The sequence below is a fragment of the Syngnathus leptorhynchus genome, chromosome 7, assembly GCF_054491065.1.
Source record: "Syngnathus leptorhynchus isolate UIUO chromosome 7, UIUO_Slep, whole genome shotgun sequence".
NCBI classification, from domain to species: domain Eukaryota; kingdom Metazoa; phylum Chordata; class Actinopteri; order Syngnathiformes; family Syngnathidae; genus Syngnathus; species Syngnathus leptorhynchus.
Window position 1 is genome coordinate 1,401,970 of NC_141201.1, and position 103,140 is coordinate 1,505,109.

A 103,140-nucleotide genomic window follows, 5' to 3' on the forward strand; every position below is an offset into this window, starting at 1 on the left:
AGACCTAAATAGCCCCGGCGTTTTGATGGCAAAAGCTCACTAGTGACACATTTGATCAAACGGGAAACATCATCTTGTCCCCTTCATTTTCAAAGAGGATCTGGGTTTTGATTTGTGGAAAATGTCGGGTTTTTTTTTCACTGAGAGCATTTTTTTTTTTCTTCTTAAGCCTCACAAGGGAAAAATGGAGTCCAGCCAGCGTCAAAATCCATGTCAAGTCCAAATAAATATCTTCTAAATTTGACACTCCCAGAAGAGTACTGACAAGCCTGCCAAATGTGAATGATGCAAAAAGAAATCACAAAGTAACCAAGATCAGGCTTAAAAAGTGGAAAAAGTTCAACCGTACCCGAATGCTACGGGGGTTTCTGCCGAATGCCCCGAGACAATGTCGGACTGTTCAACCGTCAATCAAATAGCAAACATTCCTCATTGTTTGAGCCACATAAATGTATCAGCCTAATTGCCTCAGGTGACTGGAATCCATCCCATCTCATCTTCAGAAGGTTTTCCATGCTGTGGCCAGAAACGCTAACTCGCAAGCTAACCTCTTGTGTCATCATTTGTATTAGCCCACCTCGGTTGGCAGCATTCTCATAGAAGAGTCGCTTTCACTTCCAGACCCGAGCAGTGACACTCACGATTCTTCACTTGCAATTACAATAATAATTACCATATCATACAAATACGTTTAAATTGCTTACACCTTGCTCAATTGTTGCGACATGCAATTTACACCTTGGTGACCTTCTGGTGAAAACAATGGTGAGCTTTTGTCGATGTGCCGCTGGAAGTGACACAAACGTGCTAAACACACATTTACACGCATAACGCACACAGGTCGATGATAAACGTGGTTTGTTGAAGGACACCTTGAGAAGGGCTGCGCCGTCGCCAGGCACGCACGCACGCCGCCTCTTTTGTTGGGACGATAGCACGAGTGCCAAAAGCCTCATACAAACACTACTTAAGCGAGGTCGTACACTCAAAAAGAGCCCTAGAAAACCTTGAAGAGGACAGTAAACCGCCACCGTTAAACAGCGTGTTGGACGGATAGGCAGGCGCCTTTAACTCAGTCCTGTTTACTTCGCATGGAATGGATTGGCACCTTTAATTATTTGACGTAGGATTCTATTCAAACACTATGGATAAGCTAAGAGAATATCAAATGTTTCCATAAATGATCACACGACTACTAGCGGCGTGCAAGCTGATCTGGAGACTGCCGCTTGGCATATTGAATTGCTTTTAGCATGTTTCCAAAACACAAGGTGAAGTGCCCTTACCCCTCCTCCACTTTTGCGGAACAAGTCTGCACCTCCCTGTGTGCAAGTGGGTGTGAAACGGATCAAGTACAACGTGAATAACAGATTTTTATTTTTTTTGCGTTACTTCTCCTCAGTACCCGAGATGGCCTCGATGACGACCGCACAGGAGCGAGGGCTTTCGCAGACTGGCGGCCATTTTGCGTGTGTGAAATGCTGTTAAAAAAAAAAAACTGTAAAAGGCCTCGCCACACTGCTGCCATCGCCAGCAAAAGAGCACCATCATAATAATGATAGGAAGCAAAAGCAAGAACGGCACAATCAAAGCCGGTAAGTCACCGCTAATATAAACACGGCATTAGCGAAAAGGTCACACTCCTCCCCCGGTGTGCTACATTTTGAAGTCATCATTAGTATGCTAAATTTGGAATTGCAATTTCTTCTTTGTGCTGGTACACGTTGTGTCTTTTATGTAGCCAGTTTGGTATTATTATTCAAGGTGATTTGTTTATTTGCATGCTATACTACTGTAAAATAGCAACGTAACATGTAGCTGCTAGCGCTAACACTATGCTATTAGCCCGTGTTTCTGAATTTTCTGGTAAGATCCTGAGGGAAGAAGCCTGTCTTGGACGTAATGTTGTGTGTCTGCACTGTAGCGACAGCAGACTGATTAGTATCTGGCCGCTTGCCGCTCCCAGCGTCCCCCATCAGGTTGCTCTCAATCACACGTCTATTGATATTCCCAAGCATCTCCGACATTGGGAATTTCCACTAAGCGTCCGACTCGGTGATCTACTGTCGAGCTGCGGCTCCGTCAAGCGGCACTCCGCAGAGAGGCCGTGTCCTCCGCCTCGTTTGTCTCGCCGGTCAAAAAACAAATCCGGGTGTCTCTTTGAGGCGAGGCATTTATTGCGGCGGACAGACGGACGGACGGACAGACGGCACTATTTGGGGAATGCTTTATATTACTGTGGTTATTTGTGGCCTTGTTTCGGTGACGGTAAAGGCCGTTGTGGCGTCAAGTTGACGTGAAGTGGCATTTAAGGGTCTGACACACCCGGTTATTTAGAACATTGTCTTTCAGAGTGGTGGCAAAAAAAAGTTGAGGTGAGGCGTCTTGAAGTCTGAGCAGGAATGAGTTTCTTTTTGAAGGTATTTAAGGAGGTGTGATGTTGATCTGAGATTCTTTGGAGGGAGGTTTCTCTTCGAATTGAGGCCATCCTCCTGATGCATAAAAGGAGCCGTTTATTTCAGGCCAGGTGTTATTATTTATATATTATTAATCCAATTGAGTTATTTACTATTTATGTAGTTAGTTTTAGTTATTATTTTATTTCTTTTTAAAGTGATTGTTTTTATTCAGATTAGAAAACATATTCTTGATGATACAAAATACCTGCCAGCCATTCGAGGCGGGCTTTATTTTAGTGATGAGCATTTTCCTGAAGACATTTACAATTATTTAGGGCTTTTTTTCTCTGATCCAATTTCCTGAGGACGTTAAAAGTGGAGGTGAGGCTTTTGTCGAACCGGACACGTTGCAATGATTGTCTTGCATTATTTCTTCCTTTCTTTCCACCTGTGCCGCGGCCCGTTCCCCTCGTTAGCGCGTCTCCTACGACCTTGTCCTATTGAGTTTTTGTTTAGGCTGAATGTGCATTTGGTCCCGTAAGCTGCCCTAAGATCAATAAGGTTGTCTGAGTCTTAATTATTTAGGGTGTGGATTTTATGGCAATGGCCAGGGTTTTTAGGAAAGACAGTACTCGTTACTGGGAGCTCCAGTGAATTAAAAAACAACTAGCGTGTCTACATAGAAGTAGATTTTTTTTCCCATTGCCTATTGAACTGCGGCCAAGTCGACATTGTCGGGTCATTAGGGAGCCCTCGTGTGCGGCTGGCTAAGCATTCCGAAGTGAGACCGGGCTCCCATTGTTTGGCGCCGCGCTTTACTTCATTAATGCCCGGCGAATGCTCGCGGGCGCCCTGGCCAATGCTAATGAGCACATTAGCTGGCTCCCGGCCGGGCCAGCCGCTGTCTTTTGATCAAGTTCAAATCGGTCCAAGATGCAAAAAACAGATGGCCCTGGAAGACGCCGCATCCAAGACCGACTCCAAAAAAAAAAAAGGACGCTTTCCCGGCGTATTGTTTTTTTGAAATTTTCGATTTTGACTTCTCGGGTCAACGGCTGCGACTTTTTGGAAGACGAATCGGCTTCACCTCCGAGCGCCTCGGTCTTTCTCTCGCCGTGGAGGCGAATCATTTGCAAGCGAGGGGAGAAGTAAAAAATAGGCTCTGACCCGATCGGAGACACCCCACCTTTCCAAATAACAAAAGTCATCGGTCCAGGTTTTGCCTTTAAGGCGGGCGTCGGACCAGATTGACACGAGAGAGCCAACCGAGCGCAGCTTCCGTTGGCGTCGCAACCTCGGCGACCTCTCCATCAACGGCTCATCAACTCGCCAGTGCACAGGTGGCGTCCGGGGTCACGTGACTACGCCGGGTCATCTCACAATAAGCGGATGGGTGGAAGCGCGAGTAGAGGCCGGTCAATAAAGTAAACGTCCGTACTCATTTGGGGGATATCATTTTAAGGAAGCGGAAAAAAAAAAAAAGAAAGATCTTTGGAACGGAGCTGTCAACACAAAGCACTCAAGGTTAATTCAGGAGGTTAATTAAAAAAATTCCTTTGAAATAATGAGTTTGTCAATTCCTTTGGAAAAACACAGATGGGATGAGCAGTCAGAAAAGACAAAGAAAAAGACGAAAGAAAGTTAATTGTTGGATGTTTAAATGTAGTAGTTTGGAGTACTTTTCACAAAGTTTGTTGGTTTTCAAAACACTCGTGATTTTTAGCCCCTCTAATTAGAATGCAAAAAAAAACCCACCACACCCGAGGAAAATCAGCCAATTCGAGCTCAAGAGCATGTTTTCAATTATTTTTGATGCAGTATCAAATTTCTCAGGAAAACAAAAAGCAAACAATGAATTTTGTGCCAACTAAGAAACATGCCGTCTGAGTTTTCATCTCGGAAAATGTTTCCGTACATTGTCCTGCTGCCTCGCAGCACGTTAGAATGTAAGGAAAACCGTGGCTGCTTGCTATTTTTACCCGACACTATTGATCGCGGACTCCATCGTGGACTCGCCACGCTGGAGTTCTGAAGGAAGCTTCATCTTCACACAAAGGTCAAGCCTCCCTGGATACTGTAAGGTTAAACTAAAGTCTTTATGAGCATCATTGCTGATTGGCCGCTGGGATTACTACAGCCCCGCACGCACGCACTCGTTGTCGGGCTCTCTCTGAATATTCTTTCTGTCCAATCCGATTGAGATTTCTTTGCGCTGAAGGATGGATAGCGTACCAGCCTGATGAAAGCGCCTTTTTCCATAGACATGTGCTCATATTTCCGATTCCCGTTTTATTGAGCGGCAACGTTACCTTCAATTTTCTTTCGTCTGTCAGCCCAACTGCTACACCTTTAACATCTTTTTACTTATTAAGTTGTTCATTTTGACTGAGTGAGAATTAAAAAAAACAAACATTTTATGACTTGTCAAGCTTAGTCTGTTTTGGATGAGCTTTTCTCTCTCATGTTGAATATTAATGACATTTTGCAAACGAGTTCTTAAAAGAAAAAAAATGCTGTCCTGCATTTGTTTACAAGCAATAAAAATGGAATTTTCCAAATGTAATTCCCTTGAACACAAACGATCTCTCTGCCAATCTGTACATTTGACCCAGCAAGACAAACGGGTGGTGTTAATGGGCATCCTTTGAGTTAGCGTTTGCTGTTACACATTGCAGCTAATTAATTTAGCAGTCGCGCAGATCTCAACATGAATATTAAAGTCCCTTTGACTTGAAAGTCCTTGTAAGGCTCTTATTTGTGTTGAATGGCCGCCTCGGGTGATGATTTGCATGAGCATTAGCATTCGGCGCCGTTGTTTGGACGCTTTATAAAAGATCCACATTCAAAAGATGAGCGGCCACACTCAGTCATTTGGTCGCTTAACGCAACGGCTTTGTCCAAATTGGGTTGATCCTACGCTTAGTCGCGGTAATGAGAATAGCCTCTGTTGCCGTGGTAACCCCATGTGTCACAATATTGGTGAACCTTGGCGTACGCGACGTGAGAGTACTCAGCTTTTGAGGAGCGCATCGTCAAAAAGATTTCCCCATTGCCTCCAAAACCACCGCTAATGCTAGCTTGCTTCTTCAGGCTAGCATGTATCGGGCTTGCTCCTGGAATCAGCGGCTATAAAATGTAATGATAGGCGGGTCGTGACACGCCACACGACTCGGTTATGCGCCGCCTTCCGTTTTTACAAGGCGGCGGCCCGTCATAACTCAGACGCTTTTTATGGGAGGAAGCCTGTGCGGTGGGAGCGCTCGGAGCTTTTAGTCAACTTGTGCCTTCATTGGAAGCTAAGGCTCTACTTTTAGCATCCGAATCATCATGGTTTGGCCCAAAACGGGTTATCATTTCAAGCTTCTTTTAGAAATTCTTCTGTGACCATTATGGTTCATTCAAAACACTCAAATGTTCTTTCCCCATTGATTGATTGAAGTTTATTTTGAACTAAAAACAAACCCAAAGAAAACTCTTCCAAAGAAATATGCCTAAATGAAACATCATGTAATGTTGGTTTGAAACAGAGGAAGAATTGAAACTCTTGAATTGAATGAGAAAGCCATTCATTCATTGCATCTCTTGTGCAAGTTTTGGTTTGCACACCTTGGCCACTTGGTGGCAGTATATTACAATCATACATACACAAAGAAGAGTTTTAACAGTTAAGCAAGCTCCAGTCATAGCAGATGTTTTAACAGAGGATAAAGAATCTATGCAAAATGTGTAACACTTTAAATGTAAGTTTGATGTTGCTTTAGTTTTGCCCTTTTATTCCCCTTTTTTCTTTTATCTACGACTCTCAGTCGGTGTTGCGGAAGTGAAGTGAGTCACCAGTACATGCAGTGCATTAGCACTTAACAGCGACTCGCTCTTTGAGCTTCTCCGGTGACACGCTGTTATTTTGTACTCACGTCCAGGTACGTAATAAAAGCCCGCAGAGACGGCAAAAACTCGACGAGGTCTGACCCGCCGCTCTCGTCAAGACTGCCACTTCCTCTTGATGGACACGCAGTTGTTAGCGCTGCTGGTCGCTGCCCGTCATCTTGCAGTTCAGGGTAGGTGGACTCAAAGGGCGACAGTGTTCAAGGGCGACTGTTGTTTTCTCGTCATATACTGAGAAGTGTGATCAAAGTAAGCATTATGGGATGGAAATAGACTTTTCAATTGTTGGTATGCTAATAGGCTGGTTGGTTCTCTGGAGCAGGAGCTCGAAAATAATTGAGATCCAGGGAGAGCAGATTTTTTGTTTTTTCCAAAGACCCCCTCATAAATATTTGTAAAATTATGTTAACATTATATGATCTTGTTAAAATTAGTTTATCTGACATTCACACATTGAAATTAGGGCGGCTTGAGGAGAAGGATTTTTCCCGTTTGCTTCACCACCTCGAAGTACGGTGCATTCTGGTGAAACCGTGACACTTGAGGGATTTATGCTAAAAACATAAGGCACTAGCTAAACTACTCCATTAGCGTGTGTCCATGGCGCAATTATTGTTTGCAGGTTGTACGCCCCCGCAGCACCATTAGTGCAGAAAGAAATTGGCCACACTGCAAATGATTGCAGGCATGCGCCGGTTGCCATGTCTCCACCATTTTTCTTCCATCCACGTCGCACCACAACCGAGCGCCGTCGTTCCGCCATTGTTGTTTTTTTTTTTTTTTCGTTACAGCCTCGCCGGTCGCGCAGGGACGCCAAATGAGACCTCAGCGGGGTACTAAATGTGCCTTCAATCTCAACAATCCTTTTAATCTTTCATCAGTCCGCATGGACGGCGCTCAGAGGCCTGATCCTTTTACAGCCTCGCGAGAACGTCGGAGATGGCGGCTCTGTAAATTAATGAGAAAATCAAAAATTTTAAAAAAGGGGGCAAGAGGTATTTTGGGCACATCACAGTTGAAAATGCGTTAAAAAAAAAAAAAAAGGCTATTCTCCAGTTGAACGACAATCACCGGGGCGACTCAAATGACAGGTCGCTGTGCTCTTGCGTCTTCTGTTTAGCATTCAGTGGGAATCAGAGGCTCATTCAAGCAGAAAGTTTTCTCGTTAGCAAGAGGCTATGTTTTTGGACTGGCAGTCTCTCTGGGGTCAAGCCTGAAGCAGACATAAAAGCTTCCGAGAAATATGCGTCCATATACCCACTGTATGGACTTGGATGATTGCTAAACTGAAGCTTTGCATCACAGGATTCAAACTTTTCAAATGAATGCTTCAACTCTTGAACACTGCATTTGAAGGGATAGAGAGCCGTCGTTTCCATTTCTGTCAAATCATGTCGGCTGTGCTCACACCCACAACGGCGCACATCAAGCTCCTCCGTACATCTGCAAAAATAGAAAAACACAGTGTATCAAGAATCTCGCCTTTCGACCAAAATACCACACAACCCGAATCAACAGGATGCAAAGCTGCTGATATAAAAAAAAAAAAGACAAAGGTAAAAAAATCAGGCGCCGTTCGCTTCACAAAGCAGAAGCCGTGCTCGTGTTTTAATGATTAAGTCAGATTTCAAAGTAAGAAGCAGCAGCCGCAGAAGAAGGAAGGGCAAAACCATCAAAAAATAAGGCGGGGAGGCGTCGTAGAGCAAAGCCAAGCGAAGCCCAATTAGGGATTTTATGGGGCGAATAATTGGAGTCGCAGCTCTGAGCCTTGTCTCAAAAGCAAACACGTTTTTTTTTTTCTTCCCTGTGACAAGAACAAAAGAACACGTGCCCGCCGCAAAAGTTCGCAGCAAACCTGGTAAATTATTAAAGGAAAGGATCAAAACACAAGAACACTCGGAGCACAAGGCTTACGCGTATCGGCGGCACCTGCAAATAAAATTAACACCAAATGGATAAATTCAAGGGAAAATGTTTTTGCTAAATATGTCACTCGCATGTCGTCTGTCAATATTTGTTATGGTAAAAAAAAATCATGGCCACACCTTGTCACTGCTGACTCCGCCCCAAACCTGCAAAAGGCGCCGAACGTTGCCAGGGCGGCATGCAAAAACCCAACATTCCCACACTGACGCGGGGCCAAATCCCCCCTGTGGGCCCCCCGTCTCCAGTTTTCCATGTGAAAGCATCTTTAACTTTCCACTCGCACAGCCAGATTAGCTTCTTGGCGCACAATGCGGCGAATTAGAGGAGCGCCGACCCCCACCCCTCGCCAGCCGGCCCTGGGACGACCATACACGCTTCCAGGGCCAGGAACTCTTGACCGGTCGCTCGGGCTGGGAACGGGCGTCGAGTGTGAGTGGCGAACGGATTTAGAAGCCGGGACAAAAGACGTGAACGGGACAGATGGCCCTCTTTGCATCACCTTCCAAACCGCACATGTCAAAGGTGGCAATTGATTGCTCCAAATCGGCTTTTCGGGCTCAAAGTCAAATAGTCCACCGACGGAGGGACACCACATTAGGTACGTCCGCAGGCTACTTTAGCGACAATATGGAAATTATTGCCAAAACAATTTTGCACGCCGAAATGCAGTCAATTTTTTTTCTCCTTTGGTTATGGGCACAGTAAGAAAGGGATGTTTGCGCCGTCGTGGGAGAGAACATCCGTCCAAGGATTAACATCGAGAATTATTTTGGAGTTAAGTGCTGCCCGCCGAGAGGATACTGTTGGTGTCTCACTGTTTGTTAAGCGATATAAAAAAATGATTGCTCAATAAATATCAGGAAATACCAATTATCTTTATAACATAATACACTCAATACATGCTTTTCCGTAATCCATTTTTCCCAAATCATATTCTTGTTTGTTTTTGCAATCTTGCATCTTTTCTTGAATTATTTAGCATTTAATTGTTGAGTTAATATGCTTTTATATGTTGCTGTTAGTTTTGGAATCTCATTGACAATAAAGTCGGCAACCATAAACAGCGTGTGTCCCCCCCCCCAAAGATTTACTCTTGACTGGCCATGGCCACTACACGTGTGTTGGAATGTAAATATGAATGCAGCAAGTTGATGAGAGCGGGAGGGCGCGAGAGAGAGAGGGCGAGCGAGCGAGCGAGCGAGCGAGCGAGAGAGAGAGAGCAGCCACTTGCAGGGACTCCAGCCTCCTCGCACCGAAGGGGGCGTCCACGCACGCTCTGCGCCTCCTCGCGTGTGCTCAGTGAGCGGGAGCACGCAGAAGCAGAAGCAGCTTGTCACTCCCCTGCATGCACATCGCTTGGCCGCCTTGGCACGGTGACACCTCGTTTTCCAGCTCCCCCCCCTCCTCCCCTCCCTTCCTCAATTCCAAGGAACAATCACGCGCATTCCCACAACGTGGACGTGTTGACGTGCGTGTGAGCAGCAGCGCTTTTATTTGATGTTCTTTTTTTTGTAGATGATTGGGAGCGCCGTGCACTGAAGGAGAACAGGACCGTTTTGCTCCCTCTTTTTTTTTTTCCCTCCTCCTATTCACGCTGCATCGTGCACTGTGGAAATAACGTGCGTCTGCGAGTGGGGAGCGCATCAAGTCAAGTGTGGACCCCCGGACGGGACCTGCTGCATTGTCTCCACCATGGTAAGCTGCAGAAATGCTGATTGAAATATACATCGTGCGCGCAGATGTGGCTCTCCTCGCCCCCTCCCCTTCCGAACCGCACCTTCGGTCCCGGCCGTGCACAGCTCACTCGCTCCCTCCCTCCCTCCCTCCCTCCCTCCCTCGCTCGCTCGCTCGGTCTCTGGTCTACCTGCGTGCGTGTTCTCGTTCATACACGACGGGATGTGGGGTTGTCAATAAATAGGAAGCAGGGTCTGCGTATAGGATGTCCCGAACATGTGACGATGATGATGTGTTGATTTTTAACGGGACTTGGCGTGAACATCTGAGGTGCTATTTCAAATGGATAGGAGAAATGGTTGCTTTGTTGGAAAATATTTCAATGTTTAGATTCAATGGGATTCGCTGAATTCATTTAACAATTTTCTTTCAAATGATTTATTTAAAAAAATGTAATCAATGAAAAGCACGTTATATTTGTTTTACAAATAATTTTAATAATCATTTCTGTTAAATTTGAATTTAATTGAAAATAATTTCAAAAATAAAAATGACATTGTTTATGAAACAGCAACTATTCGCACAATGCACAAAAAACCTTTATTACAATATTTTTACAATTTAATGTCCCTCATGATTCAAACCATTTTATTTTAAAGAATGTTTTTGCCAAATCCCCAAAACATGATCATCACATTCTGTTTTTTTATGTCCCACATTGTAACTATCAAGCAACTAACAAGCTTTGTTGAGCTGTGTTGTAGTGCAGCGTCATTTTGAGGAGTTCCCAAACAATGTGTGAGAGCAGAGTGGGAGTAAAATGAGCGAGTGAGTGAGCGAGCGAGACGAACCCCCGGGAGCCATTGTCGGTCGGGGTGGTGGTGGTGGTAGTTGTGATGGTGGGGGGGCTCGGACCGTCTCCTGCTCTGATTGGCTGGCTCTAAACGACTTGTGTCCACTCGTCCATTAATGACGGTCTTTCATTCTGTGGCTTAGTGTGTTGTGTGGTAATGGACATACTCAGATGCCACTTTGAATTCATTGTCGGCTTGAAAAAGCTAGCAAGATGTAGCGTTACCAGAAAGAAGTTGCTCAAAACAAGTCCCAATCGAAAGCAGCTATCAAAGACGGATGGCTAATGCTAGCTTGAGAATCCTTCTTGCCTATGTGGGCGGAGCATGGCCTCATGCTGCCGTAATCGGAATAATTGAATGGCCGTGCCAATTTGACCTGAATGACACGAACACTACAAACAAGTGATTAGTCTGATTCGAGAGAGAGAGGGAGAGAGAAAAACTCATTCTACAACATCACCCTTAAAAATAGAGGATAAAGAATTTAAAGAAAAATGCTGTTCCTTTTTTTCCCCGATACATCCTTTAAGCATAAATGCAATCATAACACGGCTCTCTGCGTGTAGTCATTTTTTTCTACTGATGTCAGTAATTCTAAAGTGGAATCAATAGTTCTTGTGTAACTGCTTTTTCAGCAGGCCCAACCCGAGTGTTTTTTAGCTCGGGGGCGGCTTTACGTTTAGCCGAGGCCGCTCTCGCACGCACTCACGCACTCACGCACGCCCGCACTCACGCACGTACTCCATCAAAATGTAACGCGTGTAAAGTAATATTCCGACACACCCACGTGCTTTCCCCCATTTCCCCAACAAGCCATTTCAAGTCATCCACGGCCGCCCGGCGACCTGCCCTACAACCTTTTCTTTCCGCCGTCTCTCAAAGGAGCAGGAAGACATTTAGCTTGTCTGACCTTGCCGAGTCTTCATTCTCACTCGGTAGCGACGGACGGCTTCATCACTCGGGCCGTGACACGTGGAGGCTACTCGGATTCCTCATTACGACCGCTGCCCACTAGCTGCCTGTCATGCGCTTTGTCTGCTAAAACACTGAAAGTCCTCATACATACATTTTGGACGAATACAGGATCAAGGGATCAAATAAGAGATTCCAGAGAAGCCACTTCAATTACAAATATGTTAAATATGTTTTATGTGCCCCCGTGAATCGAAACATGACATTCTGCGTTTGTGGTATATCAGTTAAGCAATCAAATTCAACTGCTTTTTTTATTTTTCGTCTCATCGGGCGGCCATTTTGCCACTTGCTGTTGATTGAAAATGACATCACAGTTGCCAGGTCACAACCAATCAGGGCTCAGCGGTTTTCTGAAGCTGAGCGGTGATTGGTTGTGAAGTGCATATCTGTAAAAAAAATACGAATTAAATCTTAAAATGTCCTTTTGTTGAAACTTCTTTCTGTTTGAGGGCGTTCTAAAGTTTTGGAGCGAGTAGCATCGGGTCGTAATGGCGCCGTTTGAGTGACGCTGGACGGGGCAACAAAATAGCGCCTGGGGGATCTAGTGAATTACTGTCTGATATAAAATGGCGTGCATCATCGAATTGGTTTTGCTGGGCCTCATAAAATACGACACCACATCTCCTGATGCGTTGAGTGAGCAGGTGCAAGAATATGAGGCCCGTATACCTCCGGGCTCAGATTACTTTCTGAAGTCGGAGTTGTTTGTATTGGGGAGCCAGGTGTTAGCCTGCCCCCCTGGACACGCCCCTCCGCACCCACACAAAGACTCTTCGTCCGGTCAATTGTTTGGTGGGCGGGTGGGGGCTCCTCCAGACTTTGTGATCAAACATGTGGATCCTGCGGCGTCTCTACATCCATTGCCGCCAACTCGGGGGGGGTAATCAAAGAAGAGTATGGAAAAGCAACGGGAGCTGCCTTGCTTGATATTTTATCTCTATTGCTCATTATGCAGACATTTGTTAAAAAAAAAAAAAGCCTTTTTGTCCCGGAATAGAAATGAGATTTTCGATTTATGCGATGATCCGTCACCATCGTGTCATACTGCAGCTTTTAAAGCCGTCGCGCTAATTGGGTTCTAATGTTTGTTGCCCATCTTTTTAAAAACTGATATGACAGTTATCCATTGGCAATTATCTGGCTCCGCCCCAGGCGACGGCTGCCGAGCCCAAATTTGAGCACCAAACGTTGCGCTCGTGCTGAGAAACGGCGACTGACTGCTTCTAAGTCGCCTCAAAACGTGTTCCACAAAACACAGCGTGGCAAATGACTTGCTCAATTTGAAGCGCTTTTTATTCTCACGACAGCGTGGCAGCCTCGCGTTGAACCCCGAGGAGGAAACCAAAGTGACAGTAATTACATCTAAAACAAAATGCTTCGGCCCAGTTTGAAGGTCAGCCTCGGGCGGGGCATCCCGCTAACAACGTGTGAGGGAGGTTTTTGTTTGTCCCTCCCACTAGAAGAGCCTCCCCCAGTGGCGTTTCATCACGAGCATCTTATGCAAGATGCTGAAATGTGGCCTAAGCCTCAGGTAATTAAGCCCCAGCGGTTCAGCCGTCGCCGTAGCTCCGCTTTTCGAGCGCCTTTGCTTTAATGAAGCCGTCTCGGCGTTCCTTTCGCGTTTAGCGGCGTTTGGTGCCGCACAACTTTGCATTTTCACCCCGCTGTGATCAATATGCACGCGCAGTGGGAGGCGCTGGAGTAGTTTGGAGACGGACGGGGGAGCTGCAGAAGGAAGGTCAAGAGTGTGGCACTTTGCATCTTTTGGATACAGATATCATCTCTTGAAAAATCAAAAAACATGTGGAGTGGCTAAATTAGTATTCAGGGGACTGGAATGTTGCTAGAAACATGATGAGGCATCTGTTTGGATATCTATTTAAATTTAGATGACTCGGGATTAATTCGGAGCGGTGCTGCCTTAATTTGTTAATTAGTGTATGTCTGTATAATAAGGTCGCCATTTTTTCTCATGATATCTCTTTTCTAATTGATACAGAGCAGTGGTCCCACTGCCGTCATGTTGTTTCACAGGAAATCTGGCCTCGGCCAATCTGATAGCGCCCTCTGAATTCTGCCTAGCAACAAGTGAGCCCGTGTTGCGTAACCATAAAAAAAAAAAAACAGCAGCTAGCTAAAATTGTATTCAAGATGTGACGTGATTCCTTTGTGAAAAATAAATAAAAATCATCTACAATAGCCTCTTTTGAAATTGGAGGATTTGGTGATTGTGGTTTGGGACTTGTTGAAACTCGAAGGTTAAGATTTTTGCACACGTGTGCTTCGCTCGCTTGTTTGATGGCGCACGTCGTAACGGCAGCAACGCTGTTGCCACGCGCCTCGGCCCGGGCCGTACATTTTACGAGCGTCGGGCGGCAAAGTGGTAGAGTGGCGTCTCCCGGCGGAGCTGACCTTCAGCTGTTACGCCATCAATATTTATGAGGGCCCGCTAGCTGGCCCGCTAGCGCTCGACTGCTCCAGTCACAGACACAGTGGGGCATTTTTTTTCCCTCTCAGCCGCGGTGCAAAGATGACATTTTAGCGAGCGGCCTTATTTATCAAATACACGGAGAATGTGCTGACCTGTTCTTTTATGCGGCGGCGTGACCCAGACAACAACACCTGTCTGTTTGCGTTGTGTCGTCGAGTAAAAACGCATTGGCGTTATTGATTTAAAGCCGTGCGGGTGACACGAGCTGCGCTGACAAAAAAGTCATTTATCATGCTGTAATAAGGATTCAGCTGTGGCATAAAGAAATGACAGGGTTTGTGGACACATTATTAGGAAAGGTGTTTTTATAGATTATATAAAGCCGCCATTTGCACTTTTCAAACAAGAAGAGTGTCAAAACAGTTAGATTCCGAAACTTTCGTCTCATAAACGGCAACACAAGATGGCCGCTGTTTGCCATTTGCTATTGTCTTTGCTGCCTTTCACTTTTCAAACAAGAAGAGTGTCAAAACAGTTAGATTCCGAAACTTTCGTCTCATAAACGGCAACACAAGATGGCCGCTGTTTGCAATATTTGCCAAACATGTGAGGATCTCCCAATGATATTAAGCACAGGCCAGTCCAGTTGCGTGTAGCTTTAGCGGAATCCTCTGGAGTGATTTCATGTCTCCGGCAGGATTAACCTTTTGATAGGAAGATTATGTCGCCGCGTCTCGACGATGCGTCTGATCGTCTCGCTCTCTGTACAGTGCGGCACGTTTGGAGCTCTTCCCTAAAGTGATAGCGTTGATAAAAAGATGTTAGCAGCTAGCTACTAAATCTGTCCTCAGAAATACGCTCATGCTAACAAACGGCGAGAGGTGTCTCGGACGGTCGGCCATTTTTGAACGATGTCATCTCGTAGCTCCTAGCTTGCGGCTGCGCGTACGGTCACAAAGTTTTTCCGAGGAGTCAAGGTGGTTCACTTTTTGCACTGGATGCACTGGCGATGGCATCTCTCGTGGCTTCAATTTCAAAGAAACGACAAAGAAAAGGTCTATTCTTTGCTCCCCCGAACAAAGCGCGAACCTTTCATCGGGGCGTCGCATTCGTGGTCGACGAGGCCGCGTGCTATTCACCAGCCGGCGAGCACAATGCGCTCGTAGGCGCGACGATCGTTTGCTTCTTTCTGAGCGATGAGACACAGATAAGCGTGTGCAAAAAAAAAAAAACACGTATTTTCAGAATGCATTGTTTGTAATAGTCTTTGTGATCCATTGTGCAGGCTTGAGGAGAATACTTTGTATGTACTCAGTAAACAAAAGTTTTGGAACTAACCCCTAACCTTAACCCATCTAAACAGTACAGAAACAATGCTGCTTGGTCAAAAGTATCGGGACATCCTCTTTAATATGGCAATAGACGGCCAAAGGTATCGGGACACGTGACCCACAGTAGTGCGGCCCGATGCTTTTGTGTATCTGCACGCACGGCGACCTTCTCGTGAGCGCATGCGGACAAACGGCAGGGAGCACATTGGCGCTTGGCGCCGTTCCCGAGCTGGACGATCAGTGCGTGCGTCAGTGTGGTCAAGCGCTGAGGTTTTGGCTAAACCAAGCGTGTCGTATTGAGCCGCCGCTGGAAGTCAATCCACATCGCAGCTGTTTTTTTTTTTTTTTTTCCAAAACAGCTCATGGATTTCTTTGTTTTGTTTGTTCAAATTAAAAGGACCTCAAGAACCATGTTTTGCTGTAGGGGCTCCCAGATACTTGTGGAGTGTAGTGCTTTTAAGCCACACTGCTGTCTCGTAAATGTGCACTAAAGTGATAACAAAATGGAAAAAAAAGAAAAAAAACATATTGCCTGCCTATTTTTTTGCCAATTGTTTTGGTATTTGGTATTTTCAACTTCATCTATTAGTGATTTTTCAGGGAACAAACAAATCTCAGTTTGGACAAAAGTAGTCCTTTGCTTCTGTTTTGTGGCATCCAAAGGCGGTCGCAGAACAGTTTAGCAAATCACGCCGAAACGAATTTGAAATGTATCGTATTCATTACAGCCCATGTAGGCAGTGCCCAAACATGTTAGTACCACTTTCCAATCAAGCTACCTCTCTGACGGATTTATACATTATTAACTCAAGTCGTTTGTTGACGCCTCTCGATTCCAAAGCTCCTTTCGTCACACTCTGTGATTGTCGTCTGCGAGTAAAACGAATCAATGAGGAGCGACGCAGCGTCGCAGGGCCAAAACAAAAGGCCGCCGTCGAAAGCGCTTGCGACTAATTTGTACCTCGTCTTCTGGAGTTGGCCGTGACGGCGCACGGGCGAGCTCCGAAGCCCTCGGGCTCAGTCTCTCGTGTTGAGTCCAAGTGAATCAAAACACTTGTTACCGACAACTGCTACAGTTCCCCCCTTCCTCCCCCCTCCCTCCCCTTTTTCATTTCACTGAATCCACGGTCACGACGGAGGAGGAGGAAGGCGCCGGCGTGCTGTTTACTTAGAGAACGCCGATTGTGCGCGTTCGCCATTTGTCTTTCTGGGCTCGGGCGTCAACACGCTGTCTGCTTTTCAGTGATTTTCTGGTTAAAAAAAAACAAAAACACACAAATTGGCATGTTTGTGCAAGTGGAAAATGTGGAAATGACACTGCGACGGATGTGCTAACGCGGCCATCTGCTCGCGGGGCCGCTCGGAGGATTGGAGAGACGGCCGAGTGTTACGGTGCGAGCAAGGTGACGGGATTATTTCTGCCGCCAACTGCTCCTTTTTACCGTTCCAGTATGAAACACACCATCGCGCCAGTTTGATTTTTTTTTTTTCTTTACATATGACCGACTATGAATGAAGATGTAGGCAATGGTGGCAAAACCTTCACGGTATATTTCATAATATTCAAGAATGAACTCCTTCACTGCCATTGACGACTATAGACGTCAAATATTCATTTTAACATTTGATGGAAAATATGTTCATGGACACATCAAGCTATCTCTGACCAGTTTAATTTTAGGGGATGTCAATTGATTTTTATATTTTTTTTTTCCCCACAATTTGCGACAGGCTCAACAAATAACCGTGGATTATCAAAGTCCCCTTTGAACTTTAAATTGGCACAGCAGGAAGTACGCAAGCCGCCCGGCGACCCTACGTCATCTCGCCATACTTTTAATGTTGTCCTAAAAATTGCTCCATCCAAATATTTCCTTCCGCACAAAGTCGCCTCCCCCCTTAAAATAGTCCAATAATCCCTTCTTGAAAGCTGCACAGTTGAGGGATAAGAGCACTATCGCTGCACTCTGAAAGGATCAACTCACTCTTTTGTCTGCCTTAAAATAGTTTATTTAACACTGTTATATATTTGTCCAGATCGGTGAGTTGTTTCCTGAATCGTTGTACCGAGTCACGTTTGGCACAATTGTACACGTCCGACTTGTGTCGGGATTTTAAACAAGGGTTGTGTTCCGAATTGACACATTTAAATTGCGGCTAGGACGTTAAAATTGGGTTTCAAGCCCAGAGAAGTGCTTCAAATAAAAGAGTCTGTTTTTCAATTCATGGTTGAAATGGCGTTTCAAGCCAAGTTTGCCGCTTTCAAGGTATTGTTGCAAGTAACACTTTTGGCTAGCGATCGTCAATTTCCACAGTTGCGCTTATTGTGGGGACTTGAAACGGCGCAGATTGCTTTCTCCTAAATGCGAGCGTGACGTAGCAGTGCCGAAAGTGACAACGCGTTCTGCAATCCAGCCGAGCTTGCGCCGGTCCTGATTACTGTGGTGCTGATTACGCCCGTTGAAGCGCCGCTGATTGCTATATGGTGAAGCGTGTGACGTACCGCCGTGGGAAACTGCCAAAGAATCGGGCAGTTCTGCAAGTCTTGCCAGTTCCAATCGCTAATCCTTTTGGCAGACTTGGCTATAGCGTCAATAGTTCCATGTTGCTAATCATTTGACACTTGAGCAATCCACGTAAATTGGCAGCATTTTCTACCAATTCAAGAAATGCAATGTATAAATATTGGCTTTATTCCAATTTGATTTTGCCCTCTCTTTGTAGTGTCCCCCTCCCCCCCTCATTCTTAAATGGTACTTCTCTATTCTCTATCGACCAATCGATAAACATCAGTGTCCTCTCTGCACCAAAACTGCGCTGACTTGTACACGGGCAAAGACCTGCTGGGATGTTGACAAAATGACAATAAATCAGTAAACGAGGAGTCGGGGAGCTTTTTTGAGGGCCATAAAAAGAAGCTGCAGCGGGTCAAAGCTGTGAGCTACAATGCGCCGGCTCGATGTGAACGTCCCTCTGACTCAGCTCAAACGCGCAAAGTGTAAACATCGCATATGATTTCTGCTTTTCGGATCGCGCTCCGTCAGGCGAGATACATGTAAATAAAAAAAAAAGCACGGGAGAGATGTGGCAGCCGCCTCACCATTTATTAGTGGCCACCTATTTTACATTTAAAGTGGAAAGCTGTCGGCGAGCGACGGAATTGTGTCATTGAGCGGGTGCCTAACGTGTCAAAAAAGGATTATGGTGAGGTTTTTTTGTGCAGACGTCACAGCGTTGTCACTGCTGATCTAGTTTACATAACAAACGCATCGCACACAGCCGAGTGGGAGGGCAGAAATATTGGAACACGATTGTTTTGGAAGTGTACTGAAAACGCATCCCTGAGGAACACCGCTCCGCCGACTTGATTGTGATGAATCATGTTTGTGGTTTGAGGAATACACTGAATATGCAGGCAAAAATATTGGGACACAACAGATTCCTGTCTTCTCCAAACCCTGGCTTGAAACCCTAATTTAAACATGGCTTGAAATCCTACCTTGAAACTTGAACCTCGACTTGACACGGACTTGAAGCCCGACTTTGTCCAAAAAATGTTAACTTTAGTCAAATCACGCAACATGTACGCGATCCACGTCAGTCGAGTCTCGCACCACCGCCACTCTGCCTAAATATTTCGATTGATGTAGTCGAGCATGCAAAACAATTTACCACTGTGCGTAAACATGACTCGGGTCGGTTGAGCGCGAGACGACGCGGGCGTCAAACAAACAGCAGGATTCTCCAGCTGCAGTTAGCAAACCTCCGACGATGATTTGGAGCAAAGCCACACTTGTTTCCAAACTCGCTCAACACAGCAACGGTGTTAACATGCTTTGCAACTCCCCCCACCTCTCGTACTCCCCCCCCCCCCCTACCCCTACCTTCATATCCAAACAGCGGCCCGGTTTGAAGTCGCCTTGAACCTGCGGCCCCCGCTTTAGGAGGCGCGGGGCCCAAGGGAGGCTCGGGTTACAAGCGTCCAACCCGCGCCGCATTAGCGAACCCCGACGAAATAACAGCTCGCCATCTGGAAGCTATGCGGCAGCCCGTCCTCGCCTTCAATCACGCTGACCTCAATTAAGTTTCATTTGTTGAGTAGTTTTATTCGCTGCTTGGCTAGCCCGCTCGGCCTTTCTTCTTCTGCCCGGTGTGGTAATTCTCTTAGATAGCGTGTCTTCTACCCCAGTGCTTCTCAAACTTTAGGTCATCCAAATCTCCAGCTGTTGCTTGGTGCTCTGCCAAATCATTTGCAGCGACTTACTATGCAGCAAAAAAACAAAAAAGCGATCAGCAACGCTAACAAAACAAACCAGTTACCGCATTGGACTTTTTTCATGCCTTTGGCACGCCGACTTGTATGTTGAAATGGCGGAAAGATGACGAGATTCTCTCCTGGACCCAAAATGTAGGAGAAAGGCTCCTCTACTCTGAGTCACCAACCCCCCCCACCCCCCCCACCCCCCCACCACCCCCACCCCGCCGCTGCCGCCATTAGTCCACCTTATGAGGGCTTTTCGTGAGAGAGCACCTTGAGTGCGCCAGGACAAAGCCGGCCTTTGTGGCCGAGAGAGCCTACTTGGTATGCCGCGGGTTAAGAGTGGATGTTTTTTTGCAGACGCTTCCCGCTCGGGGACTCGGGAAGGTTGGGAGGGGGGGGGGTCTCTGTCTTGACCCCACTTAAACGGGAGACAATGAGCGCACTTGAGCGAGTCCTCGCCGGCCTCCGATTTTGACGAGGGCTCGCTTTTCATCATTTTACGGCGGCGAGAAAGAAAGGAAAAAAATCTGGCATGAGCTCATGGTCGGGATTCGGGAGCCGATTTGAGAACGTAACCGGCGTGCCGATCAATCCGGCGCAACTTCTTCCATTGCGAAGCAAAGTTCAACACCGGAGAAATAACAACACACTCAAGTTGAATCACAAAGTGCAACAAATTGTTTGTCTTCCATTTAGGGATGCTCAGCAGAAATAAATTGTCCACTTTTTTTTTTGTAAAGCGCAACATTCAAAGTGGCATGTTATTGCAAAAATGCAAAAGAAAAACCAAAACACTTGCAGCATGAGGGCTTCATTCCAAAATAGTGACACCACTACAAACAATGTCACAATAACTCCCCTGAGAGAAACAATGAATGTTTACTTTCTCAGCAGACAGAAGTTTTATACTGGCGAGAGTTTGCAGTTATTGCCGTTTTGGGATTATTTATCGCGCTCGCTAAATCTCGATACACTTCAAATATGCAAGATGTTGCAAACGGAAAGACGAAGCTCGGAATAATGCCAGCGTCCTAATGCTGAGCAGATAAAACAAAGAGGATTATGGGTAATGTAGTCTTTTCCCGTTTTAGCCAGTGGGGACTAAGCAGATGAATTTTTCTTCCATATTTTCAAAAGCTTTACAGCTTATTGCGCTGTTTTGTTTACCAAGGATGCCCGCAAGCATTGATGATCATTTTCATTGCCAAAGAAATTTTCATGATTGTGTTTGGGCAGAGAATGCTTGCTAAATTGATGACTCAGCAGACATGTCTAAGAATTCAAATCATATGTTTCCACCTAGCAGCAAATTTGGTAGCAAAACGTCACCAGTGGCCATTTAAAATGTGACAGCTCCCGATTTTGAATTCTGTATACTTGACCAAATGAAATTTGAGGTTTCATCTTTGTGTGTGGGCACTGCCAGATTTATTTGTGCCACAGACATTTTTATGAACCAAAAAAAAAAACGCTTTAGGATATTTTAATGCCATTGTTTTCTCTGGAAGGTCCTCTTTGTTTGGAGTTTTGGCAATGAATGGCTGTTTGTACGAGGCTTTCCGTGGGGGGGGGGGGTTACATGTCACCATTGTTGTGACCTTCTTCTGTTGATGGCTCCATGAGTGCTTTGTATCCTTATGAAATGATTGCAGTGTTTGTCCACTGCCCATTGAGGTGGCGTGAGGCTTTAACCAAATGTAAACTTTTTCTCACACTATTTTGCCCCCCCCCCCTGCATCAGAGAAATCAAACTTTCCGTGACTACACAAGAAAAACTGAATGCAAATTCAACGATTGTAAGATGCTCGCATCATCCCTTTCACTCTCCATTCTTTCGTCGGCCATCTTGTCTATCCCGCCTCTCGAAAGTTGCCGAAGTGCGCTTTTGTCAATTTTCACCCCAAAAAACTACGAGCGCGTTTTCCTGGAAAACGAAAATGCACGTCTGCTTGTTGTGTGAGAGCACACTGCTTCCATTTGCATCCATCCATCCATCCATCCATTAGATGCATTAAGACGCGGGATGACTCATTCAGACAATATTTTTTTTTATCACTGCGGGATGAGAGAAACTAGAAGCTTCTGACACACCAGAGGCGGTAAAAGTAGTGTGTAGAGAGAGAATGAAGGAGTCGGGCTAATCACATTGACTGGCTATGGTTTTATTTATGGAAGTTTCCTTTTCTGTCCCGGGCCGGCTCCTGATTAAATCTCCAATACCGATTGCGGCCTTGAGCGGCGGCCATCGATCGTCATTTAGTCACGGGATTAAATGAATACGTCACGAGGTCCGACGGGGCCTTTGCGTTTGATGCCATGTTGCCGAGGTGTGTGGGGGGCCTTTTAATGCCCCTTCAGTGCAGCAGAGTGGATGACGCCGGTCGTCATCAGACATTCCGTGTCATCACCGTGCCTCAGGAACACTGAGTAGCCCCGAGGAAAAAAGCGAAGGTATCGGTACTTTATCAAAGGAGGCTTTTTATGATGCCGGGTGTCTCGACTAAAGGTCTCTGACATTGGCGGGTCAAAATCCACAACCGATAGATTTCTAAACACGTTTTGTCACACTCTGGTCCAAAGCGATCGTTTTCTGTCACAATTGGGTGAATCCTTAAAACATTCAATGACTTCAATTGGTATTTACTGAAGACAGATTTCTTTTGCAATTTGCTTTCAGATCCGTTGTAAGATCAATATTTCAATATGCAATCCATTACAAATCAATCACAATGCAATCATTACAAATGGGTTGAAGGCTTTACCCCGTCCGTCTCTTGCCCAAATTTATCTTGGGGTGGGTTCCGGTTCCACTTTGACCCAAATTAAAAATATACGCTTTGAAAACAAATGAACGGTTGGGTTTCCTGGCAGCTTTATAATGTTGCGTCTGTTTTACTAGTGATTGGCATGTTTTTTTGCCGTAAGTTGGATTACTGCCATTTTCTCCTTTTTTTTTCTTGCCTTTTTCAATGGCATCATTACCACGTGCCAAAGAACCCCCACCCACCCCCCTGGATGTTAAGACCAGACAGCCGCTGCTTTTATTGTGTCTAACAACACAGTTCAATAGTTGCTGTGTGTCATAGTCTTCTGCCCGCTGTTTTCGGAATTCATTTTGAGAGAGAGAAACAAAATCTCCAGCGCTGTTAAAATCCATCTTAGCGTCGTTACAAGCGGGGCAAATTGGCTCAATTTTGTGCAAGCGATGGATGCATAATTGCGCACCTTCCCGCTGTTTGCTAGCTTGATCACGCCAGGGATATGATTGTGTTGTTCATAAATAATTTGGCTCATTGTGGTCAGCCAGTGCTGCTTTTACGAAGATAATAAGGCTTTTTGTCGGACATTGTGAGAGAGATATTATCGCGACAATAGCTCTATTATTTGCCGTTTGCGCTGGGCTACAACTTCACTGCGTCACACTCCAAAGCAGTTTCTGACGTAGCGCCGCTAAAGGCGGAAACTATTGAAGTGCTCCTCGTCCTAGTTTTGTAGTCCTAGCAAGTCCTCGTCCTAAATGTTGTGAGCGGAGCTGGAAATGCGAGTGATTAGCGTGGAGGCTCCAGCTGCAGTCAGCCATCGACGTTTTCTGTTTACGTTGAGGCCGTCTTACGTATTCACTTGAATGCACCGCTGCGCTAGAGGGGTTAGCTTTTGATCCTGGAAGGAGTCCCTGGTACCCCCCCCCCCCCCCCCACACTTCAGGCTTGCATGGCTGAGGCTGAATTCGGATTTGTTTGGCGAGGCATTCAGCGGAACTAGCCACCCACACACACACACACACACACACGGGCCTCTTTGGCCAAAGTCTCTATTGAAAACACACCTTTCTGTGGAGCCAGGGGGGCTTTTCAATGGAGGCCCGCCGTGTGAAAGACTTTCAGAGGAGAAGTAAGTAGTGCCTGTGTGCAGCCTTCTCCGCTTTCAATGAACTCACTCGACAATGCCGCAGATATGCGCCCAACGGCGCCCGAGCGGCCATGTTGTTCGAGTCCAACGCTTCTAGCGGCACAAAGCCCGACAAAGTATAAATTCTAATTCCCTTCAGAAGTTTGAGAGCTCGTGTTGCCAAGCTGAAATGACGCTCGACAGGTAGTACACGGCACGTAACGCTAAAGCCCGGTCTAAGTCGGAAAGTAGTACAGTAATTAGTGTCAAGGGAGTGTGTTGAAGTGGTACATCGCAAGCCAGAGACAAAAAAATGCTTCTTAAATTAGTTTCATAGGCTGTTAGTGGGAGGCCCGTTTTGCCGGCCGCCATCTTGTGGCATCGCCGGACAAATAACATTTTGCGGGGGTGTCGATGAAAGCCGAGACGAGAATTTGGGAATCCTCCGTTGGCTGCCAGCCAGTCAATCTTTCTCTCGTTTAACTCTTTATCTTTTCCTGGCTTGTGTTTCACGTAAAGAGCAGCACGCGGTTAATTGCGGCGAGCGAAAGAAGGCTAGGATTTATACGCCGCCGCTGCGCTGAATAGCATCTCTTAGCACACTGGCTAATTGCGTGATGGATAGCATGGAATCACTAGCATTTATATTGCGCCCGCCTTCCCCCGTAGTACTCCTCCCACCCCCTTTTTGATGGCATTTTTTAAGTGACTCCTGACACCGGAGCAACGGCCACAACGACAAGCCGGGGCACAAAAACAAGCAAGCGGTGTTTTCACTGGGCCCGGTGGTCCCTGCGGTGTGCACGGCGGGGGGCAGACATCTGGATTGACTTGACAGATTAGCGTGAGGCTAACACCGCTGGAGTGACACGCCGGCTGGAGGCTGATGTCGGGAAAGTCCTCTTTTTACCATATCAGCTGTTTTAAGGCAAGCTTGTTTGAGGGGAAGAAAAAAAAGCACCGACCTCAGCCGTTGATGGACTTCCTTTTTGAGCAAGGCGGAAAACCATGCAGACACTCAATCTTGCCGAGAGACAGTTCAAAAGACTTTTGCTCTCAAGCTGTTTGAAACACTTGAGTTTGGTTCATTTGTTTAAAAAAAAAAAAAAACACAACCGACTGTCAGTTTGTAAAAAAATATGAAACTGACCATATTCTGGCGAATAGTTACGGTATGATTTTGAGAGGCAGTTAGCGTTATTAAGTGATTGTCAATTGTGGCTCAACAGGTGCCTTAGCCTATAATTTTCGACTAAAAACACACTATTTGATCCTGTTAATTATGTTTCCACCTTTGAAAAATGTGCAGAAATGTGCAAGTCCATCTCGTGCGAAGCTTTTCTGCAATTCCTATTGTTATTCTTAACGTGCATTTTCCCAACATTACATAGCTTATGGGTATATATAATACATCCATTATATATATTGCATGCATAATATATTTTCTTAGTCCCAGTCGGCTAGCATTGCTTACATGTGCTAACAGCGCCTGTGAAGATGTGCTTTGTGGATCATTTAATGAGCCTCTGTGTTTGTGTGTGTGTGTGTGTGTGTGTGTGTGTGTGTGTGTGTGTGTGTGTGTGTGTGTGTGTGTGTCCTCGCGCACACACAATGCGGCAATCTAGCCCGATCTAATGACTTCAATGGGCACAATGTGTTTGTTCATTGGAAATGTTTTAACATTATTTGCCTCAGACCGATACGCGCCACCTTTTGCCAAATGCGGACAATGCTATTGAAAAACGCTGAGTCGGCAGGTTGCGGTTTAAAAAAAACAAAACAAAGTTGGCAAAACAGACCATCCATCATTTCTTTTGTCCCCGGTAATCAATTTGGAATCATTGCATAGATAATGCGCTCCGAGCGGCGGGGCGACTTTTGGAAATGAAAGCGCTCGCTGGCTATCTTCATCTGGAAGCTACCCGGCACGTCGTTTGTCAGAGCCGCTTGTAAATAACTCGTCTTTGTGAGTGTATCCTCATTAACCTTCCTCGTCGCTTGTTTCTCAGCCGCCTCGCCTCCTTGTGATGATGATAACGCTTTAAAATGGAGCCCTTATCTCTTTTGGACGCGCCAGGCCGAGGCGCTGTCGTCAAATCAAAGCTTTAGCTTATTATCGCATGATAGCGGCGGGCGCCGCTAGCCGGTGGTTTGGAGTCACATACTCATAAAGTAAGTTTTAAGACTTAAAGTCCCAAGTCGCTGTGGCAAGTCGAGTCAAGCCGCTGCTTGGGTAAGGCGAGGCATAAGTCAAGTCATACGATCTTGACCGACTCATCGGTTAGCTTAATAGTGAAGCCGACGTAGCTTAAAGCAAATCTTATGGCAACAGTGTGTGGATTGACACCCCCAAAATGTCCCGATAACGCCCGTGTCCGAATGTGTGTCGTGAGGACATTCCACCCAAGCTGATGCAAACATAACCTTCTTGGTGGAGGTCAATGCTTTTTGGGATGCTACGCTAGTGCCCGCTCGGGGAAAACAAAGCAGGAGACAATGAGCCCCGTTGGAGCCTCCTTGCCTCTGCTCGGGGGCGAAACATGTGCTTGAAAACCACCATTGTTGCCTTGTGTTTGTACCTATCGACAGCTGAAAGGATGGCGGTGATTAATGACTCGGGGCCGCCGTGCGAGGACCTGGGCCGCTCGGGGGGGCGCGCGGAAACGCCGCCCACTCGCCAGCTGTAAGGGCTCTTCAACTGCTTCGGGGGTTGGCTTGCTAATTTTATTGTTTTGAAAACCATTCCTTGATGCTATGCTAATGGAAGGGAGGGAAGGAGGGGATTTCTAAAGTTTCAAGAATGTACCTCAACGTGCATTGTTTTTGTTCCCAAAAAGCGTATCGGTTACCTCTTTGGCAGTACGTTGACGTGATGAGGGGAAACTGGGAAATTCCGGAATCCCTTTATGTTGTTGTCGTACTTGATGTGTTTATTATTGAAACTTATTAAAAGCCTTAATTGTCGTCAAAATGGCAAATTTGCCAGAGGAGCGTTGCGAAATGTCATCCGATAATGTGGCTCCGTAGCCTAGCCTTTAGCAACGTAAATGTAAACAACGATGTGTTTGTCATCACCGCACGGCACCGAACTTAAAAAGTCGCCCCCCCTTTTCTTTTAACAGAAGCTCTGAGAGGAAGCCGTCTCGGTTGACTGTTTTTTGTTGACACGAGCCGAGCGGAGCGGAGAGGCGCCGCCGCCATGGAAGTGAAGGAACGCCGACCGTACCGCTCGCTGACCTCGGCTCGGCAGGAGCCCCACGAGCGGCGCTACACCAGCTCGTCGGCCGACAGCGATGACGGCAAAACCCACCCCAGGTCGTACAGCTCCACCGAGACCCTCAAGGCCTTCGACCACGACGCCCGCGTGGCCTACGGCAACCGCGTCAAAGAGCTGGTGCACCACGAGGTGGACGAGTTTGGCCGGCCAGGTGGGATTTTAGCTGCTAGCTTAACATCAACTTTCAGCTCACTTTGCGGTCTAGGGTTGAACTCAATGGGTGGATTATGGAGAACATTTTTTCATTTCTTCTCAATGCGATAGGAGATTTGAGAACGTTATGAAATCCTGCTAACATGCCAGTGTTGATCGAGAACAAATGGCAATGAATTCCACCCGAGCCACGTTTTTATCATTCACAGTCTGCTCAGGAGCTCCCCTGTGAAATCTTGGATGATTTCTTTTTTCTTTTTTTTTTTCCCCCAACCCCGCAGTCAACTTTATACGACATGCAGGTTGTTAAAAAATGGAAAATCCATGTTCTCGAGAGGCTTTGATTAGTCGCCTAGCAACAGGCTAAATGCTACATATGGAGTCATAAGATCACAACCGTACCTGATTAAAAGATACGCACGTCTCAAGGTTACAGCGCCGGCTACATTATGCCAAATGATGCGCTGGCCGTCACATGTCATCAGCCGCACGTTTTGCCGCAGGTGCCGACTTCTCCCTGCGAGAGCTGGGCTTCGGCGACGGCCACCACGCCGCAACCTACCGGGGCGAGCTGGGCATGCCGCACCGCGAATACTCTGTCAGCGTGGGCTCAGACGCCGACACGGAAACGGACGGCGCCGTGTCGCCGGAGCACGCCGTCCGCTTGTGGGGCCGCGCCGGCAACCCCAAGTCGGGCCGGAGCTCGTGCCTCTCCAGCAGGGCCAACTCCAATCTGACTCTAACCGACACGGAACATGAAAACACGGAAAACGGTAAGTACGATGATGAGTCGATGTTTGGGTTTGCTAGCCATGATAAACTCAAAGACCAAGTGAAACAGAGCTGTGAGAAAACGTCCTCCTTTGTGGAGGTTCACGTCAACGAGCCGGTCCCATGATGGAAATATCGGCTATTTCCACAAAGATGCGGAAGCGAGCTCTTTGTTGGTAATTTGCGATCCTCATACCGGCATTCACCTCCATCTCCAGTCTTGCACTCTCATGTCACCAAATTTGTTTCGCTATGAGGTCTCGAGACTCACCATGAATCAGTGTCATGTTTACCTCTTGGTATTAGCTCGCCAAGTGTCTGGCGCTTCCTGTTTTGTGCGTCCCTAACCTCCGAATACGATGTGGCAGATTTGCAACGGAATTCTCAGGACACCTCGGCGGCGGAGAACTAAGCTCACGTAGCGCCCGTCGGCCAGATTCTAATTACCCCGACGCAGCCTCGCGGAGCAGCTCGCAAATGGTTTTACATTTATATCCGCCGATGTATTTTCCAAGTGACAGCAGAAATGTCCGCAGGAGGGAGAATCCATTTGAGTGGCTGACTCGCTGGGGCTAGGCGAGCGTGTGCGGGCTTCCACATTGTGCCTCCCTCCGTTCTACATAATGCAAGAGAAGCTCCCGGCACGACGGCACTCGCTCGGCTTGCGGCGTCACGAACGCGGCGTGCCGGAGACTGGCATCTTGATTCTAAACGGCCTTTTTATTCCTCTGGCTCCAGCAGAAAAAAAAAAAGCATTTCATTCAACCGAGCCCGATGAGATACAATTTGTATATGGCGAGTTGATTAAAATCCATCAAATAAGGGCGCGTGCGCTCCAGTGTCTTTAAACCAACAAAGCATTTACTGGGCTTCTTAATGTATTCCAGCCGGCGGGCATCCACCCCCGCCGAGCGCCCCTCGTCCCCGATCCCCCTTTTCACATGCGACTCGCTTGACCCTTGGCTTAATGCATGCAAATAAGCCAGCGCCGACTGTAGACGAATACACGAGATGTTTGCTGTGTCCTTTTTATCCATTCATCAGCAGTCCAGCTATCTCGCTATAGTAACAACAACAAAAATCAATCTGGGGAAAAAAGAGGGGCAATTCTTTGTGTGTTTTTCATGTGGTATGTGCAAGTGCCCGAATGCTGTGTGTTTCTTCCCATCGTGGCTCTTTTCCCAAGAGAGCCCCGTGAGGACACTTGGAGCAGGCAGCCAGCGCCTGTTGAGTCATAGCGAGGCCCTGCCGAGGCAGAACATCAAGGCAGGGCGTCTTACTGTAACTTAAAAGAGCCGCCGCTGGCTTTGTTAGCCATGACCCACATGCACGGCGCACTCGCAGCCTCGGCCCGTCTTTGCCCCTTTTCCATCCCGCTCGAGGCGGCACCCACCCGCAGCTGATAACGTATGGCTGGGATTTGTCATTGCTATGGCGGAATAAAAGTCTTGGAAAAGCTGCCGTATTTTACGCCACAGTCTTCACTCGGCTGCTGTTTTCCCGAGGTCCTGTCGGCGAAAACGTATCGATGGGAAAATGAACCAGTTGTACGCTTCCACTTTCTGTCACTGGTTCATGAAGCAAATTTGAAGCTTCATTTTCCCATCACTAGTCAGTTGGTCACTTAGTATAGTCGTTTGTTTAGTCGGGTAAATTGTTGGTTAGCCGGCTAGTCAGCTGTTATTTCCTCAGTTAGTTGCTATCGGGGGTAGACATTGTGTGCAAAGTGTGCAGTGACTGAGTGACACTGAGACTGCTCGTTTTAGCTAGTTGCTACATGTTCTCCGCACACAATTCATTGTGCCCTTTTCAAAGGTAATGGTTCCTGAGTCTGGAGTCTTGCGGGTGATCTTCATCACGCCTTTAGGCGTCGTTCCAGGCAAACCCCCCCCCCCCAAAAAAACAACGCTTGGAGGATCTGCGTTTACGTGGCTCCACAGCCTCTCGGCTACGCGGTTATCTCTTTCAACACAAGTTTCTGCACAGAAATTAGCAAACAAGTTCTTGAAGAATGCTACTTTCATCCACATCGGCCCGCCATTGACTTCATACATCCATTATCGTGTAAAGCAAGCTGAGGTCTTATTGAACGCCGATTAGCATTGTCTGCATGTAAACAATTATTTGGCTAGTTAGTTGATTAGTTACTCAGCTGCATAATTAGTAACTTAGATAATAAATGACCAGATAGGGCAGTTGGCCAATTACTGAGTTTGATGCTTAGTCAGTTGTTGGATAGATTGTTGGTTACTTAGCTAGTTTAGATTGTAAGTTGCTTCATTAGTCATTTATTTAGCCAATTTGTCAGTCAGTGTCTTTGGTGATTAGTTGGTAGTTATTTTTTTGCTCCTTCTACTCTTCAGAAGTGTAATCTGCTTTTTAAGCAACAGCAAATGTGTGAACAGATCAAGACATCAAAAAACGTACGTTAACTCGCTAGCAGAACTGGCCTTGAAATAAACATGTCTCATCATTTATTTATTGGAATAACATGCCTAAAAATAAGCCCGTCTGATCACGTCAGCGTTCCGTAGGAGCGCCGCGCCGCGCTCTGAGCCCACACATCACGAGAGGCTTGTATCCCGGCTGGTCGACCGGCCGGCTTTATCGAGCGCTCCGGTAAAGTAGGTAATCCCGGGTCGCCCTTGCAGCAACAGACCTTCTTCTCCTCCTTATTGCGAGCCTGTGTAGCATCAATCTGATTCTCTTGCAGAATCCAATTAGCACATTATGCTGCTTTAATTGATACATGATGAGCTTCATTTGTTACATCAGACAGCATGGTTGGGTTTTTTTTAGCAATAAAAACAAAAGAAATGCTTTAACGTGACAGCTATTGATGTGTTGGGGCAAGAACAACCACATTTTGTCACAGGCTTAACTTCATGGCGACAACACGCCAATCAATGTGTGTTTCCCGAACACCATTTTAGATGGAATGGAAATAAAAGTATAGGAAATCAATGCCACGTTAATTACGTTTGTCATCAGTCACGCAAAACAGGCCAACTCACTTGTGCCTCATGAGTCATCTTATGAAAGAAGTGTCCGGGATAAATCCAAACTCTCGAACCCTCTAACGAGAATGAAAGATGGACTTTATTATTTGTATCCAAATAGTTTGGCTTATTTATATATAAAATGTGGCGCAAGAACCGGCCGGGTGAAACACTACATCAAAGCCACAACGGCGAGTACAGTTTTGTTGGACGCGCAGGTTAGCTTCCGGAAATAGAATCGGCCCTCGTCGTCATGGTTACTCAGCAATTAGGCGGCAGCGTTACTTGGACGACGACACTTTTATTTGTTTAGTCGCTTAGGTTCATTGATTCGTCGGTCGGTCTGGTAGTCAACATTTCAACAGGTCACTTATTTGGTTAGTTGAGTCGTAGTTAGCCGGCTCAATAGTCACTTCTTTGGTTCGTTGGTACACTCTAATTCTCAATTCTGGGTGGGACAGGGGGGGAGGTTGCATAACATGTCTGCTCTTGAAAAGAAAATCAATCTAAATCCTCGCCCTCTTTCACCTCCCCTCGTGTATTTGATTGTATGCCGAAAGACTCGCTAAAGCGTTGATCTGCTGGCCAGGTTGAGATCTTTAAGAGCAGCACGGCGGGGGGGGGGGGGATAAGTCGCAGAATCCCGGCAGGCAAAAAGAAAGCCTCTCACACTGATTGGAATTTGCATCAGTAGCGACGGACGGCCAAGTCCTGGGAACACTTTGATTTCTTTATTTTTATTGGCGCAATATTAAGATAACAAGAAATCATTTTTCATTGAAACACAGAAAATAGCATCAGCGTTGTTTCCAGCTGCCTTGCGTTTATTGTCCCTCAAAACATATTAAATATTAACCAACCAAGCCTTTCTGCATCTTTTCATACTTTTTAATGCACTATCACTTTGTGGTGGCTATAAAAATTGTTTTATGCAAGCTCGGTGTTTTGGTAATTGAAGTCAACGCACACACACACAAATTGAGATCAGCGTGGAAACAATGCGAGCGTACGTATATTGCATATATTGAGTTCTTCTATAAATGTGGGACACCGTGAGGGGATTCTTTTTTTTTTTGCTTGATGCCACCGCCTGCAGCGTCTTGACTATTGATCTCAGCCTCGGCTCGTAATTCTCGACGTGTTATGCGATATCGCTGATGACGAGTCGTATCTGATGTCAGGACTTGAAGCTCCGGCAGCCCGACGGTACGAGAGCGTGTGCTTCTAAATGATCGTTTTGTTTGATAGGGAGGAAAAATCCAAATCATCTAATCTTATGTGGAAAAAAGTAAGATTTAGTGGACAATTCTGTCCTCTGTGCGGAATTGTTTATGCTCCCCCCCGTTGTTTTTTCTTGGGGCCCAGATCACTGCGGCTTACAGTGCAGAGCTTCTCCGGATCATTTGCAGGCTAATTTGCAGGCTTTTCCAGGCCCTGGTGGACAATTTGGGGTTGTTATCAGCGTGGCCGCACACCCGTCGCCTGCCAGTTTGTCGGATGGTCATAACGGGCATCGCCGCATTTGGGGCGCCGGGGGGGGGGGGCGTGCGAGAGGGGATGAGCGTTCTAATCCTGATGCTCTTTTCCTAAAACCCACACAAGATCCAGCTAATTATCCCCATTTGTGATTATATTTATGTGGCTTTGAGAAGATGCAATACACACTTTTCCTGCTCGAGGCGAGATAGCGACGCTAGCCCTAATCATCGGACCACCGCTGAGATTTTTTTTTTTCTTATTTTGGACTTCAAAAGGAATTTGTCCCGTTTTCATACAGTCCAATCTTATGTTTTATGTGTTTGTATCTGTCGCTGCTGATTGTCGTTTGAAGGTTTACGAGGGCCGAGACAGCGATGCTAATTTCGTTAGCCGCTCCGCGCGTTTCGCATCGTGCCCTCCAATTAAACGAGCAGATGTTTGTTTGTCAGGCAAAGTTGTGTCGTCTATTCTCTTTGTTTCGTTTTCAGCAGGGGGAAAGATCTTAAAGCAAAAACTCTTTTTGGAAACAATTGTTTTTAATCTGTTCATGAAGTTTGCTGATTTTTGCCGTCATCGTGGGCCAAGGTGCCATTCACGGTTCCTCGTACCCAAAGGACCCTTTGCTCGCTAACGATCCTTTTCATTATTTGACTCGATTAAGTACAAGCAGAGCCCAATTTGCCATCTCTACATTAGGTCCAATATTCCGATATTACAAACGCCTGTTTCTGTCCAAATTGTTGGCGATTCATTAAATCACAGACAAGTGCTAATTGATGAAGTAGCAGCGCTATGAGACCTTCTCTCTCATTAGTGGTCACATTTAATTCAGTTTTAGGTCAGGTTGGAACCCAAAGAAAAAAAAAAAGCTCTGGGTTGTCACTTTTTATCAGGCGTTGAATAACAAGCAAGAAATAAAAAAAAGAAAGGGTTATACTTAGAGTGTAAATTGTCAAGTTGTGCGGTGCGGTTGCTATGGTGACACAGTTACGTCCTTTTTAAAAGGAACAATTTCTCGGATATGATAATAGGTTTGTGTCGCCCTTCAGTCTGGAAGTATCTGAAATGACCGCGTCAACGTGAGCACGCTGCTTGTTATTCCCAAACGCCTTGGATCTTGGGGGTCACGCTTAATTGCCGTGTGTTTTTAATTGTATTCCGTCGCCCCGCAATAGATTGGCTGGTCTTTGTCCAGTCGATAGCGCTCGATTTCACCTTAAGATGCGAGAACTTCTTAACCTCCCGCCCGCCCCGTACTCCCTCTTGCGATGAGACACTCGATTCTTAGCAAATATGAAGAGTCGCTTCGCCAAGGGTGAAACGCATTGGCGGGCCGCCCGCTCGTTAGTTATTCATGCGCACGCCGCAGCGCCATTAATATCCAGCATCGACTCCAACGACACCGGCGTGCCAAATGACAAAATGATCGGGAAGCCTGACCATTCAGGATGAAACGTGCTTTTACGTAGAAGTAATATGCCTTTCTGTTTTTTTACATCGTTACAGTTACAAATATTAATTAAATATTAATATTAAATAAATATTAATTTCAAAAGACATGAAAAATACACAAATAAGCTAAAATATTTCAAAATGCCTCCTTAAAAAAGCGAAACATTTGAAAATAATACAAAAATATCCGACAAAATAAATAAAGACAAAAAATAGTGCCTCAATTAACTATTTTTATGATCAAAGAAATACAACAGATATAAATACTGACAAAAAATAATGCCCTTTTTCTTTCCTTGTTTGTCTTTTTGGATGGCAAAAACGTACGCAATACCACTTCATGGGGTAGTAACCATAATTATTGCATCATCCCTAATAAGGGCCCCTGATCAATTCATCTAATAATAAAACGGTTTATAAGAATGAAAGAAAATGTTAATGACCACTGGTGAGAGCGAGTCAGTGTCTTCCAACGCGGCTTTATTGCTGCTTTGGCCTTAATAAAGGCTCATTTACTGTACCCCGCAGGCGCCCACATTTCTATTCATTGCCACACAGGGAATTAGTCATTGGAAAATTGGATTACCTCTTTTTTCTTTCTTTTAATTTGTGCTCTGGCATACCTCTTCTCTATTCCTCTTAGTATCGCCAGGTTGAATTCGCATTTGCACTTTTATCACAGGAAAAAAAAAAAAAAAAACCTGCACAATCAGCGTCGCCTCCGTTTGGTGATTTATTCGCCGCTCCCTTCGTAAATGAGCCACCTTCTCGTATGTACGAGCGTTTAAAAAAAAAAAAAAAAGTGGCTCAGGTCTACGCCAGCGTGCTGTGAATTAAATACGTCCAGGATTTGGCAGCGCTGCCGACGTCTCGCTCGGCGCCCGGTGTTTTACATTCCGCAGACGTGCAAACAAACTGTTTGCACAAAGTGACTGAAATGGAAAAGCAGCCAGGGCATAAATAGCACTTTGAGGAAGGTGCGCTTCAAAAAAAAAGAAAGAAGAAATCAAAAGGCAGCCATCTCATTCTCAAGGAACCATGGGATAAAGGCAGGATCAGCAGCCAGGGCTTCTTTGTTCTGTGGGGGTCTAATGAGTGGCCCGCAATGTCTCTCACACTGCAAAAGTCTACTTCTATCTTCTTTACTGATGACACGGTGCTGGTGGTGGGGGGGTTAAGTGGACCATTGTGCTCCATTATTTCTTCATGTCATTGTGTTTATCCGCCAGAGGAGACAGAGTAAAAAGCTGATAATTATGCTCAATCACCATTGTTTATTTTCCTTCCCTCAGGCTACGGCTAAGGCTAATAATGCTAACACAGATAAGGTTTCCGAGGCAGATAAGGCTGCGGAATTTGCGGAAAGTTCAGGATGCTAAGAAATAACAAGATAGCTCAAGTGGCTTAGACAGCTACGGTCGGTGAAACTCATCAAGGCAAATAAGAATGCTAATACATCTTTGATTAGGCTAATAAGATAGCCAAGGATGCTATGACAGTTTAGGTGGCTAAAGTGACCCAAGCAGCTAAGCAGGTTAGCTAGTTAAAGCATCTAAGGCCGCTAAAGGTTGCTACGATTAATTCTCCTCGTCTGTCTACCCAGCCTGAGTTTTCTCATTGTAAGATTTTCGACAGCTAAAGATGCTAGGTACGCTAAACCAAGAATGGCCAACATCAAGGTAGCCAGGTCCATTTAAAAGAGCACACGTGTATACAGGCCCACAAGCATGTTAGTTCCGGGCACTTGCGTCGGCCAGGAGATGCTTAAAATAGTCGTCGCACGCCTTCAGGCTGAGGTGAGCGCACAACACTGTTCACTTTTCATCCTTGAACAATGACGGCCCCTGCCAGGAGGCTTGAATAGGGCATCATGGGGGGGTTGGGAGAGGGTGAGATGGAGGGGGGGGGGGGGGTAATGATGCCACACTACATCAACGCTAATGATTCCGCGGACAAGCCGGCTAACGACCAGGAAGAAGCTCATGGAAAATGTTTGTTTAGTGACTCAGAGCATTCCAACAACAGTCATGGTGAAACTGTTTCATTTCAAAAATAAAAATATCCACATCAGCCAAAAATGAATAATATACACAAATGCTGACCAAAAGATACAATTATAAAATCATTTCAAGAAACAAAATTTACCCCCACATTTATAATTAGACTTCTTTTGAAATGTCTAGTGCAGGTATTGGGAAAGTTCTCATATTCGTCACAGTAAAGTGCAAACAGATGGCGTCCTTCAGACGGATGGCGGGATGCGCCGGCCCTCCGGTTGGGAGGATGACAGTGGACTGGATGGATGGCCGTGACAGAGGCCGGCCTAATGGGAGGGAAGGAGATCTGATATCTCATCACCCCCTTTTTTTCCTGTCTTCACTAGTGCATTCGTCGTCAATGCTCACTGTGCATGACGTTAAAAGTAGCTTCAAAGAATATGAAACGTACTTTTCAGGAATGAAAAACTGAAATCGACATGGAGAAAAGAAAACAGCTCGAATAAATTTATATTTGGCATAAAGAATACAAATATAAAATAAACAATGAAAATGCACTGCACCCAATATTGACAAAAAGTAGAAAATTGTGTTCTTGGAACCACTACTGCCACCTGCTGACTTGCAGACACCATCAATTTGCGCTTGTTTGTCACCAGAGATGACTAAAAACCAGCGAGAGCTTTAACGACGCTACGACATTTGCAACATGTTCAAACAGTAGTGTCTGGCGAGTCCGTTAACGAGCTCGCGTTAGCTTCCCGGTCCGGCGCAAAGCATCCCTCCCATAATTTGCCCGACACTCTGCTTCTGAGTAATGGACACCGGCTTTTAAGTGGCGATAACGACGTTGCAGGTTGGCCCTAAATGGAACCGTGCCGTCTTGTGCGGTCGTGTTCTTTCATTGCAAGGCAAATATCGTTTCCATTTCCTGTGCCGTGTCTATAAAAAGACCATTTGTGTCCCACCGTGCCGTACATTAGCGCCATTCTTTTTGACTATTGATTTGAAAGGAGGTTAGGAGCGCAGTCCGAGACTTCCCCCCCCCCCCCCCCGAGCTGGCTCACTTCTGGCTTTCTTTGCCAGTCCTCGCGTTTGTTTGTTTTGGCAGGTTGTCTGAACTGCATGGCTGCAGTTGAAGCCACCAAATGGAATCTATTCAAGTGCAATTGGCATCACCCTCAAAAAATGTTCTCAAAATGGAGTAGAGGCGTATTTTTTACCTGTATAAAGTCTGAGTTTATTTTTCCCCAACAACAAAAGGAGTATTGTTTGGAGAATACGTGTCGTATATGTGGTCCTATTCATTTGATACTAAATGCGTGCTTTCAGGAAAACAAGGCTAGTATTAAATATGACTTCTGCCGTTAACTTTGACATCATATTGCGACTTTATTGTCGTAAAATTTTTTTACTGAGAGAACATAAATCTTTGTCAAGATTATATTATTGACTTATAAAGGGTACCCAGTGTTTGTTTCATCAATAACACTGTAATTTGTTGTGCAAAGAGGCTTCATAAAAACAAGTGTAACTGAGAACAAATATTGTCGGGGCCAAACTTTTATAGGCCACTAAGCAGACTTTTATGTTTATATATTTAATGTATTAAAAAGAAAAGCCTCCCGCTTCTTGGCAGCCACAGAGTTTGCTTCTGCCGTCCGTCAGACCCAAAGAGTTCAAGAACCCCAGAAGACTGATAAAAAGCGAAAGGGAGACCAAAATAATAAGTCCCAGAGTCGCACCTAAACTCTACTGTGGCGTGTCATCTGGGAATGAAAAGAAAACAGATGATGATGATGATGACGGTGCTGCTCGCTGCCATTGCAGAGCCATTAGGCATCCAATTAAGCCGCCGCTTGGGCAACTGTAGCTTCATGTAACTCCCATTATGAGAACGTTAATTCTATTTGCTGCAAGAGGTGTATTTAATGGAACCATGATTACTCATTTTTCTTTCTCTCTCTTTGACTGCGACATAGTCAAACCTTGACAATGAAAAAATGAAACAATCAGGAGCTGCGGGAGAGGTTTTGTTTCGAATTATTTGCTTGTGTGTCGGTTTCATTGTGTAGAAAGTGGGAGCTAGTATGGTAACGAAGCATCGTATCGCTAAATCTCATAGGGTTGCTAATATCGCTAAGGTTTCAGACACGGCTTAGGATGCTGAAGTAAAGGTGGCTAACGTATGTAGCTGAAGTAGCTAATTAGCCCATGATTGCTAAGAATGCTTGAGACTGCGTCAACAAAATTGTGCATTTTAATGTTTCGTTAAATAAATTGAATACAAATTATAATGTATAAAAAATAAACAGAAAAATATTAATACAAAACAAATACAAATACAATTGCGTGCCACTTGAAGTGGGTTATTTTTATTTTTCATTTAATTGGCACATAGGTCAAATTTAGTTTCTGCCCAAGGCGTCGGGAATTTATGCTGGCACAAATGATGCATCAATCAATATGTTTGGAAAAACCAAGTTAATGAGTAGGATATGTATCACAACAACTTGTAGTCGTGTCGATCGAGTGTCCACTACATTCTAATACAATGCTTGGAAAAATATAGTACATCATTGAAGTTAGCTTCAAACATGGACTCAAAATTGGGTGGACAGCTATCAAAACAAGGTACATATAAATGTGTCAGTGGCCTTTGAAATATTTGTTTGAAACGGCTCCTGTTGCCTCATATTTTTGATGAATGGGTTCAAATTGATAAGTTAGCTGTAGACGCTTGCTCTTCACTTTGATTGTTGGCTTTAAAGAACCAGCGAGCGCCATTTCACAGTTGTCACGTATGCTGGCTGACAACTGGATGAAATTCTTACTTTTCAAATCAAGTGTACCCATTTATGTATGTCACAGTACCAGAAGCATTAAAAGCTGCTTTTAATAAAAGTATTTAGTTGAAAAGAATCAGCAAACACTGCAAATTGACGTTAATGCTTTAATGCATTTTTTAATGAAAATGTTTTTATTTAATTGGACCTTTTGTGTGTTTTGTTAGTTGTTGACATGAAGTAGCGACACTTTGCTTTCTGCTGCTAATGAGAGCCGTAATGAGTCGCTCTGGTGGGAATGTTGCGTTTAACGCCGCGCTTTCATTAGCTATCACCAGCTAGCATGTTGGGCCTCCTAACTAACGAGCCCGCTAATGCATTCGCTTCAGACCTTTAATGCACCGCGCGTTTGCTCGTTGCTCGCCCAAGCTGTCAGGAGCTAATCGGTCCACTTGATGCTAAGTGAAGGTCTGATGGATTGGAGCGATGGCGAGCGAAAGGCGCCCGCCGACCCATTTCAGGGGTCACTCTCAAGCTGAAACGCTGCCCGGATTGATTCAGCGTTGAGTAGCGGGCCTCAAACTGGGGTGCGCTAAAATAATTTGCCATAAATTAGATTGTGTGTGATTTTTGTAAATTAGCTCCGCTCTGTCGTTGTTGTTAGCGGAAGCGGGTTAAGTTAGCTTGCGCAAGGTAACGTTTAACTGGCGTCAGGATGATTTTCAGATCGATTTCTCGCTTCAAAGGTGGTCTCTTGAAGTTTGAAAGTGCCCGAATTACAGCACAGACAGTAAAAGTCCGGCGAAGGATGTCCCGTGACGCCTCCTCAAAGACGTTTAGTTCTTGCGCACGGCTCGGCCCTCTCTGGCTAACCCGTCTAATTGTTTTCTAATTAGATGCAAATCAATGAGTTGCATTCTAATACTCTTGCGGGACGCTTGCCCAGCCGTGATGGATGGAGGTCCGGTCAGCAGAAATGCAAAGGCGGACCGCCGTTATGCCTTTGTTAAAAATGCTTAAATGTTAGCGAGGAGACTTGGAGCCGCTTCAAAATATTCTGACCTTATTGCTTGTCTCATTATTTTCTGATTTCATCAAACCGAAACTGTCCCTCCCATCATACTCGACAGTCAGCGTTACGCTAGTCACATATGTTAGCCTTACAAATGTTCAATTGATGCTTGTGAGCCTTCGTTGTGGTCGCGTCTTCATATGTGGCGTGTAGGTCATTTCCCGCCCGCTTCCTACTGAGGTGCTTGTGATTACTTGAAGAATTTTCTCCAGCTGCCTCAGGAGGTCATCCGTACCCGCAAGCGCCGTGCGCATCTGCCCATGCGTTTTATTACAGATGGAGCTTCTGGGTTTCAATCTAGCCGATGTCATTTGGGCTCTTTTGAGCGTGCTCTTCCTGATCTTGCCCGGGGTTCTGTTTGCATCCAGCTCTCTCACGTAGTCCGGAAAGGTTCATCGAAGGGATTGAATTGTCCAGGGTCAAGCGATGAATTCGTGAGCACATCAACTCATCCATTTTTAGAACCCATCATCAGATTTTCCAAATTCTCGGTGCTTTGTCCTCAGGTAGAAACGTTTATGCCAACCAAACCGTCATTTTTCGTGAGCTCGTTTCACGTTGCTATTTCGAGGAGACCAAGTTCACGAGCCCCTCAAGTGATGGCAATCAAGGTGAGGAAATTGAAGTGTTGCAGTTGAGTCTTGCTGTTGACACACGGCAAAGCGTGTGTTTGAAAGTGATATTTCACAGAAAATCCTCTTTTTATACATCTGACACCCCTTGAAGGTGTTTTGAAGCCAAGTCAGGCACATCTTGTTCTTCGCAGCTGGCTTGAGTTGGCTGAGACCGGGGGGAAGGTGTTGATGTTTGTTTGTCAAGTGTCATTTAAGTCTTCAATGTATGTGTGTGAGATGTTTGGGTGCCCCCCCCCACCCCCTCCTCCATCCAGCGACCCTCCACCACCGTGTGTTGTCTCTGTTTGTGGTCCACAGGTCCTCCGCAGCTTTGTTCCTCCGCCTCCTCCTCCCCTGTCGAGCGGCACCCGTTCCCTCCCCCTCGTGTTGGGACCAATCAGAACCAGGGGGGGTTGCTAGGTAACAGTGCAGCTCAGCCAGCCCGGGACTCTGACTCGGAGGATGAGTTTGGCCCCGGTTCATTCTTAGTTAAAGCTGGCTCAGGGAACGTGTACACCACCGCAGCTGCTGACGGTGAGTGGATTCGCTTTCTCTACTTGCTTTCCGCCCGCCCGCCATCTTACGCCGCCGGACGTCTCGTGTTGTAGGTTGCGCGAATGTCTGCGAGCAACAACAAGTTTTTTTTTTTTTTCCTGTCAGCAAGAGAGAGGAGAAAGTTTCGAAGTAGATAAACAGCCTCGGGAAACGCCGGCGAGCGAGGTCTGCAGAGTTCAGATGTTGCTTTCAAAGAGATGGATGATTCGGATTCACAAGGAAGGATTTGTCCCTCTTGGCAGCGCGGCGGGGGTTTGGTTAGGACATCCGACTCGCAGTTTGGCGTTTCGGGTTTGAATCTCGACCTTGGTCTTTTGGTGTGGAGTTTGGATGTTTTCCTCCCATGTTGTAAAGAAAATTTAAGTTGAGGGTGAGGGATTGACTCCGTTGGCCGGCCGGCGACCATTCCAGGGTGCCCTGCCTCTCTCACCCAAAGTCATTTGCGGCTCTCATATGAGGACAAACGCTATAGAAAAGGGATTTATGGATTTGTCACACTCCCCCCGTTTTCTTCACACTGTCAGACGGCGCCACGTTTAAAGCCCCCACATTGGAAGTGACGTCAAGTCTTAACCCGGTGAAAGACGTTACTTTAATTAACAAGTCAAACGCGGGCCCCCTCGAGCCAGATTAGCTCTTTTGAAAAGCTCCCGCGCGACACCTCGTGAATACGCGTCGGCTCCTTGCCAAAGACGGCGGCGGCTGATCGGCGTTCTTCTTCTGCAAAGTACGAGTGTCTGATGTGTGTTGCTGATGCCGATAAGAACGATTTACCTTTCGTCGGGCAGAAAAACACAATGTTTTGGTTCCTGGTGAAAATTGGAGGGGCCCTAAATATGAGCCCTGTTGCACTTCCTGACAAATTTGAAAATATTATCCACAGCAGTTTCACTGAACTTTTTGGGCCTAGCGAGAAGATTATAAATGAACAGTCTCAAGAAATTTGAGCCCAATTTTGCAGGAATTGCCTCCTGATTCATTTCAAATTCCGATTGGCTTTTGAGAGGCATTTTTGCAACATCATAACCTGATTCAGGAAATGTTAACCCATTTAAAAATAGCCCTTTTGTTCTATTTGAGAAGCTTTGAGCGTTTAATGAATGTGTCCGACCACTTGTCACGCAAAGGAGAAGCCTTTCGACGGCTCCTTTACTTTTCAATCCCTTCGCTGGCAACTTTCTGTCCTCTCCTGACAACACAAAATGAAAGGCTCTCAATAATTGATGGAGTTCCCAACGGGTCGAATTACATCAAACTCCAAAGTGTCTCAGCTGCTCAGGAAGGGGGAAAAAAAAAGAACCCCCCCCATCCTCGCAATGAGTTATTAATCCCGTGGCAAATCTCCTCCTTAATTCCTCAAGAGGTGACACGGTGGTCGTCACACCGTGTCGAGGTGATCCCGGAGGGGGCGGCCAGGAACAATCAAGCTAAAGCAGTTAGCTTAGCCTCGGGGCTGTCAGCGGGATGACAGCGGCGGAGGAGAGAGGAGGACTTCTTCATTTCCGCCTTTAGTTCCACATTCCTTTTCCGATGCCAAGCGTCATGCTAAATGCGCTTTGCTCGGCGGCTGACGGCGGTTGACGGCGAGCGAGGAGTTGATTACAATCACAAAGGAGATCAGAGGAGCCCCCGCATTGTATTTCTTTTGCCGCCACACAACTCATTAAGCCGGCAACAACAACAAAAAAGTTGCTGCAATGCACCACATCACATGCGAGATGCAATTACATTCAAAGCGTGCAGCCCGGCAATCGAATCAAATGTTGTAATCGTGTTTTTTGCTTATTGTTTAACCAAGTGATTGAACAAGAAGCGTGTGCTCACAATTTGTCTCGTGGGAGGGATTTTGTGGAGATGAGCTACTGAGTGTCCCCCTTTTTTTTTTTTTTTTTAAATGCCACCTGATACCTCAATCAAATTTCAATTTTATGAGGGCCTGGGTAAACACGGAAACTCGTTTCGTTATCATTATTATCGATTCACTTACTTTAAAAAAAAAAAAAAAAAAAAAAAAAAAAAAAACATCCCCTGAAGCTCGTTTCAGTTGGCCACATGAAATTTGATAGGCTTATCTATCATGAGTAGACCCACCAAAAAAAAAAAAAAGTCATAAAACAAATAGGCGGACATTTTTCTCTCCAGCTGGACTTTTGGTGCAATTTCGGCCGGAAGCTCAAAGATTCGTTCTTCACATTTTGTCCGACTACTAGCAAAATTTTATTCTGTGGGAAGGGGGGACATTACGAACTATAGGAAGCTCTTTTTATCAAAAACGCTTAAGTGGACAAGCGTAGCTAAGGATGAGTCCGGCTAAAACGCTCCCGCGGCGTCTCTCAGGTGTTTTTACGGCGCACCAACAGGCGATTAAAAAGCCAGACAAGAGTGGGGGGGGGGGGGGGGGGGGGGAATCATTTTTCACGATACTTTTTTAATTGTCAGTAAACAAGCTGGCAGTCTGTGTGCTGCACTGCGGAGCAGGTGGCTTTTTATCACATTGCATCACGCTCGCTTGCCTGGAGTCATTTCGGAGCCCACATGCAGGATTTAAGCCTTCCGCAGGATTTCCAGCTAACGAAATGGAAGCCTGAAAGGAGGCAGTGTGGGTTTTTGTTTGGTTATTTTTTTTTTTTTTTCCTCCTCCTCCTCCTCCTCTTGGTTTCCCTGGGAGGAACCGGCATGGCTTCAAGGCTGATGAGCCCTGTTCGCCCAAGCCTGCTAGTCCCTTTTGTGCCCGCGCGTTGTTCACGCTGGCCGTCGGCTTTCTCCGAGGCGCTCCCTTCCCGGGGAGGCTGCCGGCGGGGGCCACACATCTGAGACACGCACACCTCCTGATATTAGCATCTCTTAATACCCAGCGGCAGGGGGCCCGGCCCGGCCCTCTGTGGGTTTTCAATGCAGCTGCTGGGCAAATGAAAAGACTCGCCCGGCCGCCCGCCCTTCAGCGGCTCACACCTGACCGGGCCGGAATGCTGAGCCGTGCATGCTCAAGGCCTGGGGGGGATTGCAAGGAGAGGGGATGCAAGAGAATTGAAGTAATCTCTCAAACTGCTTCATCATCCCCCTCATGTCCATGCAAGGGTGAAGCAAATGTGCTTTTAAAGAGGTTGACCCTGAAACCCGTGAGGCTAATTGTGAAGATTGCTGCTGTGACAATTTCATTGCCCTCACGGGATGAATAAAGTATCTAGCATCTCGCTAGCTAGCTGTACCTCTATAATTAGCTAGCTATGAAATCAATCTATCTCATCTGTTTTAAAACTATATTTATTGATTTGATTGCATGTATAGATTTTTATTATTTATCGACAGAATTTTACATTTAAAAGCAAATATTCATGATTGTCGTGGCGCTCCAAAATGAGATCCATTTAGTTTTCAGTAGCTGGAAATGGTCCCCCAAACCATAAAATGGAACTTTGTTGTTTACGTTGACAAGAGAAGAACGCCGTGATGTGGTTTGGTTCAAAGACGGGCTCTTTCTCTTGATCTGCTGGTCTCGTTGTCAGTGAAGTGCAGCCGCCAGACAATTCTTGTCAGTACACGGCGAGCGTGGCTAATACCCTTTGCATAGCGACATAGCTTCTTGTTTTTGCTGACACAAATTGAGATGCATCACGTCCATTGCATGATGATCGCAGACCATCTGTGCCCCCCCCCCGCCCCCAATAACGAAATCTCGGAGACCTCCCTGATGGATGTGCGGCAGACGGACGTAGAGCGCGCCGCACGCATAACCACTCGTCTTGTTTCAGCGGTGACAGGAAATCCATGAGATCTTGGGAGAGGAGCGGCGGGCATCTGCCTGCGGCCTTGCTAATGGCTCAGGATAGCAAAAAAAAAAAAAAAACTCGATTTATAGATAACATTACAGTGAACCCTAGTTTATCTTAGGGAGATGGATTGATAGTTTTACTTCTCCCGCATCTTCTAAACACATTTTCATTTCTCAAAACATGCTTGAAATGTTTTCACTAAGTATTCCTGATCTAGTGTTCTTACTTTTGTTGAAAAGAAGCATTGCAAATTGTGCTTTTATTTTTGTGTTTAAAGTAAAACGTGCTTCATCACTTGATTGACATACAATGGAAACCAAAATCCACATCATGCTCCCACACATCATTGCCAAACACGCTGTCCATCTTCGTACCGCCTCCCATCACTGCATCGTAGTCTCAAGGTGTTCCGCAGGGTTCAACTTTGGGGCCCCTTCTGTTTTCATTGTATTTGCTGTGATGAAAATGCCAATGACATCAACTTTGACTCGACTGTCACGACATAATAGTCGAATCCAAAGAAATCAGGGATGTGTGTCGCTTGCGTTTATGTTTCTGAGCCGCCATAGTGGAGTTTTTCCTGTTTTTACACTCAGTTTGGTCTGGCAAGTATGCCTCCCGGCAACATGCTGTTATGTGTGACATCTAAAGCACTACAATTAGTAATGCAGGCAGCTCAGTGGTCGAGCCACCGTGTGTTTGTTGTTCGCTCTATGCTACCTGTTTGTTAGCTTTCCGACAAGTCTGGGAGAGACGGCTGCTATTCCCGCGTCGAGCTTCCCCGCGGACTCGTCTAATGGTGCAGGAAAGAGTGGGCTCGGGGCGAGCCGGCACAAAAGTCTTGCTTGACTGCCTTCGTGACAAATTCTATTTGTATTTTTTTTTTTTTTTAATAGGCAAATACTACTCGCCTGGAAATAGTGCAGTGGCGATTAGCCATAGGCGCTGCCGAGCTAAGCGAGATGTAATGATTTATTTAGGAGGCCCATAGCTTTTGATTAATGTTGTCCAAGCCAATGGCTCACGCTCGGACGCTTTCCACGGAGGCTGGCGGGGCTCGTTTTGTATGTCACGCCGATTGAGCTCAGCACATGCTTTTGCGTAATAGCTACCGTGCACGTGTTTGGAATGTGGGAGGAAAAAGGAGCAAACCCACGCAGGCACGGGGAGAACGTGCAAACTCCACACAGGAAGGCTGGAATCCCTGCAAATTTAATTTTTCCTTTTATTAGAGTTGTCTTTTTCTTTTGCTGGATGTAACAGCTGCTAGCAAAATGTCTAATACGCTAATTGTAAAGCCGTCGGCACCAAACGCTTTACTACTAGCATCATAAAAAAAATTTGGTGGGATTGTTTAGGTGCTAATTAGTTAATGTCCACCATGCACGCCTGTGAGAGGCGGTAATTCGTGTATGTGCCGGAGTTGTCGGGTGTCCAACGTGTTGTGTTGTCAGTCAGCGTGTGGGGGAGGAAGATGTCTGCGCTAATGAAGTGCATTAGCTTAATTACTGGCCCAGAGAAGCGTCAGGAGGCCACAACTGACGCGTGCATCTGCTGGAAAGAAAAATGGAAAAAGTCCTTTTCTTCACACTGAATGCTGTGGAAGGCCTTCTGTTTGGTAAAAGCATGTGAAACTTTTGCCCTTTGTGGTCCAGTCGCCGTCCTGGCTTTCTCACTGATAACTAATGAATCGCCTTTTCTTTTCAGCCAGTCAATAGAGGACCATTAATTTTTCTTTTCTTTTTTTTTTTTTTTAAGCCGTCGTTTTGAATGATTGCGGCTAAGTGACATTGGCGACTTTTGTTTTTAGCCCTTTATTTTAAAAGCAAGGGTTCACCTGAGGTTCCGATGAATGTACTCAGTCAGTTGTATTTAATAAGTCATGTCAAATGTAAAAATGATTTATTATATCAAGAAAAAAACAAGCCTATCCTCTTATTTTTTCTTTTCTTCCGGTTTTAACTTTTACATTGACCCGTTGCATAACAGATGGGTTGAATTATTCATGTTATTTACAGAAAATTACCAATGAAAAAGAAAAAGCTATAGTGGATATATAAAAAGTCAACACACCCCTTTCAAACACATCCTCCAGTATATAAATAAAAACAGTTTTTTTTTTCCAGCATGGATGTGCTCATATAAAAAAAAAAAGGTTGATGGATTTATGAACAGTTCAAAATAGCTTGTAGTAAGTGTTATGGCTAACAATTCAGGCTTGATCTATAAAACAAAAGTAATATCAGGAAAAGCCTGCCGTGTTTAATTGAAAGCACTTTCAATTACGCCAGGTGTCTGCGGTATCATATTTGTTCACGAAATATGATTTTCCTCCATGCATGTGTGCCTTTACGTACCACATTAGCATAATCTTATTAGCGCAGTTTGGGCTTCGGTATGGAAGGTCATCCCCCGAAAATCACGCCCGGTCCCTTTTTATTTTTTTTTCCCCCGCGGCATCTCCGCCTCAGCAGCCGGGCTAATTACTAGGGAAGCGCCCTGCTCGGCCATCTGTCGACGCGACACGAGCGTGATATACAGTAGCGCCCCCCCACCCCCACGCAAAACACTCTCCTTGTCTGGGCTCCCGACCATGAAATATGTGGCGCTGAACCGGGTTCAAAGCCGAGTGGGAAGGTAAATCAGCGCCCGGTGCACTCTTTGCAGATGGCCAGTGAAAAATGCACATTATAAATCGAAACGAGCTTGTCGCTCGCTAGTTTATGGCGTCCAGGTTCTATCTCGGCCCCCTTTTTTTTTGCCCGTGTGTCATAAAACACTTCAAAGTGTTTGAGCAGGAAAGAAAAGACGACGAAGACGGCAGATGACTAAAGTCTATTTTTATGATCTAGTTGTGTCTGTTTGTTTTGCGCGTTTGACTTTTGTGTACCCCCGACCAAAGCAATCTTGAATCATTTGCATTTCCTTCTCGTATTTTTGCAGACGTCGTCTTTCAGAACCACCCTCGGCTGCGCACGCCCCCCTTGCCGCTGTCCCACTCGCACTCCCCCAACCACCTTCAACACCATGCGGCCTCCGTCAACTCCTTGAACCGAGGAAACTACACACCGCGGAGCAACCCCAGCCCCGCTCCCACCGACGGCGGATCCTCGGCGCACCCCGACGCCGGCGCCCCGGATGCGGGCGGCGCCCCGGACAACTGGTTGCTAAACAGCAACATCCCGCTGGAGACCAGGTAGAGTGTGACGAGGTTCTAAAGTTTCCAATCTAAACGCACATAGATTAAAAAGAAATTCCGATATGAAGCCGTACCCAGTGATACAAACTAAATATGGTTTTAATATATGTCTGAAATATAAACAAGAAGAAAATAGAACATTTCAAGTAGGATCTATCAAGAGAAAAGCGGTGCTTTTGAGACCTTTTGTTTACGAGTCGGTCACCGTGGCGACGCCACCGGGTCTCAATTATAATCACAAGAGAAACGTGGCGGCGACTCTTAATCAAGCGGCGTGGCGCGGCGTGGCGCGGCGTGACGCACGTTCACGGACGGGGATGGTCTGGCTTTGAGTGCGTCCGTCCCGTGTCATGGGCGTTAATGCGGCCGGCGCTGCTCTCATTAGTAACACGTCGGAGCAAATCAAGAAAAGTGACCACTCGCCGGATGATGGCCTCGTCCCGCTTGATTATTTAGAGAAGCTTTGTAGTCGTTTTGTTCAACTCGGTTCATTTCATTCAGGAACAAATGTCGTCATCGAGCGTCTACAGTCAGCGAGAGAACTTTTTTTTTTTTTTTTTTTTTTTTTTCAACGAAGAAAGTGACAAATCTTTTCCCCAAACTTTGGCTATTAACAAGCTAGCCGATAGCGTGATAATGGCCCTCGGAATCAAAATGTGAATTCCGTCAGGTTCGGTCACATTCCGATCGGTAGCCGGGCTTGGCTTCTTTTTTTTTTTTTTTTTTTTTTTTTTTCGCCTTCCCTTTCTGAGCCCAGGTATCTGTGCTCATTAAAAGTCGGATTCCTCGCCCGTGAAAAGACTTCAAAAGCAGGACGTTTCTCTCGAAGCACAAGCCCGTCGGCGCATACGGCTGCTCAGTTCCTCCATTGTTGTTTGCTTATGGAGGAGACGGGGGAATTTTCGCCTGAACTGAAAATGTCCCTTATTTGGGTGAGGCTTGTGCAAAAGCAGCCGTCATTAAGCATAAGCCGCGTTTATAAGCGTCGGCAGAGCTGAACATGTCCCCGTTGTTACCAAATAAATTTCACGGATCCCGCCGCCACTTAGGTGGTCGAGGTTGCGCAATGTGTTCAATGTCCCTCCCACGCTGTGTGTCTGTCCATTTAGAGCGCAACGTTGTATTTTCCTTGTGCTTCCCCCGCACGCGCATCTCACCAGCGGCTTCATATTCATCTCTCCACCTGTGTGTAGAAACATAGCAAAGCAGGCATTCCTTGAGACTTTACAGGACCACCCCATCGAGATGGATGTTCTGGCGTCGGCGCGCCGCGACGCCGCCTACAACGACGGGTAAGGTCGCACGCTCGCCCCGCTTCTGTCACCGATGCCTTGCGCTATGTTTTTCCATCAGACATTCTCTGCTCTCAAAATGTCATCCATGTGTGTGTGTGTGCCAAAAGCTCAATCCGTCCCCATGTAGCACTTTAGCAAATAACGAAGCGTAATCGCTAACTTAAGAGAGCATGCAAAACGGAGCCCGCGTGTCCGATTGCGAGCGCATTATTTTCTCTTGGACAATCAGTGAAGAAAAATAACAATACCTCGAAAGGCTCTTAGTAGAGCGTGGACCTCTGCCAAGGACGGGAAGTCATGCCAGACGGCTGTAGATTGCTCCCTCGGGCTTAGCGGCCAGATTAATACTGAACATAAGAGAAACAAAGCACCGAGCGCTCCAGTTGCGCTTGATACTGTTCTGCCCCAGGCCTCTAGGTGGCGGTAATGTACTTTATCTCTTGGGAAAGTTCAAAATAAAAACACTATGGCCAGCACATGAAATGTGAAATTTGACTCATTTGGTGGGGTCTTTCATAAAAATCCACAAATTCAAATTTCCCCATCCCTCCAACACAAGGTGACGTCCGTAGTCCAACATAAGTGGCTGTAATCCATTTAAGAAAATTCCCTAGATCCGCACCTTTATCCCCTTCCCAAAACAATCAGTTAATTGGATTTTACGCTCGCGATTAAAGCCTGCTGCTACTCTGAAGAAGAAGAAACACAAATGTAGAACAGCTTGAAAGACCCGTGCACGGAAAGTTTGCCGTATGGATTTGAAGCGAGCAGCCATTTTGAACCCATTCCGAACCTCGTACGTGACAAATCAGATGGACACAAAGTTTCTGAATATGATCTCCTACTGGAGAAATTGCCCCAAATGCGTCATTGGCGAGCAGCTCTCCTTGACAGGTCTTTGCCAACCTTTATTGATCCAAGGGAAATATTTTATATTGGCGCACCAGCAAATGAAAATGTCACAAAGTGATGAATTCTAAAATGGTGTGGTCGTAAAAAGAGAATTTACTTCCTCCGCCTGTCATCGTTCGTCCCGAGCACGGATAGATGGACAAATACATTATTTGTTACAAAATAATCTTTTTGGAGGGGGCGGAGCGATTCGCTAGTTTGGTGATCATTTCAAAATGGACCGCGAGGGCCCATTCATCACCGCTCGCAGTTTTAATTAATAATAGCCGACGGTCAATGCGGCGAATTATACGGAGGCTTTTTTCATAGATGTGGGGAAAAATGGCCGCCATAAATCGTCAACCTGCACCGCCCCTGTGTTTAAAAGTAACACATGTTTCCAGTCACGTCCTCGGTGGCACGTCGTAACGTGCCCTTTAATCACGTTGGCCTCTTGTCGAGCCTTGACAGCGGCGCGGCCCATTCTGATGGAGCGCCGCTTCGGCCCGTCTGACGTGGCCCGGCCAACCCAACGAATAGCCTTGACGCCTTTCCCGGCCGGGAATTACTCATCGGACGCTCTACCGTGAATATGGGGCTTGATTTGATATTGATTCACTCGGGCATAGTCAAGGGCACCCGATCGGCGAAACTGAGTACTGAGGAGAGAGTCGGGCCGCAACTTCAAATTATTGAGGACCGCAGATTTTTTTTATTTTTTTTTATCTGGTGGCTAATCCAGCCGCAAGGTTACCATGGCGACGGTACAGAGTGTGCCTGGGAACACAATTACACGTGATAGACAAGCCGGCATGGAAATGGACTCAAGCCACTTTGCTCCCCGCAGGCACTTTCTGTTCAAGCCCGGCGGAACCTCGCCCATGTATTGCAGCACGTCGCCGGGGTACCCGCTGACCTCCAGCACGGTGTACTCGCCGCCCCCTCGGCCCCTCCCCCGCAGCACCTTCTCCAGGCCCGCCTTCAGCCTGAAGAAGCCCTACAAGCACTGCAACTGGAAATGCGCCGCCCTCAGCGCCATCCTGCTGTCCGTCACGCTGCTCTTCCTGCTGGCCTACTTCATCGGTACGTTGTCACCGTCTATTTTTTTTTTTTGCCCCCGCTCACCTTGGCCGTAATAACGTGGTCACTTGAGAGAAGCGCAATGGTCGTTCTTGCTGATGTCTGCTGGTCAGATAAGAAAAGACTTGCTCATTTTCTTTCTTTTTTTTTTTTGTGTTAATAAAATTCACCCCAACCTGCGCGGCGGCCCCAGCTGGCTAAAGGCTATCTTTGTGCTATTAAATCAGCTCTTCCCCTTTTGGCCAGCACCTAAGTGAATTACACACGCTATCATTTATCCCTATGATCTATATTTCATTTGGTCTGAAGGCGGAAATGCCACAAGGTGGGGGCAAAATTTGGTCAATCCGGCCCACCCAGCGTTTCCATAATCAAATGTCTGCAGTAATTTAGGTGACAGATAAATTAATTTGTGGTAATTGCGGTTCGTCAAAGAGCGAGCCCTGGAATTTGGACTCAATTAGTCCAAAATAACAAAAGTTTTGCTCTCCTCTAATTAGCCGGCGCACCTGATACTGTGGACACTCTCGTATTTCAGCCAGACAAATTCATTTTTCATTTGGAATAGATATTATGCCATAACAATCAGGGAAGCCAATCAATTTCCGGCTCTTCCTTCCCCCCCCGGGGATGGGGCGCACTAAAAATCTGCATTAATTGTAATCCATTTTATTGAAAAATTCATTATTTTGTCAAAAGATGATTAGCTGCGTTGTGGGGCCGGTGGTGATTAAAGATAAAGCTGCGGGATTTAAAGAGAATGAAAAGTGGATTTGGGAGGTCCTGGCCCAAAGCCCTGTTTCATCGCGCCGTGTAATTATACAAAAAACAAAAAAAAAGTCTTTGAGTGCATCCAAACACAATGAGAGCGAGGTTAGGTCCAATCAGCGGTGGTGTTTAATTAAATGCCTGATGAGAAAATGCTTTTGATTTGGAGTGCAATTAATTGCGCCGGCTTGTAATTGGGAGAGCTGGAGGCGAGATGTCTAATTAGGCCAATTATGTCTTGCCACGCATCTTCTGACCTGAGACTCGCCAAACACAATCACGCGCCAGTCAAAGATGCAAATTTCAAAATCCACAGCGAGCGATGAGTTCAAGTCCGGTGGTGACTTCAGATGTCTCTTTGATGATTCCAAATCGGCGACATGAGCAGAAACGCACCCGTCGACTCAGAGGAGCTCGGCCGGCCGACTCACCTCGGAGTTTTTTTTTTGCTCGCGCCTCCTCTAATTGGCTCCCGCCGTGACCCGACTTTTCTGCCGAAATGTAAGCGAAAGCAGGCCACAACTTGTGCCGGGGAAAAACTCTTGACAGGTCGTCACCTTGTCGAGAAGCGCGGCTTGTCTCCGTCGTTGGGCTGTCTCATTAGAAGTGTCTAGTTAGTCCTACAAAACCCTCCGAGTGTCATTGAGGCAAAAAAAAAAAAGAGAGAGACAACAAAATAGGGCGTCTCGTGACAGATAGATACCCCGGCGTAAATCTTTAACGACGGGAGCGCTCGTTTGCCATCCGAGGCCTCGGGGACGGACGGACGGACGGGATGAAGAATGAACCCCGGCAAAGACGCATTACTAGGACACTGGCGTCGACACATCTCGCCTGGTGACTTTGTGAAAGTGCGTCCCGACGCGCTCACTTTGTCGCTCTCTGGACGCCAAAGCACAAATCAAAGAGGCGAGGCGAGGCGAGACTCTCGGCAGCTTCGGCAATGACAAACAAACAAAAAGCTCGGCCGGCGCTGGGTTTGTTCACCGCTCGTCATTGCGGACATAGATCAATGCGAGAGAACTTCTCAGAGAGGAAAGGCGAGGTTGGCCGTTTATCGGAAGCCGCGTACACGTGTATTCCGAGCCACTCGGACTTTGCCGCGCATCTCGGCTTCGATTCAGCTCAAGTGCGTTTGTACGCCGCTTGTTCTTTGATTCTGCCTGAGATGTAAATCACAGGAAGACGTGAATCCGCTTTGCCGCGCGTCAAACACATCAAATGAGGATGACAACCAACGCGTGCGTATATGATGTGAAGTTTTTTTTTTTAGCAGTGTTTATGTAAACCAATGACAAAGAAGAAAGTACACAAAAGATCAAGCCATGAACATTTTTGCCCGCCTCGTCAAGCAACGACAAGTGCTCGGCTGAATTTCAAATCAGCTGAACTGAGGTGGGAAGGAAGGAAGGAAACAAGGAAGGAAGGAAGGTCTTTCCCTGTTCCAAGTGCCAATTTTAAAATGTATCAATGAATTGTCTGCTTATGTACTCAAAGAGAAGCAAGAAATGGCCGGGCCTTTTTTCTGCTGACTGTAGAATTCCATCCTTTTTCTTTTTGCCTGGCTAAGCTCATCTTGTCCATTCTGGTATTGGTGATCTGTCACCCACCTCCCTTCCCACCTCCCTCCCTCCCTCCCTCCCTCCCTCCCTCCCTCCCTCCCTCCCTCCGCCACCACCATTGTCGGTCTTTTTTTTTCGTGTGTGTGTAAAATATCAGCGTGCTTCATCCGCCGAGTTGACATTGGAATATCCTCCGTGTCTGCGAGCTGTTTTTTTTTTTTCTCTTCACTTTTGGGCTTCAGTCTTGTCGTTGAGGATGTGTGAGGGGGCGGGGCAATCGGCCCGGAGTCTGCACGGTGGTCGTCAGGCGGATGTCGCTCGGGGTCAACGCGTCACCCGAATGCGCAAGCTCAGCGGAATTTGCCACGAAACCGACCATCTTTGCTTTTACATCCAGCTTTTAGTCCAACTTACTAGCAGCAGCGTTTCTAAAACGATTTTTGGTCCCGCTCTTTTGGAGAGAAATTTCAATTCCACTTGTTTGTTGATTGTAGCCATGCACCTTTTGGGACTGAACTGGCACCTGAAGCCCACGCAGCGACAGATGTACCACGTAACGGACGACAATACAAGCGGCCTTCCGTTCCCCACCGACCTGAGCTTGAGGCCGCTGGGCTCGGAGACGCCCGATCGCAGAGGCAAAGACGACGGTAAGTTGCGGACGCTTTATCGCGGCGGCTCAGCCGCAAAGTTTTGTCGGAGGGAACCGAAGATTGCCAGTGACATTTGTGGCCGGGTGTTTTTGTGCGACTCGGACCAGATCTGCATTGTAATCCCATCAAAGTGCTTGTCAGTGGGCAAGTCTTGTTTGTTCCTGAAGGGAGAAAATGAGGGGGGGGGGATTAGCCACTCGCTCACCCCTCATAACGGATGTGATCCTTTCATTTCCCCATTTGGACAGCCAACCAAAGCATGTGCTGGCCCCCGCGGTAGCGACGGCTCGGCTCCAGGAAAACTTTGCTCGGGGGCATATGGGCCAAAATGTAGCCGTGCCATTTGCCACTGGCAGGCCGCAAAAGGTACACCACGGGCTCATTAGCATACAAATGAATCTTTTCGTTCAACACATGGTTGAGCCGGCGAGGGAAAGGTCCGAGGATGGCAAATCGATGTTTTTTTTTTTTTGCAAGACGTCTCATTCTGGGCCGTCAGCGCTAACGTCCCTTGTCTCGTTTTCGCCGCCGCAGCAGCACTGGCGCTACGTTGACGTGGCATTCAGCCAAATCAGCTAATTGGTTTGCTGGTGACTGACACGTAAACCGCCCAATCATCAGCAAACTTTATTTATCCCTCGCATTTTATACACGCAATGTGGTTGAGATAATTACAACAAAAATATTCCATGCGAAATGTCAGCGGCTTTTTCACGCCGTTAAAGTCGCCGTGGGTCGCCCGTCAACGCGGGCCTAACAGATGTTGTCACTTCCACCCGGTCCGCCACCAGGTGCAAAGAAGCAGCATATGGAGCTTTCCACCTTTTCGCCTACGTGGAGCTTTCCAGATCCTCCTCAAATATAATTACATCTCTCTTTATTACTATACTTTCAATTACAACTGTACGACTCTCGTAGCATTTGTGCCGCCATATGTTGGACCTTTTTAATTCACTTTCCCCCCCCAGACGTGCCATTACTTGGGTGCGAAAAAAGCGAGGAGGTTTAAATTACAAAGCAACGAGGGGCAAATACGTGTTTGATAGATTTTCTTAAAGGAAACCACGCGTCAAGCGGTGAAGTCATTAAAGCAACCTACCTGCATTTTCTTCGGCACTAGCGACAGGAACGGTCACGCCGAGTCCTTGCTGATATTTTTTATGTGCCGCCGTCTCTTTCTCAGGCAAATTGGACGGCTTGTTTCCCGACGACAGCTACGTGGACATGGGCGAGATCGACGTGGGTCGCAAGGTGGCGCAGCAGATCCCGCCCGGCGTCTTCTGGCGCTCGCAGATCTTCGTGGACCACCCCATGTACATGAAGTTCAACGTGTCGCTCAGCAAGGACGCCTTAGTGGGGGTCTACGGGAGGCGGGGCCTGCCCCCGTCTCACACGCAGGTGGGAGTCGCCAAATTAAGGCTAGCTAGCTTGTCGCGTTTTGTCGAATGTTTGAGGAGTCTGAGATTTACTTATGACTTGCGGAAAATCAATTTCTGTTGTCAAACAGTTGTACTTTTGTTTATCCCGGGAAAAAGAAGGGCATTGTGTTTACAATAATGTCGACACGGAATGAGCAATTTTCCACATTTCTACTCTGCGGCAGAATATAAATGGCTATATTGTTAGATCCCGCGCGGAATCAATTCATAAGCCTTTCTCCCGTATTATGAATCACCTTCCTTTGTTACGTCGTTGAGGATTTACAATATATTTCCGCGCAGTGGCGTATCGTCGATGAATCACGTCAAAGGAGACGGAGCCTCGCGGGGTGCGGCCGGAGCAAGGATTTTTCTTTTGCTCTAATTTCCCGCAGATATCGCTCGTTATGAATCATATCTGGCCGCCTAGCCCGCGCTCTAGATTTCATTCTCTTAGCACAACTGCCGTTTTGCGTTTTCCTAAAGTCCAATTTTGGCGGAAATTACCATCTGGTGTCATTTAGTTTAGTTTTGTTTTTTCCCAGCCTGGTGTTGTGCGGAGACTGGCGCTTTCTTACCTGTAGCTGATGAAAGTGAAATGTGGCCTCATTGTTATTCATGGAGTCTCCGCTGATATGATGAAGCGACTGCTCGTAGATGTTATTTGGCAAACTCGCTTAATTTCTTCCCCCGACTTTCCATTAAAGCAAACAATCTCGGCCGCTTTTATGGAAAGGTGACAGCTTCAAAGCCAAGTTGATGATGCAAGCTTATTATCGTTAGCACTGCTAGCATCTGTCCGCTTATTGGATCAGGTTGTCTTATATTGATTTAGCCGTTATCGCTAGCTAGCCAGGAGCTAACTCTAATGCTAACTTATTCATGCAGACCAAATGAGCGCTCGCGTCTCACGTGTCTCTCTTCATCTCCCGTCCGGTCCACAGTTTGACTTTGTGGAGCTGCTGGACGGCCGACGACTCCTGGTCCGCGGCCCCCAAGGCCTGGAAGGGCCCGCCTCCCTGCAGCGGAGCCTAGCGCCCGTCGCAACGCACGACACGGGCTTCATCCAGTACATGGAGTCCGGCATCTGGCACCTGGCCCTCTACAACGACGGCAAAGACGTGGAAACGGTGTCTTTTCTCACCACTGCCATCGGTGAGCACCCCCCGGACAGCCAAGTCCGATTTTCCTCAGATATTTTTGCTGAGTTGTGTCTCTGGAGTGCTAGTATGAAATTTCACAAGCAAAGTTAATCCTTTCCTCTCTTAGCCGGCTATTCTGAATTGGCATTTCCCAATTCAGTTAATTGCAAGAATGGTGCCCCCCCCCCCCCCCCCACTCCGGGTTTGTCCGCCCACGAGATTTTCCATTTTTAAGCTCTCCCTTGTCAAAGCCAAAATGCAAAGCAGAACTTGACTCACATTTGCATCTTTCGACAGATTTCCTAAGATGAAAAAAAACTGCATGTGTAACAAGTTCAGTCTGGCAAAAAGTACAAAATCAGGACATGCCCCCCCGAGGAGGTCATTTAGGCATCGTAATATCCTCATTAGCGAGAGTGTCTCATGAGCCAATCGGGGGGTCCAGCCAATTGAGTTTTGCTCCAATTTCAACTGGTGTGATAGCTCTTTGTTAGCAATTTGCGCTAGGTGAGGAAGTGACTTAGGAGGTGTCAGCTTTCACGAGCGTGGCAGCTGGGAACTCTCCTCGCTTGCTTTTTAATTAAAAGCTCCTGGGTCGCTGCGACAGGGGCCTTAGCTAGAACAGGATCGATGGAGATATGTCCACATTTAACCCCCCCCCCCCCCGTGCGTGGGCCCACCCGCTGTGCCAACAACAGCTGCAATTCAATATTTATGCTATGATATGACACACGGGGCAAGTCAGGCCGGCGTGTTTACTTTGGTTATCTCTTCTCGACGGGAGCGCATGATGGTTCCCCGCCGTCGCCGAGCGGGGAAGGCTTGAGCCAAAAAAGGCCCGACAGCGCGCCGAATTGGGCGAGAGGGGGGGCCGAGGCAGGGGGGGGGGGCTGTTAGTGGGTTGGGCGGGATTACTCAGAGTTGCGCCTCTCTTGGTTGGTTTGCATCGGAGCTCTTGTGCCCACAGGAGGGCCTCTTTTGGAAAATGGGTCACCGCTTAAGTGCCCTTCAGCAGAAATTGAATCCCACCAACTGGCTGAGCCGCAAAGGCTCGGAGTTGACCTTCATTCAGGTAGAGGAATGTGGGAGATCAAAAAGAAGCGGCATTTTCACATCCTATATTGTCTGCCTTTGAGTTGAACACATATTCCGATTTCGAAGTTCGAGCGACATCCCGTGGAAGCTGCCTGGTCCTTTAGCCGCTGATTGATTCCATAAGCAAACATGTTCGATTGCAAACTTGTTCTTTTGAAATCGCGTCATGCCAACGTCTTCCTCAAAAGAAGACAAATAGCGGCGCGTTCTGCTAGCATAGCAAGATAGCCCCCTGAGTAGCGAACGTGCTGATGGATTCATTCTGATGAGAAAAGACTGAAGGCTAACATACTAAGCTAACTAAACACTAAAGCAGAGCGCTCAATGCAGCGAGAGACGACATCAACTAGTTCCACAATCGTAATTCCATGTCAAAAGAAATCACAATGAACCTGTTGCCCGTTCGTACAACCGGATAATAACTTTGTGTTCAATTAAGCGGGCCCAGATTTCATTCGGATTTCAGTACAATCATTTTCTTTCAACGTAACGTATGGATGTGCCTCGGGTTCTAAGTGGGCCAGGGGTCCCTGTCCTTAAGAATGTAGGTTGCCCTCGTCACTCGCGGCTCCGCGGCCGTGCCAAAACGTGTCCCGGTGAATCACAGCTCTCTGGAGCGTGAAGCCATTTGTCCCGCCTCCCTGCTGCCTGACACGGATCCCAGTGCAGGTTTGGGAGGAGGAGGGGGGCGGGGTTCTGGTGGCACTGCCTGGTCATCACTCAGATGTGCCCGGCCGGCATCCGAGGAAAAGGCGCTGATTAAACTCGCACGCCGGACTGCGGAACTGGCACAATAGTTAGCTTCTCCTGATACGCGGGCGGGGTAATGAATTTCAATGAAGGCCCCCTGCTTGAATCGCTGATTTATGCGTCGGGCCGACCGGGAGCGTGCGGCTAAGAGATATTCATGGCCGCTCGCCGGGGGAGAACACCAGGCGGGAATAACGCGTGGCGTGCCCATGTGAATTCGGCGGGGTTCATGGGCGCTCAATTAAACGTGACAGCGACGGCTTAGAATTATGATCAAACGTATCGAAATAGATAACGTGCGCCGGCAGGTTCGATGCTACCGGCGGACAAAAGTGTTGGGTAAAGCGGTATCGCCTGTGGAGTATCGGTGGGTTTTTACGAGCGCTGCGCAGATCCCCTGACTCAGCCCAGCCGCCTGATTGAGTGATAAAAAGGGTGTGTCGCAATACTTTTCATCCATATTGTGTATCTTTTTGGAGTTTCACGTTGGAGCCAAGCAGCTCGCCTGCATAATTGCACCCTTGAGAGACATTTGAGTGCCTCGCATCCCACACCTCATTTTCCTTTCTGTCATTTTACACACACTCGCTGGCAGCTAAAGAAAGCCGAGCCTCCCACTAAAATGATGTTCTTTCCGTCGGAGCTCTCCACAGTGATGGAGCGCCGCGAGAAAGTCCTCCAATGCTCCCCTGATCTATAAGTCAGGCTGAGACGAGCCCGCGGCGGCGCTCGGCGAGTCTCGCCGCCGTCCCACTCTTTGTCTCGCCTCGCCTCGCCCGGCCTGGCATCTTCTCCCATGATTGACTCTCTGGAGGAAAGAGGAGCGCAATCCCGAGCTGGGTTTTTCGGAGCTCTTTGTGACAGCACAAGAGGTTCTTTTGTTCGCCAAAAAGATTCGCCCAGGAGCGAGATGGGGGAATTTTTCGTCTCGAATCTCGGCACCGCCTCGTCGTTTAGTCGTCTTCATTACTTTGACAATCAAGTTGATGGAAGTGCATCATCGCTTGATCGATTTAAAAATAAATAAATAAATAAATACCCTTCAGCCATTTGTCCAAATGTTCATTTGCGTTATTTGTGTTAAATGAATAGAACATGACACACGCTTCAAGAGATGCTTTGGTGTAAAAGAATTATTTATTGTTGACTTGAAAACATTGTCACCCTGAATGCACATTCATCTCTGGGATTTTTTTGCTTCCATATTTATCACATTTGATGATGCCGAGTATGTCATACATAGTCAATAAAATCAAAGAAAACATTAAGTCCTTTATTTATTTTATTAACCCTGATCAACAGCCAGTTTTAACTAGATATGCCTTTGTGTCTATAAATATATTTTTGACACCGATTTAAAGTTGTTGTTTTTTGTCAGATTTTTGGGATGTTTTTATTTTTTTTAGCTTGCGCAATATGGATTTTGCCATGAATTGTCTTTTATGAATATAATTTAAAGAAAAAAAAAATACACCTGTTATCTAACCTTACGTATGTTTACATTTGTTTCTTTATAATTGTTTGATTAGTAACAAAAAATACACTAAAAGAAATTGAGGTAAAGTTTAATCAATTTGTGATTTGCTTGAAAGAGCGCTCAAGTTTGCCACGAGCATCTCCCGACGGTGTTGTTTTTCCGCCACTGCAAAATAATAGCACCGTAGCGGCGTAGCCATTAGCAACATTACTCCAGTTTGTTGCCGATAGCTGCAACGCATTCCCCTTAAATGTGTTGCTTTTGCACTTTTCCCGGAGACTTCATTAACTCCGCAAGCCTTCCTTCCGCCGAGTACGTCTTCACTCTAGGAAAGCAAATTGCAGGATAAACGTCCCCGTGAAAACTGTTCATTCACCTGGAAGTCGGCCTCGTCACCGTCATTAGCGGCGCGGATAATAATTATGTGTGAGACAACGAGGGGGAGGACTGTTGCGCTGCCATTAGCAGGCCACAAAACCTCCTTGATTGCGTTTTTTTTTTTTCAGATTCCGTGGACGAGTGTCCCAGCAGCTGCTTCGGGAACGGCGACTGCGTGGCCGGAACGTGCCACTGCTTCCTCGGATTCAAAGGCCCCGACTGCGGCCGAGGTCAATGAATTCAGATGCTAAAATGGCGCGAGACAAGGTTTGACGCTAACGTGTCCTAATGGACTTGTCCGCTCTCCTCCTCTTGGCAGCCGCCTGTCCGGTGCTGTGCAGCGGCAACGGCCAATACCTGAAAGGCCGCTGCATGTGTCACAGCGGCTGGAAGGGCTCCGAGTGCGACGTGCCCACCAACCAGTGCGTGGACGTCACGTGCAGTCACCACGGCACCTGCATCGTGGGCACCTGCATCTGCAACCCGGGCTACAAAGGGGAGAACTGCGAGGAAGGTAGCAAAGTTGATCAAATGTGACAGCATTGAGAAAACAGACTTGTGCTTTGTGTATTTTACGTCAGGCACTTTCATGGGCAGCTATGGCCTTGGGAAGACTATTATTGTTTTCATTTTATTTACACTTTTTTTTAAAGTTATTTCTTTTTCTATTATTATAATATATTGAATATAATATTGTAATATTTTATGCTATACAAACTCTAACCCAGAATGTCGACACAAAAGTTGCATTTTCCAGACTTTTTTTTTTTTCTTTTTTAAAGTTAGGGCTCTTTTCTATTTCTCAGATTATTGTCTGCCATATGAGACACCAAGACGAGACTGCGCCCTAAAAAAACTGTGAAGCGTAATAGTGCTGAAGAAAGCCAATTGTCAATGAGCACGGCTGAGCGTTGCAGTCCTCCCTGACTGACAGCCTATAAGCCATGACTATAAGGCGGCGTATTAATAACAAAACACTTCGCGTATTGTGGTGGAAGTCCAACACGGCGTCTGATGTGAATCCGGCGAGAGCAGATAAGAGTGAGGCGGCCATTGTGTTTGTCAGCTCTTGAAGGCTCTCATTTCAAGATGAAAAATGGCACCGGGGGGTGGTTTGATAAATGGGGGTGCGCGTCATCCATAGGCCCCCCATTCTATTTGGGGTTGGCGTGTCAGCGGTTAGTGGCGGCGGGGAATGCGGGCCACAGCGCCCTTTAACATTTTTACCTTTCTTCGCCACGACCTTCAGCCGGCCGTGATTAATTGCCAGGAGAGTTCCTTGTCAGTTTAGTCCTCCGTTCCTCGCACCTGGCGCACCAACCATCTGGCAAGAAGGGAGAGATGTTTGTCCTACTGCGGTGGCCTCTATGTCCACTTTGTGTCATTCTAAATGGGGGCAATGCAGCCGTGGTGTTTGTCCGTTTGCCATCTGTGTGCGACATTCAGATATTGTCCCCTAATAATGGGATTGGACGCACATGGCCAGCCGTGAAAGGGTGTGGACACTTGTGCAACCATATGATTTGATTTTTTTTTTAACGCACCCAGTGAGCGGGTGTGCAGACTTGTGCAATTTGCACAGTACTTCCTCTCTTCAAAACGCTGCAGGGGTGCGTCGACTTTTTCTGTCCGCCACGTACGGTGAAAGCTGAACTTTGATTTCAGCGGACTGCCTGGACCCGACGTGTTCCGGCCGAGGCGTGTGCGTCCAGGGCGAGTGCCACTGCTTTGTGGGCTGGGGCGGACGAGGCTGCGACAGCCCCAGGGCCTCGTGCATGGACCAGTGCTCCGGACACGGCACCTTCCTGGCCGACGCGGGCACGTGCAACTGCGACGCCAACTGGACGGGCCACGACTGCTCCACAGGTGAGTGCGGCAGAAGCGGCGCGGTTCCAAACGCATTCCGGTCGGTACAAATGAGCCTTCGGAACTGAGCGATTAGCCCAAAGCTTCGCCCGGTTAATAAAAACGGCATCGGTCTTAATTAGCGGCGCTAAATCATACCTTGACGGCCAAACGGAATTAACGCGCCGATAAACGGTTTCATAATAGCAGAGCGTGGGGATGTTTTTTTAATCCCTCGATCGACGGCCTTCCGTCGGATTTGTTATTTTTTTGGCGTAATGGCTAGTTTGCTGAAAACAGCTTGCATAGAAGTCCGAAGATTTTTTTTCTTTTTAACTTCCCGATGGATGAAAAACTCCTCGTCTGTGTTTTACCTCGGCGGTGCTGTCAGATTTTCAAAGGTTGAAGAGAAAGCTAGCTTTTCATTTTACAGCAAAGTAATTTTCCCCGCGTTGATTCCCCGATGGATTAAAGCCCCGGCTCCGATGCGCTGATAATAACGACACGGGCCTTGGATTGCTTCCGCTCAGACAGCAATTTGTTTTTCCCTGAGATGACAATCTGTGTCTTCAGACTCCTTGGATATTCCAAGCGGTGCCTTTAAGAGGTAATCCGGGGTGGGGGGGCTATTTTGTCAGAGGCGGGCTCTGCAAATGATGATGAGTTTGTGCTTTATCCCGCTTTATCCTGTTTATCGTCAAGTGTTCCCATAATGCGACGTAATTCTAAGTTCGCTGTCATACAGGTCGGCAAACAGTCTGCCTCTCAATAAATTCGACGGCTTTGAAGTCCGGGCCATGGAACGCCGCTCGCATGTTTACGTTTGCCAACAAGATGTTTTAGAACCGCTGGCGGAGCTAAGATTGAATTTTTTTCCTTGGACGGGAGTTCAGGGGGTGGCGTAACTTTTTTTTTTTTCACAAAGCTAAAAAGTTGTTCATAAAAATGCTGATTAATATTCATTTACAATCTGTTCCCCGCAGAGGTCGGCTGGAAGCTTCTCGATGAATTAACGCACACACGGCCTTGTGCAGCTCATGTGGCGTTTTGCACTTTGCAAAGTACAAACTAGCTTCTTTTTTTCCCCGCACCGTCAAATGAACATCATCGTTTCAATTTGTGCAGCGAGCGAGACCCCTGGAGTCGATGGCGAGGTTGCTGCTCTTTTTTTTACCGTATGTGCTAACGAGCTAGCGCAAGATGTTGGCTTTCCCCCTGAGCAACCTTTGGGTATTCTCAATATGGATCATTTTGTGTATATGTTGAGCTGATTGAACACCAGCGCCGTGGCTCGTTATCGCACGCCATCGTAGTGAGACTTTTTTTTTTTTTTTTTTTTTGTGCAACGCAAAAAAAAAAGTCTGCATCTGCTTCTTTGGGTCTTATTGGATTTGTTTTGTGTGAAAATGCAGCCGAATCCTTTTCAACGTCCGTGAGACGAGCTAATGAAGCGTAGCCGCCTTTCCTCCACAATGACTCCTGGATTTGTCTTTCCTTTGACTCTTACTTTTGCTTCCCACAGAGATTTGCTCAGCCGACTGCGGCGGCCACGGGGTTTGCGCCTCGGGCACCTGTCGCTGCGACGAAGGCTGGACGGGCTCCGGATGCGAGCAGAGGGCGTGTCACCCGCGCTGCAACGAGCACGGCACCTGCAAGGACGGCAAGTGCGAATGCAGTCCCGGCTGGAACGGAGAACACTGCACAATCGGTAGGCCGGCTTTCAAAAAGTGGCGGGGGGGGGGGCTTGAGTGAGGGAACTGGCAAGTGGGAGGGAGGAAAGCATGCTTAATTGAATTTGTGCAACTCAGTAAAGCATGAACGGGTTTACTCAAGGATCCGAGGCTTGCCTTCATGCATTTTAATGTGGGAATGTGCTAAGGTGTCCTTTGAGTTGCCTCATCTCATCCTCTTCCTCTTTGCTCCTCATTTCCGCCCGTCCGCCTCTCGCTGTGTGTTTTGTCCGAATAGCAAAGGGCTCACTCTTTTTCTGTTGTTGTTGTTTTGCCTGGGAAGGAGATTGCGGTGGTTTGTACCTCGGCCATTTCTTGTGACATTTGAGCATACGCGGCGCCCCAAAAGAATCCCGCGTCATCACCATTGGGCTGGGGCACTTTCTTATCTTGCTGCCACTTCTTGAATCAAATTGCTCTCCTTAAGCCTTTTCACTCTGCACTTTGGGCGTCATCAAGGAATAAAAAAATAAAATAAAAATGCGGCGGCATCTTTGTGACGAGGCCCTCTAATAGGAGAGAGGCTAACAGAGATTTGCTGCTATTTTCCCGGATTTATTTGCTGGAATAAAACATTTTTTTATTTGTCTTTGAGTCACGCGGTTGCGCCTCGCAGCAATTTTTCAATGACGTTGTGTGTTTGATGATGATGATGGATGTTGTGAGGATTGACAGCTGTTGAAGTGTGACTGGAGCTCAGCGGGCCACAGGTGCCTTTCCATTTCGTTAGCGCGCGCCGCTATTTAATGTCAGGCCTGTCAGAGCCGCTCGGCGTCAAGAGCGTCGGGCTATCCGGAGGTCGCGCTGTCAAAATCCGCGACGCTCCACTCGGAGCTCGGGCCTCCGCAAAAAGAATTTTAGACGAATTGAAGTTTGTTTCGGAGTTGGAGTGCACGGACCCAAAACTCGGAAGAGGACATTTGAGTTCATGGTGATGTCAAATCCAATCTTAACGGTTGTTAAAAACGTTGAGCGACGCGTGCGCTAACTTTACCGCAGCAAGTTCTGTTTTGTTTGGGCGACTTTGCGCTCCCTCTGGGGGAGCCCCGCCAAGTGAGGAGCGCTAACCTTTCGATTGCAAGAGTCGATTCGAGAGGCTCGTTAGCGTTTTTTCTAATGTCCTTGTTTGTTCCCCGTTGCCAGCACCACTCGGGAAGAAGCGTGCCTTTTAGTTTAGGCAAACTCCAAGCTGATTAGAAAATGACACAAAGAGATCCGAAAGCGCCTCACATTGATCCGTTGACATTTTTACGGTTCAGCAAGCAGCGGGTCACTTTGACCCGTTCCCAGTTAACATCCGTCCGGTCACACTGACCCATGAAATTTCGTTAGGGTCAAATATCGAAGGTGTCAGACCGACGCGACGACATTCAGCCAGTCCACTACTAACCTTGTCGTTTTTGAGCCCGGTCTGTCCATTTTTAATTATTGATGTCGCCTTTTGAGGTCCCGAAGAGAATATCCCTCGGCGGCGTCCATTAAGAAGCCAAAGCTCACCATTTGAAATCACTTGTCACAATCAAGGCGTCTCGTTTCGACCTCTCCTTCTGCCAAAGTGCGTTTGAAGATGAAAAGGTCCCCGAACGCCTCGCGCATCGATCGCTCTTTTGAAAGCACTCCCGCGAGAGAGACGGGCGGGCGGGCGGCGTCTGACGGGATTCCGCCCGGCTCCTTTTCATCCCCCCCCCACGCGTTGGCTGCTGTTTGTGGCTTGTGCTTGCCATGCATGCTTTCTTTTGGTTTTGTGGCACACTAACACTCTGCCTTCCCTTACTCTATTGTCCTTGTCTTTTATCTCCCAAGCTCACTATCTGGATAGGGTAGTGAAAGGTACGGCATTCCTCCTTTTTTCTTTTCCACGTCCTCCTTCGTCCATCATCGTTTGTTTGTGCGACTGACTTTGTGGCGTCCGCGCCGACAAACAATGGCCGCCAACCGACGCCACGAAGCGCCTTTCTGGCGCCATTGTCACGTCATCATCTCCGCTTAGCACCTTCACACCCACTGGCTCGTGTCGTACAACCTTTTTCCCGGGAGTCGAAAGGTTGGGGGCGGGATTCGCGGTGCGGATTAAGCAGTTAGCCCTCTTAGCTCAGATGGCTAAGCTTGCTAGCACTCGCTAGTAGCGCAACTTCACATTGGCACGTTAGTGTTTTTGTGGCGTTTGCTAGCACTCGCTAGTAGCGCAACTTCACATTGGCACGTTAGCATTTTTGTTGACAAGCTAACACCTGCATACTCTAGGCTCATCTCATTTCTCTGCATTTGTAACTTCCGAGGGCTTCTAACATATCACTTTATGAAATCTTGGTGTCTAGGATAGATGATGACATTTTCTAACAGTAGTAGCCTCCAGCAGCCGCCACCTTTCTTTAGGGAAATTAAAAGAAAATGGTGTTTTGTTTTGTTTTGTTCTGACCGCGGCACATTATCTATTCTGCCTTTTATTGAAATTGATTTTTGAGGAGCCCGTCATCGTTTAGCAGAGACCTTTTTAAATCAGTGAATGCCAAAGCTTAATTGATTTTCTCGGTAGGACGGACGAGTTGGTTAAAAGCTTTGCGGTATTTGATTATCAAACATGCAGAACAATGGCACGTCGACACTCGCTCAGAAAGTGCGGCGATGACATACAATACAAAAGCGCTCTACCTTTTGGGCGGAAAGAATTATTTTGAGGTAAATCTTAAAGACTCCCTTTCACATTTCTCCTCCCTCCCTCCCCGCCATTTGATGTCAGCTCAAAGAGAAAGAGTCAACCCGGCTGCTCCCCGCACTTGACAAAATGGGTCAGCTCGGCACGGCGGTTATCAAGGCACCTCGCGAACAACGCCGAGCGTGACAGACGCTCGCCTTTGATAGCTGGCGCGGCGCCATCGCACGTGAGCAGATAATCGGCAAAGCAGACGTTTGCGGGGAGATGCTCCCGAATAAACATCCTGGTGGTTAGCATCTCGCTTTCTAGCTCAACAAAACAACCCCCCACACACACACACACTTTCTCACACTGGCTTGTTCTCCCTGCTGGCGTTTCTGTTGCCTTTGGCTCCTCTCAATGGTGGAACACACACATAATCCAATTTTTTTTTCAATGCATTCAGAATCGTTAAATCCAAGCGAATGTACTCTACATGAAATTCGAAGGTACCGTTTTAATGAATTTCATTTGAATCTGCTTGATCCGGTTTACAGTATCAGGTGTTTGATTTATCAGCCCGTCAGCACAACTTAACCACCAGGGTCCGTGTCGAAATATTAGAAACAGATGTTACACGAGAATGAGATCTTTTGATTTATGATCAGCCCGCGTTAACGACATGAGTAAATAATGACATACGCTGGACCTCAATAGCAGTCCATCGTATGTGTGTGTGGGTGTGTGTGTGTGTGTGTGTGTGTTTGAACATGATAGTAAGTAGAGTGCGAGTGTGTCATTATGCAGCGTGAAGGCGGGTAATGACTCCGGCATCGACTGCGAGGATCGGGCGCATCTGAGTGCACGGCAAAGGGATATTAGTGGCTTGGCTGAAGGTGTATCGCATTGATCAACTTGAAGCGGAGGGTCATTACGTTTGCCCCTCCAGGCACTCGCCACGGAACAATCACAAAACGGAGGAGGGTGTGTTTTTGTGTGTGTGTGCGCGTCAACGTCCGGAAGCATGAATAGAAGTGCTAACTCATCGCTAGTCAAACTGGCTTCCGCGGGGAAAAAAATGGACGGAAATTGTTGTATTTTGAAAAGTGGAAAGCTAAAAATGGCAACTCATCCTACAGGTTTTAATTTTTTGGGGGGGGAAAAAACCGATACAATGTCTTTGCAGAGGGCTGTCCCGGTTTGTGCAACGGCAACGGCAGGTGCACGCTGGGTAACGGCGGCTGGTACTGCGTATGCCAGCTGGGCTGGAGAGGCAGCGGCTGCGACACCTCCATGGAGACGTCCTGCGGTGACGTCAAGGACAACGATGGCGGTAAGTCGCCGACAAAGTCCAGCAAGGGGGTTCGCTGACTTTTTGTGTGGACAAAGCCGTTTCCAAGAATAATCCTGCTATTCCCGTGTCAATCAAACCGTAGATTCAATGTTACCGCTAATAATTCCTTCCAAATGATTCGGCGACGATCCGAGGCACGACCGGCGGACCCCCGGTTTGAGAGCCGCCGCTCTAAGCAGCCCCGAGCGCTAACAGGCACACGCTCGGCGCCCCTCGGCCGGGACGTGTCTTCCTGCGCCGCGTAGCTGATTGCGGGCTCCACAAGTGTCTTTTTCCTAAAAGGCAGACCGACTGACGGACGGACGGACGGACCGTGTGACCCATTTCAAACGGGAGTCAAAAGTGTTTGTTATTGTGACCTTGCCAGACGGATTGGTGGACTGCATGGATCCGGACTGCTGTCTCCAGGCGACGTGTCACAGCACGTCGCTGTGCGTGGGCTCGCCGGACCCCCTGGACATCATCCAGGAGACGCAGCTGTCGTCGGGCAACCAGGGCAAAGCGCAGAGCTTCTACGAGCGCGTGCGCTTCCTGGTGGGCCGGGAGAGCACCCACGTGGTGCGCGCCGGCGCCAGCCCCTTCCACGCCAAGTGAGTGGGAAGCTTTGCCGCCCGCGCTCCTTTGCGCTTTCCGACATTGCGTTTGTCGCCGATTCACTTCATTCGGAACGCATTCGACATCCCCTGATCTAATGCGGCTCTTTCGGCGGATCTCGGGAGACGTGAACGCGCAAAAGTCGTGGCCTTCCGAGCCGCCGCGTGAGCCGCCGCGTGATCTTTGGGACACGAGAGCAAAGGCACTCGTTGGAGTCGTCTTAAAGCAATTACGTGCGATAAACAAAGCCTCCAATCCGTTCCAATCCGGCAGATAATGAATTGTTACAAGTGTGGGGCCGCAATGACTAAATGCCGCAAAATAACATTAGCCAGGAGCCCCGCTCGTTGCTCGTTATTGCCTTCTCGGAGTTATTTAGCACGTTATTGCTTAAGACAACTGCGCTATAAATAACTACGGCAAGAACGAGTGTCACCGGGGTGTTTTTTTTTTGGGGGGGGGAGAATAGGAAGAAGGCAGTTGGATGAAGTAATGGAGGGTGAAATGGACAGCCGGCAGCGGTTGCGCGTCGCTTGATGGATGACGGACGGACGATGATAGACAAATGTAGAGCGAGGCGAAGAAGAAAAAAAAAAAACCTCTGAGCGACGTCTCGTATTCATGTATCGTGATTACTTTTACTGTAATCTATCCGAGGCCTGCTCCCAAAGGCGAGTGCCCCCTCCTCCGCCTTTTGTTTCCCTCCCCGCTTCATCTTTAATCGCTCGCACGACTCTCGTCACCTTATTTGCATCCCGCTTTGGAAGCGGCTCATCTTTTTCCACTTGCGACAAATCAGCATCAAAACTGCAAAATAAGTCAACAATATCACTTTTTTTTTTATTTTCCTATTAGCATTATTATTTTTTTCATTCAAATGGTGTCAGGAAAATAAACAGCGCCGCGTGTTGTTATTTTCTGACGGGAAAGGTTACGGCTTCAGACGTCACTATTTTTAGCTCAACTTTGTACGCATATTTCAAAAGTCTCTCAGTTCAAGCTGGATCATTTTTCCAAGCGCAAAGGCAACACATTTTTATCTACTGGCACTCAAACAAATGTTTTGAATCGCCTTCAAAATAAAAATGTGATCGGGGCTCATTCGGGGGAATACCGGGATACTCAATTGGATCCATTCCCAAGTCAAAGTACAAAGCCTGAACCAAAAAAGCAGCTTCAAGCCAAAATGGCCGACTTCCTATTAAAAAGCCCGCTTCCATCCGAAGGTTTCTTGCGAAGCGCCGGGCGTACACCAAACAGTGACGGCACCCTACCTAACCCCGTCGACATTTTCTCCGGCTGTCAACGAGCACTCGCCGGACGAGCGAGGGAAAAAAAAAATAAAAAGAAGTAGCGCGACATAGCAGAAGCCGCGGCCATAAATAAGTCAAACGTAGGAGAACCCAGAGATGAGCGGCGAGAACGGAGGCTCACCTAAAAATATCAGTGACAATCTATTATTCATGGCCAGTGTTGGTTTCCCGCCGACAGAAGCCAGCGCTTCTGACAGCCCCGCTCGCTCGGTGGTTCGGGGCCTCGGGATGGGCTCCCGGCACCTTTTCTGATACGGCCGCCCGGCCGATCATCTTTCCATTGATCCCGCTTAACCGCTTCCTCTTTGACATGTCGGAGCCGGCCGCCTTCTGATGTTTGCCACCGCAAGAAGCTGCGGAAGGTGTCACCCGGTAAAGCGGCCGGCCGCCGCCTCAGAAAAGCTCCTCGCTCGCTCGCTCGGGCGGGCGTGACACGCGATACAAGAGAGCGACGAGCAACCTCGCACGCCGGATGGAATAGTAAACAGGAAATACTGAAACGCCACAAAAAAAAAAAAACTTAACAAAACTCCAGACGGTAATGAAGTCAAGATGCTGTACTGGGCCATTAATCCTTTCCGGCACCTTTGTCAAATTTAATCTGTTTTTAATCTTGCTTACATTTGGTTTTGTTTTGTTTTTTTCTGGCGGATACCGGACGGAATAGTAAGTAGGGACAGCCAGAGGAAGCGATTGATAGCCAACAGAGGCGTTATTAGCGTCAGGCCATTAGCGCCTCTTGTTGTGTTTCTTCTCGGCGGGCTGAAGCGAGCAAATGCCGTTCTTCACCGTCGTAATAAGCCGCCCCGACGTCTGTGAGAGTTGTACGCTGTCGAGACCTTTGTGAAATGACTTCATTTCTTCATCGTTATTATTGTCAGGACAAATGAATTGCCAATTTGGTGCTTTTCCCCCATGCTCCATTTGTTTAGAAAAAAAATAAAAAATCATGACCCACAAAAATGTCCAACAAGACACAGCGGACATTTTATAGTTTGAGCACTGCCCAAACATTTTACCCAGCAATGTGAATTTCGGTAGGCATATCCATTATGAATCCCGAAGCAGCTTTTGAATCCGGCGCTCCAAATTGCCGCCGCTCATGTTTACATTCATTAATGTGGCCTCCCTGGCAGATATGCGCCGTGAGCTTTCCACCCGAGATAACGGCCAAAAGGTCCTCCGTGACTTGCACCCGATTCTTCACGCTCCCTCAGGGTCTCCTGTTTGATGTCAATATTTAAATCATTTGTCTTGACACCGAGGAGGAGGAGGAGGGAGAGTGGCGTCTCGGCGGGGCTCGGGCGGCCGGGAAAGGAGATAGTTCCACTTTGACGCGTCCAGAAAGAAAACCCGCCACGATGGGCTTCCTCAAATAAAATCAAGCGCTGGCGTGAATGATGACGGCGATGTGCGCAAACATGGCCAGCCGCACTGGCTTGTTTACGGCCAAGGTCTGCTGAAGGAGAGCCAGGCTCATTAACATAGAAGCAGGTTCCTGGGGAACGGCCTAGTAGGAGGTGAATGATCTTGCCTTTGGTAAGGACACGTTGAGGGCGGCCGCTAACACGGCCCGTGTTAATTGTTTCCGCTCTGTGGCAATATTTAAGACCCAACCCGACATTAAAAATAGCCTTTTTTTGTCAAGGGAGTGTTTTGGGTTGGTCACAAACAATGGCTGACCAAGGCCAGGTCGGAATTCAACAAGGGAGATTGCCTTTTTTTGGAATATTGCCCACTTTGTTGGAAAAAAAATAAAAAAATCCAAACTACTTTCAAAGCGAGGTCGTCTCAAGATTACCACCGGAAAACGTGACAAGCCTGTTTTGACAATGGAGGTCGTTTTAAAATGTCATTTCAATAAATCTAGTTGAGCACAGGAGATATTTTGTTAGTTGTGTCGGCCACCAAAGGATGATTGGATCTCATTTGGCCACACGGACGGACGGCCAGGTGAACGCCTCGACGTTTCGATAAGCGGCCAAACGAGTCTGCCAATCTTCGCTCTTTACTTTTTCCGTCGCAATGAAAAAGATAAGTCGTGCATATTTTTTGATTCGAGCAAAAAAGCAAAGCTTTCTTATCTCATTATCACTCCAGCTCGGCTACGAAAGATAAAAAAAAAAAAAAAAAAAGCCTCAGAGACGAGCGAGGTGCTTTATTTTTGTTTTGCTTGATTGCTTTTATTTTGTACAATGTTTTTCTTTTCATAAGCCGCCGTGAATCTTTCGACTGGTTTCTGGCTGCAAAGAAAAATTTGCACAAATATCAGAACTGGAACAGAAAACAATTTTTTGTCTTCCACACAAAAGCCCGAAATTGTTCCCTGTAGCAATCAGATCCGCATCCCGGCGATTGTCTTTCGATGCATCGTTTTCCGCGTCCCACTTTCATTCAAGACGCTCGTCCTGGTTTGCGAAGGGACAATTATTCTTCGGCATCATTACGCGCGAGCTGCAATTTGTCGTCCCCGGTAGTGACCTCGCCGCTTTTCTCTTGTTGCCGCAGGCACGCTTGCGTCATCCGCGGACAAGTGGTGACCTCGGACGGAACGCCGCTGGTGGGCGTCAACATCAGCTTCGTCAACAAGCCCTCGTTCGGCTACACCGTCACCAGACAAGACGGAAGGTAAGAGGCATCTTTTATCATTGATCTGCCTGCCGCTTTCCAATTTGGGCGCAATTCCCACACACATCAAACAAAGGCCTTCTGGCGCGTGCTCGTAAGTTCCGCTTCGGTTGTGGAGAGAAATCAAATATGCCAATTCAAAGCGAGCAAGCATGGACGGCGCGGCGCAGATGGACGTTGTTTAGTCGACAACGGCGCTTTGGGGAGGAATTAAGGGAGGTGTTTCATTTCAGGCGCCCTTTGCGTAATTTGCCTCATTTTTGTTCTGCGCGTTAGCTCGGCTAGTAAACGACTAGTAATTCTCATCTCGCTGTCAAAACTATTTATATCGTCTGTCAGCAGCAGGTGGTTTGTTTCACTAGCAACGGGATGACGTGGAAATAACCAGCTTGACGTTCACTGCCTCGGCGCTCTCTTGATTAAATAAGCCCATCAGTGTTTTTAAAAAATGGGCGCAAAAAAAAAATCTGTTTTCTTGTACATTAACACATACGAGAGAAATAATGACATTTAAATTCCCCCTCAAAAAAAACATTTGACTCTCTAATGTAACAAATACCAATAAATCATTGGTGTTTTAATGAGTCGTACTTTCTCCGAATTCTTTAAAAACAAATAAATCAAATAAAAATAAATAATAAAAGACTAAATGATTAAATAGTAACTAGATAAATGAAATAAAAAATCAAATCCAAATGGATATCAAGGAAGTATGGCGTTCCCAGAGCGACGCTCACATTTGCGTCGAGCAACAAGGCAACCGCATTTTGCGTCTGTCTCGGAAGAGCGACGTCCCCGTCCGTGCTCCGCGTCCCGCTGACATTTTGATCACTTGGCGGTGTCTGGAAAAAGCGCACACGCTTGATCCTTCTCATCGACATCCCTCATCATCAACTCGCCTCTAATCTGCTTTGGCCTTGAAGCCGTTTCTTCTTTGCTTTCTGTGACGCCGGCTTCCTTCATCTCTTCTCCCCCGTGCATCTTTTTTTTTTTCTCAGGCATGAACAAAAATTTTTAAAAAATCCATACGCTTCTCTGGGAGGACTCTTAAGTGTAAACAGTCCTCAATGTGGGATGCTTTCCGGAGCATTCCCTACTGCAATCACTGTAAACAGGCTCAGCGCAGCGTGAAATCAGAAAGGCACCTGTTCAGCCACTTACAAATGGGAAAGCTGTCCGGGCTCATTTCGATGATGTTTTCTATATTATCCAAGGTCCGCTTTGTTCAAAGTTTTCTGTCGTAAACAAAAGTTTTGGGACGGTTTCCAGGCCTGACGTCATTTGTTTTCTTTATCTTTTTTTTCACAGAAAAGACTAAATGGTTACTAAATGAGTTCCTCGACACACTTTCAGCATGTCAGGCCCTCATCGATCGCTACATGTGCTTGTAGCTGCACAGGCAACCCCCCCCCCCCCCTCAAATCTGACCCCATAAGTCTCCGAGCTGTACTTTTAATGGCCAGGCCGCTACTTTTCCTGTAGCGCGACCTCCCGCCGCGCATACAAGCATGTCCACGGGGGGGCTCCAGGTGAGCGGGTGCAAATTGGCTCTCGGCGGGAAATGACAAGAACCTCGCGGCTCCGATAGCACGCGCGCACCCCCAAGGCGCGGAGCCGATAATGCGGCCCAGTACACGGCTTTGCACGTCGGGGCTTTCAGACTGGTGTCGGAGCGGACCGCCTCCGTGGGAGGGATCGATGGCGCTTTCTAGCCGACGCTCGAGAATGAAATTGAAACATTTTGATTGATGCTGTCAGAGACTGACTTCATATTCAGCTAAATGTAGAAGTATTATGTAAAATATATATATATATTACAATTATCATTAAAAATGAAATGACTCGTCTTGCGTTCCCAGTTTCGACTTGGTGACGGACGGGGGCATCGCCGTGGCGCTGCACTTTGAGCGCGCGCCCTTCATCACGCAGGAGCACACCCTGTGGCTGCCGTGGGGCCGCTTCTTCGTCATGGACACGGTGGTCATGCGCCACGAGGAGAACGACATCCCCAGTTGCGACCTCAGCAGCTTCGCCCGACCCAGCCCCACCGTGTCGCCGGCGCCGCTCACCGCTTTCGCCGGATCCTGCGCCGAGAGGGGGACGGTGGTGCCCGAAATTCAGGTGAAACCTTTGCGCGCGTGTGCAGACTCTGACGATTATCCGTCGAGCATAATAGTCGGGCGTAATTGTTCTTCTCGGCACACGTCGGCGATGCGGGCCGAGCGGCACGTCGACCATTTAACCCTGAAATCTGTGCCATTGTTAAGTTTGATGGCTAATTTAGATGACCAATTTATACCTGACACGTGCGTATCAGACAATGAAAATAATCCGCCTGAAAAAAAGCCAGCATCGGTTCATATTTTTCCGCACTGGAGCGAGTGTTGAGGAGAAACGAATGACGTGCGTCGGATTCAAGCTCCAAAAACAGGAGCGAGGCAAAGCGGCGCGTCCACATTATGTACAACGCTCAAGCCCAGAAGAGTCAATAAAGGTAATGCCAGCCAAGGTCGCTTTAAATAATTTCTGAGCTGTGGACCTCTGTTCGGAAAAAGATGGCCAAGCTGCTGAAAGGAACCGAAGCATGGCAAAAAAAAAAAACGTTTATGTTCAGCTCCAAATCATTTTTTATTGCAAACGTTTCTGTTATTTGGATCAATGTCAACCTGATGGTGTTTTCAGGGCGCATCGTCGCCATCTTGGGCGGCATTTTCCCCCAAAATTTGGCGTTTAGAAGCAAATTGCGAATAGATGGAGCTTTACAGCTCAGACTGAATCTTACCGGGATGCGTTGACCTCTTTTCCCCACCAACTAGTCATCATGGGGCGCACGGGACGGCGTGTCTAACAGGCGTCTCTTTGCCCTTTCCTAATGATCACATCTCCTAAGATTTATGGCATTTGAGTGAATTTGCAATGAGTCTATTCATAGCCTTTCGGAGGGACACCCTCTGCTCGCCGTGCCTCACGAGGGCCAATCCGGATCAATCGCCCTCCGAACAAAAACGCGCCGCTGACTGACGTGTCCTCTGACCGGCGTCGCGGCGGCTCGCCGTTTTAATTGTTATGCAGGATCTGGCCGTACGCAAAAGGTGGCCAAAGGTGACTTAATTAGAGCGGAGCGGAATAAAGCGGCGCTCGTTGACCTTTAGCTGCGACGTGAGCGCCACCCGACACGTATGCTCCATATATTAGCAGCACGTGTAAGGCACCGGCCCGAGGGCAAGGCAGCGGGGACGGAGCGCTTGTAATGAAGGACATTTCTGTTATGAAATCAATGCGAGAAACTATTCAGCACGCCATAATGAAGAAATCCTTCAGCGCGTCGCCGCGCTATAATTGTCCTCCTATTGATGCCGTGGATCCGCCGGCAGGAAAGGTTATGAATAATACGCCACAGTCTGCACTGGTCAGCGGCCAGAAGGGAAGACAAATGCACGTTGCTTGGGAAATAAAAGGCCGTATGGATTTCCAGGGAGGATTTATGGACACGTGTTGCTTCGCGGCGGTCACCTGCAAAACCTGGCCGGGATATTCAAACGGAATACGGAAGATGAAGACCGCCAAGTTTTAGGCAGGGTCGCTAAACGTTTTCATTTTTTGATTTTAAAAACTTTCATTATTATTAAATCCTTTTAAAAAACGTTTTGAATAATTTTTGGGCGGGATTTCAAATTGATTTTTTTTTGGGGGTTATTTGTGTTGGTTTTTTTTTATTTTTTTGATTTGCTCCCATGCAGACGCTGCAGGAGGAAGTCCCCATACCGGGTACGGACATGAAGCTGGGCTACCTGAGCAGCAGGACGGCGGGCTACAAGTCCATCCTGAGGGTGACGCTGACCCACGTGAGCATCCCGTTCAACCTGATGAAGGTCCACCTCACCGTGGCCGTGGAGGGCCGACTCTTCAGGAAATCCTTCCCGGCGGGGCCCAACCTCTTCTACGACTTTGTGTGGGACAAGACGGACGTCTACAGCCAGAAGGTCTACGGCCTGTCCGAAGCTTTCGGTCAGTGAGGAAACGTTTTTTCCGATCATTTGAGCATTTTAATGTTCAAGTTGTACACAAATTGTTACCTTTATTTCCTACGGGACAAATCACCCGGTTGACCTTCTACCATATTGGGAAAATAACTCTTCCGGTACATAAAGACTTTTATAAGCAATTTGAGGCCGCCCTGTGGGATCCAGCGCGGTGGCTTACAACCGCAGCCCGGCTTCTTTTGGCTCTTCCCGCTTTCCAAGTTGTCATGCGCTAACCTTACCTTCTTTTTTTTATTTTTTTTTTTAGTGTCTGTGGGATTCGAGTATGAATCATGCCCGGACCTGATCTTGTGGGAGAAGAGGACGGCCGTTCTCCAGGGATACGAAAGCTCCGCCTCCAAGCTGGGCGGATGGACCGTGGACAAGCACCACGCTTTGAATATACAAAGCGGTGAGTCAACTTCACAATCCCTTTTGTATTGTTCTATTCTGGAGGGGGGGCTTTTTTCTTGCCCGCCTACAGCCGCCCACAAACTGCAGGAGACAGTACAATCGCACATTTTTATCCGCTGTCTATCTACGGCTGTCCATTTTCTTCCCGGCCAACCGAGGGGTCAATTTTTTCCATTCCTGCCAAATGGCTCTTGAAAAGTGGATGAAGAGAGAAGAAAGTTTGGAGCAGTCACCTGTCACGAGCGACGGCCTCATCAGAGGAGATGAGGCGTGCCGCTAGGAAAAGTGCTCGGGAAGCTTTGATCCGTCACGCCGAGTCAGGGGGGAGAAGCTGCTGGCAGATTCCACGAGACGCGCCGGGCCCCGCCCCCTCGCTTCTTTGGCTCCTGCGCGTCATGTCGGTGCCCATCCTTTTTAGAATCAAGCCTAATTTAATTGCCGACAGCTTGCTCGCCCAAGCCATTGCGAGATTTAATCATGCCCTGGGAGGAGGATGCTTGGCCGGTCCTTGTTGATAGACCAAATGTTGCTCTGCTCAGACCGCTCGCTCTCGCCACGCGACGTGCGGCGCATGTCAAACAGCGGCTCTTTGAATTCATTTTAAACTCGAGTCGATCCTTACGCCAAGTTGTCGTCCCTCACCAGGCATCCTCCACATGGGCAACGGGGAGAACATCTTCATCTCGCAGCAGCCGCCCGTCATCGGCAGCGTGATGGGCAACGGCCGGCGCCGCAGCATCTCCTGCCCGAGCTGCAACGGCATGGCCGACGGGAACAAGCTCCTGGCCCCCGTGGCGCTGGCGTGCGCCTCCGACGGCAGCCTCTACGTGGGCGACTTCAACTACGTGCGGCGGATCTACGCCACGGGCAACGTCACCAGCGTCCTGGAACTCAGGTTGTCAGTCATCTCCTCTTCGTTACTGTCTTCCCAGTTGGGTTTGATTAACTGGGCCCGCTAACAAGAGTGTTTTACTAGCAGCTAACATTTGTTGTCTGTCTTGTGCCCTCCGTCTGCTGCTCTTGGCAGAAATAAAGACTTCCGGCACAGGTAAGGCAAAGAGGATGTAAAAAGATGATTCCCTTCCCTTCCGTTCCCTTTTTGCCTCTCTGTGAACCCAATTGTGACGCTGACTTCAAAGTGGAAATTCTACAGATAGTGGCTGTCTGCTTTTGTGTCTTGTCGTCTTCGTACAGCTGAGAGCGTTGCATTTTTTTCATCTCGCACACGCCACTGCTTTGCATCTGCATCTCCTGCTTCTCTGGATAATTAGCGCTTCCACAAATACAAAGGGGGTATGTTAGGGACACCAGCAGGTTTTTGACCCCCCCGTGATTTTTGGGGGAGGATGAACAAAATATGGAAAAATAAAAACACATTAAAAAAAATATATAATAATATATATATATAGATATAAATATAAGTTATGCAAAATCAGTTACTATTAGACATGCCTTTGTTAGCATCTTGTGGCATTTCTAAAAGATTGAAATAGTTGTTGGGTAAAAAAAAAAAAAAAAAACGTGTTGTGAATACTCGAGTATTATTGCACTTTTTAAGTGCTAACTTATGATTTTGCCCACCGACGGAGCCTCGACATAGCCTTCCTTAATCTGGCCGCATTTATGGCAGCCGCTTTGCTTGTTTACCGACATGGTAAAATCCCCAGCGTGCCCAGCGCGGCGTACATTTTCCCCGACTAAGCATCTCTACTCAATGTTGTGTTTATTGTAGTTTATCCGGCGGAGTAGAAATGAGCACGTAATTCATTGGGCTTAAAGGTACGAGCGTCTGCAGATACGCCACGTCTCGGGCGAAAGGGCTCCTGATTGATTTCCCATCGCGGGGTCATGACTCCAGACGGCCAACATGTGGTCAAATAGAGAATGAAAAGCCCCGCGGGGTCGGTCACTGGCCCCCATTTAGGGGGGGGGGGGGGGAAATAGCACAGCGGCGGGCTGCCCGATTGACTTTTCGGTCTGTCTCAGCAACTAATGAGGCAAAGGTTCAGTGCGCCTTTGGACGACTTGATGTGTCCATTTCCAGGTATCAACAATTATGATGAGGGAATTGCACCTCCCTACCAGTAGGAGGTGCTAGTCAAGCGGGGGCATCATATTGACATTTGAGTTGTATCCAAATATGTGGGTCTTGGAATGTTGTTGTTTTTCCTCACTCTTGGCCAGAAGTAGCCACTGGCCTGGTCTCCGTCCCATGTCGTCATGGTAACGGAAATCCCGCAGTAGAAGGTCATGACGGTGACCTTGAGACTAATGCGGGGGGGGGGGGGGGCGCTCTTATTGCTTGAATACACATTGTAATGTGTCGGGCCCAGCGTCCGACGACGACAAACACAAAGTCGTCCGTGTGCGCTGCCTGCTGCTCGCTCCAGATTAAAATAGCCAAATCACGTCCCTTTGTTCTCACCGCCGCATTTGCATGATAACAAGGAGATTTATTCAGAAGGAGAAACAGCGTGCGTCGGTATAAAACAGGCAAAATCCCGCCGCCGCCGTCGGCGCGCGAGCCGCGCATGCCAATACGGGAGTGAGGGGAGGCGGCCGCCCGCCCGGCTCACCCCGCCCCGCGTTGGTGTTCATTGACCCCCCGCTAAGGATGTCCCCCCGCGCCCTCCCGCTATTTCTGCGCCAGCATGCGGCAAAATCCAATTATCTCCTACAAACTAGATGTTGTCTGTGAATACGGATGGCCTCGGGCGCTGAAGGTCGGCGAATAACGCTTCCTGCTTTTGAAAGCGGCTGCTCTACATACGCCCCTGGAGCCGATAAGCTATCAGCTGATTGCACCTGCCGACCGACGAGAATTGCGTTATTCGGGTTGGATACCGAGCTACTCCGCCGCGGCGTTTGTTTGTTGTCGGCCGGCTACCTTCTTTCGGATGTGGTCGGAGGGCCGGCCGGGTGTCAGCCGCCGGTTGAAGGTCATTTGTCAAACGAAATCAGTTGACACTCCAGAGCCTGCCCGGCCTCGTTGCGGCATTCCAAGAAAACCGTAAACCACGAAAGAACCCCTCAAGGTGAAAGAGTAGAGATTGGCTCCTAATCCACTCTGAATGACGGCCAAGCGTCTCCATAATGCTTATCGGGGGACCTGCCCGCCGTCCGATAAACTGGGGTTATCTTTGAAGCGGACGCTAATGACTGCCTCGCTAGAATACACCCACGTCGCTGTTTTTTGAGAGCAGGACAAACTAGCTCGGCTTTACTCTTTGATACGATAAGTCTTTTTCAAATATGATCCCTCCACTAATTCAGATTTACCTCGCAACGTTAAGGCTCTCCGTGACAACCCAGACTGAACCGAGCTCCTTTCGGGGAAAAATGAAAGCTGCAACAGGAGTTTGTCAGCATTTCAGAAAAAAGTGCAAACGTTGCCCTTAGGTGATTTTTGGGGTGAATAACTGGGGATGGGGGAAAAAAACAAAAACGCTAACAATTGCTTTGTGTGCGGATTCGTCCAAATAAGTGAAAAGAAGGGACAAGGGAGTTGACTTTTTGCAATGGCCGCATTTGCGTTGCTTACACAGCGTTGTCATTTTAATATCAGGGCAAAATTACGGGTCAGACAAAGTGCCATCATTAGCACTTGTCTCCAGTGGACGCCGGCCGCTACGCTTTGTGTGCCATTAGAACAATCTTCTTCTCATAAACTATTGAGGATGCCTGAATTGTTTGCTTTAATCACATTTTCTTTCAATGAATCCAAATGGCTCCATTGGAATTGTCTTTTTTGTTGACCTCAGCAACAGCCCGGCCCACAAGTACTACCTGGCCAGCAGCCCGGTGAACGGCGCCGTGTACCTGTCGGACACCAGCAGCCGCAAGGTGTTCAAGGTGAAGTCGCTCAACGCGCCCAAGGACGTGGCCAAAAATCTGGAGGTGGTGGCGGGAACCGGAGATCAGTGCTTGCCCTACGACGACGCACGCTGCGGGGACGGGGGCAAGGCTGCCGAGGCCACGCTTACCAACCCCAGAGGTGAGTCTGGCACACGACAACACTTAGCATGTGTGCTAGCATCTGTGTGTTTTTATATCTTTTTTTTATTTACATTTGAAAGCCATCATATGTTACTCCTTAGCCCATCACTTGTGAATAGTTAGCATGTGTGCTAGCTTGTGTGTGTCTTGTGTATATATATATATATATATATATATTTTTGTATTTACATTTGAAAGACATCATATCCCTTAGCACCTCTCCCATATGTCCCGTTTTAGCATTGCTTTTGATGCAAAAAAAAAAAAAGATGATAGTTTTATCAATTTTTTCACCTAACGGTATGTTAGCATCACCGGTGCAAATTATTTTAAGATATCATTATTTTGATTATTTTCTTGCGCTCCCCAGCGTCATCTTTTTTTCCCCTCCTATATTTGGACGAGGCGTTAAGTTATTTGATCACACGCTCGCGCACCTTTTGTTCTCCGCCGGCATGACAGTGTGATTCATACGTGCTGAAATTTTGCTTGAAGAGAAGAAGTGTTAAAAACACACACACACTCGCACACAAAGGTTTCTTTTGTCGCCAACGCTGAAATATTGTGACAGGCTCTGAATATATAGAAGGAATCACACTTGCAAAACAAAGCTGGATGCAAACGTCAGGTGCTCATTTCTGGCCATTTGTTACAGAAAAGAGTAGTATGTCGATCAAAAAAAATGATCTGGCCTGGCGCTGGCACCTGGGTGGTCCGAGCATATTTCAAGAGGGGCCGGTGCCCCGGCAGCCCCCCTCTAGCTCTGCCTGTGGTTGTAATGTGTAAAAATAAAAAAATATCCTATTTTAAAAGAGCTTGAGGTGACTTCAAGGTGTTTGCTGACATTTTTTTTTAAATAGGCATCACGGTGGATAAGTACGGCATAATCTTCTTTGTGGACGGCACCATGATTCGCCGGGTGGACCAGAACGGGGTCATCTCCACCCTCCTGGGCTTCAACGACCTGACCTCCGCTCGACCCCTCAGCTGCGACTCCGTCATGGACATTGCTCAGGTAACGTGCCGCCCCGCCCGGCCCCGCCCTCCCCGCCACCTGACCATCCGAGCAGAATTAAGCGAGGATGCGCGTTGACCTTTTGCCGTAGGCGGCGCGCAGAGGATGAGCTTGAACTTTAACCCCCCGCGGACTCTCGATCCACGCGTCCACTGAGGCACGAGCACATATGGAGCCGCACATACACGCTCTCTTAAAACCGCCCCGGGCAAGGACACCCGAGTGCTAGAAAAGAGCGGATCGAGAACTAAAATGAGGGGGTTGCGCAAGTGTGCACACCCCCTTGCAGGCGCGATGTGGCTGTGTTGAGAATGAGAGTAAACACGTTGAAACGGGAGTCAGCGCAGCATTTCAAGTGCCTCTGGTGAAGCGGCATCAGGTTCAGAGGCCTTTTCTGACATTGTTTTGTTTTCACACACAACGGGAAGCTTTGAAGCCAACGTCGATATTAAAGGAACGCTACTCTCTACCATATGACTTTGAATTTGGGCCAATTATAAGCTCTGATTTTGAGAGACAGAGCGTTCAATGTATAATTTTAGAACAAAAGACCTAACATGACAGGAACCAAATCCTTTTTTTTTTTTATTAGAGAACAAATGTGGTTTAATTTCCTTTCGTCTCTTAATTCCTACCAGCGCACTCGAGAATGTTTATTGTTCTGTGGTTAGCGTCACCATTTTCCTTTTTGCTGTCCTCAGCGATGCCGAGACAAAAAAAAAAAACATGAAGAAAGCCAAAGAAAAAGCAGAAAGAAGGCCTGGCCGACTGAGACACCGCAACCATGACAAACGGCCAGCGAGGCCCGCTGAAAAACGCTCAGTCGCTAAAAAGCATTCATTAAAAATTCATGCGCGCGGCTTCCAACACTCGACAAGCCCTCACTTAACATCGGTGCTTCTCTGGAGGAGTCTCCATCATCATTACCTCCGCCACCACGGGATGATGTTGGTCAGGCTGGCTTGAGTGATGGCATCGTATCATATCCAATCTTATTTGCGGCGCAACCATTAGCCGACAACTCATCGGATATCAAATTAATTCACAATAATAATTTTGCGATAGCCTGACCGGACGACAAATACGTGTGAGATTGCTGCGAGGGCGATTGGCTCCAGTGTCAGTGAGGTTTTTTTTTTGGGACCTGGCGAGCCCGCTCAAGCGTCTTCCACTTCTTCAAACTGCTCTGGGCTTCTCCTTTAAAGTTCTTAAAAGGTGCTTTGGCAGGCCCCCCGCCAAGTTCAGCCTTTAAGCGGAGGCAAATGGAACGGTATTTACGGCTTCCGCGCCAGCGTTGACGTTAGATTTACTCTCAGACGGGGACTTGAAATAAAGACATTTCTCTCGTCTGCCAGCGGACGTCATGCTGCTGCCAGGAAAGAGGGGACGCCATTGCTTCTTGACAAAAAAAAAAGATGCTTTGCTGTCTGATGGGTTTTGTTATTGTTGGGGTTTTTTTTGGGCAGTCACAAAATAGGCAAAGAAAAGATTGTTTGCCGTGAGATGTTTTTTATAGTTGCCATGGTATTTTATTTTTTGCTAGTCACATCTGTAGTCGATATTTTCCAAGTGCCAAGTTATTGTAACTGTAACTTAAGTTATTTTCAGCCAAGCACTTGTCACTTGGGTAGTGGATTTTGACTGGCGTGAAGTCATGTGACACGCGGATTACATCATACATGACAGCAGCTCTGTGAAACCCCTTTCCCAAAGTGCCATTAAAAATCTCCTCATGTAATATTTAACCGGCAGTGTTGACAAGAAATTGGTTTTAAGGAATTCAAAGTCCTTCCCCTCGTGCGCTTTATCGCAAATGCATTCTCTGAACGCCGCCGGGCCCGTCGAGACGGTATGCGGCCCGCCCGCGGCTACGCTTCATGAGGGGGACCCCCTCCCCCTCACCTTTGAGGGCTTTTTCAATCAAAAGCAGACAAGTGCGCCACTTCAAAAGAGTGCCAAGGGATTCAAAAGCGTGACCACTAACGTCGGCGAGTCAGAGATGACATTTTTTTATGTGGTCCGCTCCCCCGTTGGCCGTCAAATGATGAAATTGGCTTAAAGAGCGTGAGGAGATAAAGGTAGAATATAGTGGGCAATCTTCTACTTGAAAGTGGATAACAAGCTCTCGCGTGTATTGAGGGAGGGCTGTTGCGCTGCATGTGATGTGTCATCGAAGGACTTGAAAGAAAATCCGACTTTGTGTATTTTGCAAGCACACGCAACATGCTGGCTGGTGGAAATGCAAAATAGTCTCCAGCAACATTTAGTTGTCAATCCATATTGCATATATGGTCATGTGATGGCGTCAGCTTCCATTTTTGTTTCTGTGGTTATTTTTGCTGCCGTAAATCACGTCCATTAACGCTTTTGTCTCATGGTTGAAATGCGCTATTGAAACGCGCCTCTCGATGACGTGCGCTAAAGATGAATTGACGAGGCCTGCTGCATTGTCCGCGCCACAATGGAGCTTATTTGGGAAGGCCTTCCGGCGCGCTCCGATGGCGACACAATTAATCGTCCGCCTGGAGTCAAACGCCGGAGGTGAGGAGAAAGCGGTGTTTCCGCCTCTTTTAAAAATGTCCGCCGCGCTTTATCTGATCCTTTTTCCACCTGCGATGGATTCCTATCTTTGGATCATACTGTACAAAGAGCGTGCTTCCGTTTTTAACACGACACTTGGCACTGCTTTTGCCCTTATCAAATGATTACGTCCCCCCTCCGAAAATGGAATCTGCGAGATAACTCCATTTTTTTTTTTTACTTATTGTTCCCTTGATGCTTCGCTATCCCTCCGATACATCAAACCTTGTTTCCATCCAGCTTGGTTGTATTTTTGTCCAAAAAATGTCATCGTTAAAAAAAAAAGAAACTTAGATTTGATAATAACATGCAATGCAAAGAGGAGCGTTTTTTAGCTAGTAGCAGAGAATGGTTTTCTTGCTAATAGCCTAGCTAACGCCATCCCACCGTTTATCAGATCGAAATAGTTTTTCTGGATATTGATGTGGTTTTGCCCTTTTGCAGGTTCGTCTGGAGTGGCCAACAGACCTGGCGGTGAGCCCGCTGGACAACTCGCTGTACGTCCTGGACAACAACGTGGTCCTCCAGATCTCGGAGAACCACCAAGTACGCATCGTGGCGGGCCGGCCCATGCACTGCCAAGTTCCCGGCATCGACCACTTCCTCACGAGCAAGGTGGCCGTCCACGCCACCCTGGAGTCGGCCAACGCGCTGGCCGTGTCCCACACGGGCGTGCTGTACATCGCCGAGTCTGACGAAAAGAAAATCAACCGGGTGCGGCGGGTGTCGGCCGACGGCGAGATCTCCCCGGTGGCGGGGGCGCCCAGCGGCTGCGACTGCAAGAACGACGCCAACTGCGACTGCTACTCGGGCGACGACGGCTACGCCAAGGACGCCAAGCTCAACGCGCCGTCCTCCTTGGCGGTGTGCCCGGACGGCGAGCTTTACATCGCCGACCTGGGCAACATCCGCATCCGCTACGTGCGCCAGAACAAGCCTTACCTGAGCCCGCTCAACATGTACGAGGTGTCGTCGCCCGTCGACGACGAGCTCTACCTGTTTGACGCCAACGGCAGCCACGTGTTCACCCAGAGTCTGACCACGGGCGACCACCTGTACAACCTGAGCTACACGGGGGCGGGCGACCTCGCCGCCGTCACGGACAAGAACAAGAACGTGGTGACCATCAGACGGGACACCACCGGGATGCCCTTGTGGATCATGACGCCCGACGGACAGACCTTTTGGTTCACCGTGGGCACCAACAACGCTCTGAAAAGCGTGGCGGCCCAAGGCCAGGTGCTCGCCGTCATGACCTATCACGGCAGCTCCGGCCTGCTCGCGACCAAGACCAACGACAACGGCTGGACCACCTTCTTTGAGTGAGTAGCTTTTAGCGGCAAAGGTTAGTCGTAGGCGTGAACGGCGCCGCTACAGACGTAATCCCATTTGCGTTATCGTCTAAAACGGGATTAGCTGTTCTGGCACGTAACGACACGTCGTATATGCTCAGCGCATTTGCCGAGGGGCGCGTTTGAGCGCAGGATTTCGTTTTGCCGCCACTTCCGGCAGGCGCTCTGTCCCGTCTTTCTAAAAAGAGAGGGGGGGGAGCGCGATGGAGCGGACGGCGCCGATCAGACATCTGTTTCACCTCGCCGGAGGACTAGACGGGCCCGACGCATCATCAGACGCTCGCTTTCATCCCAGCTAACACTCATCACCTGTCTTTGATTGGCTCTGCGCGTGGCTTAAATAGATGGGAATCAGCGCGGCGTGATCCGATGGGTCCTGGTGCATCTGCGCCGTCCCGTGAGGGGGCATTTGATTTTTTTTTACACCGGACAGATGGGCTCGCTCGTTGCTAAATGAAGCAAGAAAAATTGAAACGTTAACTCGTTGGCCTCCAAGGTTTTGCGTATTGTCAGCCATTTTAGGGCAATTATTTTAGAGCCAATATTTGGGGATGTTTGTTTTTTGAAAGCTTTCTCAAAAAGTCCCAGCACCCCCCATTATCATTTAACAACATCTTGAAAGTGAGTTTTTCTTATTTTTCTTTCTGTGTCGTGTTTCCAAAACGTATAGCAGCCGTCGTCCTTCGGGCTACTGTGATCCATGAATAAATTAGCTTTTAATCATGTTCCATAGACACCACAGACTACTACTTTCTGCTCAATTCAATCACTGGCCGCTTTGTTATTAATATAATCCATAAATTGCATGATGTCATCTTCCCAAAACAATTGCAATTTGTCGTCATAAGGAAAGCTTTTTAATTGGCACCAGGTCATTTCAAGCTATGTTCCATTTGCGGCCGAAACTTACGTACCTGTACCATCAATGTTTCATCTCAAGCCAATAACGACTGTTTGTTTTCTTTTCGTAATTAGCTTTGAAGGTCACTCCGTCCCCCTCGGGCGGCGGAGGTTGTCAGAATTGAAAAAAATTCTCCCTAAACTTTCGTCTTTGTTTAGGATTTCTGTTTGGGAAAAAAAAAAAAAGCACAAATGGGCGAACAAGAAAAATTCAATTTGCTGCAGCGGCGGTGGTCACGTGACTGCTGGCCTCTTATTGTTTCCACAGTCTTCACTCTGACGCATCCTGACATTCTCTACTCCGCATGGCACTCCAGTTAGCGATTAGCGGCTACGCCGGGAGGACGGCGAGGCGCGATGTCCAGTCTATTATTATTGGGGACAACACCCCCCCCCCCCTCTGTTTCTACGCGAAAGGTCAAGGAAGTGGCGTGCGAGACAGATGTGATGCAATATGAAGGGACTCGTGGGCATCTAAGGGGAAGGCCCCTCCCCTCCTTGACTACAAAAAGCAGCTATTTCCAGTTCAGGGGACAAAATATGATGGGAAAAATGAGAGTGGAGGTGGGGGGGGGGGGGGGGGGGTTGTCTTTAGGTACAAATGACTTTAGCATTTAGCTTGATTGGAAGAGGAAGACTAAACTGCTCCCGTAGTGCAGCTCGGCTCGGATTACTTTTATCTCCGGGAGATGATTCCTCTCCCGCTCTTCCTGTCCATATTGGATATTTGAGATGGCAAGCGCTGAGGAAATAAAGCAGCGCCCGCCAGCCTCATTTATGAGCGAGCGCCTTTGCCGTGGCAGGCGGCAACATGCTTCCTTTTCAATCGCTATTCGGCCAGCGTGAGCGCTCCTCGGCGCCGTGACAGCTTTCAAATTGTTTCGCCGCCGACGTGACGCGAGGAGCCGGATCAAACAATCTGGCCTCGCCGATGAATGAAATGAAACGATACGCCGCTCGTCTGTTAAGCCGCTAATGGCGCTTCATCTTTTTTTTGTGTGTGTCCACGCCCACAACAGCGCACATTTGAATTTTTTGGACCTATTTTTTTTCCATCTTGTTTGTGCAGGTATGACAGTTTTGGCCGCCTGACCAACGTGACTTACCCGACGGGTCGGGTGAGCAGCTACCGCGCCGACGCTGACGGCGCCATCCGCGTCCAGGTGGAGGGCGCCGCCAAGGAAGACGTGACGGTCACCACCAACCTGTCGGCCTCGGGCACCTTCTACACGCTCATGCAAGGTGAATACCTTTGCTTTTGCTAACAAACATGTCAAGCGGTGACTTTGATGCTCATCTGAAATGTTTTTTTTTTTTGATTCTGTAAGATAAGCTAAGTCAACATTTAGCAATGACGTTTGATTTGAAAATAATAATCTTTTCCAACACCTCGCCACATCTTGATGAAAGTGCGGCGGGCTACAAGGCAGCCGGTCCGCGCTTATGGATTATGTGTCACGTCACACAATGGCAGCCGTGCGTACGAGATGCTGCGGCTTTGCTCGCCACTCTCCAATTTGTGTCGGGGCGCGTTCTGACGTCCTCCTTTGTGCCCCAGCACTTTATCGATCGCCTGTTGATGGCGCTGAACCTTTTTGGGACAAAGACAAGCCCCCTCCCGCCATCCATCCACGCTTCTTCCCCCGACTCCTTTCACGGATGAAACTGGAGGCGTCCGGCCGGCTCTGGTTTCTTACTCCCCCGTCGTCCCGTCCGCCGGTCACATCCGTGTCATGACCTTGTCTCGGACATCTGTTCGCCAGCCCATCGGCGCCGGCGACCCGGCCCGCTAATTAATTGGCTGTGTAGCGCAGGGATAGCCAAGTACTCCCACACTCTGCTGATGTAAAAGTAGTGATTCAACGCCTAAATAGAAGTAAGCAAAAAAAACGTTTCAGTAAAGATTCTATGTTCAAATTAAGGGGATTTTTTGTCTCCTAGCTCACGCTTTAAAATGGTGTCTCCCGTTTAAGAGGAAGTAGCTCGCCCTAAAAAAAAGAGGGCGGCGTTATATCACCAAGACTGGCAAAACAGTCAAATGAGAAAAAGGAGGGCAACTTTCAATGGTGTTTTATAACGTAGACTCGCACTCCAATCTGAATAAAAACGGAATTAGTTTCTTGTTGTGCTTTAACAGTGGCGGAACGTAGCAAAGTGGCTGTCAGCGTTGTCCGTCACGTCGCAAAGATTGGCTAGCGAGCGGTGAGCTTTAATTACAAGGCTGCGGCGTCCGCCATATCCAGCGCTCCCTTTTAATCAGAAGGGGGCGTACTAAAACTGTCACGGCGCCTTGCTTACTGCCGCGTACCGCCCACCTCGAGCCCTGCGGCAATATTGGATTGAATTCAAGCGACTTTGCTCAAGTTCCTTGCTCTCAAACAGCTCATGAATCCTCATGTTGGAATATTCACCAAATAAATCATTTCTCATCGCAACCGCTAGTTGTGCTTAACGGCCGTTGGGATCATAGCGAGGGCCGTTCGGTCCACCTTGAATGTGGAATTCCATTGATTGATTACTTTCTCATCTTTACATTTGTAAGAATGTATCTTGAAAAGTTGCAGACCACGACGCCATCATTTGGGCTAAATTAGTCGGAATGTGCGCTGATGCTGCAATTTGAGAAAGTGGGCAAAGAAAGTAGGTAAGAGACCAACGCCATGGACCGCCCGCATCGCCGCCGACATTACTGTCAATCATGATAAAGAGGGTCATTATCCGCATCAAATGTTCTAAATATGCTCTCAATTATATCTGCTCTAAGGATTTCAAACACCATCCAACCTTCAACGTTCTGTTCAAAATTTCAAAGAAGCACAAACGCCTCGGTATGTTAGCCGCCGCCGCCGCTACGTGTGTACTCGCGCGGCATTTCCAGCCTCGTTTGACCTCCGAGGCCCCCTACAGGCCTGACGTCGACCTTGGTGATGGAAAGAGGAAAAGGTCAGCCTGCCACCTCCGCTCAATTCTTTCTCTTGGCAGTGCGGCCGGCCGGGAGGGGGAAAAGCATAACGCTCGCTCGCGTGCTGTGCTGCGCCCGTTGTTTCCTGTCCACAGAGGAAGCCGTCCAGACGCTTAAATGTTGACACGTGGGAATGACAACGTTTTTTTTTGCCCCAGCCCTTCTATGAACTCATAAATGTTTCACAAGCCATTAGGAGATCTTTAATGAGGATAATCCACTCTATTTTTTTGGGGGGGTGGGGTCCCTGATGAACGTGCGCGAGACGAGCAGCAACTTTAAGTCTGAGTGTGGCGCCGCATCGTAAACAAGGGTCAAAGGCTTTTATTATTTATTTGTTTTGTTTTCCGCGGGTCAGCTCAGCTCGCTCATCCTCCGACATCGCGCGAGGCTGCCGCAAAAGTTGTTCAAAAAAAGGTTTATGGGCGCCGGGAAAGCCGGCGGCGATCGATCCGGGTGCTGCATTATTGCAGCGTTTCAGTTAAATACTGCTGCCGCTGCTAAAGGTTGTTCTTCTCTTTTTTCTTTTGCTGAGCGGCCGTTTTAGCTCATTACGCTGCACCCCGGCTCGGATGAATATTAGATTATGTCCTCTTTGGTTAGCATTGAGATGCTCAGGTTGTCAGAGGTTGCTAAAGTAGCTACTCACACTCAAGTACAAGTACCAAAAAAAAAAAAGGTAAAGGTCAAGATTCAACTCTGGTACTTTCAAGGGGAGTTTTGGAATTAGCCTCGCTGCCGAGCGCCATTCTCAAACAAGACTTAAAAAAAATAATAATAACACACACAAAGTAAAGTATGAACTTATTGCCGGTACCGAGAAGAAACAATTTTCCTCGAGCGCTAACGTGGCCTTGCGTTGTTCCCTGATCTCTTAGATCAAGTGCGCAACAGCTATTTCATCGGACTGGACGGCTCCTTGCGGCTAGCCTTGGCCAACGGCATGGAGGTGTCGCTACACACGGAGCCCCACCTGCTGGCCGGCACCGTCCACCCCACCGTCAGCAAGCGCAACATCACGCTGGCCTTGGACAACGGCCTCAACCTGGTGGAGTGGAGGCAGAGGAAGGAGCTGGCTCGCGGCCAGGTCACCGTCTACGGCCGTCGGCTGCGGGTGAGAATTCGGCTTTGAAATTTTTGTCGAAGCTCTTCTGTTCCCCCGCCTTAGAATGCTTTATGCAAAATGAATTCAGTCCCCGACAAGCCTTTTCTCTCAGCGTGTAGCAACAACAAACCATGCTGCTTTTGTTTTCCTTGCCTTTGCAAGACAAGCAACAGTCGGTTCTTCTTTGAATCCGGGCCGCTAATGGGGAGGTGCCACTTTGTCTGTCACCGGCTGTTCATTTCATGGCTCCGTTGGAAGTGCAAGCGTCTAATGTATGTTACAGACAACAGCCCTCGGGGGGGAGATGGGGAAACGGGAGCAGGCGGGGATGAGCGCGGCCCGAATCATTGAGCGACCTTGAGTGGCGTGTCAAGTGATATTACGTTGGGGTGGGGCGCCATCTCCCAAAAAAAAAAAAAAAAAGGTGCCCTCTGAATCAAATGTCAAAAATGACACGCGGAGAGATAAAGTATTTTTGATTTTGGGTGTCGCTTGCAGTTTGTTGTGCTCCTGGAGTTGACCCTCGTTATATGGGCTCGCCCCGGCCGGCCGGCCGGCGGTGGTTTTGATTTATGGCGCCTCTGTTTGCTCTCGCAGGGTGACCACGTTGTCCAATGTGCTGCCATGGGGGGGAAATACTGACAGTGCAGCTTTTTTGGGGGGGGTATTATCAAAGGCAGTCTGAACAGGAAAAGGGAAAAAAAAAAGAATGTCTTCTTCTAATACATTTTCTATTCAAATGATTTGTTTTTTTGGTTCCACTCGACTACCCGGGCCTCCTTTCTTGTTTTCCTCCATTTGCTGAATGATGTGATAGAAGACAACAGGACAATATCCTGGAGGAGACTTTTTGAAATGCGTAAACGGCCTCGTGCGGATTCCCGCCTCGCTTCATAGTCGATCGGTGCGCTTTGCAAAAGATCTGGCCAGTGAGTTTCCCCCGTCGTCCCCTCAAGAGTTTTACTTTCGGGCCGGTGAACCTTTGACGGAGCGCGTTTTGACATCACAACATTTTCTGTGCAGATTTTTTTCCCCCGGTTCATTTCCTACAAGTGCAAATGTTTTTGGACAGATGCCATTAACCTGTACAAACGTGAGCACTTTGGGATTACCGTCGAGTCGTTTAAGGACAAAAATCGATGTATGTAAGGATGTTTTTTTTTTTTTTATTGTGTTGCTGCTGCTGCTGCTGCTGTAGGAAAACTGAAAAAAAGAGTTTTCAAACTGCAAATAGCCTGACTTGTTGGTTGTGCTTATAGCATTTGTTTTTTAACATATATAAATTTTGTTATTTTAAGACGATCTAAGGCGAATAAAGCGGCCAAGCTTGCCAAAGTGTTGCTTTCTCAGCGTAAAGTAAGCCTCTCAATTAGTATCAGTGACAGTAATTGCCTTTGGTGTAATTGTCCCTTCACAGATGAGAGACCTTAGCCAGCTTTTGTTGACGGGAGATTGAAAAGTACCCCAAAAAAAAAAAAAAAACCTTTAAGAGTAGCACCCCGATCAGACGGGAAAGCTGCTATGGGTCCAGAAGGCGAAAGTGGGGACCCACTCAGGCACGTATCAGGAACAGGTTGGCCAACCCAAACCATCACGACAGACTCTCGGCGTCTCTCGTGGTCTTTTCAGCTGTCATCTCGACTTCTCGACTCGTGACCTTTCGGATGACATTCTGTCATTCCGAATCAAACCAAAAGCCCAAAGCACCTCGCTCGTCCTTGCCTGTTTGGTGGCAGCTTCCCCAAAGATCCAAAATGAGAGTCATCGGCACCTGGCACTCGTTTGCCCGCATGCAATCAGATCATTGTGCATCTGATGGGACCGCCGCTCTTTTGTCCTCCACAGGTTCACAACAGGAACTTGTTGTCTCTGGACTTTGACCGCATAACCAGGACGGAAAAGGTCTACGACGACCACCGCAAGTTCACGCTGCGGATCCACTACGACCACGCCGGGCGGCCCACGCTCTGGGCCCCGAGCAGCCGCTTGAACGGGGTCAACGTGACCTACTCGGCCGGGGGTCACGTGGCGGGCATCCAGAGAGGAACCATGTCGGTGCGCATGGAATACGACCAGAAAGGCAGAATCACCTCCAAAATATTTGCCGACGGTAAATCGTGGAGCTACACGTATCTGGAGAAGGTAAGAAGAATTTCGTTTCCTACTATCCCACGGTGACAAGACATATGAAATATTCGAACGTATTATATGATAAAGGTGTCGGAACACGTTGCCACTTTTGTCTGGCGGAAAAGGCGCGAGCGGGAAAGGCTAATGTCACGTTGCTTCCGGGTGGCGGCGGGGAAAAGGTGAGAAAGCCTCGACGACGGGACGCGTTAATGGGAAGCCAGTCACCCTGACGACCGGCTGGCTTTTCCGCCTGCCGTCGAAAGCGTTTAAATGGCGGGACCTCGCCGTGACAACACCTGCGGTACTAAATCGGGAGCCAAATGGATAGTTAGCAAGAACTTAAGAGCATTTTCACCGCATTTCATCAAGGCGAACCTCCAAATGGTGTTTTCCGAAAGCTGATCCCAAGTGTTCTCTCTCTCGCAGTCCATGGTGCTCCTGCTCTCCAGCCAGAGACAGTACATCTTTGAATTCGACAAGAACGAGCGTCTGTCGTCCGTGACCATGCCCAACGTGGCCCGCCAGAGCCTGGAGACGGCGCTGTCGGTGGGCTACTACCGAAACACCTACCGGCCCCCCGAGGGGAACGCCTCGGTGCTGCAGGACTACAGCGAGGAGGGCCAGCTGCTGCAGACCACCTACCTGGGGACGGGTCGCCGGGTCATCTACAAGTACGGCAAGCTGTCCAAGCTGCTGGAGATCCTCTACGACACCACCCGCGTGGGCTTCGCCTACGACGAGGCGGCCGGCATGCTCAAGACGGTCAACCTGCAGAGCGAGAGCTTCACGTGCACCATCCGCTACCGGCAGATCGGCCCGCTGATCGACCGGCAGATCTTCCGCTTCGGCGAAGAGGGCATGGTCAACGCCAGGTTCGACTACGTCTACGACAACAGCTTCCGCGTCACCAGCATGCAGGCGGTCATCAACGAGACGCCGCTGCCCATCGACCTGTACCGCTACGACGACGTGTCGGGCAAGGCCGAGCAGTTTGGCAAGTTTGGCGTCATCTACTACGACATCAACCAGATCATCACCACGGCGGTGATGACGCACACCAAGCACTTTGACGCCTACGGCCGGGTGAAGGAGGTGCAGTACGAGATCTTCCGCTCGCTCATGTACTGGATGATGGTGCAGTACGACAACATGGGCCGCGTGGTGGCCAAGGAGCTGAAGGTGGGGCCCTACGCCAACACCACGCGCTACACCTACGAGTACGACTCGGACGGACAGCTCCAGGTGGTGTCGGTCAACGACAAGCCGCTGTGGCGCTACAGCTACGACCTCAACGGCAACCCGCATCTGCTCAGCCCGGGCAACAGCGCCCGCCTGACGCCCTTGCGCTACGACACCCGGGACCGCATCACCCGCCTGGGCGACGTCCAGTACAGGATGGACGAGGACGGTTTCCTGCGCCAGCGGGGGAACGACTACTTTGACTATAACTCGGCCGGGCTCCTGGCGAAGGTGTACAACAAAGCCGGCGGCTGGAACATCCGCTACCGCTACGACGGCCTGGGCCGGAGGGTGTCCAGCCGCAACAGCGCGGGCCACCACCTGCAGTTCTTCTACGCCGACCTGTCCAGCCCCACCCGGGTCACCCACATGTACAACCACAGCAGCTCGGAGATCACCTCGCTCTACTACGACCTGCAGGGCCACCTGTTCGCCATGGAGCTGAGCAGCGGCGACGAGTTCTACGTGGCCTGCGACAACATCGGCACGCCTCTGGCCGTGTTCAGCGGCTCGGGTCACACGATCAAGCGGGTCCTCTACACGGCCTTCGGCGAGGTCTACCTGGACACCAACCCCGGATTCCAGGTCGTCATCGGCTACCAGGGCGGCCTGTACGAGCCCCTCAGCAGGCTGGTGCACATGGGCCGCAGGGACTACGACGTCCTGGCCGGGCGCTGGACCACCCCCGACCACGACGTCTGGAAACGCCTCAACAGCGGCCACATTGTGCCCTTCAACCTCTACATGTTCAAGAACAACAACCCGCTCAGCAACAATGAGGAGATCAAGTGCTACATGACGGGTACGTTTTTTTACTTTTATTAACCACCAAACGAAAAAAGACAGAAAAATCTGCAAATATGTGAATTTGGAGGTGCAATATCACCAGTCACCGCTAGATGGCACGTAGTGGTGCTTACAATCATGTTTGGCCAGTTAACAGCCATCCGACTACACTTGATTTGCTGAGTCAGATGTTGCGCAACAGGCCAGGCCGCGCCTAGTAAAGTCACATCTTCAGATATTTGTATTAGGCTTCAAGCTTTCACATAAATACGCGAGCAGTCGCTATTTCACACACTGCATCTGTCCTGAGGGGATTACTGTAAACAAACTTTCCAAGGCCACGTTTCAATCCTCCAAGAACATTTTTTTTTTATGTGAAACATTTCTCTGAGCGCATAAATATAAACATAAGGAGCGAGCGACCTCAACTTGGTGTCCACGGGGTGGCTGGCTGGGTGGGTGTATGTAGCGCAATATAAATAGCCATGCCGGCAGATGTTAGGTGAGTCCCACCAGGGCCATCAATAATGCATATACGTTTTTTATGGCGCTAAAATTACACGTGTCAAGGGGGAAGAGAGAGCCACATATCTGCACCCCCCCCCCCCCCACCAAAAAGCCTGTTATTGCTGGCAGTGCACCGAGTGACACTCACTTCAGGGTAGCGGGGAGCCTCCCGGCGCCACATCAACACACAAAAGATCCGCTCAGCAGTCGTGATGTCACCCACAAGTGGTGGATCAAGCGCTAAGGTCACTGAGAACCAGAATATTTTCCCCACATCGACCTCTTATTTACTCTTCTTTCCCCCACGTCGTTTGCCCGAGGAAATGCGGCGTGCTGATGGCAATTGTCGGGCTAGGATGCTAATTAGCGCATTAAACGGCAGCAAATGTCATTTTGGAGCCGTTAGGTGGCGCTCTGGGCTTTAAAATCTCCCCGCTAGCAAAAAACGTGCCGCTGCGTCTGTCTCAATTTGTTTGAGCCAAATATTTTTGGGCTTATTTACTTCCTCGTAGCAAATCCAGAAAGTAGACGGAATTTTTTCCCCATGCAAAAAGCACACGAAGAAGAAGTGGTCCAAAAAAAAGTGATTTGTCAAAGTGTCGGCAAGTTCACTCGTCGTTCGCTCGCTCGCCGGAAGCCAAACGGCGGCAGCGCACTGGAGTGGGATGCTGGCAATTGTGTCTCTTCCCCAAATTGGTTGTGTGCGCATTGTGTTGACACACAAATGCGTCTTTTGTGGATCATAACGAGGAATCTGCCATCCCCTATAGGAAGTACCGGGGGGAAATCAACCTTTCTTTCCCATTTTGCTCTGAATGGCTTTTGGACAGCTTCACTGGCATTTACATCCATTTTGTTAAATGACCAAGGTCTGCTCAAACAAATCATTTATGGGGGATTTGACCAAATATGATAAACTTCACAAACGGCAGCATAAGGCGGGCGGGAGGACGCCAGACGCACCTTCAACCAAGCGACGCTATTTGAAGCGCAGATGCCTCCTGCATCTCATTAGAATACAAAATAATCCCCGAGGCTCGGCTGCTCACAAATAACGCCATATAATTAGCTCGCTGGAGCGGCGTTTGCCATGGGCGAAGCACCCTCCCATCCCCCTTCCCACCTGCGGGACGCGACGTGAGTCACTTCAGACGTCTGGCGGATTTGTTGCAGCTTGTGTGCTTTCACAAACAAACGCGAGATAGTATGGAGTCGTTCAAAAGGAGACGTTACGTGCTCATGCATTTGATTCGCAATTCAAAAAGGCTTCCCAGGTGTCGGCCGAACCTTTCATGGAAATACCTCAAGGAGTCGGCGTCACGGCAGAATTTAGATCAGTGACGCGCACGTTTTCTTTCAATATGTCGGAACGGCGCAATTACACGCTCTTCCACCAGAGGGCGGAGTTTACGATACACTCGTGCATTTTCATCCGCCCGTCGCCATTCGTTGTAGGTCGATGAAAAGGAGTATCGGTACTCGGTATCGGTATCGGGACTCGAGTCTTAAAAAAAAAAAATGGTATTCCAAATAAAAGTTTTGTTTTGCAGATGTGAACAGCTGGCTAGTGACCTTCGGCTTCCAGCTGTACAACGTCATCCCGGGCTACCGCAAACCCAGCACGGAAACGCTGGAGCCGTCCTACGAGCTGGTCCGAACGCAGATGAAGACGCAGGAGTGGGACAGCACCAAGGTGAGCCCTCGCCTCGGCCCGGCCCGGTCGGTTCCCGTCTCCGCACGGTTAGCCGGCAATCGGTGAGCCTCATCTCGGGCAATGGGGGTCAGGCTAAACAGCCCTTGTAATTGTCCTGCCATTAGGGAAATTCAGTCTCCATTCCCTCCACCACCGGCCATTGATTTCATCTCAAGTCTTACACCCTCAGCCAAGGTCTGGGAATTAGCAGACATGCTCCGATTCCCGCGCTTTAGTGAGGCCTTTACAGTCCCCCCCCCCCCTCCTGAATTATTGAGGAGGCCAATGTTGTCGCCCGGGCTTGGGTTGCAGCGAGACGAGCTAACGTCGCCCGTCAGATTGGTGTCGGCAGACGCCCCGGCTGCCACCTCAACTCGGTGTCATCCATTAGTGAAACAGTGATCTGACGGCACGGGCACCGTGAGGAAACCAAAGCTCAATGTGGAGCAGGGCACAAAATAACATTCAGGAAGATTAGTGTCACTTTGAATCAAATTGAAAAAAATGTCAATTAAAAAAAAGGAAATTCAGGAAGATTAGTGTCAGTTTTTACATTTAAAATAAAATGGAAAAAAATGTCAATTAAAAAAAAGGAAATTCAGGAAGATCAGTGTCAGTTTTTACATTTTAAATAAAATGGAAAACATTTAAAAAAAATGAAAATAAAAGAAATTGTTGGAGAGCACGTATCCAAGGTGTGCAATTTGACTTTTTTTTGTGCACATCTCGCAAAGATAGCTTTGTGCACTCGCCCGTTGCGCAAACCTCACCCGTCCCATCTACAAAGTGGCAAAGGCAAACGAGGAAATGGCATTTGCATTTCAAATCCTGCCAGGGGAGATAGATAGTATGTCGGCAAATGTCGTCGGCGTAGATTAGACGCAATGAATAAACCCCCCCCCTGCCCCCACCCCACCGGCCTACTGAAAGCCGGTGTGTTCTCGCCACCGCACAAGTCGTCTTTTAATCAAAAGCTAGCAAAGGAAAAGGACGTGGATTTTGGGCTCTTTCACCATTGATTGCCAAGACGGTCATTAGGAAGGGAAAGACGAATCAACCAATGAATCTGCTCTGATGGCTTCTGGCCCGGCGACGTGACGGATTCCGTATCCTTCGTCCGATGGGAAAAGGAGAGTCTGCTTTCATTTACTTTTGCTCCGCTGGCCAAGCGTGACAAATGTCTGGTGAGGGTCCGGAGAGACCGAGGTCGTGTGCTGCATTTTGGCTCAGGCCTGGGGCTGGATTTGCACCCCCATGCTGTGCAGATGACGGTACGCTTCGGGGGGGTCTGCCGGGGGAGGGGGGGGCACATCCATCCCCCCCCCCCTTCTGCCCCTTCTGCCCCGTCTGCTCGTCCGCTCTCATTGATCAGGCATGTTAGCGCCGCTCGCCGACTCATCCTCGCATCTGCTGTTGAAGTCGTTGACCCCAAACAAGAAACCAGGCACAAGTCGACCGGTTTGCTTTTTTTGTCCTTTGGGCTTCATGGCCAGACAAAAAGTCCCCAATCGTGTTTTACAGTCGCTGCTGGGCGTTCAGTGCCAAGTGCAGAGGCAGCTGAAGGCCTTCGTGAAGCTGGAGCGCTTCGGCCAGATCTACCAGGCCAAGAGCGCCGGCTGCCCGCAGGCCGGGGCCTCGGCGGCCTTCGCCTCGGCGGGCTCCGTCTTCGGCAAGGGGGTGAAGTTCGCCATCCGCGACGGCCGCATCAGCACGGACATCGTCAGCCTGGCCAACGAGGACGGGCGGCGCACGGCGGCCGTGCTGGACGAGGCCTTCTACCTGCAGTCGCTGCGCTACACGGCGGGCGGCGTGGACACGCACCACTTTGTCAAGCTGGGCCCGGTGGAGGGCGACTTGGCGCTGATCGGCATGGCGGCGGGGCGGCGCACGCTGGAGAACGGCGTCAACGTGACGGTGTCGCAGGTCAACGCCGTGCTGAACGGCCGCGCCCGCCGCATCACCGACATCCAGCTGCAGTACGGCGCGCTCAGCCTCAACACGCGCTACGGCAGCAGCGTGGAGGAGGAGAAGGCGCGGCTGCTGGAGGCGGCGCGCCGGCGGGCCGTGGCGCAGGCCTGGGCCCGCGAGCGCCAGAGACTGCGCGACGGCGAGGAGGGCTCGCGGGCCTGGACCGAGGGCGAGAAGCAGCAGCTGCTGGGCTCGGGGAAGGTGCAGGGCTACGACGGCTTCTACGTGCTGTCGGCCGAGCAGTACCCCGAGCTGGCCGACAGCGTCAACAACGTCCACTTTATGAGACAAAGCGAAATGGGCCGCAGGTGACATGGATGCCTGCCAGGCCAGGCCCGACGGACTCTCGCCGACGACCACCACGGCGGACCTCTTGCCAAAGACGCTCGGGTACGCCGCCACCGCAGCCTCCTTTTGAACAGAAAAAAAAAACTTTTTTAATTGGCAGTTGGAAAGAGCAAAAAGCGAGAAAATATTGTGGTTTGGATTTTTGAGCCGGGACCGCTTTTCATTCGTTAAGAACAAAAGCATGGAATTGAGAAAGCAGGCTTCATTGTCAGCATTATTGAGTGATCTGGTCAACATTTATTCTGGATGAAGCATCATTTCATCATTTCCTGTCTTTTTTTTTTAGCCAATTGTTGTTGATGTAGTACTATTAATTCTGTGATTTACAAAAACCAAAACAAGAAAATGTGATCTGGCGATTTGATGAATTGCGTTCCGGACGGATGGTGACGGCTGACTGATGCTCGTTACCGGCTCCCGTAAACCCGAGCGACCCAGCAAATACTCCAATCCAATTCTGTAATTTTCTTTTATTATCTCAGTCTCAAATAGAAACACATGAGGTCTTTTTTTTGTGCTGTCTAAAGACGACAAAAAAAAAGTTGTATTTTCAATGAACCAATCAACAAGGCAAAGAATGAATGAGCCGCCGATTGGCCTTTTTCTTTTGTGGTTTTGCGGGCCGCCGGGAGTCGGCACGCTCTATTCTGCCTTTTCCTTCAGCCAAGGAGATTTGTTCTCTTTGAATCTTTTGATCACATTGTTTCTTTTCTCTTTTGTTTTTTTTTTTTTTTTACTTGAAACTTGTCAAACATTGATAACAAGGGACGAGGCGGCTCGTCAGTGTTTTTTTTTTTGTTGTTGTTTTTTTTTCTTCCCTGTGGACTGCTGAATGGTCAAAAGTGCTCCAAAAAGCTCATTTAAGGGATTTGCAAGCACTTTTTTTTTTTAGAAATTGTGTGTGGTTTACGTTGTTCAAAAAAATGCAAAGAATAAGTGCTCCTCTTTGATTTTCACCGCATACAAACACGGCAGATTTCAGAAAAAAAAAAAAAGAGAGAGAGATGTGAACTTTTTGAAAACCAATGTGAACCCGCCTGCGTCCATGGTTGGTTTTGGCCAGAAGTTGGCCCAGTGTGTTTTCTCCTGGTAAACGCTGACATGACAGTATTCCCCACATGTGCTGCTTTTGCATTGGCGACACCATGAGAGAGATGCTACCTGGGCAAAAGTTATGGGACGCCTCCGATTGGATGAATTTGATTTGGCAGAAGGTTCGGCGTCCACTTTAGTCCAAGCAGCGCGCTTTGCCTTAACGGAACGCAATGCACGGGAGCAGCAGCGGGGTGTTTACACTCGCGTGACGACGAGGACGCTTGAAAAGGTCACAATGTGACTTGACTGCACGCCTCCCCATCTGTCCCATCAAAAGCGTCGGGAGTCTTTTGGTGTCCCGATTCTGTTTGTTCTGTCCTTTTCATTTGTATGTTCAATGATGGCTGCACTGAGAACTGTTGTTGTTGTTTTTTGTCCCTCCCGCCCTGCTAAAGTTCCAGACTCATTTTGTTTGAGTTTCCAACACTGTTTTTTTTGTTGTTTTTTCTCAGATTGTAAATACGATGACGAGTCAAGAAGCGCGCTGTAAATGAAAAAGATGCAAACTGTAGATACCGCTTAGAGCTACATCCTGTGTAGTCTTATGAAGGTAGAATGAGTAAAAAAAATAAAGGGAATATTTTGTGTTTATCTGCTTGTGTGTTTAGTTCTGTCATGGAAAATTAATTGTCCACACCAGTTGCTCAAAATTGGCATGATTGATGTTACTTTTTGTTTCTTTCATTGTTCTATTTTTTATTTAATGATTATTTTAATGTTTTTATATATATCCTGTTTTTTTTAATTATTAAAATTTAAAAAATATCTTATTTTTTTTCCAATTATCTTAATCATGATAATTCATCAGATCATGTTCAATAGGTGGACAAATCGTGAATGTCAGGAACAGAGACCATTACAAAGCTGCCTAGTAAAACTGAAGCACGCAAACTCAAATGTTTTTCTTTCTGAACTTCTCCTTCTCAACTAGCCCCGCCCACTTCCCCATCTGGCTACTGGATGAGGTGAGTAGTCATAAATGTTAATGCCAAAAACTGTCATATGAGAAAAACATTGCAAGTACTATAAGTGCACCGTCTCGATGGAAAGTTCTACAGTCCCTAAAGTTCTCGCTGAGAACTAAAATTTTGTGTATGCCTGCAGGCCGGAATCATAACGACAACAAATTCACCTTCACCCTTGCAGAAAGCTGACGAGGGCCTGCCGGTAGGAACCAAAAATTGCAAACTTGGAGCAAAATCTGACGTTTCATTTGAAGTCTGCTGTGACAGGTGACAATAAGAAAGAAAAAAAAAAAAAAAAAGTGATGAGCATCCCTCTCGACATTCGCTGCCGTCACGCTAATCTGGGGATTTGTAAATGCAATAACAATTCTTCTTTATATTGATTAAAGCAACATGTAAAGCGTCATGGCTATAAATAGCCTCTTTTTATCCAAATGCAATTGATCTCGCACAAGAAAATGGCCAATTTTAAAATAGATGTAATACACTTTAGGTCACGTCACTCCAACAATAAATAGTGCCGTCATTTTGGACAGGCAGCCGTTTTATTTGATGCATGGCAGAAGTACCCCCCCCTCGCTTATCTGGATTTGAGTCCAAGCACAGATACTTGTTTTGGAGAAAAGTCAGAAAAGAAAAAGGCTTCTTTTCTTGTGTGCACAGTTCAAAAAAGCCCAAAGTGCAAATAAATGTGTAACACCTGCCGTCTCAAGTCGACCCGGTGTTTATTTTCCTGACAGCGAGCCATGTTTTGAACAAAAGCGAGGCGCCCACCTGTTGCCCGCTTTGCAGCAACTCTCAAAACATGGAAATGAAAAGTCTCGCACATTAGCTGCGTTTCAAGCCTTTCCACAATGGCGGGCGGGCGGGACCAGCTCATCTTTTAATCATCCGGGTCTCGCCTTGCCGGCCCATGCAAATGATGGCGTTGTAATAAAAGCTTAATGTTACGGGGAGAATGCTAAAGCTATTGAGGGAGTGAGAGAGGGCGGCTAAAGTCCCCGAAGGTGCTCGCTCTCGTTTGGTGACGCGTCATTAAAAGACTGGGCGCAAATGAAAGCCAAGCGCTCGTTTTGAAAATGTCACCGTTGCGAGGGTCAGCCGGAGGTCGGCGTCGCCTCTCGTACATGCTAATGGAGTGGAAACGTGCGCTAGGAGCAGGGTTGCGCAAGCTAGCTGGAAAATATATTGAGCTAAGCTACAAATTATTCTGCGTTAAATGAAGCTGAACTGTCACAACATGTTCTCGTGCACGCTATTACTGGCAGAAAAATGTGTTGGAAATAAGAAATGGTACCTTGTAGAACGAACAGTTCAATCAAGAAACGTGGGAGGTTTCCGGACCCTCAGTGGCGCTTGTGAAGCTCAAGCCGACAGGTGTGAACGCTGAAATGTCACTTTTGTATTTTCACGTGGCTAATCTCCACCTCGGGCCTCGGTGGTTGACGCCGACGGTTATCGACAGCGCATCTGAGGCTTTTACGAGGTCACCCGGGATAAAAATCGGCCTTAACGTGTTCAGACAGCTTTTCATGTCGCACTTCATCGCCGCGACAAAGACGGTGTCAGCTAGCGCCGCGCTAATTGAGGCCTTTCGACGTCGGCGGGACGAGTCAACGGTGACGGTCGCGCCATTAATAATAAGCAGGTTTCAGTCCCCGACAATTTTGGAGAAGTGGAACGCAAAGCTATTATTGGCTTGAT

At 47.9% G+C, this 103,140-nt stretch overlaps 1 protein-coding gene across 3 annotated transcripts; it reads left to right on the forward strand.

Moving 5' to 3' along the window:
• The first annotated feature begins 1,411 nt into the window (after window positions 1–1,411).
• tenm4 (teneurin transmembrane protein 4) lies at window positions 1,412–101,062 on the forward strand. 3 transcript variants are annotated; one of them, XM_085917082.1, is made up of 33 exons: window positions 1,412–1,595; window positions 6,320–6,457; window positions 9,726–9,905; window positions 26,747–27,052; window positions 27,558–27,827; window positions 40,543–40,758; window positions 47,496–47,748; window positions 48,945–49,043; window positions 50,785–51,020; window positions 53,842–53,997; window positions 55,184–55,398; window positions 56,363–56,573; window positions 60,389–60,490; window positions 60,580–60,774; window positions 61,926–62,126; window positions 63,628–63,813; window positions 67,657–67,803; window positions 68,192–68,414; window positions 72,240–72,359; window positions 74,219–74,480; window positions 76,100–76,367; window positions 76,650–76,793; window positions 77,441–77,690; window positions 77,823–77,843; window positions 80,557–80,789; window positions 81,652–81,806; window positions 84,831–85,708; window positions 87,708–87,880; window positions 90,479–90,714; window positions 92,551–92,847; window positions 93,262–94,876; window positions 96,918–97,060; window positions 98,582–101,062. In XM_085917082.1, exons 4-33 carry the CDS (start codon window positions 26,824–26,826, stop codon window positions 99,338–99,340), a joined length of 8,493 nt encoding a protein of 2,830 aa, XP_085773208.1. In that variant the 5' UTR covers window positions 1,412–1,595; window positions 6,320–6,457; window positions 9,726–9,905; window positions 26,747–26,823; the 3' UTR covers window positions 99,341–101,062. The 3 variants fall into 3 exon arrangements, with proteins under 3 accessions (XP_085773208.1, XP_085773209.1, XP_085773210.1); XM_085917083.1 differs by lacking the exon at window positions 77,823–77,843 and having other exon boundaries at window positions 77,441–77,685; window positions 80,552–80,789; XM_085917084.1 differs by lacking the exon at window positions 40,543–40,758.
• Window positions 101,063–103,140: the final 2,078 nt, after the last annotated feature.

Excerpts from the sequence above, each read along its gene's own strand:
- tenm4 (XM_085917082.1), top strand. The coding sequence starts at position 26,824 with ATGGAAGTGAAGGAACGCCGACCGTACCGCTCGCTGACCTCGGCTCGG. Across the intron at positions 68,415-72,239 it reads GCCAGCCCCTTCCACGCCAA|GCACGCTTGCGTCATCCGCG; the intron begins GTGAGTGGGAAG and ends TTGTTGCCGCAG. Across the intron at positions 94,877-96,917 it reads GATCAAGTGCTACATGACGG|ATGTGAACAGCTGGCTAGTG; the intron begins GTACGTTTTTTT and ends TTTGTTTTGCAG.